This window comes from Telopea speciosissima, chromosome 5 (genome assembly GCF_018873765.1).
Source record: "Telopea speciosissima isolate NSW1024214 ecotype Mountain lineage chromosome 5, Tspe_v1, whole genome shotgun sequence".
Classification (NCBI taxonomy): Eukaryota; Viridiplantae; Streptophyta; class Magnoliopsida; order Proteales; family Proteaceae; genus Telopea; species Telopea speciosissima.
The window spans coordinates 45,589,554-45,733,732 of NC_057920.1; the positions used below are offsets into that span (position 1 = coordinate 45,589,554).

General features: G+C 40.2%; 1 protein-coding gene across 3 annotated transcripts; it reads left to right on the forward strand.

Annotated features, from left to right (window-relative positions):
* The first annotated feature begins 4,738 nt into the window (after nt 1-4,738).
* On the forward strand, nt 4,739-117,642 carry LOC122661647 (aminodeoxychorismate synthase, chloroplastic). Of its 3 annotated transcripts, none has more exons than XM_043857112.1 (14): nt 4,739-4,789; nt 5,719-6,125; nt 29,372-29,503; nt 30,431-30,498; nt 30,991-31,055; nt 31,342-31,408; nt 32,649-32,936; nt 33,022-33,142; nt 33,872-34,146; nt 54,434-54,513; nt 55,366-55,468; nt 95,834-95,916; nt 115,804-116,454; nt 116,909-117,642. In XM_043857112.1, exons 2-14 carry the CDS (start codon nt 5,783-5,785, stop codon nt 117,411-117,413), a joined length of 2,781 nt encoding a protein of 926 aa, XP_043713047.1. In that variant the 5' UTR covers nt 4,739-4,789; nt 5,719-5,782; the 3' UTR covers nt 117,414-117,642. The 3 variants fall into 3 exon arrangements, with proteins under 3 accessions (XP_043713047.1, XP_043713048.1, XP_043713049.1); XM_043857113.1 differs by having other exon boundaries at nt 4,753-4,789; nt 5,723-6,125; XM_043857114.1 differs by lacking the exon at nt 4,739-4,789 and having other exon boundaries at nt 5,308-6,125; nt 33,022-33,129; nt 33,883-34,146.
* Nucleotides 117,643-144,179: the final 26,537 nt, after the last annotated feature.

Sequence of the window (144,179 nt, forward strand, 5' to 3'; positions counted from 1 at the left end):
AAACTTCATGTGCCAATAGTTACATTGTGATTTTCTCTTATCCCATCAATTGGAGTGCCATGTAACCATGCAATGTCACCCCTAGGCTGCCTGGCTGGCCTCTGCTCTCTCTGCTCCCTCTGCTCCCTCTGTTGACTACTTTCCCCTACCTTCTGCTTTCCTTTCGCATGTTGTCTTTCACGATCCGCCATAATAATACTTCTTTTCTGTGTAAGTAAAACAAATAATTAAAAACTTAATGTAGAAGCACTTCAATTGATACTTTTGAGAATACTAAAACAATTGTATGGCTATTTAATATTTTCCCCTAACCCTCATATTTTTCTCATAATTAAAAACAATTTTTTATAAATAATTTTCATATAAATATTGACCTAATACAACAAAACCAAAATGATTAAACATAATATATATTTAATGCACTTCAAAAACATGTAGAAATTACTTCTATAGTTTTTCATGATTTTTCAAACCAAAACCTAATATTTTTCCTTATTTATTTCTTTTTAAATATTTTTCTTAATTTTTGAAAATAAAAATAATTATTTATGGGCAAAAAAATATTTTTCGGCACCATGAAGCCGTAGATCGGCCATTGGTCTCTAACATATATTTAATTGATCCCCATCCAATTTATATTATCCTTAATTTTTTCATGTAGGAAAATCAATTTTTAAAATAAGAAAATTAATGAGTCACGTGGGAGGGTTTGTAACATTTCGACCGTTAGCAGCGAGATATGGCTTTTATAGGGGGCCTTTAATGAGTCACGTGGGGAGGGGGGTTGTAACATTTCAGTGATATTTCGGTATATCGCCGAAATATGCCAAAATGGCTCGAAATTTCGACGAAATCTTATACTTTTTCATTTTGCCTAGCCATTTCGTCTCGGACATGTCAAAATTTCCGAAATTAACCGAAATATCGCAAATCTTGAACCATGCTTGCATCATTATGAACATGATTGCATAATTTCACTTATTTTTTATTGATGTTGATGATATTGATGATGTGCACTGTTTTGGGTTACGGTGTCGTGAAGTACCGGTACTGGAAACCCAGATTTCGTAAACTTGTAACTTACATGTCATTCTTGCTTGTATGCGCCGTGTTGTGCTAGTACCTGGTGTTAGATGGAATGAGACATTGATACACCCGAAGTACCTCTCGACACGATAGGATTCATGAAGTATACCTGTAGTTAGGTTTAGTTCCCTATGCTACTACCTTTACCAACAGGGGTTTAGGTGTTGAGTAATCGGAGTACCTGCCGCCTGTGGAGAGTTAGATAGGTCAGGCCAGGGTTAGTAATGGTTATCAGGGTCTACCTCTGGATGGTATGAGGCTACGGTTGACATGGACCCCAAGGTAATAATTAAGGTTCTCTGTGGTGAGAATGGAAGGACCCCTATTGTTTTCTCGAGTTATTACAGTAGCATATACATTGACTTAGTATTGTATGTTAGGTGGTAAATGAATTAATAATAGCATGCACCATGGACTATCTATGCTTTTGTGTGTATGTGCATCCCCATCTCCTCACTAGCTTGGTGGAGCTAACCCCCATGTATACACTCTTTTTAGATGATGATATAGGTGGTGGCTATCTTGCTAGACTTGAGGTTGAACTCTCAGGATATGATGATATTGGTGTTGAGGATCCAGAGGCTGTGACTGAGGTGCACGGCGATGGATGCCCCTGTGATGATTGTGCTTATGGATCACTCTGATTACTTGGGACTTGTTCCCTTTTGATTCTTTTTGGGCTTATGAGCCTTGTATAAACATTCCATATATCCTATTACATTTTATGTAGTTATGTTAGGGTCAGTCCGAAACATTGTGTTAACCTTACTGTATCACCTAGTGATTGAACATAATGTAACTATTCTCTTAAACACTTCCGCTTACATTTGATATTTGGAAATGTAATATTTACTTTCTTTTTGCACTCTGATATTAATGTAACATTGATGTTAGTTTAGGACTGTAGATTGGGACATTGTATTTGTGATCCTAGTATCTTAGTGGGATGACGTGTGTCGTCCCAATCACCTCCTTTATTATTATTATTATTATATTCCTTATCGGGATTGGGTCGTGACATTTTCTCTATGATACTATTTCTAATAGCTCCATTGATGTTTTATTTAGCAAACACAAGGGCTAAATCTCCCTTTCATCAAATCTTTCTTGGCTGATGCAACATGCCCCATGGAATTATGGAACAATTCTATTATCTCTCGCTCCTTTAATTAGACATCTTTTCACCGTTCCAACAACTAACAAAGGTATAATAGTCCAAAAAGGTCCACTGCAAAATGTGCATAATAGGTATTGTTTTGTGTAGTTTGGTAATATATCCTTTTGATTTGTATAACAATAAAAGGTAAGATCACTGCCTAGTCGTGTAGCCCTTGCACCAACATAGGGGCCTTTAGCAACAAACGAGGCCTACCAAAGATAAAAAAGGGAAATATATTGATTGTATTAGGGGGAATCTCGCTTTCTTTCATAAGGCAAGGAGTTGTAAACACGAAGTTTAGCGGAAAAAGTCGTGTTTTGAGCCCATCAACATAGTCATCTTGGAAGATTCCCACTCTCTTGCTGGCAACGCAGGTCGATCCTGAGCGAAAACTATGATTTGTTCTCAAGTACAAAATAAGTTGAAGCAACGTGTAGAATTCAACTGAAATCTCCGATTAGCGTCACCTTGACCCGAAATCTTTCCAAATAGACCCTCGATATGTAGGCCCCTGTGTTTGGGTGTAGGATCCACGCGACCAGAAAACCTTTTTTCCCAATAATATAATAATTCTGGTTAGTTTCAAACACTTTTTATAGTTTAGTAAGTCCAATTGATGCTTTGTAGGGGTGAAACAGGGCTAGGTTGGGCCGGGTTTTTTAAAATCCTAGCCCAATCCTGAGTCCTCTTAGCTCAACCCAAGCCCAGCTCGACCATAGGTCGGGCTATATCTCAGCCCAGGCCCAAACCTGTTGGGAGTCAGCCCGGCCTAGCCCGACCCCAATTGACCCTAATCGGACCGGGCAGGGGTCGGGTTGACCCTGGTTTTTGCCAAGGGCTGGGTTGACCTTGATTTTTGCTAGGGCCTGATTGGCCCTAACTTGCCCTGCTTTTTTGCCATTTACATCGTCATATGCATTAAAAATATGAGGCACATGTGATTGGGTATTGGTTTGTTTCCTACTCAATTGATTATTAGACTTTTCTTTGGATTAAAAAACTTAGCCCAATCTTAAAATTGTAAGATATTTTCGTTTAATAGATAATTAGCCTTTTTTTGGTAAACCAATAGATAATTAGATACTAAACAAAAATTGTAAAATGTAAAGTTTTGAACAATAAATTGTAAAGCATAACCTAACGCAGGGCAGGTTGGGCTGGGCTTAGCTTGAAGCCTCGACCCAGCCCGACCCTAACCTAAGGCCTAAAAATTTCAACCCTAACATGCCCTAAGGGTTGAAAAATCCAACCTAGGTCCTGTTCGGGCTGATGGCGGGCCAGGGCCAACCGGGCCAAACTTACTCACTAGTGCTTTGTGTTATTAAGTAATATTCCAAGAAACCCTACATTAAAGAAAAAATTTAGTGGTAGTGGCAACTTTACCTAATTTATTTGACACTTCAATCTTAAGATGATGGCGACGGGACTTTTGCCCTACCTAATAACCATGATCAAATTCATAAAACAACAAAAATCAATCCTTTCATACAAATTAAAGTGTCTAACGGTATAAAAATTGGGGAGAAAGTTTCCTTTACTTAAAATAGATAGGGAGGGGACCAAGAGTGAATTCAGCAGGATGGTCTTATATATTTTTGTTAGATGGCAAGTTTGCTTTGCTTGCTGTAGGGAGTTTTAATTTGTCTCGTCATATGGAACCAAAATTAGTTAGTATCCGGACAGGTCTCGAGCATGCATTCAATCTAGGATTGAAGGTGAAAGAAGTGTGGTGCTCCAATCAACGGATTGTCGAGTTTCTTCGAACTCCAATACATACTCCTTGGCCTTGGCCACTTCTCAAGGAATTTGTGTATATAAATACCATAGGACAAGACATTACATTTAGTACTAAGGGGGACCCTTTCTGTTTTGTGGTGGCTTATAACCTAGCTAAAAATGCTCAAACAAGGAACTACATCTCTGTATCTTTTGCCTAGTTGTAATATTTTTTATGGGAATCAGTTTTCTGTACGGGAGTGTGGCCTACGCCAGCACTCCCATGTGTCTGTCTCTCTCCTCCTTAAAACAAAGGGGCAGGGGTGACTTTTCACATGGGAAGGAGAGAGAGACTCATGAGAGTGCTGGCGTAGGTGACACTCCCGGACAGAGAACTTTTTCTCATATTTTATTTTTTCATAAAAAAAATAAAAAAATAGAGAGGGGACCAACGGGGGCACGCCGTACGGTTGGTATAAAAGAGAAACCCGCATGTCATGGGATGGAATCATGGAAGAGAGGTTGTCACGAAAAGAAAAAATGTCGAGAGATTCCCGCTCTGATCATATGCCATTGGACTGGTTAATATCGCATAATGTCATCGAATCTGAGGGTTTTAAAGAGACCTCGCATGTGCAAGCTTTCATACTGAATCATGATTCAGAGACATTGAACCTGAACCTATACGTATCTATGACCTTCAATCTTGAAAAGAGTGGGATAAATTGAGGCTATAAATACGTATAGACTTGCGAATCTAAACCCTCAGCCCGTCTCTGTATTTTCACAGCAAACCTGATTACGCGAATACATCTCTTCTGTTGCAAGGTGAGATTTTCTGATTTGTTGATACAAACAAGAATGGAATGGGTTGGATTTGCTTGCCCGCTCATCTTGGTTCATTGTTTATATACTTCAAACGTTCTGGGTAGCCATTAACGAAAACAAAATGGAACTTGTTTTTCATCTGGTTGTTTGCTTAGTGAAACCCAGATCGTTTTTTTTATGGATTTTAAGTTATATTTTACCTGTGAAGTTCAAAACAAGGGGAAAAATATAGTGAAGAAATGATGGGGATTGGTTTTGTAGAGTTTGAAGCAGTTGGTTTATGGTTATAAACGTTTGATAGAATGCACCAGAGTAGATTATTGACAAATGAAGAAGAAAATCAGTTACAGGTGGATACCCAGTTGGAGATTTGGTTTCATTGGATTTGTCATAGCTGCACACCCCATGTTCGAAACTTGTCTTCGTCGATTCACCCACTAATCACTAACTCTCTTGCATTACGTAAATCAAAAAGCGTTTATCTTTATCCCTCCTTCGTAGCTCACACGCAAATCTTAAGCTGTTTTGTTACTGTTTTAAGTTTATGGACGGGCCATCTGAAATATTGAATCTTAAGTAGCTTCCCCTGTCCCAAAATGTACACTTTCGAGGCTTAGACGTTCATGAAGGTTGATGTCAAAAAGTTTTTGTGTTCCATCCCCTCGTCACTGGGCTTTTCTTCTCTAATTCACCAACAATACTAGTCTTCTGTTTGTTTTAAGTTGTGGAATATTACTTTAAATTTTGGACTCTATCTGCTTACTCTGTTAATCTGTTTTCATCAAAATGGATATCTTCAGACAATAGTATTTGTCTAATAAATAACCTTTTTTTCATTATAGTACTCGAATTACGCTGACATGATCCATATAGCATCGTCAGCAGGAATTTTTAAGGCATGTCTCACTGGATCATGTTGCTATTTCCAGAAAGTATAGAGGCAGTGGCGAGCAGCTTATCTGATCAATTCATCATTTACCTCTGAAGACAAAGATGAATTTCGGTTTGGTCTCACCATCATATGTGATCCCATCCCCATGTTCCACGGGTTTACAGAGCACAGATGAGAGACTACCAATATCCAAAAATGTGGGACGGGTAGGACGGCTTGGTTGTTTCTCTACGCAAGATCAGCTTCAAGTATTGAATTGTGATGACAGAAAGGTCGGGCTCTCTCCTCATTTGGTAATTGGACCGTTACAAGAATCAAGCATGGTAAAGAAGCATTTAGAGGGTGAGGCAAATCTGAAGTTCAAAGTTGTGAGGACATTATTGATTGACAATTATGATAGTTATACTTACAATGTCTACCACGAATTGTCTGTCATAAATGGAGGTAAGTCTGTCTGTCTCTCTCCCACTCGCACACATTCTCTGTATGATGACTTATTGATATCCATGTTATTTCCTTTCTTCATTTTTTGTTTGGAATTTGAAGAGTATTTGTTAAGATATATTATTATTGGTGTCAGTTCTTAAGGGTGTTTTATTCATAGTTTGTTATTTTGTTCTTTCTTCACTTATGTCAGTCCTAGGTGTGGATTCAACTTTATAATAATTTTTATAACCAATACAAATATCCCCTCCCTCCACGGTTTTGCGTGTTCTGCTCCGACCTCAAACCGTGGGCAGTATTCTCTCATTATCTCTCTCCCTCTCTTCTTTTCCTCGACTTCTCTTTCTTTCATATGACTAAGTGTTGATTCAGGTTCTGTTATTGTTACAGTATTTGTTTTGATTTTCTGCTCTACCGTGAGCAGGAAATGTTCATTCATTGCTCCGCAGCTCTGGTTGTGCATGCCTGCATCTTGTTGCTTTCTATAGTCTACATCATGTGACACTTAGATCATTACTACTATACACAAAGCTGAACTTCTCAGCCTATTCTTGTTGCCAGCACATTGCGACTCCTAACAAGAAACAAAGCTTTTATCCCTTCTTGCTTGGACTGGGAAACATATCCTACTCAAAATCCTTGGTTTAGAACAAGCCTAGGTGTTAGGATTTAACTTCAGTTTTGAATTTTATTTTTGTTTCATTTATTTATTGGTTTTAGGAGCCTAAACATATATCTGGACACACAATTATTTGATTATTCTTGTCATGACTGTCCAGGAAATGTGCCTGTTTAATGAGTAGCTTCCGTGACAAAAAAGAAGTAATATTCTACTCACTTGTTGAACATACGATAAAGCATGTAAATATGAAATTTACCTATTAAAGGAATAGTTATGGTTCTGCTCAATATGATAATTCAAAGTCAGGATTCCACATTAGATAATTGGATGACCTATATGAGCATGAGGCTTTCTGTTTAGTCTAGGATGATGCATTTAGGATTTGTGAGGCACTTGGCTGGATGTTTAGTGGAACAAGCTTTTATGTGATTGCCTTGGTAAAATGTTCCTTGTTAAGGAACACCAGAATGTGCATCATCAAGTGCTTGAAAACTTTGTGTGAGATGATGGATTTACCTAATTATACTCCTAATCAGCTAATGTAGCAACAGGCAAACCAACCTAGAAGTCTAAAGGTTTAGCATAAAAAACTCAGTAATAAACCAGAATCGCAGTGAAGTAGAAGTGACCAGAATTAAAGAGTAAGTAACAAACAAACATTTCGATTCAGATTTAAACCAGAACTTAATGGATTACTTTATTCAGGTATAGGAACAGAATAACAGAAACTGAACTTAATTCAAGGGTCTGATCTCAAGTTTCAAAAGGATCCTAGTGTATGACAGGTATGGGAAACCTAGAAAATTATCCTAACTGAAAAGTAGGAAGACTGGGAAGGGTATCCAACTCATATATCTCAGCATAGATGCAGAAGTTCTCAACAAGTACTGCTATAAATAAAGAAACAAACAAATCATATGTGCATAATTTCATGCTAAGTATGCAAAGGAAAATTTGATAAAAAAACATGATAGATCTATACCTTCCTTTTCTATCCGACGGGTTAGAATGCTGTGAATAAGTGCTAAATCATTACCTAACTCCATAGAACGTGTCCTCAAGGCTTTCTTGTTGTTGGTAGAAGAATATCCAAGGTATTTGGGGTGCAGAAGTTGAGACAAAAATTGAAAAATTTGGGTCAAACTGTTAATAAATTTAGCAATAATAAAGTCTAGACAAGAAGGGAAAATTGAGTTTCTTGGAGATTTGGCTAAGGCAGGTCAAGGGAATTTGGGATACCACATCTTTCATCACAATCAGTCCTATTCCAGCCAACAGGTATGATTTACTGGGGGGTTTGGCTGTTGTAGTTGAAAAAACAAATGGAAGGCTCTTGAGAATTGAAAATGGAGGTTGGGAGAAATATGATGGAACAAACAACAATGGATTTGAGGGATTGAACATGGATGATGTTGAGAATCGTGTGATCAGTATTTTATCTCTTTATAGTAGGGTTTTATATTATTTCCCTTTTTCCTTTTTGCCCTCTTAGGGTTGTAATCTCATTATAAATAAGAGGACCTCCGTCATTAATGACAAGTCAATTCATTCTCTCACCTCTGATTCCGAACTTGGTATTAGAGCCCGAAACCCTAGAAAATCTTTTTGGTTTTCCGCATCGCTCTCTCCACCTCCGCCGCCGCTGCCTTGGAGGCTTCACCTCCCCGTCTAGCATGGTAGACGTTCCCAGCATCATGCACCATTAAATTTTTTCTCTTCCGCCGTGCCTCCTCACTGCGCATTGCTTTCCGCTTCCGCTGCCGCTGCCTCCTGGTTACCGGTCTTCCCCCTCACTGCCAGACCCTGCAGCTCTCTCTCTGACTGCCACGATTTGATTGCCGCGCCATATCTGCCGGCCTCTCTCTCTCTCTCTCTCGCTGGTGTTGCTTACTGCCGTGATCCACAGGTTACTGCGCTATTCCCGCGGCCCCTCTCTTGGCTGCGCTGCCACTACGACCCACGTCGCCGCTCCGTTTTCCGCCAGTGCTGCACACGCCGCGACCACGTCGCTGCACCACCTTCCACCGGCCTCCTTTCACCGGCGCTGCCATCGCTGTGACCCGCAGGTCACCGCACCTCCACCGTGGCCCCTCCTCTTGGCCGTGCTGCCGTCGCGACCCCGTCACTGTGCCAATCTCCGCCGCACCTCTACCCACTGGCTCTTCTATCTTGGGCTGCTGCCCACCTTTTCCTGCGTTACTGCTTCTTCGTGCTTGTTCCCATGGGCGACGATTATACCGGTGTTACTTCGACGGGTACTCTCCCTTTTCCTCCGCTTGGGCATTCAACCTCCACAGGGCAGTCTACTACCCTTCAACCTGGCCCTATCAAATTAAATGGCCAGAATTATCTCACTTGGTCACGTGGCTGTCTTCTCACCCTGCGTGGAAATAATTATGTGGGACTTGTACTGGAGAATCTCCCAGGCCTACAGATCAGACTTCTGTTGCTACATGATCTTCTAATGATGCTCTGGTGATGTCTTTTCTCATTAATTCCATAGAAGCCTTTGTGATTCCAAACTTTGTTCTCTTTAATTCGGCTAAGCAATTATGGGATGCTGTTCACCAGACCTATTCCCAGGCAGGGAATTATGCTCAGATTTATGAGATCCGCCGCCAAGTTCGGACCACTACTCAAAAGGAGCTCTCCCTTATTGCATACTACACTACCCTCACTTCTCTGTGGCAACAGCTGGACTTCTATCACCCAGTTCCCATGGTTCACTCTGATGATGCTGATACTTTCCAGATAGAGAGGGAGATGGAACGGGTGTATGATCTCTTTACAGGACTTAATCCTGAGTATGATCAGGTTCATGTGTAGATCTTAGGGCGTGATACATCCCCACACTTCTTCAGGAATACAATATGGTTAAATCTGAAGAACATCGCCAGACAGTTATGATGCCTACTGCTACTCCGGTTCGATCTGCCCTACTCACCACACCATCTACACCTCTTCCTGCTGATTTCTCTAAAGGTACTACACCAGCTCGTGCACCAGTGCAATGCGATTACTGTGGTCGTCCTCGCCACACGCGTGAGACTTGTTGGAAGCTCCATGCGTGCCCAAAAAATGGGCGCAATGCTAAGCCTGGTGTTGCCCGTCCCCAGCCCACTCTTTCTGATGTTTCTGATACTGTCCCTGCTACTTTTGCCCTAGCACCCTTCTCTCCGGATCAAATGGCTGCCCTTTTAAAATTGGTGACACAGTTGACTACTGGACCTTCTCATTCCCCTATTTCCAACCTTGCCCAGTCAGGTATATTTCATGTTTCTTCTCCCAATCCTTTATGGTTAATTGATTCTGGGGCTACCGATCACTTGAGTAGCAACTCTGAGGTTTTCCATATCTACTCCTTGTTCTGGGCGGGATAAGGTACGTGTTGCCGATGGGTTCCTGTCCTCCATTTCGGGTAAAGGTTCCATGTCCTGTAGCTCCCATCTCTCTCTTTCTTCTGTTTTACATGTTCCCAAGTTATGTGCTAATTTATTGTCTATTTATCATTTAACCAGTGAATTATATTGTTCAGTTCATTTGTTTTCCAGTCATTGTGTGTTTCAGGATCTGGTGACGAGCGCAACGATTGGGTATGGTCGGGTCCGTGATGGTCTGTACTTGGATTCTGCACCAATTGTTCCGGCTCCCTCATCTGCTTATATCTGTCGTTCTGATATTCTTTTGACCAAGCTCCTCCACTGGCATCGTCGCTTGGGACACCCTCTTTTCATGTTTTACGTTCTGTGTTCTTGATTTAGTTAAACATTGTGGTGTGGAACAACTTAATTGTGAGATGTGTGATTTTTCTAAGCACACCCGAACATCTTATTTTCCAAGTGATAGTAATAGTAATACTCAGTTTTCTATTATTCATTCTGATGTTTGGGGTCCCTCTAGGACCGTTGATTACAATGATTTTCGATGGTTTACTACTTTTATTGATAATTGTACTCGCCTCACATGGATCTATCTCCTCCACAACAAGTCTAATATTTTTTCTTGCTTTCAGTCTTTTCATGCTATGCTAGTTAATGCCTCTGTCAGGGTCTTACGCAGTGATAATGGCACTGAATACCTTGACCATGCTTTTCAAGAGTACCTCTCTTCCCATGGCATTCTCTCCCAAACTTCTTGTGTTAGGACTCCAGAGCAGAATGACATCCTTGAAAGGAAAAATCGCCATCTCCTGGATGTTGCCCGTGCCTTGATGTTTACCACTGCTGTCCCAAAACATTATTGGGGAGATGCTGTCCTAACAACAGCCTACCTTATTAATTGGCTTCCCTCCAGTGTTCTTAACTTTAAAACACCATTCTCCTTTCTCCCTGACCCTACCATTTGTACTTCCCTTCCCCCCAAAGTTTTTGGCTGTGTGCTTTGTCCACAAATCCTCCTCTACTTGTTCTAAGTTGGATCCTCGTGCTTTTTAGTGTGTTTCCTGGGATACTCGGCCTCTTAAAAGGGTTATAAATATTATCACCCTCTATCTCGCCGTCTCTATATCACCATGGATGTCACTTTCCACGAGCAGGATCCCTATTTCACGCTTCCTCTTCAGGGGGAGAGTCTTGAGGAAGAGGAAGCGTGCCCTATTTCTCCTATGGTTGTTGCTAATATCCTGATATTTCTGACATCCCAGTTCAGGGGGAGTTTGACATTACATTTCAGGGGGAGCCTCCAAGTAACAATAATGATAAGAAAGGTTCTGCTCCTGCCCCCTTGGATGTAATAACCTATACTCGGAATAGATCCAAGAACAAGGAGATTATGAGAGACCAACCATTACCCATTGTGGCGCCCTTCCTAGATGCGCCCTCTCCATCAGGTAATTTTTCTCCTCCTGCTAGTACTATTCTGAACACTGATGATCTTCCCATTGCCTTGAGAAAAGGTGGTCGCTCTTGTACTCAACACCCTATTTCTCATTTTGTATATTATGAGTCCCTTTCTCCTTTCCATTTTGCTTTTGTCTCTTCCTTGTCTTCTGTGTCTGTTCCATAGGATTGGAAGGAAGCCATTAAAGATCCAAAGTGGAAGGCTGCCATGGTAGAAGAGATGCAAGCTTTGGACAAGAATGGTACATTGGAACTTGTTCCACACCCCTAAGGGAAGAAATTAGTTGGGTGCAAGTGGGTGTTTACAGTCAAGCAAAGGGTTGATGGTACGGTTGAAAGGTACAAGGCTTGTCTGGTAGCCAAGGGCTTTACCTGGACCTATGGGATATACTACCAAGAAACCTTTGCACTTGTGGTAAAGATGAACTCCGTTAGAGCTTTAGTGTCATGTGCTGCTAACCTTGGATAGAACCTGCAACAACTGGACGTAAAAAATGCCTTCTTGAATGGTGAACTCGAAGAGGAGGTTTACGTGGATTTGCCTCCTGGGTTTGATTCAACCTCCATAACTGGCAAAGTATGCAGGTTACAAAAGTCTCTTTATGGAATCAAACAATCTCCTAGGGCCTGGTTTGGTCGGTTCTTAAAGGCCATGAAGAAATTTGGGTACCATCAAGGCCACGCTGATCATACTCTGTTTGTGAAGAGAAGTGGATCCCAAATCACAGCCTTGATTGTGTATTTGGATGACATAGTGATCATTGGGAATAGTGATACTGAGATCTCCCATCTAAAAAATCTGTTGGCTACAGAGTTTGAAACCAAGGATCTTGGACCCCTACAATGTTTTCATGGAATCGAAGTTGCAAGATTTGACAAAGGGATTTTTATTTCTCAACGAAAATATATTGTCGACCTCCTTAGTGAAACAGGTAGGCTTGGTTGTAAGCCTGCTGATTCTCCCATTGAGGTTTACCATTAGTTATGTAGTGCTGTGGGAGATGTTGTTGACAGGGAACAATACCAGAGGCTTGTTGGTCGGTTGATTTATTTATCTCACACCAGACCTGATATTGCCTATGCCGTGGGCGTAGTTAGCCGCTTCCTTCATGACCCCAGGACATCTCATCTTTGTCACACCCCGACCCGGTTTATAAGGGCCAAGTGTAACTGGATGTCTCTGACATCCAACCAACCCACCAGGATCGCAAGTGCAATACCCTATTTACAATCATTATCACAATATAGAATTTAAATGTAGCGGAAGCAATTTAAATATTAAAGAATAAGGCAGTAATAAAGGAATCTAGTGATAAAGCTGTCATATGTTTATGTTGAAATAGGCTGCTTACCCGATTGGGGTAAGTAGTCCTAGTTAGATTAGGATTAGTCCTACTAGTCCTAGCTGATTAGGATTAGTCCTAGTCGAGTTAGGAGTAGTACTAGTCAGATTATGATTCTCTTCTTTTATTTTTTCCCTTTGTTTTATTGTTTTTCCCTCAGCCGAGTCCTATTCTGGCATTCCTAGTTGTATTAGGAAGTCCTAATAGTATTAGGAATTCCTAATAGGATTAGGACTGAGGCAACATTCCTATTTGTACTTTGATTAATTGTACTTCAATTCTATATAAATAAAGGGCCTTGGTGATCGGTTAAGATCATTCAAGCATTATTTTTCACTGCTGTTTACATGGTATCAAAGCAGTCTTCTCTGATCTAGGGGTTTTTTTTTTTTCAAAACTTTTCCACATTGTTCCATCTTCTCCATCGATTTCTTCTCTTTCTTTCTTTCCCTTCCCTTGGTTCTTTCCATCTTTCAAGGGCAGCACTGATGAGGTGATCCTATTATGGTCTAAGTGCTGCCCTCCATCACACCTCAATTTTTTTCATGCCCTAAATACAGAATTATGATAGCTGCTGTTACCTCTCTCTGCGATATTTGGACTGCTTCTATTTTTTTGGAGATCGACACTATTGACATGGAAGGTTGATTCTTCATTGTGGAGCACCACCTGCAGGCCTTTGGACAGCATCTATTATATCTGAATTATCATACACTGAAGCACTCAAGTTCCAGCCCCTCTTTTCCCTTTATCGATCTCAACTGTCAGAGTTTTGAAATGTCAGGGTTTTGAAAAACCCTGACACCTTATCGATTTTGGCTTTCTGGGCTGTTGTTTGAGAAGATTTTTTGAGGGTTAATTCCCTGGTTACACTGCTGCACTCGACCTCTCTTTCAGCCTCAATTGCTGCTGTTTTTTGAAGATCTGAATTTTTTTTTCCAAATTCAAGGATCGATTTCTGCCTGGCTGCACTATGGGTGACTCAGAGATTACTTCGGCTACTTCTGGAGGAGATCAGAATAGGACTGATTTTCTTCCCTATGCTGCTGCCATTGAGCTTGATGGCACAAACTATTTAATTTGGGCCAGATCATTATCCCTGACCGTGGCTGGTAGGGGACTCACTGGCCATCTTACTGGCACCACCAAACAACCTACTGAAGAAGGGGTTGCTCGTACTAAATGGGCTGCCAATAATGCAATGGTGATGTCCTTTGTTCTAAACTCCATGACCACTGACCTCTCTAGTCAGTATCTTCTCCTTGACACTACTACTCAGATATGGGCTGCTGTCAAGGGTACTTATGGTCGCTCAGGGAGTGGTGCTCTGGTTTATGAGATCAGGAAAACACTTCAAAATACCACTCAGAAGGAGATGACTGTTACTAAGTATTATGCTGCCCTCAAGTGTTTATGGCAGCAATTGGATCACTATGCTTGATTTCAGCCTACTACCACTACTGATGTTGCTGCCTACCACACCTATGTAGATCAGTTTCGGGTCTATGATTTTCTGGCTGGCCTCAATAATGAGTATGATCCTATTCGGGTGCAGGTTCTTGGTCGGGTTCCTTTCCCCACTTTGGAGGAAACCTTTTCTTATGTGCACAGTGAAGAGACAAGGAGGGCTGCTATGATGATTACTCCTAAAGTTGAAAGATCAGCCTTGCAGACTGTTAGCTCCACTACTGATAATTCTTCTGACAGTGTTGCTGCTAATGCTACTACTAAAGAGCCTGTGAAGTGTGATCATTGCCACAAACCATACTAAGGCTCAGTGTTGGAAACTTCATGGGAAGCCTGCTGATTTTGAGGCTAAACGTGGTCGTGCCAAGTAAAAAAACAAAGCCAATCACACTGAAAGTGTAGCTTCAACTCCCACTACTGACATTGGTTTCTCCCAGGAAGAACTTCAAGCTCTCCGGCGTCTGTTGAACACATCTGCTGCCCCTATTACATCTGCTGCCAATTCAGGTTCCTTCTCTGCCCCCAGGTATTTCCTTTGCTGGTCATTGTGCCTCAATAGTTTCCAATCCATGGATCATAGACTCCGGTGCTACTGATCACATGACAGGTTCTTCCAGCCTTTTTAGTACATATTCTCCTACTTCTGGTAAGGATAAAGTCAAAATTGCTGATGGGTCCCTCTCCTCCATATCAGGGAAAGGATCCATTGGTTGTTCTCCTTCTCTTACCCTGTCATCTGTGTTGCATATTCCCAAATTTACCACTAACCTTCTTTCCATTAGCAGTATCACTAAATCCTGAATTGTAAAGTGATTTTTTTTCCTACTCACTGTGTCTTTCAGGAACTGGACTCGAGGAAGACGATTGGATCGGGTAAAATGCATGGTGGATTGTACCTGCTTGATGGCGATCCTACACCTACCTAGGCTTTACCGTCGGCATCTTTCTCTTCTGAATTACATAAATGGCACTCTAGGCTAGGCCATCCCCCTTTAGGTACTTTATCAAATTTATTTCCAGTATTAGTTAAAGACTGTAATAAGGAAGACTTTTTTTGTGAGCCTTGTGTCTTGGCTAAACAGACGCGTTCAACTTATCCTATTTCTAATAACAGATCCTCTTCCTTATTTCAAGTTGTTCATACTGATGTGTGGGGTCCTAGTAGGAAAGCTTCCCTGTCTGGACATCGGTGGTATGTCACTTTTATTGACTGCTATTCTAGGTTCACTTGGGTATACCTTATGCACACAAAAAATGAAGTTTTTTCGTGTTTTCAGCACTTTCATCAGTTGGTTAAAACCCAATTTAATGCCACTCTTCAAACTTTGAGGAGTGACAATGGGAAAGAGTATATGGAAGGTCAGTTCCAAAAATACCTTGCTGCCCATGAAATTCTCCATCAGACCAGCTGTGTTGACACTCCAGCCCAAAATGGTGTGGCTGAGAGGAAAAATCGCCCCCTCTTGGAGGTGGCTAGGGCTCTTATATTTGCTCGCAATGTCCCTTCCCTTTATTGGGGGGATGCTGTCCTTAAATAGGCTGCCCAGTCGTGTTCTTTCCAAAGCCCCTGTTGAGCTATTACGTGGCTCTTCTTCCTTTATAGTTCCACCTAAGGTGTTTGGCTGCGTTTGTTATGCCAGGGATACAAGGTCCCCTGGTAAACTTGACTCACGTAGTCTCCGCTGCATTTTCTTGGGATACTCTGCTACTCAGAAGGGGTACAAATGTTATTACCCTCCATCCCGCAGGACTTTTGTCAGCATGGATGTTTTTCATGAAAGCGTTCCATATTATATGTCCCCACCTCTTCAGGGGGAGAGTATTAGTGAAGATGTGTTGACTATTGACTCTCCACCTCCACTTTAGTCTGTTTACCACGAGTCTGAACCTGTTCGGCCTGCCCCTAATACTCCCCCTGAGTCAGGGGGAGAGGTTCCTTTACAGGGGGAGACTATTTCTATTCAGGGGGAGCAATCTACCCCTGTCCAGACTCCTATCCAGAGGGCTATTAGTGAATTTCAGAGGAGGATTGATGCTAGTAACATGAAGACCTATGCAAGGAAACATAAGTAGGTTCAATCAACTATTGCTCCAGTACCCATCCAATTGCCGAACTTGGATCCAGAACTTGCCTCTCCACCTGGTAATGTTCCTTCTCCTGAGTTACCTATTGCTCTTCGCAAAGGGGTCAGGACTTACACTCAGCATCCCATATCTCATGTTGTTTCTTATGACTCCCTTTCCCCATCCTTTCGTGCTTTTGTTTCCTCTCTTTATTCTGTTCGTATTCCTAACAATTGGCAGGAAGCTCTATTAGATGGAAAGTGGAATGCAGCTATGATGGAAGAAATGGAAGCCTTGAAGAAAAATAACACATGGGAGCTTGTGGTTCTTCCACCTGGGAAGAAAACCGTTGGATGTAAATGGGTGTTTGTGGTGAAACAGAAGGTAGATGGCATTGTGGATAGGTATAAGGCACGACTCGTGGCCAAGGGGTTCACTTAGACATACGACATTGATTACCAGGAAATTTTTGCACCTATTGCAAAGTTAAATACTGTTCGTGTGTTATTATCTTGTGCAGTCAACCTTGGATGGGATTTGAAGCAACTAGATGTAAAAAATGCCTTCCTAAATGGAACACTGGATGAGGAGGTGTATATGGACATTCCACCAGGGTTCTCTTGTGACAGAAACCAAGGAAAAGTGTGTAGGCTGAAGCGTACACTTTATGGGCTGAAGCAGTCACCTCGAGCATGGTTTGGCCGATTCCACAAGGCCATGATTTCTGTGGGCTATAAGCAGAGTAATGCTGATTACACACTCTTTATAAAGAGGGCTGGTGAAAAACTCACTGTTCTTATAGTCTACGCTGATGATATAGTGGTTACCGGCAATGATGGTGATGAGATCAGACGGTTGAAGACCTTCCTTGGACAAGAATTTGAGATTAAAGATCTAGGAAAGCTACGATACTTTCTTGGGATTGAAGTGGCCAAATCTTCTAAAGGCATTTTTCTCTCCTAGAGGAAGTATGTCCTAGACTTATTGGCTGAAACCGGGTTGTTAGGCTGCCATCCTTTAGATACTCCTATGGACCCTACTGTTCGACTCAAGAAAAAAGAGGGTGAGCCTGTTGATAAAGGCTGGTACCAAAGACTTGTAGGGAAGCTAATTTATCTCTCACACACTCGTCCTGACATTGCTGTCGCCGTGAGTATTGCGAGCCAGTTTATGCATGATCCCTACTCTTCTCATATGGAGGCTGTTCTTCGTATTTTGCACTATTTGAAGTCAGCTCCTAGAAAAGGAATTCTTCTGTCTATGTATGGTCATCTACGGATAGAAGCATACACTGATTCTGATTGGGCTGGTTCTGCAGATCGCAAGTCTATTTCTGGGTATTGCTCCTTTGTAGGTGGAAATCTTGTCACATGGCGTAGCAAGAAGCAAAATGTAGTTGCTCGTTCTAGTACCAAAGCTAAGTTTCGAGCTATGGCACAAGGTATTTGTGAGTTACTCTGACTTAAAGGTTTGCTACAAGATCTTGGTGTTCCTATTCGTCTTCCTATGATGTTGTACTGCGACAACATGGCTACAATCAGCATAGCACACAATCCTATACAGCATGATTGTACTAAGCATGTTGAGGTGGATAGGCATTTCATCAAAGAGAAGTTAGAAGATGGGCTGATTTGTATTCCCTTTGTGACATCTACGGATCAACTTGCTGATATCTTCACCAAAGGATTGTCTGGAAAATTGTTTCATCCCAATCTAGTCAAATTGGGCATGATTGACATCTTTGCTCCAACTTGAGGGGGAGTGTTGAAATAGGCTGCTTACCTGATTGGGGTAAGTAGTCCTAGTTAGATTAGAATTAGTCCTACTAGTCCTAGCTGATTAGGATTAGTCCTAGTCGAGTTAGGAGTAGTACTAGTCAGATTATGATTCTCTTCTTTTATTTTTTCCCTTTGTTTTATTGTTTTTCCCTCAGCCGAGTCCTATTCTGGCATTCCTAGTTGTATTAGGAATTCCTAATAGGATTAGGACTGAGGCAACATTCCTATTTGTACTTTGATTAATTGTACTTCAATTCTATATAAATAAAGGGCCTTGGTGATCGGTTAAGATCATTCAAGCATTATTTTTCACTGCTGTTTACAGTATACAAGAGTGAAGTTGAGTTACAAGTCAATCCCACACAGTAACTCAAAACCAAAAGACATATCTACAATAGTGTGTATACAAAAGTGTTATAACAAAAAGAAAGGAGATAGCCTGGTCTGTCAAGCAATTCAAGAGAACGCGCAGTCGTCACATGAGCATGAGACATCGTGCTCTACCACAAGAGGAGTATCAACTCCAAGAGCTGAAGGAGTGTCCTGAGCAGAAGAGACTCTCACAGAAACACCAGCGACAGTATCATTTGAAAAATATGAGGATCCACAGGGGTGAGCTCCACTGAGCCCAGTAAAGAAAAACATGCAAGCACATACAGATAGTCCATGATGAATGACCTAAAATAAACATGCTCCTAACATGGATACTATGTCACATGAGGTATAAGTACTATCGTAATAGAATGCTAGCCTCGGTCCCGGAAACACATAACCAGTCGTCGATCACCCGAGCGAAATCATTCTACTACGGTGGAGACCCGGTAGCTTAGGCATCATACATCTGACGCTAACAGACCTCCAATGACTAACCCTACTGTTTGTTCCCACACCTGTAATGTTATTTGGTAATAGGACAGTGAATGGCATTCCGGAATCATCCCTTTGGACCTACCACGGGTTATCCAATACCTCTCCCCTGTTGGTAAGGGACGTAGTACTGGGCTATGTCAATCCTAATCATATGTAGTCTAACATGATGGCATATGTATCAGTAAGAGTAATAATAAGTTGACCATTAACATCATCATCATTCATACAGTTCCAAGTACAATATCAAGTACAATGCAGTATGTAAATGCATCCTAATTAACATGCATCTAATGCAAAGAAGTAAAAGCTAACAAACTACATGATCTGAGTTGTATTGATGATGCATGGTATGGCATACCTAACAAATAACAATTAAGTCTACAAACACACTAAATTAAGTTCAAATTTCCCTTGCTTGAGATAACAGACTAGTCTAGCCCAGCAAAATTCCAATACTCCAAATACACCACACAAGGACAGGATTACACAGCCCTAAATAGACACAAAACACCACAAATTAGAAAGAGGAAGAGTCTTAGGTCAAAACCCAAACATTAGGGTTTAAAATAAGGTTAAAATCTTGGACTGGATTTAGAGCCAAAACCATACGGTCGACCGGTTGCAGGCCTGCAACTCCATCCGGTCCAAAAGCCAGAATTGGGGTTTTTGTCTATATTTCATGGATCTTGACATGCAAGCTCCAAATTTTAGGTTTTGGACCTAATTTAAGGTGGGTCAATTGAATTTGATAGTTTAATACAAAAATCATAAACCAATTGGGGATTTGGTTAACTAAACCTAATTTATCAATCTAGGGTTTAATGGATTGTATAATTTAGCTGTGATTTGAAAAATAACATGTAATATACAGGTTACTTCTCAACCTGAACTATAATTGGTCTAAATTCAAGGGTTAGATGGAGGATTTGGTCAATTTCTAAGCAAATCTATGGTTTAAAGGCTGAATTGGGTTTAAGAGTTAATTAGGGATAAGAGAATTGAGAGGAAGAAGAAGAGTACAACAGTAAGATCATAGCCTACCTGATACATTAGATGGAATTGAGATAGCAGTCCTAATTGAGAGCTCCAAGGTCCAACAATGGTAGTTTCCAAGCTCCAAACTCAATCCAAGATCGAAGACTCCATGGTATGCCTTCCTTTCCCTTCTTCTTCTTCTTCTTCTCTTCTCTCCTTTCTTCCTCTTCTTTCTCCAAGGTTCTAAGGCTGATTCGATTCTCTTAGTTTGTATAATGAATGAATAGTACTAATTGTGGTTTATATAACTGAATTCTACTAAGGCATGTTTGCCTAATTAATTAAAAACAGATTTTTATAATAGTTTCGTAAAACTAATTCTAATTAGAATTAATTAGTTAATTAGCTATATTTAATCATATGATGATGTCATATGATACCAGGGGGAATCCAACTGGGGTAAACTACAGGGAACTGGATTTCCCACTGGGGACGTGGGTCCCACAGACAACAGTTACCTTTCTGCCCCTATATATACTAATTGATCAATATTACATAAATATACAATAGGATAGATTACAACTTACAATTGGATTAGGAAATGGAAAGATTCTGCATATGCTTGAGCCAGCAGATTTGACACAGGTAACTCTGGTGCAAGGTACTGGCAGGATTCTCAGACTCCAGAATAGCAAGCTATAAAGACTCCTTAGAATTCTCCATAGGTGAGTCGAGGAGTTGATCTGCATCCTCTACTGATGCAACCCACAGCATTAAGGCAACCATAGACACTGAATTGGAACATCAAATCACATAAGTTCCAAAGTTCAAATTTACAGTGGATTTCACAATCTTGATGTTGTTTATTGGATTTTGAGGTACTTGAAATCTACCCCTGGGAAAGGTCTTCTCTTTTCCAACAATGGTAACCTGCGGCTTAAAGCTTTCACTGATGTTGATTGGGCTAGAGCCATTGATGATAGGATCTACCTTTGGCTATTGTTCATTTCTTGGAGGAAATCTATTCACATGGCGTTGTAAGAAACAGTTGTGTCACGATCCAGTGCAAAGGCAAAGTATTGTGCTATGGCTTAAGACATTTGTGAGTTAATGTGGCTTAAAGGATTATTGGGAGATCTGGGTGTTACTACTAAAGCTCCTATGCGCATCTATTGTGACAACAAGGCTGCCATCAGTATTGCCCATAATCCAATTCACCATGACAGGATTAAACACATCGAGATTGATCGCCACTTCATTAAAGAGAAGTTGGAGCAAGGCCTTATTTGTGTCCCATTTGTTAGTTCTTCTGATCCATGGAACTAAAACTTGCGAGCTCTCGAGCGAGATCTCGGATTTTTTCCATGGTCGAGACGAGATGTATGCCGAGTTAAAAAATTACAATATCTCGGTCGAAATCTCGGTCGAGTTGAGATCTCGACCCGACCCAGATTTCGACCCTTTTTGCCTTTTAAATGTTTTAGAACTTGACAGAACTTGCGAGTTCTCTGTCGAGTTCTACGGAGACCGCCAGTTTGGTATACAGACATGTATCTATGCAAACCTTGGTATACAGACACAGGACAAACAGTTATTTATGCCTAATATCATTCAAGTAAATGATTTTGTATTTCATTTACTTAAGATATTATTCATAAATAAGCAAATACCCCCTTATTTGAATCCAATAAAAATAGTTAAAAAAATCAAATTCCAAAAAGAAAAAAAGTCAACCCCCTAATTCAAGAACAAAATTGGATTTTCGGCGGTAGGTGTAATTTTCAACTTTCTAATGCTGGGGTTTTTCTCAAATCTAAAAATTCCATAAATCTTAATATGGTGAAACATTGCTAAAAACCAAAAGTGCGGTAAAATATTCATTTGTTTTGATGTCCAAAAAAACATTTTCATTCAGAGTGATTTTGACAGCATTCGCACACACACCAAATTAAGTTTGACCGGTACATAACTCCTTCAATGTAAATCAGATTTTAGCAAAATCACTCTGAGTGAAAATATTTTTTTGGACATCAAAATAAATGAATATTTTACCACACTTTTGGTTTTTAGCAATGTTTTACCATTTTAAGATTATGGAATTTTTAGATTTAAGAAAAACCTTAGCATTAGAAAGTTGAAAATTGCACCTCCGGCCGAAAATCCAGTTTTTGTTCTTGAACTGGGGGTTAACTTTTTTTCCTTTTGGAATTTGATTTTTTTAACTACTTTTATTGGATTCAAATAGGGAGGTATTTGCTTATTTATGAAATACAAAAACATTTACTTAAATGATATTAGGCATAAATAAGTGTCTGTCCTGGTTTCCCACTAAGTGAAACTCCTATTTGGACTTTGTTTTGCAAACTCTGATAGTGCCATTGTGTTTAAATGACCTAAAATAGGCTAAGTACCAAGTTTCAGCCCCAAAATAAGTCTAAAACCCATCGGAACCAGCCATCGAGTTGGAAAACAAAAATTACCCCAACTCGACCAAGATCTCGAGCCAACTCGGTTTTTTCCAAGGTCGAAACCCGAGTTTTAGTTCCTTATTCTGATCAGCTAGCTGATGTGTTCACCAAGGGATTTAATTGTAAAGTGTTTCACCCACTGGTCTCCAAGTTGGGCATGTATGATATATTTGCACCAACTTGAGGGGGAGTGTTGAGAACCGTGAGATCAGTGTTTTATCTCTTTATATTAGGGTTTTATATTATTTCCCTTTTTCCCTTTTTGTCCTCTTAGGGTTGTAATCTCATTATAAATAAGAGGACCTCTGTCATTAATGACAAGTCAATTCATTCTCTCACCTCTGATTCCAAACTGATGGTTTGCTGTAGTTATAGAGTTTGAAAGAGAGGAGTGGATAGAAGAAGAAGAAGAAGTGCATAGAATCACTCATGCTGTAGAAAAAGGGAGGAATCCCACAGGTTCCAAATTGTCTTCCAATGTGAGTTTAAAGGGTCTCATAACATCACACAACAAAAAACAGTTATTTCCAAGATAACTACCCATATAAGTGCATATTAAACCTCTAAAAAGTTATTTCCTAAAATAACTTCATATATAACTACTCCCCCCACTTAACACTAGAACATAATAAGTTAATAACAACACTACAACATAATAAGATAGTAGTCTGGCCCCAAATAAAAGTACAACAAATAATAAAAAAACTACACATAATACTGGTCATCTAGCCATTATGAAGTTGCATGTGGCTGCATGTGTCTGTGTATCTCTGATAAGTCCTGAATCCTTGAGTGATGTTCTCATCAAATCCTAGTTGGATTAGGACTTCTCCAGGACAGGAAATCGATGGCAGTACTTTGATCAATACCAGCAAATAATCAATTCCAGATTAAATAACAGTAGATGAGAAATCAAATTTAAGGACAGAACAATATTCTGGCCTTAGGATCTGAAACAGCGATTTAAATAGTAACTGGATAGCAGTAACAAGAAGTTTCAGAATTCAGAAAATCCTAACATAATAAGACTATTGATCTGATATGAAGATCAGGATTTGAAACCATGAATAAACTCGGAATAAGTTCTGATTATAAGATCTGAAGTTAGAATTGATTCTCTATAGTATCAAGCAAGAAACAGAGATTTCCAGATTTTTAGTATGCTCAGGAACTTGAAGAAAAAAAAACTCGGAAAGTACTGATCTGATCAATGATGGTTAGAATAGAAGAATGGAAGAATGATAGATGGATATGAACCAAGCATCTCACTTGGCATTAGATTAAAATCCCATCAGCGCTACCTTAGCATCTCATCAAGGGTTGCATTCCGCAACACTATTCTAAATCTCAAAGAACAAATGGAGGCAAAAGTCAACTTTATTTAACTAGCAAAACTGTGGGGCTTATGAAGCCTTACAGTGCTTATATAGAAGCTGAGATAGGAAAGAAAGAAGTAGGAAACTCTATCCAAAGGAGGGATAGGTGTCCCACATGACAAACTGTATCTAAACTTGGAAGAAGAGTTCTATTCAGACAAGGCTCTATCCAATCTTTAAAAGTAAAGAGATAGACAATAAAATATTGAAATAAACTAAACTAGGAAAGTAAATCCCATAATCCTACCGTCTACCCATATTTTAGGCCCATTAAAGTGGCTTATTACAAAGAAAACCCATTGGACTAAAGGTCCAGCACATATTAACCTAACCTAAGACTTATTTTCACTAAAATAAGCTAAATTCTGTGTTTTATCTACATCAACCAACCCCAGATTAGAGCTGAGGATGTTAAGATGGATGTGCAACAAAACTAGGAAGGATAAAGTGAGGAACGAACGTATTAGAGCTGATGTAGGAGTTGCTCCGATCAGTGACAAGCTCTGTTAATGTCGTCTGAGATGGTTTGGCCATGTGCAACGGAGGCCTGGGGACGCCCCAGTATTGAGGAGTGATCTGATTCCGATTGAAGGAGCTAAAAGAGCTAGGGGCAGGCCTAAAATGACCAAAGGTGAGGTTGTGAAGAATGACATGCATAGTCTGGGTCTTGTACCAAGTATGACCTCAAATAGAGCTTATTGGAAAGCAAGGATCCACGTTGTTGACAGTATGTAGCTGAGTATTTCCTGACTGTCTGGGCATGGTACTAAATCTCGTTTCGTTTCGGTGTTTCGGTTTGACCGAAATTTCCGAGATACCGAAATTTCAATGAAATATGGTATTTTTCTGTGGGTGGAAAATGCAAAAAATGACCGAGATTTCCAAAATTTTCGAAACGAGATGACCGAAATTACCAAGAATTACGAAATTTCCGAGACGAGATTATCGAAATTTCCGCTGAAATATTGCATTTTTTCATATCGGACTTGCGTTTCCTTTCGGACAGGTCGAGATACTCGCAATATTCGATATCTAAACCGAAATTTCGCTAGTTTTAGTACATTGTGCCTGGGCTATCCTATTTCCTCTTACTTTCATCTTTCATTTTTCATTTCTAACTTTTCTTATCTCATTTCTTCTTTTTTATGTTTATTTATTTATTTATTTCTTCAGTTTTCCCTACTTTGTTTGGAAAGGATCCATGTAGCCGACCACATTTAGTTGGGATAAGGCTGTGTTGTTGTTGAACCAACCCCGGATTGAAAAAACTAGACCTCGAGTATTGTAGAATCGAAGAATCGACTTCATGTGATGTGTTAGATAGGTGTGTCCATCAAACCTTATTTAAGCATGTTAATTAAAGTTAATTTGGATTATCAGGTGCGATGTGTTGTCCTAAGGTTATACCTTTAGGTGTCCACAATTAGGGACAATATTGGGCATACATTTCATAGGGTTGTCTCATTGTATATTTTTTGATTATGATTCACAAGATATAAATTTGAGCATTCATATTGAATTTATGTTGGGCATTATCATTGTGAGAGTCTTGTATGGATCACCGTTAGTCGTTTATGCAACAAGTTGCTCTGATAGTTATTTTTGTCCCCATACCTGAGAGGTCCTTACCATAGCAGGTTATCTTGTGTGTCTTGGTGTGCCAATGGTTGATGCTTACATTGGCTATAGATCGGTAGGCTAGATTCATGACTCATATCTGCGAGTGGAGGAGATGCTTAACAGTGAATCCACTTCTCGTTTAGGAAGAATATCCTGAGAGAGTTTACTGACAATGATTGGACGAAATTTTGAGTATGGTGGCAATTTTTTTGCAAATATATTTAAATGTATCGGTAGACCAGATTCATTTGTTTGAAAGCTCAAATCTAAGATTACGTAAATCTGATTTATATTGAAGGAGTTATGTTTTGGTCAAACCTAATTTGGTGTGTGCGAATGCTGTCAAAATCGCTCTGATTGAAAATATTTTTTTAGACATCAAGACAAATGAATATTTTACCGCACATTTGGTTTTTAGCCATGTTTTACCATATTAATATTTATGGAATTTTCAGATTTGAGAAAAAATCCCAACATTTAAAAGTTGGAAATTGCACCTACAGCCGAAAATCCAGATTTTGTTCTTGAACTGGGGGGTTGCCTAACTCATTGTCAATGTTATGAACAAGATGTTATCAGGGATTCTTGCTGGGACCCCCCTTCCCCCTCCTCTCCTTCATTGGATCTCATCTGGTCAACCCTCCCTATTATCCAAAGGTCCTCCCCTGGAAGAGGTGACACGGTCGTTTGGAATGCTGCTCGTTCAGGTATCTTCAGTTTGAAGTCTGCTTGGAATCTTTTAAGATCAAGTGGTGAAGTTGTTATCTGGCGTAAGGTTGTTTGGTTCCCAAGCTGCATCCCCATACATAGCTTCATCTTATGGTGTACTCTCCGCTGCTGCCTCCCCACGCAAGGCTTTCTCATTAGTAGACACATTTCTGTGTCCCCCCCGCTGTATCCTCTGTTAGAATGGTCTCGAAGATGTGGACCACCTGTTCTTCAACTGCCCTTTCACCTCAAAGATTTTGGCAGGGGTTCTTGCTCATTGTTGGCCGGTTCATCATCGGATCCTTCCTTTTCATCGTGAATGGATTTGTGTTGATATGACCTTTGCTGGGTCATCTTTTTACGACTGTGTGGGTAAACTTGCCTTCAGTGCTGCTGTTCATCACATCTGGTTCGAGCGTAACCTAAGAAGGTGGACTTCCAACTCCCGATCCCTTCATCAGATTTGGGACTCCATCTCTTTTGAAATTAAAAGCAGACTGTTTGCTGTCCCTCTTAGATTTGTGGATACCTCTAGAAATAGACACATTGTAACCGTTGTTTTGTTTTCTTTGCGGAGTTTATTGCTCCTTTCTTGTATCCCCTTCTGGGGTCTCTCTTTTGGTAATATATTTTTATTCATCCAAAAAAAAAAAAAAAGATTATTGAATTATTAGATTTGAGAAAAACCCCAGATTTAAAAGTTAAAAATAGAACCTACTGCCGAAAATCCAGTTTTTGTTCTTGAACTGGGGGGTTGACTTGTTATCCTTTTGGAATTTTATTTTTTAGCTTTTTTTATTGGATTTAAATAGGGGGTATTTGCTTATTTATGAATAATATCTTTAAGTAAATGAAATAACAAGTATAAAAACATTTACTTAAATGATGTTAGGTATAAATAAGTGCCTGTCCTGGTTTCTGGCATAAATAAGTGTCTGTACACCAAGGTTGGCATAAATAAGTGTTTGTATACCAAGGTTTTCCCACCGAGATCTAGGCGAGATAATGCAATCTTCTCATTTCGCCTAGCATCTCGTCTCGGTTTTTCAAAAAACCGAGATATTACCGAGATCTCGGTATGTTCTTGTTCCATGCATACTACTAATTTTTGGATTAGCTATGGCACGACTCTTATCTGATCAGATCCATTAAATCATTAGCCACTCAATTGCAGATTATTCTCAGTGTAATCCAAGAAGTGGAAATGAGATTGTGGATAAGCTACCAAGGCAAGAGGTTGTTCGCCCTGCTTTTTGTTTTGGGGAAGCCATTCCTTTATGATTTTCTTGGGAGTGGTTTGGGTTTTGATTCCTATGTAGCAGTTGGATCATGTTTGTTCCCTCTGTTGTTTTATTTTAGCCTGTACTTTATTCCACTTCTATCTATAAAATTGTTACTTATCCAAAATAATACTTTCAGAAGTTGATATTTGTAAATTTGCTTCAATTACATGCCTAAACTTGAAGTAATAACTGATTTCAATTCATTAAAGGGATAGAAATGGGTGAAAAACTAAAAAATCTACTTTTATGAGATGTTTCTAGGGACCACCAGACCAAGTGGTCTGGCTGCTGTTGATTGGTTGATCAAAAAGGAAGGGCAGTGCATACCTGGCAGTTGACTACAGGGTCCTCATGTCCTGTTGAGAAGTCATCTGACTGTGCAGTCCAAACAACCGGATGGTCCAGATCATTTGGACTTTTTAATGGACCATTCTGTTGTTGGCTCAGATGTTTAGATATTTTTGATATGAAGTGGAAGTGCAAATCTTAAATTAAATAAAGATCAGAGAAAAAAAAGTGAAGTGCAAGTGACTTCAATGGTGGACGTATTAGGCTATTTAGACTGGTTCCTATCTAGTGGGCACAGGTATTGCTTGGTTATATGACAACAAATGAACAAACTCTATTATTTGTTGAACAGAACTGCTTGATATTCTCATAGAAAAGGATGACTAGTGTGATTTAAGCCGAGGACATTGCGTATGGCCATAGACTTAAACGCTTAGGCCTTAGCAAGTGGTGAGCACCACCTCTAGGACATCATCATGCACTAATACATGGACATTATTATATTGCAAACTTCATATCTTAAGCTTGGACAGCTAGACTATTGAACTGGATCTGGATGGTTGGACCATCAGATTTTGATTCTCGACTACCAGGCAGGATGGTCTGATGTCTGATCCGGTTTTAAAAAATATTTGTTTTAGGGTTGAAGTTACCAAATTCTGAGGAGTCGGTATCAATTTATGCCGAATTGCTCCACATATAGTTCCTCGAACCGCATTTTCTAAACGAACCAGAGCCAATCCCAATTGATCTTGTAAGAGATCCGCTACAGAACGAATACGCTTATTTTTCAAAAAGTCTTATAGTAGCTTTAGCTTATTCCTCACCAAGATTTTAAAACTTGATATTGGATTGTTTGGATTGTCCAGTCCTTAATGGTGGAGGAAGAGAATAATCAGATCTACATATGTAGTGGATCAAACTTTCCATCCAATGTTTTTTTATGTTTTTTTTTTTTTTTTTTTCCTTTTCCTGGATAGGCTGATACTTTATTGGATTGCCCAACCCATAACAAAATGATTCGTTATTGTCTAGGACTGATATGTCCTTAAACTCTTATTTCCGAAGTCCTCCTATGTAAAGGCCTGATGTTGAGTCTTTAGATTAGGAAAGGAGGTTTATATAAGATCCAGAGATTTGTGCTGACCTTTTTCTCCTTGGACTTGAATAACATAAAATGTATCAGTTATCTACTTGGTTCTTCTTTAAGTCATTAAACCTTAATCATTGATACATATTACCTAGATGTCATTGAAAAGCTAAAAAGGCAGCCATAAACTCTTTTTTTCGCTTCTCCGTTTCGTTAGGGTTATAGCATTCATTGCATGTTCATGTTAAGAGGGCTCCTTATTTACCCCTCCCAAAAAAAAAGAGGGCTCTTTTTTAAAAAAAAAAAATTAATTATTTGATGTGCTGTTTTGACAAACAAGTGATTAATCTTCATAGTTTGATTGGTAAAGATATGTTATTGTCACTTGGGTTAGATGCTCCTTTTGTGGCTTTACTTGTTATGATGTTTTAATCTTTTCTGTCGTTTTTGCTTCAGTACCTCCAGTGGTGGTGCGTAATGATGAGTGGACCTGGGAGTATATTCAGCATCAGTTATATGAAGAGAAGGCTTTTGATAATATTGTCATATCACCCGGCCCTGGATCACCGGCATGTCCTGCAGATATAGGTAAGGAAATAAGATTTAATAGATAGTTGTTATATTATTCTTAATTTTAGTTTAGTAATGATCTATAGTTTTAGTAGTTTAGGTTGCAAGTGTGGTCAATATTTCTAAGTCAAATTTGTGCTGCACATATTGGGATCTGCACCTGTCAATGATGGCCAAGAAAAGTGGGGAAAAGCAAGGAGTTCTTATCTCAGTATGTTTCCGCCAGGGATTCAATTGAGTTTGTTATCTCTTTCTTTGCATTGATTAAGGTTGAGTTGACTCAGCATACGTAGGAGGTCCCTGGTGTCAGCTGTCCGCTGATTATTTTGAGATTATAGGTAAATGCTAATTTTGAACTATAGGGGAATGTTTAGAATCAAGAGGGTTTAAGATAAGTTAGATTAAAACTAAATAAAACAAACTAAGAAAATCCAGAACTGTATTTATAAAAAAAAAAAAAGAAAGAAGAAAAGAAGGGAAAAGGAAAATCCACAGCTGAGTAGACTTCAGTTAAACTGATCTAGAGGCTTCAATAGGCAATATAATCGTGTGAAAACTTTAAACCATATTGCTGAAAGACCAGATCGATATGGTGTTTTCATTGATTTCTTATATGCTTTCATTTCATTAGGGCTCAAAATACACTAAAATGGACACCAGGACAAAATTAGAGCTGGTAGAAAGGTCGTAACCCTCCAATTTCTTTGCCCTTCATTTTGGAGAGTTCTGTACTGATCTCACCTTCCTAAAGCACATGGTAGGTCTGATCTATGGCAGATATCTTTGGTGGAACCTTACATGTGGGTCACATGTACGTGATTCTTGTGATTATTGTGATTGACATTGGGACATTATGAAGTGTTATTTGGTTTCAACTGCATAACCGTTTTGCTTGTTTTTCGAATTTGGTTTCATGATGTTATGTGTCGATTTGATTTTTTACAGGAATATGTCTGAGGCTGCTGCTTGAGTGCAAGGATATTCCGATTTTGGGTGTTTGCCTTGGTCACCAGGTATTGTTTATCTTTTAGTTGATTGCCTTTGTGACTACAGCTCCATATTGTTGCCTACTTTCTAATACTGCTTCCAAACTGATTGTATCACTAAGGCCACCACATAACTGATTCCGCTCCTAGTTGCTGTGCTGGCTATTGCAATGAAATAAAATTTAGTTCTTGATAAGTCTGCTATTTTTGGAGAAGTTCCAATTGTCAATTTTGAAGAGGGATAGCCCATCCAGAGAATCCCCATTCACCAAATCCTGAAATGAGTTAGAAAACGTTTCAAGTAATTGCTGAATCAGCTGGAAACTACCTGCAGAATTGTGGAACGTACAGGCTAAATTTTATTTAAGTTATTTGTTACTCTTTTATCAGACTGATCTCAGACTGATCTTGTGGGGAAGCGAGTCATATGTATTGATAACGGATATAAGGTTTTATTAGTTGTATTACAATCTTTTTGTGGTTTCACTCGATTGATCCTTGTGAATTCCCACCTCACAGGCTTTAGGATATGTGAATGGTGCTCGAGTTGTCCATGCGCCTGAACCAGTCCATGGACGTTTGAGGTATCTTAATTCTTACTACAAAATAATCAATTTTTAGTTTGATGTCCTTGTGGTTAATTAGTTTATTTTTATATATTTGGATTTGGTTTTGTTTTGGTAAAAGATGTTGATGTCTCATTCCATCATCTGTTCATTTTGATTCATAGAATGTTTTGCTTCTATGGCTTCATAAGCTAGTGGATTTAGATTGTAGTTTAGCTAATAGTGAAGTTTAATTGATTACCAGAAGGTGAATTATTACTTAATTTTTTCTGAATGACTTGTAACTTAGTCCTTGGCTTTGTAGTGAAATTGAGCACATTGGATGTAGTCTTTTCAATGGCATTCCTTCTGGCAGAAATTCTGGATTCAAGGTGAGCTGTTCTTTCAGCCTTCATATAGAGGAAAAAGTTTAAATTTGTAACATTAGGGGCAGTTACTTGTGCAATGGTAAAAATCTCAGGCTGTCAGCTGAAGATGTGGGTTCAAGTCTGAGAGTGGCCTCCTTGTACAAGAACACCCAAAAGTTATGGCCATTTCCAATCCCCTCCTCCCATGACCCTGCGAAAGCGGGACTTCCACTGGTTTATGGCCCTTTTATATGGCTTTTAACATATCAACTCTATCTTGAAGTTCATATTTCTTAAATGCTTTAAACAAATATGTTTAGTTTCCTGCAATATATTTTCTTGTCAATGTAATACCAATTTACTTCATATTTTCCATAAAAATTGCATGAATCATATTTAGCGATCTCAAGCTTAAGAAATCACCCTACAGGAGGGTATGATAGGGATTTCTGAATGCATTCATTCTGTTTTGATTTTGTGGAGGTTTCATGGTAAAAACCTGAGGAGCTAATTGTATAACTGATGTAAAATTACAGCAAGGAAGCTTCTACTTTAGCACCTCTTCTATGGCTGGACCATATTTACCTTTTGCATTTGCATGTACAAACTGTTACTTCACTTTGTAGAAGTTCACATTTTACTTTAATTAAAAGAATGGTTTCATCCACATTGAGTTCAAAGGAAACAAACGGTGTTAGATGCAGCGAAGTGTGTAGGGATGGAAACTCTCTTAGAAAAACTATCTTATTCTTGAACTTTAAAAATTAACAAGTTTAGAATATTTTGTATGATTTTTGCATAAGAGAATCCTTTTTTAACTTTATATTTTCATATGATTAATTGGTGCTGCAAGCAATTATATTAATGTTAAAGAGAATTAAAAATGGATGATTTTTACAACCTCTAGCCTCTCATATATTGCTGAAGGGTTAAGGATAGCAAACAGTAAAGATTGTTTTCTCAAGAAGATGTTGGGAAATAGCATCTCAATTTTAAATTCCTAACATATGAGTTGATCAAAAAAGTGTAAGCTGCATGGCATGGTGAATTTCTTGAGAGTTTTCTGTCTTGTCACAAAATTACTTCTATATCATTTTTCTCAATCTAGTTAATATTGTAAGATGATCATAAATTTCAGGCATATTTGAGCGAGAGCACTTAAAGTGGCTCCTCAGCAATTATGGGCTGCAATCCCTGTGGAAATATAGGTTGAATATGAGAATCACGAATGACCCTTAATCCTGTGGATTGTGACTTTTTGCAGGTTGTGCGATATCATTCCCTAGTAATAGATGCTGATTCACTTCCAGATGAACTCATTCCTATTGCTTGGACCTCTTCTAGGGACACACTTTCTTTTGTTGAGGCCCAGGAGTCTAATGTTACTCCCAATGCTTTTGGGAGTCAGGCTGATCAACATATCTCTGTTGATTATTTTTCAAAAAATATAAAGACATTATGCTCTTGGGCTTCCAAGAATTCCAGAGGAATGGAGAACAAAAAAGTCATTATGGGCATTATGCACTTGGCCAGGCCTCATTATGGTGTACAGGTATGTTGAATGCTCAGTGCTCAATACTTTCTCCACTTTCACTTGTCTGTCTTTAGTAATATTGGGGTATTTTCTTGATTTTCAGTTTCATCCTGAGAGTGTCGCTACCTCTTGTGGAAGGCAAATATTTGAGAACTTCAAGAAGATAACGAAAGATTACTGGTTGAGGTCATCCCCAATTAATGAAAGAAAGGTTCACAGTAGTGGTAAACAGGAGCTATTTCTAGAGAGACAAAACTTGGACCATTTTTTGTGCTAATTTCTTCCTGGGTTGATCAGTATCTATCCAAACTAATTTTGGGCTGGTTGTCATCACATAACAGTACTTATCGGTTAATTCATTTGAGCTCTAAGATACTTGTTATTTGATATTTAGGGATGATCAATCTATGTTTTGTTGTATACTTGTATGGGAAATTGAACAGTACTTTGATCCAGCCCCTACTAAGTGCGGACTTTATTGGCTCTAACCCAAAACTTAGACTATCGACAAGCCATGCTAGTGTGTGCTTAGTTGAGCTCAACTTTGTTGCTTGCAAGCTGAGCATGAGTCTCCAGTTTAGCTTATTTTGCTAACCAAGTCTGAGGTATGCTAGGGTGCACTTGGATTGTCCAGATATATAATAAATGTAGATGCATTTTGTTAACTTAGTTTTATTTTGATGCAAGTCTCAGTTATGAGCCTCTTGACTTGGAAATTTTGGGCCTGAATGGATCCTGTTGTATAACTGGCCCTTGGTTTCATCATGAGCCAGGTCTGAGTGAAACCCCATGGGTAACAACCCTCATTCAATCTGGGAATATTTGGCTCAGTTAATGGAGCCCTCTCTAGAAGATAGCTCGGTGTTTACCTTCTGTCTCTTTTTCTTTTTCCTCTCCCCCTCCTATGGTAGTGTTGTTTTTTCTGCTTCTTACTTGAGATAAACTTTCTTTAGCATGGATGCAGGTGTCTCATGAAAGTCAACTGTTCAGAAAAATGCCTAATGGTGACCTGATAGCAAATAAAGCAAATGGAAGGAATCCTTTCACTATGTACAATACGGTAATGCTTGCACATGAAAGGATCGGAGCTAGATTCTTGAAATTGAAGTGGAAGAAACTTAATGGTCTGGCTAGTCAAGTTGGTGGCACCAGAAATATATTCTGCCAACTGTTTGGAAATCAGAAGGCAGAAAACACATTTTGGTTAGACAGTTCTTCAATAGAACAGGTATCTTTATAGCTTGCAGTTATGTGCGTGCACGTGTTCGTGTGTGTATATGTGCCTGTAGCAATTTATGAATTTTCGCTTGCGTTCTTGAACTTCCATGTTTTAGAACTTGTCAATGACCGTTGACCAAAAAAGATATTTCTCCTACTGAGACCAGAAACTTTTATTCTTTTTGAATGTCCTACAAACCTTTCTGTTACATGATAGACTAGGATTTACCATTTCAAACATCCTATTGCATTGGGTAGTGTCAAACCCTAACAGCTAATGATCGTGGGAGAAGCAAAATAACGTATACTATGGCAGACATTGATCCCCAACACCCCACCTCCAAAAAAAAAAAAAAGAGTGAGAAGAACCTGTATTGTTAAAGTGGGTCAGTCAATAAAACTAATGAGAAGTCATATCCCCAAATTCAGGCATTGCACTGTCCTGTATTTTCAACTAAAGGAGGATTAAGATCAGTTTTCCTTTTAAGCAGTTCAAGAGTTGAAGCTTTATCAAGAGCTAACACCAGTGCAAAAGCTTCCACCTTCGTAGCAGCAGCTGCCCCACACATGTGATCAATTTAACTGGAACCTTCCAACCATAGTACTATATCTCGCGATATATCGGTATCTCGGGCCTACCGAGCTTTCCGAAATATCCGAGATATCGCGAAATATGACCGAAATATTGCATTTTTTCTGCAATATTTCGGGGGTCCATCTCGGGGGGTATTTGGCCATATAAACTTCATGGACAGCCTTATTTAAGCTTAATAAACACATTTAAACCATAAAATTGTAAAAATGTGAAGTCAAATTGGTGTTTTGGGCTTGCACCTTTGAGTGACATACGGTCGCCGACCCTAATGTATAAATAGTTAAATACACATAGATTAGGCAGTTAATATTTAATAATAGTATTTAACTTCATCACATATTCACATATCAAGTTAAAGCCAATACACATTGATGAGTACCATGATTCTCATAAACTCCATAATATTCAATAACTCGCTTAAAGCCTTAAAGGCAATACACTAAGTGTCAAAGTTAGTAAGTCACAAGACTCGCAACTCGCAAGTCATAACTCACAAGTTCATAGATCAATGAAATTACAACTTCGATTACAAATTACAAGTGCTAAATCGCTAATAGTAGTTTTGTGCCTCCATGGATCAATCCCACTCATGCCTCGCTGGAGTCGACGTCCATTGCTCTCTGTTTGAAGGACATATGTGGACCACGGTATAGAATCGGAGAAGAAACGAGTGTAGTCATCCACAAGTGTCACGTAAATGGAATCATCAACATATCGTAGGTAACCTATCCTAGGATATAAACTAGGGTTACCAATCGATCCGATCCATGAAGAAGATGATCCATTGTGATATGATGTTGGCGCCGGCGCAAGAGGCGATGGCATTGGCTGCATGTATGGTGGTGAGGTTGGTAGCTAGGTCCGCTAGGGTATGCAAAGATGTTATCTACAAAAGATGATCCGAGATGTCCTGGGACTGGGGTAGTGTATTCCCCTACCCCACTAAACGCCCATATGATGATGATCCATATCCATATCCACCGTAAGGTTTGATGCACCATAATCCAATGCCAATGGAGAGGTATGTGCGTCAAAAGATGGGGCACGCCAATGTCCAGTCGGTCCTCCCTCCCTATCACCCATACTCAAACCACCAACAGAGCTAGATAGGTTATCAATGTCCATGTGATTAGGTTGCAACTGTGTTTGTCGACCCCTACGCTTCTTGTTGTATGTATGTAGGGGCCTCTCGAGGGTGGGGGTGCGGGGGCACGTGCTCCGTGGTCCGTATCTTGTGTGGCATGATCAAACCTGTGTCTCTCCAGGTGAATCGGAGTGGCTCTACAGTGCCGTATCCTGGGCCTCCTGGCCTACCACATAACGCTCTCGCGTCTTGTCAAATTCTTCACCAAGATCACCACCACCAACATCACCACCACCAAGATTACCACCACCAAGATCACCATCACCACCACCAAGATCACCATCATCACCATCATCATCATTTGAGGACTTAGACCAGTCTTCATCATCAAGAACATTGCCACCGGTGGGCTGGAATGGTATGGGTGAGGCTTCCTTGCATGTATCGACCCTCGTCACCATATACTCGTCCACATCAACCAATCTCAGAAGCTATCATGGGGTCGGGCCTACCTCCCTCCTCATCCAACACTAGCTCACCTCTATCCCTCACCGAATCCACAATAGGGTCCTCATCGTCTGAGTCAACTTGAAAGATGTCAGCTAGATCAATGGTGCCCCTCTGTCCCTCATGTCCCATGCGTATGTGTTGCAGTTTCAGCCTCAAGTTGTAGTGACATACACCATGTCAGATAAACGTTGAGACCCCAATCTGTTGCGCCTCTTGGAGTGAATGAGTGCAAAGGTACTCCAGTTCCTCTCACAACCAGATGCAGAACATGTTTGGGCAAGGACTTTAATTGCTATTCTTCTTAAGTTTTCAGCCGATTCCCCATACAACACCCACCATTCAGCTGCATTACAAGTTTACAACAAAAAAGACATGTGTCAAATGTTGTTTCAACTTTCAACTTTCAAATTTCAATACGTATGTAATTTAAAACTTAAAAGAATTACCAGCATCACCACGTGCTCTGCCTTGTATCGCAGCCTCAGTTCCAAAACTTCCCAATGCATCCCTAAATACCTTGATCTACACCCATGTGGAAAATTAGTAAGTACTTCTTTACTACTTATTTGAAAGCATCAATAAGTTGAGTTTCCAAATGAACTCACCTCATTGTTGCAAAGTGCTTGTAGTGCACCATCTGGCTCCAACTTCTTCACTACTTGTTTCACAGCATCAATAAGTTGAGTTTCCAACCCAAGCCTATTGTTATATTGATACTTAGGGTTCAAGTAGTATGCTGAAATATGACATATAGAATAGAGGTATTGTCAAATGCATAGGTAATTAATAAATAATAATCACTATGAATTAGTAAACATAAAACAAATTTACTTGACCTTATGCGGTGGATGCATAAGTTGATTCTCCCAATGAGCATTTATGATATCTAAGAAGTGTTTGCACATCGTGAGGAGCCACACTATAGACACTATCTTTCATCAAGTCTATTGCAAAGATATAGGACTGGCATGGTTGGGCCCTTGAGAGCAGAGTCAGCAACATGTAGAACTTTAACTACGGCTCTAAAACTTTCACCACTTTGCTTAGTTTGGTCCAGAAGTCCTCAGATGACATCGTTGCTTGTGCTTCCCTCCCATTTGCAGTCTTGGAACCCTTCCATTCAAACCACTCCTCAGAAGCAAACATGCTTCGCAGCCCAGCCTTCTTTGTCTCAATGCTTTTGAGGGCAATGTAGTTGGTGGCAAATCTTGTGATGCCAGGCCTAACCAAGTCACCCCCACATTTTTCCCTCAATAGATTGAGTGCATAGGAGTGGTTGTATACAAAGTTGGTGACTTGTCTTGCACTTTCAACCACAGCCTTCATCAACTTTAACTTTTCCATATCTTTTAGTGTTAAGTCAATGCAATGGGCTGCACAAGGAGTCCAGAAGAGCCGGTACTTACTATTGTTCATCATCTTCTCACCGGCCAGCTTGAAGTTACTTCCATTGTCCGTGCTACAACTGGACAACATTCTCAATACCCACATCTTTTTCCACTACTTCCTTTAACAATCAGTAAATATATTTTGCATCATTTATCTCTTTGGATGCATCCACAGATTTGAGGAACACTGTCCTCCCATCACAATAAACCATGAAATTGATGATGGACTTTCTTGTAGCCCTAGTCCATCCATCTGCCATTATAGTCATCCCATATGTCTCCCACATATTCCTCATCTCACTAATGTACTCATCAATCTCACTCTTTTGTTGAGGTAGATAAACATTCATTACCTTATATGGGGTGGGGCCCTTGAATCCTGGGCCAGCCTCTGCAATGGTATCTATCATGGTATCATAATGGGGGCTTTGTGCAGTGTTTGCTGGGATGGTATGGTATAGCATCCACTTAGCTATTCATTCTTTAACCAATCCCTTCATCCCCTTCCATGCTCCTTTGATTCTGGGTTGACTGCTTCCTTTCTTCTTATGCAATTTAGGATCAGATGTTGATGGTGGTACTGGTACTGGTAGAGGTGTTGGGGCTGCCCTCACACTTTGTGATCTTTTAAAAGGATTCAAAGTTCTAGGACCTCCAGAACTGCCAGCTCCTCCACTACCCCCTACTCTTTGTCTCTGCTGATCATCTTGAAAACTTACTCTACTCCTTGAAACAGTCCGCCTAAACTCCTCTGCTGTTTGTATGTCATCAGGTACTGCAATGTCATCATCATCAGAGGAGTCATCATCATCATCATCATCATCATTGTATCGTCTTCCTCCTCCCATCGAACTCCTCACTGTATCCTCAAGTTGTTCTCTTATCCTTTGCTTATCGCCTTCCTCTTCTTTCTTCCCCTCAAACTATCACCAATCTCCTGGCTACTTGGTAGGGACCATATGACAACCTACAACATCTTTAGATCCTCCATCGAGATGTTGTTTAAGTCTCTGGACCCACCTCCCATAAATTGCATGTGACAATAGTTACATATAGATTTTCTCTTATCCCCATCAATAGGAGTACCATGTAACCATGCAATGTCACCCTATCTTTGGCTGGCTGGTCTCTCTTGTTCCCTCTGTTCTCTTTGTTCCCTCCGCCCCCTTTGTTGGCTACTTTCCCCACCTTTTGCTTGCCCTTCGCACGTTGTCCGTCACGATCCGCCATAATGATACTTGTTTCTGCAATGTAAGTAACACAAATAATTAAAAAACTTAATGTAGATGCACTTCAATTGACACTTTTAGATTACTAATACACTTGTATAGTTATTTAATATTTTTCCCCTAACCCTTATATTTTTCACATAATTAAAACCAATTTTTTATATATAATGTTAATATAAGTATTGACCTAACACAACAAAACCAAAAATTAGTAAACATAATATACATGTAATGCATCTCAAAACATATAGAAATAACTTTCATATTTTTTCATTATTTTTTAAACTTAAAACTCATATTTTTCCTTATTTATTTCTGTTTTTTTAATTTTTTATATATTTTTCTTAATTTTCGAAAATTTAAAGAATTATTTAAGAGCAGAAAAATAAATCCGACACTGTGAAGCCGTAGATCGGCCATTGGTGTCTAACATATATTTAATTCATTACCATCTAAGTCATATTACCCCTAATTATTTCCTATTTTAGTTGTAGGAAAATGAATTTTTAAAATCAGAAAAAAAATTAAAAAAAATACATATGGGAAAAAAATTTCGACACCGTGAGGCTGTAGATCGGCCTCCGGTGTCTAACATATATTAATATCATCAACATCCAACAACTTTTGTACAAAGTATTTAAAAAAAAAATAGTTTTAGAGAAATAGAATTTACCTTAAATAATGAAAATAGGCTTGGATGATGAGCTTAGATGACCCTCCGACGTCTTCCCGGCGACAAGGAGGTTCAACAATGCTTGGATGAGGCTTGGAAGGGAGGAAGAAAAGCAAAAAATGAGGAAGAAGAGAGAAAAATAGATTTTCAGCCGCTCTCGGTCGAAATATCGACCAAGAGCTGCGAAATATGGTATAAAAGGGGCCCTAGTGTGACACTATTTGTCACTTTTTCAATATCTCGCGATATATCGTGAGATCCACGATATATCGTCGATATCTCACGATATATCGACGAGATATTGTATTTTTTGGTTTCGGAAGTGTTTCGTATCTCGGACATGTCGAGATTTACGAAATGTGGCGATATATCGCCGAAATATCGCGAGATTTTATACCATGCTTCCAACTCACATGTTAAAGTTGCATTAAATCTCCTTTCCTATGCGGGGGTAGTATTGTCCTGGTCAAATCCGTTCTCCAACCCTCTTACATCTATTGGTGTGGTATCTATGGGCTTCCGCAATCCGCAATCAAAGGTATGGAAGCTCTCTTCTGTGCTTTCCTTTGGAAAGGTTAAGAGTCCTCTACATTCGTCGACCCGATTAGCTGGGCATCAATCTGCCGGCCCAAATCTGAAGGAATCCTTGGCATCCGTCGTATCCGTGATTACAATATTGCTGGCCTGCTCAAGCTGATCTGGCAAATCTCCTCCAAACAGGATTCTATTTGGGCCAATTGGGTATACTCTTACCTCCACAAATCTGATTCCATTTGGACTGTTCCCCAGCCTGCGGATCCCTCCTGGGTCTGGTGCAAAATCCTTCTCCTTCGTCTCCTTACCCTTATTGCCACTTCATCAGTGATTGCTAATGGTACATCCATATCCCTCTGGCTTGATCCTTGGCACCCTTTTGGAGTCCTTTTCAATCTCTTAGGTGCCCGAGGAGTCTACTCTTCTAGTATCCCCAAATCAGCCCCTCTCTCATTAATTATCTCTCATGGCTCCTGGTCGCCCCTGGTCTCACTCAAGTCTGGGCCTCTCTCCCCTCCTCCCCCCTCCCCACCCCTCTCACGCGGACAAAGTAACCTGGCTCCCCTCCCGCAATGGTATTTTTAGCTCCTGCTCTGTTTGGGATTTTGTTAGATCCCATGGCCCATATGTCTCCTGGCGTAATCTTGTTTGGTTCAAAGGCCACATACCTAGGCACCAAGGTTTTAAGTCTCTTAACGTACCCTCCGATACTAACTGACACGTATCTTATTTTTAGGGTACCGATATGATACGAAACGATACGATACCTAAAAAAAGTATCAACTGTATAGGGTCAATTCGTGTCCCAATATGGTTGATACTGATCAATACACTTGATACATCTCTTATAAACTGTATTTTACATATTACTTATTTTTATAGTGTTTTATGCTTCAAAATTGTATTCCGCATTTGTCCTAAACATTTCCATGTATATCTTGCGTCTCTTTGATACGATACGATACGATACGTCTCTTAAAACCACCTTCCGATATGATACTCGATACCGATAGTTTAAACCTTGCTAGGCACTCTTTCAATGTCTGGAGAACCCTAAAGCTTTGCCTCCCCACCCAAGCCTTCCTCATACACTGCCACATCTCTGTCTCCCCCTCTTGTATCCTTTACTGGAATGGCCTTGAGGATGTTGACCACCTTTTCTTTTCTTTTCTTGCCCCCTAGCCTCCTCTATTTGGAAAAAGCCCTTTAGCAGACGGCCCCTTCCCTTCACCTGGGAGTGGCTTTGGCTCGATATGTTCTTTTCTGGTAGCTCTATTTGTGACATTGTTGGCAAGCTTGTGTTCGGGGCTGTTATCTCTCACATCTGGATGGAGCGGTTGACATGATTTGGAAAGCCATCTTTTTTTATGTTAGTTCTAGACTTCATTTGCTTCCCCATAGATCCCTTATAGACTCCCAATGGAACAGGCACATTGTTGTTACATGGGGCTTAGATTCTTCTCTCTTTCGTTCTTCTAGCCAGGCTCCCTAAGTTTGTGGCTTGTGTTTTGTATAGTTCCCTTCCCCCTTCTCTTTCCCCTGTGTATTCTCCCCCCCCCCCCCCTTTTTCTTCCTCCCCTGTCTGTGGGGTTTTGGTAATGAATTTTATTCACCAAAAAAAAAGGAAAGTTGCATTATGGCAATGGTCTGAAATAGGCGCTGCTGGGTCCTTGTCCCTATCCATTTTAGCCAGCGGAAAGTTATACTCATATATTGTCTCAAAAAGCTATATGCTTTTTTCTCCTAGAAGTAAATTTCTTCTAAATAAAGGGTTCCAAGTGTTGTTTTATTTAAGAGTTTAATCTGACAAAAGGGGACTCTCAGTTGATTGCTAATTTCTGGGTTTTAAATGTGGTGGACTGGATTGACATATCTGCTGAAGGAACTTTGGGAGGCCGTCTTAAGATACGTCTAGATTTATTTGTTTGGTTGGTTTATTGTTATGCTTTCTTTATTTCTCTAGTCTTCCCAACAGGTAGAATGGCAGGATGGGGTCTCTATTTCTAGTCCAAAACTTACCATTACTAGAACTTGCAGCTGTTTACATCTCTATTTTTCTCTCTCCAGGTTGGAATCTTGAGCTACAATGTTGTTTTCATAGTTGTCAAGGCGTCCAAGCGGATCTCTAGGGGGCCTAGGCTACTGTTGCCTTAGTGCAGGGCGCCTTGCATTGGTCATAGTTCAAGATCTCATCTCGTCTCGCCATTTCGAGCAGGTCGAGATTTCCGAAATATCCGAAATTTCGCTGAAATATGGTATTTTTTCTGCCATATTTCGGCAGTCCATCTCGGTGGGGTTTTGGCCATATTAAGGCCTGATAGTTCATATACACCCTTATTTAAGCTAAATAAACACATTTAAACCTTCATATTGCAAAAAAATGAACTCAAAGTGGTGTTTTGGGTTTGCACCCTTGATTGACAGTATACGGTCGGACCCTGATGTATAAATAGTTAAATACACATTTTTTAAGTAATATACCGAAATTTCACGTAATATACTGAAATTTGGACTTTTTTCATTTCGTATGGTCATCTCGTTTCGGTAGTTTCGAGATATCCGAAATATACCAAAATATCGGCGATATATCGCGAGATTTTGAACCATGGCACTGGTTTAATTTGTATCAGACCAGGTTTTGACACTTATTTATGCCAAATATCATTTAAGTAAATGTTTTTATTTCATTTACTTAAGATATTATTCATGAATAAGCAAATACCCCCTATTTGAATCCAATAAAAATAGTTAAAAAATAAATTCCAAAAGGATAAAAAGTCAACCCCCCAATTCAAGAACAAAATAGATTTTTGGCGGTAGGTGAAATTTTCAACTTTCTAATGCTGGGGTTTTCTCAAATCTAAAAATTCCATAAATCTTAATATTGTAAAACAACTAAAAACCCAAAGTGTGATAAAATATTCATTTGTGTTGATATCTAAAAAAATATTTTCATTTAGAGCAATTTTGACAGCATTATCGCACACCAAAGAATGTTTGACTGGACCATAACTCCTTCAATATAAATCAGATTTAAGCAATCTTGGATTTGTTGGAAAGCTGTTTTTGTGTTCTACCTAATACAAAAAGTCTCATGTAAAAATAAAATCATTTGATCAGTCAAACTCCTTAGAGAACAAGAACATTTCTCTAAATCGAGAACAATTTAATTATTTATTGATAAGATCATATTTTCTAAGAATAGTATAAACCAAATGTATGTTTTGATTGTTTCAAACTTCCAATAGTTTGCTTCTTCAGTTCTACTATCTTCTAGTTCTATGTTGATTTTTGATGACTTTATGTGGCTTAATATTGATTTTTGATTACTTGATATGACTTAATGTTGTTTTTTGATGACTTGATGTTGCTTAATTTTGATTTTTTATGACTTAATGTGGCTTAATGTTGATCTTTGATGATGTAAGGTACATATTGTAACATACTAATAATGTTAGAAAAGAGGCGAAATAAAAAATACACTTGGGCGCCTTGGTCATCTAGGCAATGCCTAGGCGGGTGCCTTGTCGACTAAGCGCTTAGGCACCCCTCCACCGCCTTAGGTTGCCTTGCCGCCTTGACAACTATGGTTGTTTTTTAAGTCTGGTTTGTTCAAAGCAGAATCTAGTACAACAAAAAAGTGCTAGTATATGACTAGGACACCATAGCCATGGCCCACGTGTGTTATTTCAGTTATCCCTTTAATCTTTACTGCTGTGTTTTTATTTCTTTTAGTAGTTGGACACTTGGACTATTTTGCCCTTAATAAGTAATGTTTTAAGAGGTTGTCTTTTGAATAGAAGGAAGTGGGAGAGCGAGGGTGATTTCGGTAAACTGATGCATGAGCTGAGGCTCCCATGTCCCTGAGTGTGATTTGGTCAATGAAGGCACAAGAAGTATTCAGAACTATTGAGGGTTCGTGATGCAGAACCAAGGGTGTACTCAAGGAAGAAAAAGAAGAAGGCTGCTGCCTACCTTGGCAGCCAGCCACGATTTTGAGTAGGCTAATGTCCAGCAGTAGCCCACGATTCCACTGGGTTGTTTTATGTTTTATTTGTTGAGTCTTGTAATGAACCAGTGAACCGGTTGGTTCAGCTGGTCTAATTTAAGTGGTGGTCCCATAGTTTAGTTGAGTCTTTTATTTATTTAAGTTGTTAGTAGAATAGTCAGTCTCACATTAGCCTCTATTTAATTGGGCTGGTAGTGTATTGTAACTCAAGGAAGGTCCAAAATTGGAAGTTTCTAATTTTGAGACTTTCCAATTTTGAATCCTTGCTCTCTTTATTTCAGTTCATAAAAGCAGCCCAGGAGGGGTAAGCAGCCCATGATTTTGATAGTCAACTACTGCTACTATGCAAGTTTGCTTCTACTGAAGTTTTCCCTTGGTGTTTGATCCTTTGATCCTTGGACAAGGATCTAGTGTATGATCTAGCTGACTCCTTGTGGTGGGAAGCCCAGGAAGTCTCTTCCAGTTGCTCTTCTTCATCTCCTACAAGCTGTTAAGCCATTAGAAGGCTTGTCCCATCAACCGAGACTCCCTGCTGCTACTCAGACCTTCATTCTCAGGTTACTTTCTATGTTCAGCCTAACCTTGTAATTCCATTACACCCTTCCCTTGCTCAATCCAACCGTCACCTTTCTCCCATCTTTTGAGCACGCCTTCTCCCCTCCAGGATCCCCACTTGATCCAAGTTTCAGCCTCATCTGCCCAGCAGATTGGCTGCTATTGGATTTCTCTTCAATTCTGCCCAAACTCACTTTTCCTGGCCTTTTAGTGAAATCGGCAGAGTGGAAACCTGCTGTTTTACTGAATTTTGTTTAACCCTTTTAGTCCCGTACTGTTTCAGTCTCATTCAATCACCTTACCCTAACCCTAGACTAACCCCTTAACCCATTGAGCGTTCCAGCCCTATTTCCATTAACCTAATTCACCCCCCCTGATTTCAGATCCTGTTTTGGGACTGGTTGAGCCTTCAATCCTATCCGACATTAGTTTGAATCTCTCTCTCTCTCTCTCCTTTTGCTCTCAGAACAGATTTCTTTCTGTATTGGTTTTGGCTGGCAATATCATCAACGGAATGGCTCGGCTAGGGTTGAATACTTCAGAAGAGATTTGGATTATGGTTATAAACTGTGTATTAGCCAATTTAACCATTTTGTTTTCTCTCATTTTATCAATACAGCAGAGCTTTGCTCTCTTACAGATTTGCTCAATCTGGTTGGTATTTTATCTAGACAGAAGTCCTTAAGCTCTTCTTCTCTATGAGTGGTGGGAGATCATTCTTAAACAACCAAGCTGATCAATAAGTCTTACTTTTAGATTCTTTGGTGTATGGTTTTGGGTTACTCTGTTTGCTACCGTTTCACCTAAATGCTCGAACTGTTAGGGAAGGGCATCGTTAATGTATACATTAACACTCCCCCGCACGTGCAGGCCAAGATCCCATGGTCTTTGCACGTGGAGCTCACGTGGAATTTCTTCACGCGGCACCGAGGGAGAAGAAGTGTCGGCCCTTACCCGATTTTTGCACTTCATAGGAGTGAAATACTCGACTTTCCTGCTTTGATACCTTGTTCGCTACCATTTCACCTAAAAGCTCGAACTAATAGGGAGGGGCAGCGTCAATGTATACATTAACATACTCTTTGGTATAGTTCTTTTTTCTTTTTTACAATTTTAAATCTCTCCAATTTCCTGCTATAAAAAAAATCTATTAATGTTTATTAAAAAAAAATATTAATTGCGATCAGCTTATTTTTCCGTTAGATCGCATAATCCTGGACACAACTACCCCAACACACTCTTCTAGCCATCTATATTTGATGGATTTGGGGAAAATATGACTTGTGTCTAATGAGACACAGCCAGCTTTATTTATAACCAAAAGGAGAACATTCTAGAATGGTTACAAGACAGAATTACCCCTATTGACAATTCTACTCTTGTACCCATATTACATCAATCTTCCCAAAAATGAACCCTCTTTAGGTCTTTCCACTGCCCATCTGCAAAAATTTCCCAAGTTATTCATTATATTTCTCAACTCAACATCCCAATTCCATACTACTAGCTTCACTACCTTCCCATCCACCAGGACCACCCCATACTTTTCCACAATGACACTTTCGCGAGAAACAAATACTTTCTTAATAAATAGCCCTAGCCATTTAGTAAGAAGAGTTCCGTTCATTGGCTTCACCAACCCTAGCACAAACTCCTACTTTTGTCCTGCATACCTGTTTTTGATTTGACTAATTGGAATTTCTTTGCTTTCCCTTTCTCCCAACATCCTTCAACAATTTCTCCATTCTTTTTGCAACCAAGATTAGGACTTGCAACAGAGACCATATAGATATGCATTCTATCTAAGGTGCTATTGTTAAAAGTGAGTTTCCCTCTTGTAGGGCTCTTGAAGAGAGATATTCTTTATATGTGTTCCAAGTTCCAAGTTCCAACACCAATATCCAAATAGATGAAGATCTTGCGTTGATTCCAATTGGGCTATTCAAGTAGAAGAATGGCAAAGACCCAAGGTCACAACACAATACCAGTCTCCTCAATCAACTCCTCTTCATCATACTCTGCAGAACTAATGATTGAATTCTTCTTTTCCTTCACCCTAGACCCACTACCTGCTCACTCTGGTCCTTTAAAAGAACATTGTATCTTCCACATAGTGTAGATAGGAAACAAAAAGATTCTCCTTACCCCTTGTGCTATTAAAGGTTTTCCCTGGTGCATCATAAGAAAAAGTGAAAAACAGAAATGAAGCAACAGATGAGCACTCCTCTTGTCACACCCCCATCCCCACAAGGGGTAAAATAATAATAAACTCGGGGTATAACTAGGACGACACATGTCATCCTACAACATCACCAGGATCTCGAATGCAGTGGCTTGAATCACAATCAAACTAATATATGAATCTCATAAATATCAGAGTGCGGAACGAAGAAATAATATATTTCATCAATAAAAGAGTTGCATAAGCATTGAATAATAGTTACAAAATGTTCAATCGTCTAAGTTATGAATAGTAAAGTTATTACAGCTTATCTCGATTAACCATTTAATAACTAAAAAATATGTATAACAGTACGACTGTATACATCAAAAGGTATGACCAAAAAGGAAGACAAAAGAAGAGCAACTCCTTGAATCAATATGCCCTGTAGGCACAATCATCACAAGGGCACCCATCCCCGTGATCCTCGGTCACCGACTCTGGGTTCTCAGTACCAATGGAGTCATACTTTGAAGAATGAACCTCAAGGTTCACTACAAAACCATCTGCAATCACATCTAAAAAGGTGTACACAAAGAAGGGTAAGCTCCACTGAGCCTAGTGAGGGGATAGGGAACACGCAAACAATAACACATAGTCCATGATGCATAATTAATTAACATATTGCCACCTAGCAAACAGTCTAAGTCACTAAGTCAATGCTATTGCAACAACTCACGAAATACATCGCATATCACTTATCTTATCACCGCAATGTAACCTCAGTTGCTACTTTGGAGCCCACGCCAGTAATGGTACACGCACACAGACCATGTCACACCTCGGCCCGGTTTATAAGGGCCAAGTGTGACTGGATGTCTTTGACATTCAAACAACCCACTAGGATCGCAAGTGCAATACCCTATTTATAACCATTATCACAATACAAAATTTAAACGTAGCGAAAGCAATTTAAATATAGAGATAAGGCAGTAATAAAGGAAGCTAATGATAAAACAGTTATATATATATAAAAGTGAAACTGAGTTACAAGACTATCCCACACAGTAGTTTAGAACCAAAAGACATATCTACAATGGTCTATATACAAAAGTGTTATAACAAACAAAAAGAAAGGAAGTAGCTTGGTTTGTCAGGCAGTTTAGGAGAATGCGCAATCGTCACACGAGCACGAGACATCGTGCTCCACCACAAGAGGAGTATCAACTCCAAGAGCTGAAGGAGTGTCCTGAGCAGAAGAGACTCCCACAGAAACTTCGGCGACAGCAGCAGTGATATCATCTGAAAAATAGGGATATCCACGGGGGTGAGCTCCACTGAGCCCAGCAAGGAAAAAACATGCAAGCACATATAGATAGTCCATGATGAATGACCTAAAATAAGCATGCTCCTAATATGGATACTAAGTCACATGAGGTATAAGTACTACTGTAATAGAATGCTAGCCTCGGTCCCGGAAACACATAACCAGACGTCGGTCACCCGAGCGAAACCATTCTACTACGGTGGAGACCCGGCAGCTCAGGCATCAAACATCTGACGCTAACGGACCCCCAGTGACTAATCCTACTGTTTGTTCCCACACCTGTAATGTTCTTCGGTAATGGGACAGTGAATGGCATTCCAGAATCATCGCTTCGGACCTACCATGGGTTATCCAACACCTCTCCCCTGTTGGTAAGGGACGTAGTATTGGGCTATGTCAATCCTAACCATATGCAGTCTAACATGATGACATATGTACAAATAGAGTAATTGTAAGTTAACCAGTACATCATCATCATTTATACAGTTCCAAGTAAAGTGTCAATGCAATGCAACATGCCAATGCATCCTAATTCACATGCAACTAATGCAAAGAAGTAAAAGCTATCAAACTACATGATCTGAGTTATATTCATGATGCATGACATGGCATACCTAACAAATAATAATTAAGTCAATAAACACACTAAATTAAGTCCAAATTTCCCTTACCTGAGATAGTTGGTAATCTAGCCAATTAGAAACCCCAAAGTACAAGTAGTCCTCACAAAAAACGGAGTAAAACAGCCCTAATTAGACATTAAAACATTACATATCAGTTAGGGTAGTAATCTAGGTCAAACCCTAAGGAGTCAGTCCAACGAACACATTAAAATGGGCAGCCGGATGCAGACTGCCAGAGGGCCGGACGACCGCCCCTAGGCCTGCAACTCCATCCGGCTGCCAAGTCAGAATTGGGGCTTTTGTTCCAAATGCATGGATCCTCACATGCATGGACCTAATTTCAGGTTTTTAGGTTAATTCAATATGGGTAAGTGGTATTGTGTATATTACTCTCAAAATCATTCATTAATTTGGGGATTAATCAAGAATTGATTGAATTCTAGACTAGGGTTCTATTAACCTAAACCCTAAAGGAAAAATTGAAGGAGGAAGAGGGAACAAGAGCTATTACAGCAATTAGATACAAAGCCTACCTGAATTTGAGGGTACAATTGGTGATGACAGCTCCTCCTTTCTATTCCAAGATGAACCTCCAAGCTTGGCCTCCAAGTCCTCTCCTTCTCCTTCTCCTTCCCTTTTTCCTCCTCTTTTCTTCCTGTTCTCTCTTTTTCTCTAAGGCTCTCTATGCTGAAACGATTTTAGTCTCTTTAGATGGTAGGATAATGAAATTAGAGATAAGTTTTGTTTATATACTAAGCCTTAACTAAGGCTTGTTTGCTTAGTTAAGTAAAAACAGTTTTTTTGAAAATTAATTCTCTAACCTGATTTAATAGAATTAAATGTATTATTACATATCTCTAAGTCATCTACTAAATGTCATATGACATAATTAAGGAGGGTCATTTAGGGTAGGTCATGGGGAATTGAATTCCACACTGGGGATGTGGGTTCCACTAGTGGAAATGACCATTCTGCCCTTATATACATTAATTGATCAATATTATATATATATATATACATAAGGATAGATTAGTACTTACAATAGGATTAGGAAATGGAAAGATTTTGCATGTGCTCGAGCTAGCAGATTTGATATAGGTGGCTCTGGTGTAAGGTACCGGCAGGATTCTCAGAACCCTCCATAGGTGAGTCGAGGAGTTGATCTGCATCCTCCATTGATGCAGCCCACAGCATCGAGGCAACCATGGACACAGAACTGAAACCTGAAATCACACAAGTTCTAAAGTTCAAATTTTCAGTGGTTTTCACAGACCACCCAGTGGCAGATCCCGATAATCAATGGTCATCCCCGGCGTGGCCTCTCTCAAACTCCATAGGCAAGCAGGAAGCCTTGATTACCCAACACCTAACCCCTGTTGGTAAGGGTCGTAGCATAAGGAACGTAACCCTAACCGCAAGTATATTACATGATAACTATTGGGTCGAGAGGTATTCTGGACACATCAACGTCCCATACCATCTAGCACCCGGGTGCCAGTACGACACGGCACATGGCAGACCAATATAACATATGACAACAATATAACTCACAGGATCCCGATGCCGGCATCCCCGACCATCGTATCCTGATGTCCACAGTACCGTTCACAATCACATCGCATAATCAAATACCACATGTTAACAATCATAGTTATAATAATGCAAGAATGAAATATGCATGAGACTTGGCATGCAAAACATATTATGGTGCAAAAAATTCTCAAAAGAAATCAAGCCTGAACCTACTCATCTAATAGTTCGCGTATCGATGCTAAGGTTAGTCGTCCGATCATTGCCCAACATGCCTCTCCGTAGGTGTTTAGTTGCCTAGGGTTGTGTGAGATTAGGTATTAAGAAGAGTAGCGGAGGTCCCAAGTGGGATCCTAAGGTCTGCCCTTGAAGAAGGCACAAAAGAGCACGAATGAATTTAGGGGCAGTTGGATTAACAACTAAATCTGCCCTTGCGTCTGCCCAGGGCAAAATGCCTCGGATCGAGCACTAGATTCAGGGGCGGATGCATAATAATGAATCCGGCCCTGCGTCCGCCTACTTTACAGGGACGAACGATTTTAAGGGTGGTGGCATTGCCTTACATCAATGCTTGCGTCTGCCCAGTATAACATCTTAGGGATCAAACGGATTCAAGGGCGGTTGCATCAGCAACTAAATACGCCCCTGCTTCCGCCCGAGGCCAAATCCGAGGATTCAAAGTCCACTTCTCCCCAATCCATTCCCTTTGGATTTCAATGCCCCAAGGGCCTAGGGGAGGATGTCTTAGGGTCTCCTAGGGTCAAAGAACATTACCTAGACTATGGGGTGAAGGGATTCAAGGGATTGGATCCATCATTGCCTCCAAAAGGGTTTGAGAGGTTAGAGCCTTAGGTTTAAGAGAGGGGTTCAAAGGGGGGTCTTAAGGATGCGTTTAGGGAATGGGAATGATTCAACAATGGGTTTACACACAAGTGCTCAGCCTTACCTTGGGTTCCAAGAGGAACCCTAGGTCAAACCCAATCTATAGGATCCCAAACCCAAAAATACAAAGAGGGGGAGAGAGGGTTTAAGAGCCTACTTGATCAAAAGGAGGAACTCCAATGGCTGGTCTCCAAGTGGGGTCCAAGCGCCATCAATCCTTTTCTTTCTCCTCCTTTCTCTCTCTCTTCCTTGATGCCTCTCCCCCTTTCCATGGTTTTGGGTAGGTAACGGAGCTAAATGGCCAATGAATGACCAGCTATCTCTATTTATAGTAAGGGGGACTTAGGGCTTGTTTGGTTTAGGCCTTTCAGAACCAAACCCAATTAAAGTCTAAGTTGGGCCTTGTGGGCCCACATATTGGTCCCACCAGGTGAGGAGAGATGGGGGTGGGGTCCAACATGCCAGGGGCACCAAAACAATGTCCAAGACACGGGACAAGTGGGTCCCACAAGATCCACTTCATTAGAGATCTTATAGCTCGGGCGGATTTAACGGTTGTTGCATCAGCAACTAAATCCGCCCTTGCTAAAAAGGAACAAAACACAAGGCAAGGCTCCCGGGCCTTGGTCCGCACTTCAGGGACTACAATGGGAGTATGTACCCATAGAATTTAGGTTTAGGAACATACCCATTGTGTGATCCCTTCGTCCATCAAGGAGTGTCTTCCCGGACATCGAAAAGCCTTCTCATCTCCAAGCACACTTTGCAAGGGCATGAAGTGTCGAGGTGGCGCGACACCGGGTTCTTTCTCCGAAACTCCTCGCTTCTGAGACTCATGCTAGGAGGATAGTTGGTGAAGTCATCATCGACGAACTTCCCCCACTCGGTTGAGGAATCTATCCTCGATGACCAATCCCGTGTGTTGATCGATGATCTTGTGACTTGGTTTGACGACCATTGCGAACAACTCACCGGCGTAGGCCGCCGCTCCATCTACACGGAACAAGAATAATATTAAATTATTAGGGTCTCGGTTACGGGTATAACACCTCTTCTAATCCAAAACTCATCACCCTTATAACCTCATCAAGCACATCTCATTCCATGTGATTGTGCACCTTCTCCAAATCTAGCTTATTAATCCCCTCAACCCCATTGTGCAAACATAAATCAATGCTTGCACATGCAAATGCCACCCATCAGGAATCTTTCTATCCAAAATCAAGGATCATTGATATGGATTCATACATCACTTTATAACTGCTCTTAGTCTCAAACCTAACATCTTTTCCACAAATGTCTACAGGCTAGGTACCGCAATAATGTGCCTGAATTCTTTCATATATTCTGTGTCATCCTTCTCTGGGATGAGTGATTAAAATGTATTGTTTATTGTTTGAAGATCTACCCCATAAAACCTCCATTGGGTTCTGCTTTCTAATCCTCCAACTTCTCTTCCAAAAGAGGACTTTAATCCATCTTGACCTTGGGATCCCTTTTCATTAGCTTGATTGCCTAAAGAACTTCTTCCTCAAAATCCCTTTCTAATTATCTGAAGTGTCCTATGAAAGTGTTTGTAATGAAGCTCCAAGCTGAGAGAATGTGCCAAAATCTCCTGAAGTATAAATCCTCTTGTAGAAACCCATTATAGCATCTTCAGTTTAACTGATTTCCACCATCGAATTCTTAAGGTTCAAAATTTTGGATTTTGCCCCAGTTCTCCCTCTGTTGAAACCAAAATATTTCGGTGAATTGCGTATATGAATTTTGATAGTCATTTCATTTCAGTTTCTTGCAAAGCCAAAACATTTCAGTATTACGGTGAAATTCAAACACTGAAAATTCTCCCCTATCTTGATTCAGTTAATATGATTCATTTTTCTCCTGGCACGACAGAGTGCATGAAAAGAACTTTGTATTAACAGCTCACAACTGAATCTAAGTGGCCCTTAGGTTGTCACTGGTTGATTTTCTCCTTCTTGACTGTTGAAGCAAACTAAGTTTTAATTTTTGACTTCTTCTGATATCCATAAAAAAATTTGTATTGTGGGCCTGCAATTTGATCCTAGTGGCCCTTAATTTGTCACTGGTTGATTTTCTCCTTATTTCCTGTAGTAGCTTCACTCAAGTTTCAACTCTCGACTTCTTGTGATATTACTTAACTGAAAGTTCCTCCTCTCCCTCCTTGTTGCCCATTCTGGGAATATGCTATAGCAGGGTTTTCTTTTACTGGTGACATCACCAAAACCCTCTTTCTCCCATTGTTGCAGAGATGCAGAGTATACTCTTCATAAAAAAATCTTAGTTCAGCTTCATGCAGCTCAGATGTCTGGAAGTCTTATTGTTCGGAAACGAGACCATGTCTACAGTTTGGAAAGTGACCAAAATTGGTTCTAGCCTTACACCACAGCACCATCACTTTAGCATGAGTGGAAGAGTTGCAGCAGCATCCTTGTTCAATTGAAATTGCAAGACATAGAACCTCCACTAATTGAATGGACATTTTTGTTATACTACTATTTCTTCGTCGGTTACTTTTACGCTTCCAATTTCCAGCATAGATGGTTAAATTCACCTCAAAGCTCAGTCAGAGCTATGATTTTATATGATCAGTTGTCTTTGAATGCCTCCATCTCCTATTTTAATAATTTGAGTCCCATCCAAACCAGTTAGTCATGCGTTATCCATGGTTCCTTACATGGAAATGAAAGTTAAGTGACAGGATAAGAGGTTAGGAGGCTTTAAATGAGCACTAGTTTAAGATGCAGAATCTTGGTTTATAAGGGGATAGATGATTTTGTACAAAACTGTATTCGTCTATGGGTTATGAGTTCCATAACAAACTTTGAGGTTGCTTGGAAGAACACTTTCTTGGAGTTTCTCTTTGTTTTTCCCTAAAAAACCTTGGTCCAGTGGTGGTGAAGTACTTTTCTTTTCTTGTTTTGTACTTTTTTTTTGAAAGATTTTTTGTAGTATGGTTAAATTCCTAAATTAGGTAAGGAGGAAATTCAATTTTTTATTTCAATTTGGATACCACCCTCTTCTTCTCTCTCTAGGACACACACACACACCATGAATTATGCCATTAAAATTTGACCTGGATGCATTTATGACAACTGTTTCTTTTATAAAGCCTGTACTTTTTTCATGTGGCCATTAGAATTTTTATTACATAATCTGTTTTTCTGTACCTCTAGGGTAGAGCACGCTTTTCATTTATGGGAGGCAAAGGTGGACCTTTATGGAAGCAAGTGACATTTAAGCTGTCGGATCAAAGGTATGTGTAAATATTCAGTATGTTAAATGTTGTGATAAATTGTAATGAATTTGTGTTTCTTGGGATACACTTTTCTCTTTGATGGACAAACATCCCCTCATGTTGTACTTGTACCCTGTCCGTCTGATGTACTAAATTGAAGAGCCAGATCTTCAATGGGCCATAACCTGAAGACCTCTTTTTTCCTTTGAAAGAAAGATAATTCTCTCACATCCCATAAACCCCCAACCTAAACCCCCCCTCGCCCCCACATGAGGCAGGATTCGATCCTGGGGTTCTGCAATCAACAGCTGGGAGACCTTATCTCCAGGCCACAGGCGGTACCTCCTAAAGCCAATTTTGATATAATGAAATTGATTGTATATTGACTATTGAGGAGCTGAAATTTGTAAAATAAGATCAGTGAATATGGTACAGAAACTGAAGGTTACAAATAAATATTTTGTTATGGTCATAGTTGATTGAGGAGCTGGAGCAGTTCTATATCAATGAGCAGGGCCCGTTTACAATCAATAGATTGAAGCTTACAAAATACCTTTGGATATATGGTGCATGTATGAGTAAAAAAAGAAAAAGAAAAAAAAGATGTAATTCAAGGGAAAAATATGAATAACAGGAGGCATATAGGATTGAATTTTACTCCGAAATTTTACTTATGGCCGATCCAGGCTATACGAGATGTATCTAATGGTGGGAATTGCATATCATGCCTGCACATAGCACAGACTTGCTGGCTTCTCAAGGAAAGGCTCATGGATGGGCTGCCTAAAAGACCTTTGCACTTTTTGTTTTTATCCTAGTAGTAAAGAGGTTGTAGATATTCTTATATAAGTGGTTTCTTCTTCTTTTCAGTGATACAACTGTTAAATGTGGAGGTAATCTATTGATTGAGGATGCCCAAGGTTCATTGGGAAGCACATATTTAAAAGATGGTTTCCTTGATTTTTTGGACAAGGTATTTGATTGGTCATATTGTTCATGATCCTTTTTTAAACCTGTACTTGAATAAAAGCACTTGACATTGTGTTGTTGGTTTAAGTAAATGTGAATGCAATGTTCTTCATTTAGATGTAATGGTCTATCTTGGTTCTAACTTCTAACAGAAAGTGTCTGCTTTCTTTTTTTCTTTTTTTTTTTTTTGTTTGGGGTGGGGGGGGGGATCTGTTATACTTTGTTACCCTTGATTGATATCTTTGGGGTAGCTTTAACCGAAAGAAGAGTCTTGTTTGTCTGCAAGATAATGGCATCATGATCATGTTTTACTTGAAATTTAGGTTTTCAATTGAAGTACTAAAATTCTCAACTCAACTAAGTCTTTATCCAAGCTAAAGAGGACCAGCTACACAAATCCTGATGTGCCATTCAACTCTCTCCAGGGCTATATTTGGTGTTACTTCTCTCAAAGTCATTTTTAGGTTTAACCCTTTTTTATGCATATTTCCTACCACTGTAGTTGTCTAGGCATTGCTAGGCAGATCTCTAAGGGGCCTAGGCGACAGCCGCCATAGTGCAGGGCGCCTTGCACTGGTATAATTGGTATCGGACCAGGTTCTGGCACTTATTGATGCAGAATTATCACCAAACTGGGCTTCTTTTATTAGGAATAAGTCTAGGGTTGGGATATATATATGTTAGGCCTTTGATCCCTAGGGTTTTCTATGTAATAAACCACTTTAATGGGCCTGGAATAGGGGTATATAGGTTGCATACGGGATTAGCCCAATAGTTAGCTTTATTTTCTGTTTTTTAAATTGAATATTTTCTGTTTTTTAAATTGAACCGGTTTAAATTGGTTGCATCCAATTGGTTCAATTGGTCTTAATTTAAGTGAAGTGCTCCTATTGGCTAATAGGGAATCTTCTTTTAAATCAGTTGTTTTAAGTTAGACTATTTTATTTTAAGTTAGTAGGGATAATAGAGTCCTTTCTTTTAAAAGTTTTAAGTTGTTTCTATTTTAGTCCCACCCTTCCACGATTTATGTGGTAAGAGGTTAAGTTGTAGTGAGATTTGGCCTTAGGCCTTCTATTATAAATAAAACAAATCGTGGGAGGCTCCCCCACAGATTATTTGAGTTTAAGAAAGAATTCGTTGGCGGCCATTGCTGCTGCTCCTTGCTCCCTGGTGAGTGTGTGCATCCTTGTGGATCTCAAGGTGGAAAGGGACTGGTGGAATCCGGTTGACTCCTTATGCCGTGACGGCTAGGAGGATCTTCTTCAATTCAAAGGTGGTTCTATCCTTCACATCGTTTCAAGCTGTTGCCAGTGGAATCTCTAGTAAGTTTGACACCCAATTTTTTCTTTTAACCCTCTAATCCTTTCCCCCAATCGATCTCCTTTATTTTTTGGTTTGAATCCCATAAACCCCAACTCCATTAAACCCTAGATCTTGCTGCCCAGCCATATTAACCATTAGAATTACTTCAAATTCAAACCACAGCCTCTCCTTAACACCCCCTACACTCGACCCAAGCTGCTGCCCCTATTTGTCTTTCAAAATCCTAAATCCCCTCACCTCCATTAAAGCCCTAAAAGCCCTAAAATCCCCACAGCCTGATTTAACCATCAGAACCAGCCGATATTTGGTTCAAACCTTCCCCTCCCTGTTTAGAAAACTCCACCCCAAGCCCAGCCCTTACATCCCACTTAAAACCCTAAACTTGACCTAATTTCTAAAACCCAAAACCCAAAACCCAAAACCCTAATGCTAAAATTCTGGAATTTGAATTTTAATTCAAATCTTGTTCAAACCTACATTAATAGCTTCTCCTAGACCTGCCTATCAATACCCTATAAGATTCATCTCCATATTCATAAACCTAACCCTAGAAATTGACCTAAAACCCTAATTTTGCCCATTCGAACCAGCAGTCCCCTTTGAGATTCTGTTGCTTGGCCTCTAATAGGATCCTTCTCCTATTTAGAGCTACATTAAGCGGTATCAGAGCCCATGGCTGACCCCATGGCTGCAATGCTCAAGATGTTCCAGAAGGTTGCTGCTGAATACAGGGCTGCAACTGAAGCCCAGAGGGCTGCAGTTGATGCCATCATGGTTAGGTTGCAACATTTGGAGGAACAGAGAGTCACCCCTGACAGATATGGGAATCCCAGATATGGATACAGAGATCACAAGGATTACAAAGAAGACAGAGAAAGGTATAGAGAACACAAGGGACAGCAGGTCATTCTAAATCCTTTTAATCTACCCTCTGAGATGCCCAAACGACAAACCATGCGCACCAATCAGAAGGGGACAGATTATGAGAATAAAGTCTTAGCTGTACCACAGAAGGAATTTGAGCAGACCAGCCATTCAGGTCTGATCCTAGCTGTGGTTACACAAGAAGTTGCTACCCAGTCTGAGGTCAAGTTAGCATAACCCATCAAGGACTTATTGCATGATTTTTCTGATGAAGTGCCAGAGAATCTGCCAAACAAGTTTCCCCCACTGAGGGATATTCAGCATGTTATTGATTCAGAAGTGATCACACAGGAGAACAATGACCTTCAATATGTTATTCTTAAAGAAGTGGAGCTTGTGTCTTAAGTATTAAATGAGAAGGTTGCTAACACTGAAGACTCTATGGATAGGACATTCACAGTTGGTGCTGATTCAGAGGTAGAGCATATAGAGTTTGTTATGCTACCATGGTTCTTCGAAGAGAAAGCTCCACGTCTGGAAGACTATATTCCTAATGTTCCTACCCCACCAGAGTTTTGTTTAGGAATGGTCAAATCTGTTACTTACATGTTGTTTCCCCCTTATCACTACAAAATTCGAGGATGAATTTTTTCAATCTGGGGAGAGTTGATGCAGAATTATCACCAAACTAGGCTTCTTTTATTAGGAGTAAGTCTAGGGTTGGGATATAGATATGTTAGGCCTTTGATCCCAAGGGTTTTCTATGTAATAGGCCACTTTAATAAGCTTGGAATAGGGGTATATAGGTTGCATACGGGATTAACCCAATACTTAGCTTTATTTTCTGTTTTTTAAATTGAACCGGTTTAAATTGGTTGCATCCAATTGGTTCAATTGGTCTAATTTAAGTGAAGTGCTCCTATTGGCTAATAGGTTCTTAAATCCTATTGGCTAGTAGGGAATCTTCTTTTATTTTAAGTTAGTAGGGGTAATAGAGTCCTTTCTTTTAAAAGTTTTAAGTTGTTTCTATTTTAGTCCCACCCTTCTACGATTTATGTGGTAAGAGGTTAAGTTGTAGTGAGATTTGGCCTTAGGCCTTCTATTATAAATAAAATAAATCGTGGGAGGCTCCCCCACAGATTATTTGAGTTTAAAAAAGAATTCGTTGGCTGCCATTGCTGTTGCTCCTTGCTCTTTTGTGAGTGTGCATCCTTGTGGATCTCAAGTTGGAAAGGGACTGGTGGAATCTAGTTGACTCCTTACGCCTTGACGGCTGGGAGGATCTTCTTCAATTCGAAGGTGGTTCTATCCTTCACATCTGTGCAAGCTGCTGCCAGTGGAATCTCTTGTAAGTTTGACACCCAATTTCTTCTTCTAACCCTCTAATCCTTTCTCCCAATCGATCCCCTTTATTTTTTGGTTTGAATCCCATAAACCCCAACTCCATTAAACCCTAGATCTTGCTGCCCAGCCATATTTAACCATTAGAATTACTTCAAATTCAAACCACAGCCTCTCCTTAACACCCCCTACACTTGACCCAAGCTGCTGCCCCTATTTGTCTTTTAAAACCCTAAATCCCCCTCACCTCCATTAAAGCCCTAAAAGCCCTAAAATCCCCACAGCCTGATTTAACCATCAGAACCAGCCAATATTTGGATCGAACCTTCCCCTCCCTGTTTAGAAAACTCGACCCCAAGCCCAGCCCTTACATCCCATTTAAAACCCTAAACTTGACCTAATTTCTAAAACCTAAAACCCAAAACCATAACCCTAAAATTTTGAAATTTGAATTTTTATTCAAATCTTGTTCAAACCTACATTAATAGCTTCTCCTAGACCTGCCTATCAATATCCTATAAGAATCATTTCCATATTCATAAACCTAACCCTAGAAATTGACCTAAAACCCTAATTCTGCCCATTCGAACCAGCAATCCCCTTTGAGATCCTATTGCTCGGCCTCTAATAGGATCCTTCTCCTATTTAGAGCTACATTACTTATTTATGCCAAATATCAATTAAGTAAATGAAACATTTACTTGAGACATTCATAAATAAGCAAATACCACCCCTATTTGAATCCAATAAAAATAGTTAAAAAATCAAATTCCAAAAGGATAAAAAGTCAACCCTCCAGTTGAAGAACAAAAATTAGATTTTTGGCGGTAGGTGAAATTCTCAACTTTTTAATGCCGAGTTTTTTTTTTCAAATCTAAAAATTCCATAAATCTTAATATGGTAAAAAATTGCTAAAAACCCAAAGTGCGGTAAAATATTCGTTTGTTTTGATATTTTAAAAAATATTTTCATTCAAAAGGATTTTGACATCATTCGCTCACACCGAATAAGGTTTGACCGAAACAGAACTCCTTCAATATAAATCAGATTTAAGCAATCTTGGATTTGTTGGAAAGCTGGTTTTGTATTCTACCTAATACAAAAAGTGTTATCTAAAAATAAAATCATTTGATCAGTCAAACTTCTTACAGAACATGAACATTTCTCTAAATCGAGAGCAGTTTAATTACTTATTGATAAGATCATATTTTCTAAGAACAATATAATCCAAATGTATGTTTTGATTGTTTCAAACTTCCAATAGCTTGCTTCTTCAGTTCCACTGTCTTCTAGTTCTATGTTGATTTTTGATGACTTTATGTGGCTTAATATTGATTTTTGATTACTTAATGTGTTTTAATGTTGATTTTTGATTACTTAATGTGTTTTAATGTTGATTTTTGATGACTTGATGTTGCTTAATATTGATTTTTTATGACCACTATGCCTACGACTTAATTGGTTTGATTTTTGTGTGTTTGGTTCATTATTGAACCAGTTCTTTGACTCAAATTGAACCCACGCGTGGAGATGTTAGGATTCCTGAAAATCAGGATTTGTGGGACCTAGCTAGTATCTTGCGGTTTCTTTTCCAGGAATATTATCCACAGTTGTCACGGTGGCATGGCGGTCCAAGGCGGTAGAGGCCTGTCTCAGCGCTTAGGCGGTAAAGCGGCCGCCTAAGCGGAGCTTAAGCGGTAAAGGCGGTCTGGTGTTAGTTTTCCCCCTCCGCCCCCCCTCCCAAACACTCAATACATGATGGCATGATGTATCATAGTATCATACCTTATATCATTAAAAATTAAATTTAAGCCACCTTAAGTCATCAAATTGAAAAATCATACATGATACATAAATATTCAGAATAATCAGACATCATAATGTACATAAACTAATAAACTATAAAGAATTTCATTACCAAAAAAAAAGATTACAGATGTAGATGTATAATCCCATTAGTGATCATAATTCAATGATTCATTCACTGATTCACCATTATTTCATTACAAATAAAAAAGAGAAGCAGCAGCAGCAGGCAAAGAAGAAGAAGAAGAAGAAGTTTTAAAAAAAAAAAAAACAGAGAAGAAGCAGACAGCATTAAGTCATTAACCAAGCAAAAAAAAAAAGAACAGAGAAGAAGCAGCAATTTAAAAAAAAAACAGAGAAGAAGCAGCAGTTTAGTGTGTTACAGAGAAGAAGCAGGCAGCAGTAAATCAAGCATGCAAGCAAAAACAAACAGAGAAGCAGCAGCAGGTTAATGCGTTAAAGAGAAGAAGAAGCAGAGCAGCTATCCAAGCAAAAAAGAATAAGAGAAGTAGCAGGCAGCAGCAGCATGTGTTACAAACTACCGAGAAGAAGAAGAGCAGTTCGCATTCAAGCAAAAAAAAACCAGAGAAGCAGCAGCAGGTTAGTGCGTTAAAGATAAGAAGAAGCAGAAGAAGCAGAGCAGCTATCCAAGCAAAAAAGAAAAAGAGAAGCACCAGCAGGCGATACCAAAATAAAAACAGAGTAGAAGAAGAAGACGACTATGGAGTAGGAGCTACTAACTACTTACCTTGCCGGAGACGGAAAGATAGGAACTAGGAAGAAGCTTTGCCGCCTTCGTTTGCTCAGAGTCGTAGAGTCTTAGACTTCGCAAAGAGAAAAATTGGTCGAGGGTTTTTTACTTTTTGAGAAGTTTTAGGTTTTTAGCTTTTTAGGGATTTCGGTTTTGTATGATCGCATGTAGCAGCATTACGCGAAATACTTGTATATCAACAAATAAAAAATAAAGAAACAGAATAAAGGAATAATGCATGAAAAAAAAAAAAAACCACACAAAAGAGGCAGCCGACTTGACCACATGGCGCACCAAGGCGTCGCTTTACACCGCGTTTGGTTGCGTAAATCTGTGGGAGTATGTATCGATCTTGAATGGTATTTTCAAGATGGACTTTTTGTGGATTCGTATTTCTGAAAAATAAACTGTTTGGTTATCATCATTCTGTGACGTGAATCTTTCTGAAAAACAGTTTGGTTACCTTGAGTCTGTCAGGTGGATTCATCCTGAATCTATTTGAAAAACTATTTGGTTACCCTACTTCTGTCAGTTGCCAAATCTTAAATTTAAAAATACAAGGCACTTTAACCAATAATTAAAAAATAATGTCATTACCATATTAATATACCCAAATAATTAATCATGTTCAATTACCACCCAACCTAATATAACTTAGAATTACAAATATGCCATTGCTTGCCATTTTGATGTTTCCTTTTAAGGCAATTTAATGAATTATGTCCACCTTCGTTATTGTGGCATTTCATTCTCCAATGTAGCAGTACTATTCCATGTTGCTGAATTATACAACAAATATTTAAATTATCTGTGCACTCAAAAGCCACTCATTTCTTGCTGAACTAAGGGTTTTCTTCATATGAATACATGTGATGTTCATGACTTGAAAACCTATTCAATTTCTGATCTCATTTATTTGTAAATGTGCATCTCCACAACAAGATTATTGGCTCAATGAACCAGCATGGAGCAACTTACAATGTGTTAATTTACATCTTTGCATCCAGACAATGTGTTAATTTGCATACCTCTCTTTGAATGGACTTTTATCCTTTAAAATAAAAGGGAAATGCAACCACTCAAAGAAGGCAAAAGAAAAAAAAAATGTCATCATCTCTCACAACATGGAACAATGTATGAATCCTGATGGACTCGAACCATCATACCCTGGCTAAATTCCAGGTGCTCTTCCATTTTGAGCTAAGGATTCACCTTCAAAAAAAAAAAGTAACCTGGAAATATGGTTTTCATGTGTCTAGAATCATCTGAACCTAAACAATTTATGGTTTCTAATTATCTAACTAGATTTTTCATAATTTATCTTTTAGTATAGTTTGTGGGTATCTGTACCGGTCGGATCTGAGGTATCCAGGGTGTTCAGGCTGTTGGTTTTGTAAGCCTTCCGATCTGATGATTGGATTCTGATCTCTATAATACTGTTAGAGTAAATCCCATCACCACTGTTCCTTTACCAATGAATCTGCTATTTTTTTGGTGATCTTGGTTTCCAAATGAACAAGATGCTTCTTTGGAAACACAAATGTCTTTCCCATTTGATTAGATATGGAAGTCACTAAGGGATGGCTTACTTCCAGATCATTCATCTTATAACCAAGTCAGAATCCCATTGAATCATCAAGTTGGACCACTCTTGGAGTTGAATAGATAGATCATTCCAGAATCAATTACTTCATGTCTGCTGTCTTAAAGTCTGCCATACCCAGTGGGAATTTATGGAACATAGGGAATATTGGTTAAGAATATAGCAGGTCCAAAGATTAGACAATAAGAGTATTTAACCTCAGCAAACAACTCAACCTAGCTTGGACTAAGTTGCACTACTTGATCCAAGATTCCCATAAAAACCAAAACAGAGACATGACATACACAAGACTTACATGTCTACCAATGAACTAAGCCCACACTGAACAGCCAAGCAACTATAGGTAGGAGAAGTTCCCACTTCCCAGGACTACAACTAGAATTAATCAACAGTAAAGCTTAAGTCTTTCTTACAAGGTTATTAATCCCCTAAAAAACGGGGCTTTCTTGCAATGTTGGAACTGTAATTCCATGGCATAATTAGTCATATTGCTTCTCAGAATGGCATACTAGAAGGTACTATATGGTGTGAAGTAATTACCATTCCATTTCATCAAATGAGATAAACTTTCATTTTAATAGAAGCATTAGAAGTTTGCTAATCATCCTGAGAAGAAGAAGAAGGAAAACTGACAAGTTTACTTAATTAACATTATCTTCTACCTATCCAATACAGCAAGATCCTTTTTTCAATTATTCCTAATGAAGAAAAAGTGAAAGGGAGAAGGAACAAGATTGTAAGCAATATCCATGCAACTAAAAGATGAGCTTCAAATGGACTTGGGTTCATATGGATTAGGTCCCTAATTATGAACCCTGTTGAAGCATGACTAGATTATTATCTGAAATATAGTTAGCTGTCGAAACTTAGCTTACTATTTAACTTATTTGAACAGCTTTGAGGCTAATCTAATGGTTGGGTGTACGAATTTACGCAAGCTCTTTCCAGTTTCTAGCCTTTAGTTGGTAGTTTTACTACTTTCATGTTTATTTATCCCTGTTGAAGCATGGCTAGATTATTATACTTTTAAGAAGCAGTAATTGGAAAAATAAAACCAGATATGCAGCTTTGACCCACAATCCCTGCATTAAATCACAGCCTACTAGGCATGGCCACATGTGACCTCCATAGCCTCTACCTACCTACATTTTCTCCTCCTTTTTACTACAGTTATTATAATTTTTCAAAAGCAGTAATTCCCAAAATCCCCCTCCAAAATCAGTTATTTAATCATTCCTTCATCTTAACAGAAGCTACCAAGAAACAGAAACTCAGCAGGAAAAGAGGGAAGGAGAGAGGCAAGACATCTTAAATATGAGAGAAAGAGGGAGGGAGATCAACAAGGGGCAGTAGAACTAAACAGTTTCACCCCCAAATAATTATGGAATGGTTTATAAATGGTAGTGAAATCCTGAGGTTTATAGAAAATAGCTACAGAATTGACCTTGACCTCCTCTTATAACAGTTGGTTCCCACAAGGCAATTACAAGAAGCATGATAGGTGAATCTACCCCATGGGAAGCAATTCAATTTGAACAGAATGACTAAATCTACTTTGTCAAGGAGTCCACTAACTCAATTTACAAACAATCATTATCAAGGAGTTGAGAGAGAAGAAAGAACATGTTCATTTTAGAACCAAAATGCTCGAAATCTAAATCAGAAAGGGATACAGAGAAGCGGGAATTAGAGAGGGGGCTTTTAAACCCTAGGTCACTAAACGTAAGAATGCACTATTTCAGAATAATAATAAGAAGAAGAACAAGAAGGGAGACATTATCTGCGTTGAAGGAGATGCAGACCTCTAAAATGTAGAAAATGAGTTGAAGGAGATTATGCCTTTGGAAGGGATACAGAGAAGTGGGACTCAGAGAGGGGGTTTTACACCCTAGGTCACTAAGGCTGTATGAATGCATTATTTCAGAATAATAAGAAAGAGATGAAGGAGATGCAGACCTCTAAAATGTAGAAGATGAGTTGAAGGAGACGCAGATCCGTAGCAGATGGTAACGTTAGGCTTGGAAGACAATGGAGATGCAGATCGCTTTTCCCTTCGTTCTAACAAAGGTAGCAGGCGGTAGAGCTTCTAGCGGTAGAAGATGATGGAGATTGGAGCCTTGCTTCTCATCTTGGGGAGGAAACGCTAGTTGCAGGACGAAGATCCTGCAAAAATCAACAGATTTGAAAACGAATTTGAGAGAGATAGAGAGAGATAGAGAGACGGACAGAGAGAGCAGAGAGAGACGGTCATAGAGATAAGAGAGATTGAGAGCGAGAAAGAGGAAGGAAGTACCTGCAGAAGATCTTCGAACGGAGCTATTCAGGTCTCTTCGAACGGAGCTCTTCCATGTCTCTTCGAACGCAGCTCTTCTAGGTCTCAAGAACACAGTTTTTTTTTCCCCGATTTTTTTTTGATTCTCAAGATTCATGCCCTTTTATACCCTATCTCAAAGTTTTTGTTTCAATATGGATTTCACCTCATGAGGTGAAATCTCAAGATTTCATTTTTTACCCTAAAATGATGAATCTTAAGATTTTGTAAATCTTTGGGAGGTAATTCACTTTTTCAACTAAACGGTTTTTTTTAAATCAGATTCATGTATCTGAAAAATTGCATCTCAAAGAATTAGGCAACCAAACACGGTGTTAACTGCCTTGGCGACGCCTAGTTGGTCAAGGCTCCCGCCTTTTGTGACTCTCATTAAGCGTACCATCGCTTATCACATGGATTCCCGCTTGGATGCCTAGGCGACGCCTTGACAACTATGATATTATCTCCAGCTACCAGTTTCCTATATCTTAAGAAACTAAAACTGCCATCTGTTTCAACTTCCTAAGGAACAAGCATATTGTTGTATCCTGGGGTTTCCCCTCTTCCTAGCTCTTCCCATCCCCTTGAGAGCTGGTTCCCTTGTTTGTAGCATTGTTTTTTTTCCCTCTTGGCCCCTTGGGGGTTCCCTGTTTTTTCTCCTCTTTGGTAATGAATATATTATTCACCAAAAAATAAAAAAAAAACTGCAATCTGTTATATCCTGTGTATGGAGGAATTAGAGCTCCTTAAAATTAGTCCCTGTGGGCTCAATATGGTGAAGATAAGCTTACAATATGGAAGTTACACAGATCCAATCTTTTAGGATCTGTCATAACCATGGGAGCAGTTTTAGGGAATTACCACATATGGAGATATTTTCTCATATGAGGACAGCACTACTGGGCCCAGTTCAAGACAGATTTGGAATGATTTAATGAAGCTTAAGTTCAGCCCAATATGCCCCTTGCGTGGAAGATTTATGATGGGGCCTAGCTTAGGGATGTTTGTAGGTTAGTCCTTATTTTTAGGATCTCATTAAATTGTAGACGTGTGGTCTTAATTTAGTTGTTATTTCAGTCTCTTATTGTATTTAGATTACTATATAAAAACTGCGATGGAATTAGGAAACTTCTATTTCTTTTTTCTCGTACATATTATAAGAAGAGCGAGAGGGAGTTTTAGCTGGAACACTTTTGAGTTACTGAGAAGTTTGGGTCGGTGGTGATGCCCTATCATGGTGCAGTGAAGCAATGGGTTGGGATTGGTGATGAATTTGTTACCGTAGGCCAGGTGGTGAAGCGTTGGTCATTTCTCTTTTATTTCTTCTTTTTTTTTTTTTAACCCGAACTTAACTGGGACCCGGGGCAGCCCCTAGAATTTTATTAATCAATCCAAAGAATCAAAGAATACAAGAGGGGGGGACATCCCGCCTTACCCCTTTCCCGATCTTATAAACACTCAAGTACGACCTCATTGAACCAGCCCATACAAGCAAACAGTAGACCTGCTAGAACCTGAAAACCGGCAACCCAGCCTTGTCTTCCCTAATGATCCTTGCAAAGCTCTCCCCAGGCAAGCTGTCCTGGAAGAAGGTGCGAGAAGCACTTGTATCACAAGCTTCTCTAGCCAGCCAATCTGCCGCTCTGTTGCTCTCCCAAAAGGCGAAGGACACTGTGGCCCGAGTCTGAATGACCAGTGCCAAAATCTCCTGGAACCAGTACCATCCTTTCCATAAGTTACATCTCTTGAGGTTGACCATACTTACAGTAGTAGCCGAGTCGGAGTTTACCACGACGTCTGCATGTCCTAGCTCCTGGCATAATTTCAAGCCATCCCTCAACGCTCTGAGCTCTGCTATGGCATTAGTGCACTCGCCATAGAAATTTGCAAAGGCTGCCAGCACCACACCATCGTGGTCCCTAATCACCCCTCCTCCCGCCCCAAGCCCCGAGTTTCCTTTACAAGCTCCATCAACATTTAATTTCACAGACCGTAAAGGGGAACGCCAATAGATCGGAAGGGGCTGTTTCAACCTTGCCCGAGGGGCCACTAGTCCAAAGCACTGGAGAATTAAGGTATCCCTAGGGGACCCCAATCCACCAACCTTAGGGGGATACTGAACCTCCCTTACCCATCGCTTGATACGCTCAATGATGGAGGCTGTACTACGTCGTTTCTCCTCATGCCTTTTGTTATTCCTCTCTTTCCAAAGTTCCCAGACAAGCAGCGCCGGCAAAATGCCAATGATGTAGTCACTGAGGCTCTTGTGACTTCCTGCGCCTTGCCAGAATAAAATCCGACTTCTAACATCCTGTGTGGGCAAATAAGGGATGTCCAAAAGCCATGAGAAATACTTCCACACCTTCGTTGCCGTTCCGCCAGCACCCAAACAGTGGTCTATGGTTTCCCTCCTTGGCTGTCCACAACAATTGCATCTTGATGCTAAGGGGATGCCCAGGGCCATAAGAGCATCATCAGTGGGAATTTTACCAACAAGAAGCTACCATACAAAAAACCTCACTTTCAAAGGCACCGATTGATTCCAGATCCATTTAGCAAAGGATCTATCAGGGTCCCTCTGCCTGACTTCATTCCATGCTGATCTAGAGGAGAAACGACCATCACTCACCGGAGTCCAAACCATCTAGTCATCCCTGTTAGAGAGCGTAAAGTCCCTTGACCTGATGCTGTCCCTGATTGCCTCTGAATCGATGAGGCTTAGGATTTCCTCCTTCCAGGCCCCCTCATTAACTGCATCTTTAACACTCAAGTTCACATCCACAAGCAAACCGTTATCCACGAAGTCTATGAGAGGGCCAACTCCCACCCAGTTATCCAGCCAGAAGGAGATGTTGCCGACCCCAATTAACCACCTGGACCTCTCCATAACAAACCCCTTGAACTCCATGGCGCTGCGCCAGGATTTAGACCCTATCCCAATCCGCCCTGCCAAGATGACATGCAAATTTTTGAAATACTTAGCCTTGAAAAATTCACTCCACAGTGTTTGCTCAGACAAAACCTTCCAAAACCCTTTCAACCTGAGAGCAGTCCCCACATCCTGTAGCAGTCTAACACGAAGACCCCCTTCCGCCATAGGCTTATCTTCTTCCAGCTTACCCAGTGTCTGCGATTTCCCCATTCAGAGCTGCCCCAAAGGAAGTCAGCAAAGATCTTGTACAGATTGCGCAAGACCGCTTTCGGAGGGTCCAAAGTAGCCAAGACATGAATTGGCATGGAAGAGAGTACATGCTTCAAGAGCGTCACACGGCCCCTAGAGGACAACAACCTACCCTTCCGCCCTGCTACCGTACTTATGATCTTTCCTATTAGCTCATCAAAGAGGCTAATCTTCATTCTTCTCGAACACAGGGGGGCTCCAAGGTAGGTGATCGGAAGGGACTTCCTGGGGAACCCAGTTACCACCCCCACCATATGTGCTGCAGCCATCAAAGCTTTGTCGCCCAGTACATAGCAGCTTTTCTGCCTATTAACCAGCTGGCCAGAGAACCCTTCATATCTGGTGATGAAGCCCATAATCTGCTTGAGTGAGCTCTTCAATCCCCTGGAAAATATAATGGTGTCATCCGTAAAGAGGCTATGTGAAATTCCTGGACATCCCCTCGGAAGCCTATAATAGGTTGCCAGGCCATCAACAAACAATCCTTTTAAACCCCTGCTAAGCACCTCCTCTGCAAGAATAAAAAGTGCGGGGGAAAGACGGTCTCCCTGTCGCACCCCCTGGAAGATTTAAAGAAACCCGATTGTTTACCACCCAAAACAATTGAGAACTAGCAGTTCTCGACCGTCTTCTTAATCAGGGATATCCACGTCTCCTTAAAGCCAAACCTTTCCAAGACGAGCCAGAGGAACTCCCACTCCAGGCGGTCATAAGCCTTGGCCATATCCAGCTTAAGAAATACATTGCCAGCCCTTGCTTTTCGGTTCAAGTCCTGAACCATCTCCTGGACAATGGCAATGTTGTCATGAATGCATCGTCCCTGCACAAAAGCACCTTGCTCCTCTGCCACCAAAGCTGGAAGTAGCCCTACCAGTCTGGTGGTAATAATCTTTGCCAGGATCTTGTAGGAGAAGTTACACAAACTAATCGGCCGAAAATCTGCCATCACCTCCGGATTCTCCTTTTTAGGGATGAGCACTAGATTGACAGACGTAAAGCTTCTTGGGAGGACCCCGCCAGTGAAAAAATCCCGAACAGCCTCCCACACATCATGCCTCACTAACTCCCAGCAAGCTGAGAAGAAAATCCCTGAGAAGCTGTCAGGGCCTGGAGCACTGTCCCCAGACAAGGCAAACACTGCCGTCCTCACCTCCTCCATTGAAGGGATCCCCAAAAGGAAAGAGTTGTCCGCATCAGAGAGCACTCTGGGAATCAGAGCCAACAACCCCTCATCCACCACACACCCCTGAGATGCATAGATCCCCGAGAAGTGTTGCACAGCCTCCACTTGAATCGCTTCGGGGTCCGAGATCCACTCACCCCCACCTCCTTTAATTTTGTGGACACCAGCTTTCCTTCGTCTTACCTTCACTAAAGAATGGAAGAACTTCGTGTTTCGATCTCCCTACTTCAACCAGGTTGCCCTAGACTTTTGCCTCCAGAAAATTTCCTCTTGTAATAGAACCCCCTGAAGAGCCTCCCTGGCTGCCTGCAAAGCCCCCCTAGCCTCCTCACTGTTGCACTGGTCTAACTCTACCTATGTCCTACTAATTCAGTCCTCCGCATCCTTGACCCTCTGATGGATGTTGCCAAATACCTCTTTGTTCCAACGACGCAGTGCACTACGAAGACCTTTAAGCTTCAGAAACAAAACACAGAGTGGAGAACCCACAACAGGCTTCTCCCACTGGCTCTTGACAAACTCCATGAAATTCAGATGCAAGAGCCACATCTTCTGGAACTTAAAAGACGAGTAGCTCCGGTCGCCACTGGCTGCAAAGGACACCCCAAGAGGGGCATGATCAGAACAAGTCCGATTAAAATGAGTGACCTCAGTCTTTTGGATCTTTTATTTCTTCTTTCATATGCAAAAGAAAGAAAAAAAAAAAAAAACAAGGGTTAGAAAATTTTGTTATCAGTATGTGTTTGTCCCTATATGCGATTATGTTGATTGATCGCTGGTTTTACTGGTTTGGGATTGATTTTCATTATTTCTTCTTTTACTCCTCTAATTTGAACCATATCACTCCTACTCACTATGTATTTAGAGCTTCGTAGCCATAGTTATCAACAAGGTTTAATATTTCGCGATATCTCGGTATCTCGGGCCTACCGAGATACCCGAAATATCGCGAAATATGACCGAAATATTGCATTTTTTCTGCAATATTTCGGGGGTCCATCTCGGAGGGTATTTGGCCATATCTAGGCCTGAAACTTCATAGACAGCCTTATTTAAGCTTAATAAACACATTTAAACCATAAAATTTGCAAAAATATGAATTCAAATTGGTGTTTTGGGCTTGCACTCTTGATTAACATACGGTCGCTGACCCTAATGTATAAATAGTTAAATACATATAGAGTCATAGATTAGGCAGTTAATATTTATTAATAGTATTTAACTTCATCACATATCAAGTTAAAGCCAATACACATTGATGAGTACCATGATTCTCATAAACTCCATAATATTCAATAACTCAAAACTCAATAGCTCAAATGCTTAAAGCCTTAAAGGTAATACACCAAGTGTCAAAGTCACAAGACTCGTAAGTCACAACTCACAAGTTCATAGATCAATGAAATCACAACTTAAGTTACAAATTACAAGTGCTAAACTACTAATAGTAGTTCTTTGTGCCTCCCTGGATCAATCCCACTCATGCCTCGGCCGGAGTCGACGTCCATTGCTCTCTGTTTGAAGGACATATGTGGACCACGGTATAGAATCGGAGAAGAAATGAGTGTAGTCATCCACAAGTGTCACGTAAATGGAATCATCAACATACTGTAGGTAACCTATCTTAGGATATAAACTAGGGTTACCAATCGATCCAGTCCGTGAAGAAGATGATCTACTGTGATATGATGTTGGAGCCGGCGCAAGAGGCGATGGCATTGGCTGCATGTATGGCTGGTGAGGTTGGCAGCTAGGTCTGCTAGGGTATGCAAAGATGTTATCTACAAAAGATGATCCAAGATGTCCCTGGGATGGGAATGGTAGTCATAGTCCCCTACCCCACTAAACGCCCATATGATGATGATCCATATCCATATCCACCGTAAGGTTGTGATGCACCATAATCCGATGCCAATAGAGTGGTATGTGCGTCAAAAGATGGGGCACGCCAATGTCCAGTCGGTCCTCCCTCCCTATCACCCATACTCAAACCACCAATAGAGCTAGATAGGTTATCAATGTCCATGTGATCAGGTTGCAACTGTTTGTCGACCCCTATGCTTCCTGTTGTATGTAGGGGGCCTCTTGAGGGTGGGGGTGCGGGGGCACGTGCTCCGTGGTCCGTATCTTGTGTGGCATGATCAAACTGTGTCTCTCCAGTGAATCGGAGTGGCTCTACAGGTGCCGTATCCTGGGCCTCCTGGTCTACCACATAACGCTCTCGCATGCCGTCAAATTCTTCACCAACATCACCACCACCAACATCACCACCAGCATTACCACCACCAGCATCACCATCACCACCACCAGCATCACCATCATCATCATTTGAGGACTTAGACCAGTCTTCATCATCGGCAACATTACCGTATGGTGGCTGGAATGGTATAGGTGAGGCTTCCCTTGTATGTATCGACCCTCGTCGGCCCGTATACTCGTCCACATCGGCACCGATCTCGGAAGCTATCGTGGGGTCGGGCCTACCTCCCTCCTCATCCAGCAGCAACGGCTCACCTCTATCCCTCATGAATCCTGATAGGGTCCTCATAAATGCAGTCGACTTGAAAGATGTCGGCTAGATCGATGGTGCCCCTCTGTCCCTCATGTCCCATGCGTATGTGTTGCAGTTTCAGCCTCAAGTTGTAGTGCACATACACCATGTCAGATAAATGTTGAGACCCCAATTTGTTGCGCCTCTTGGAGTGGATGAGTACAAAGGTACTCCAGTTCCTCTCACAACCAGATGCAGAACATGTTTGGGCAAGGACTTTAATTGCTCTTCTTTTTAAGTTTTCAGCCGATTCCCCATACAACACCCACCATTCAGCTGCATTACAAGTTTACAACAAAAAAGTCGTGTCAAATGTTGTTTCAACTTTCAAATTTCAATACATATGTAACTTAAAACTTAAAAGAATTACCAGCATCACCACGTGCTCTGCCTTGTATCGCAACCTCAGTTCCAAAACTTCCCAATGCATCCCTAAATACCTTGATCTACACCCATGTGGAAAATTAGTAAGTACTTCTTCACTACTTATTTGAAAGCATCAATAAGTTGAGTTTCCAAATGAACTCACCTCATTGTTGCAAATTGCTTGTAGTGCACCTTCTGGCTCCAACTTCTTCACTACTTGTTTCACAGCATCAATAAGTTGAGTTTCCAACCCAAGCCTATTGTTATATTGATACTTAGGGTTTAAGTAGTATGCTGAAATATGACATATAGAATAGAGGTATTGTCAAATGGATAGCTAATTAGTAAATAATAATACTATGAATTAGTAAACATAAAACAAATTTACTCACCAGTCTTATGCAGTGGATGCATAAGTTGATTTTCCCAGTGAGCATTTATGATATTTAAGAAGTGTTAGCTACTGCGAGGAGCCACACCATAGACACTATCTTTCATCAAGTCTATTGCAGCATATAGAACTGGCATGATTGGGCCTTTTAGAGCGGAGTCAGTAACATGTAGAACTTTAACTACTGGCTCCAAAACTTTCACCACTTTGCTTAGTTTGGTCCAGAAGTCCTCAGATGACATCGTTGCTTGTGCTTCCCTCCCATTTGCAGTCTTGGAACCCTTCCATGCAAACCACTCCTCAGAAGCAAACATGCTTCTCAGCCCGGCCTTCTTTGTCTCAATGCTTTTGAGGGCAATGTAGTTGGTGACAAATCTTGTGATGCCAGGCCTAACCAAGTCACCCCCACATTTTTCCCTCAATAGATTGAGTGCATAGGAGTGGTTGTATACAAAGTTGGTGACTTGTCTTGCACTTTCAACCACAGTCTTCACCAACTTTAACTTTCCCATATCTTTTAGCATTAAGTCAATGCAATGGGCTGCACAAGGAGTCCAAAAGAGCCGGTACTTACTATTGTTCCTCTATCTTCTCATCGGCCAGCTTGAAGTTACTTCCATTGTCGTTACAATCTGGACAACATTCTCAATACCCACATCTTTTTCCACTACTTCCTTTAACAATCTGTAAATATATTTTGCATCATTTATCTCTTTGGATGCATCCACAGATTTGAGGAACACTCGTCCTCCCATCACAATAAACCATGAAATTGATGATGGACTTTCTTGAGGCCCTCCATCCATACGCCATTATAGTCACCCCATATGTCTCCCACATATTCCTCATCTCACTAATGTACTCATCAATCTCACTCTTTTGTTGAGGTAGATAAACATTCATTACCTCATATGGGGTGGGGCCCTTGAATCCTGGGCCAGCCTCTGCAATGGTATCTATCGTGGTATCATAATGGGGGCCTTGTGCGTGTTCTTGGGATGGTATGGTATAGCATCCACTTAGCTATTGATTCTTTAACCAATCCCTTCATCCCCTTCCATGCTCCTTTGATTCGGGTTATTGCTTCCTTTCTTCTTATGCAATTTAGGATCGAGATGTTGATGGTGGTACTGGTAGAGGTGTTGGGGCTGCCCTCACACTTTGTGATCTTTTAAAAGGATTCAAAGTTCTAGGACCTCCAGAACTGCCAGCTCCTCCACTACCTCCTACTCTTTGTCTCTGCTGATCATCTTGAAAACTTACTCTACTCCTTGAAACAGTCCGCCTAAAATCCCTAGCCTCCTCTGCTGTTTGTATGTCATCAGGTACTGCAATGTCATCATCATCATCATCATTGTATCGTCTTCCTCCTCCCATCGAACTCTTCACTGTATACTCAAGTTGTTCTCTTATCCTTTGCTTGTCAGCCTTCCTCTTCTTCTTTCCCCTCAAACTATCACCAATCTCCCTGGCTACTTCAGTAGAGACCATATGACAACCTACAACATCTTTAAATCCTCCAGTCAGATGTTGTTTAAGTCTACTGGACCCACCTCCCATAAATTGCATGTGACAATAGTTACATATAGATTTTCTTTTATCCCCATCAATGGGAGTACCATGTAACCATGCGATATGTCACCCTATCTTTGGCTGGCTGGTCTCTCTTGTTCCCTCTGTTCTCTTTGTTCCCTCGCCCCCTTTGTTGACTACTTTCCCTACTTTTGCTTGCCCTTCGCACGTTGTCTATCATGATCCGCCATAATGATACTTGTTTCTATGCAATGTAAGTAACACAAATAATTAAAAAACTTAATGTAGATGCTTGATTGGCACTTTTAGATTACTAATACACTTGTATAGTTATTTAATATTTTTCCCCTAACCCTTATATTTTTCACATAATTAAAACCAATTTTTTATATATAATGTTAATATAAGTATTGACCTAACACAACAAAACCAAAAATTAGTAAACATAATATACAAGTAATGCATTTCAAAACATATAGAAATAACTTTCATATTTTTTCATTATTTTTTAAACTTAAAACTCATATTTTTCCTTATTTATTTCTGTTTTTTTAATTTTTTATATATTTTTCTTAATTTCCAAAAATTAAAATAATTATATAAGAGCAGAAAAATAAATCCGACACTGTGAAGCCGTAGATCGGCCATTGGTGTCTAACATATATTTGATTCATTACCATCTAAGTCCTATTACCCCTAATTATTTCTTATTTTAGTTGTAGGAAAATGAATTTTTAAAACCAGAAAATTAAAAAAAAAATACATATGGGAAAAAAATTTCGACACTGTGAGGCTGTAGATCGGCCTCCGGTGTCTAACATGTATTAATATCATCAACATCCAACAACATTTGTACAAAGTATTTTTAAAAAAAATAGTTTTAGAGAAATAGAATTTACCTTAAATAATGAAAATAGGCTTGGATGATGAGCTTAGATGACCTTCCGACGTCTTCCCGGTGACAAGGAGCTTCAACAATGCTTGGATGAGGCTTGGAAGGGAGGAAGAAGAGCAAAAAATGAGGAAGAGAGAAAAATAGAGTTTCAGCAGCTCTCGGTCGAAATATCGACCAAGAGCTGTGAAATATGGTATAAAATATTTCGTCGATATATCGTGAGATATCGACGATATATTGGATCTCACGATATGTCGCGAGATATTGAAAAAGTGACAGTGTGTCACGTGAGGGGCCATTTTATACCATATTTCGCAGCTCTTAGTCGATATTTCGACCGAGAGCTGCTGAAACTCTATTTTTCTCTCTTCCTCATTTTTTGCTCTTCTTCCTCCCTTCCAAGCCTCATCCAAGCATTGTTGAAGCTCCTTGTCGCCGGGAAGACGTCGGAGGGTCATCTAAGCTCATCATCCAAGCCTATTTTCATTATTTAAGGTAAATTCTATTTCTCTAAAACTATTTTTTTTAAAAATACTTTGTACAAATGTTGTTGGATGTTGATGATATTAATATATGTTAGACACCGGAGGCCGATCTACAGCCTCATGGTGTCGAAATTTTTTTCCCATATATATTTTTTTTTTAATTTTCTGGTTTTAAAAATTCATTTTCCTACAACTAAAATAGGAAATAATTAGGGGTAATATGACTTAGATGGTAATGAATTAAATATATGTTAGACACCAGTGGCCGATCTACGGCTTCACAATGTCGGATTTATTTTTCTGCTCCTAAATAATTATTTTAATTTTTGGAAATTAAGAAAAATATATAAAAAATTAAAAAAACAGAAATAAATAAGGAAAAATATGAGTTTTAAGTTTAAAAAATAATGAAAAAATATGAAAGTTATTTCTATATGTTTTGAAATGCATTACATGTATATTATGTTTACTAATTTTTGGTTTTGTTGTGGTAGGTCAATACTTATATTAACATTATATATAAAAATTGGTTTTAATTATGTGAAAAATATAAGGGTTAGGGAAAAATATTAAATAACTATACAAGTGTATTAGTAATCTAAAAGTGCCAATTGAAGCGCATCTACATTAAGTTTTTTAATTATTTGTGTTACTTACATTGCAGAAATAAGTATCATTATGGCGGATCGTGATAGACAAGCGTCGAAGGGCAAGCAAAAGGCGGGGAAAGTAGTCAACAAAGGGGCGAGGGAACAAAGAGAACAGAGGGAACAAGAGAGACCACCACCAAAGATAAGTGACATCGCATGGTTACACGGTACTCCCATTGATGGGGATAAGAGAAAATCTATATGTAACTATTGTCACATGCAATTTATGGGAGGTGGGTCCGTGAGACTTAAACAACATCTCGATTGGAGGATTTAAAGATGTTGTAGGTTGTCATATGGTCTCTCATCAAGTAGCCAGGAGATTGGTGATAGTTTGAGGGGAAAGAAGAAGAGGAAGGCTGACAAGCAAAGGATAAGAGAACAACTTGAGGATACAGTGAGGAGTTCGATGGGAGGAGGAAGACGATACAATGATGATGATGATGATGATGACATTGCAGTACCTGATGACATACAAACAGCAGAGGAGGCTAGGGATTTTAGGCGGACTGTTTCAAGGAGTAGAGTAAGTTTTCAAGATGATCAGCAGAGACAAAGAGTAGGAGGTAGTGGAGGAGCTGGCAGTTCTGTAGGCCCTAGAACTTTGAATCCTTTTAAAAGATCACAAAGTGTGAGGGCAGCCCCAAAACCTCTACCAGTACCACCATCAACATCTGATCCTAAATTGCATAAGAAGAAAGGAAGCAGTCAACCCAGAATCAAAGGAGCATGGAAGGGGATGAAGGGAGTGGTTAAAGAATCAATAGCTAAGTGGATGCTATACCATACCATCCCAGCAAACACTGCACAAGGCCCCCATTATGATACCATGATAGATACCATTGCAGAGGCTGGCCCAGGATTCAAGGGCCCCACCCCATATGAGGTAATGAATGTTTATCTACCTCAACAAAAGAGTGAGATTGATGAGTACATTAGTGAGATGAGGAATATGTGGGAGACATATGGGGTGACTATAATGGCAGATGGATGGACTGGGCCTACAAGAAAGTCCATCATCAATTTCATGGTTTATTGTGATGGGAGGACAGTGTTCCTCAAATCTGTGGATGCATCCAAAGAGAAAAAGGATGCAAAATATATTTACAGATTGTTAAAGGAAGTAGTGGAAAAAGATGTGGGTATTGAGAATGTTGTTCAGATTGTAACCGACAATGGAAGTAACGTCAAGCTGGCCGGTGAGAAGATGATGAACAATAGTAAGTACCGGCTCTTCTGGACTCCTTGTGCAGCCCATTGCATTGACTTAATACTAAAAGATATGGGAAAGTTAAAGTTGGTGAAGACTGTGGTTGAAAGTGCAAGACAAGTCACCAACTTTGTATACAACCACTCCTATGCACTCAATCTATTGAGGGAAAAATGTGGGGGTGACTTGGTTAGGCCTGGCATCACAAGATTTGCCACCAACTACATTGCCCTCAAAAGCATTGAGACAAAGAAGGCCAGGCTGAGAAGCATGTTTGCTTCTGAGGAGTGGTTTGAATGGAAGGGTTCCAAGACTGCAAATGGGAGGGAAGCACAAGCAACGATGTCATCTGAGGACTTTTGGACCAATCTAAGCAAAGTGGTGAAAGTTTTGGAGCCAGTAGTTAAAGTTCTACATGTTGCTGACTCCGCTCTGAAGGGCCCAACCATGCCAGTCCTATATGCTGCAATAGACTTGATGAAAGATAGTGTCTATAGTGCGGCTCATCGCAGTAGCAAACACTTCTTAGATATCATAAATGCTCGCTGGGAGAATCAACTTATGCATCCACTGCATAAGGCTGGTAAGTAAATTTGTTTTATGTTTACTAATTCATAGTATTATTATTTACTAATTACCTATGCATTTGACAATACCTCTATTCTATATGTCATATTTCAGCATACTACTTGAACCCTAAGTATGAATATAACAATAGGCTTGGGTTGGAAACTAAACTTATTGATGCTGTGAAACAAGTAGTGAAGAAGTTGGAGCCAGATGGTGCACTACAAGCAATTTGCAACAATGAGGTGATTTCATTTGGAAACTCAACTTATTGATGCTTTCAAATAAGTAGTGAAGAAGTACTTACTAATTATCCACATGGGTGTAGATCAAGGTATTTTGGGATGCATTGGGAAGTTTTGGAACTGAGGCTGCGAAACAAGGCAGAGCACATGGTGATGCTGGTAATTCTTTTAAGTTTTAAATTATTTATGTATTGAAATTTGAAAGTTGAAACAACATTTGACACATGCCTTTTTTGTTGTAAACTTGTAATGCAGCTGAATGGTGGGTGTTGTATGGGGAATCGGCTGAAAACTTAAGAAGAATAACAATTAAAGTCCTCGCTCAAACATGTTCTCGTATCCGTCATGGAGAGGAACTCAAGTACTCTGCACTCATCCACTCCAAGAGGCGCAACAGATCGGGGTCTCAACGCTTATCCGATACGGTGCATGTGCACTACAACTGAGGCTGAAATCGCAACACATACGCACGGGACATGAGGAACAGAGGGGCACCATTGATCTAGCCGACATCTTTCAAGTGACTGCACGATGAGGACCCTATTGTGGATTCGGGAGGGATAGAGGTGAGCCAGTGTTGGATGAGGAGGGAGGTAGGCCCGACCCCATGATAGCTTCTGAGATTGGTGCTGATGTGGGCGAGTATATGGCTGACGAGAGTCAGATACATGCAAGGGAAGCCTCACCCATACCATTCCAACCCACTGGTGGCAATGTTTCTGATGATGAAGACTGGTCTAAGTCCTCAAATGATGATGATGGTGATGCTGGTGGTGGTGATGGTGATGCTGGTGGTGGTAATGCTGGTGGTGGTGGTGATGGTGGTGGTGATGCTAGTGAAGAATTTGACGGCATGCGAGAGCGTTATGTGGTAAGCCAGGAGGCTCAGGATACGGCACTTGTAGAGCCACTCCGATTCACTGGAGAAACATAGTTTGATCATGCCACACAAGATACGGAGCACGTTCCCCCGCACCCCCACCCTCAAGAGGCCCCCTACATACATACAACAGGAAGCGTAGGGGTCTTCAAACACAGTTGCAACCTGATCACATGGACATTGATAACCTATCTAGCTCTGTTGGTGGTTTGAGTATGGGTGATAGGGAGGGAGGACCGATTGGACATTGGCGTGCCCCATCTTTTGACGCACGTACCACTCCATTGGCATCGGATTATGGTGCATCACAACCTTACGGTGGATATGGATATGGATCATCATCATATGGGCAGTTTAGTGGGGTAGGGGACTATGACTACCAATCCCGGTCCCAGTCCCGGGGACATACTGGATCATCTTTTGTAGATAACATCTTTGCATACCCTAGCAGACCTAGCTACCAACCTCACACCATACATGCAGCCAATGCCATCGCCTCAGCCGGCGCCAACATCATATCACAGTGGATCATCTTCTTCACGGACTGAATTGATTGGTAACCCTAGCTTATATCCTAGGATAGGTTACCTACAGTATGTTGATGATTCCATTTACGTGACACTTGTGGATGACTACACTCGTTTCTTCTCCGATTCTATGCCGTGGTCCACATATGTCCTTCAAACAGAGAGCAATTGACGTCGACTCCAGCGAGGCATGAGTGGGATTGATCCAGGGAGGCACAACAACTACTATTAGTAGTTTAGCACTTGTAATTTGTAACTTAAGTTGTGATTTCATTGATCTATGAACTTGTGAGTTGTGACTTGCGAGTCTTGTGACTTTGACACTTAGTGTATTACCTTTAAGGTTTTAAGCATTTGAGTTTTGAGTTATTGAATATTATGGAGTTTATGAGAATCATGGTACTCATCAATGTGTATTGGCTTTAACTTGATATGTGATGAAGTTAAATACTATTATTAAATATTAACTGTCTGATCTATGACTCTATGTGTATTTAACTATTTATACATTAGGGTCGGCGACCGTATGTCAATCAAGGGTGCAAGCCCAAAACACCAATTTGAATTCATATTTTTGCAAATTTTATGGTTTAAATGTGTTTATTAAGCTTAAATAAGGCTATCCATGAAGTTTCAGGCCAAGATATGGCCAAATACCCTCCGAGATGGACCCCCGAAATATTGCAGAAAAAATGCAATATTTCGGTCATATTTCGCGATATTTCGGGTATCTCGGTAGGCCCGAGATACCGAGATATCGCGAAATATTAAACCTTGCCCCTCACGTGACACTATTTGTCACTTTTTCAATCTGTCACGATATATCGTTCTCACGATATATCGACGAAATATTGTATTTTTTGGTTTCGGATTGGTTTCGTATCTCGGACATGTCGAGATATACGAAATTTGGCGATATATCGCCGAAATTTCGCGAGATATATGAAATTTGGCGATATATCAAGGCGTCACCTAGCGTCCAAGCTCCTTGGTTGCGTAGTTGGGCGTGGTCGTGTAGTTGTGCTCCTTGGTCCGCCTTGTTGGTTTCGCCTTGATTTTGGACCCTCTCCAATGCTTTGGTTGCCTTGCCACCTTGATAACTATTGTGGCTAATGCAAAAGTCGACCTCAAACCAGGTAAACCAGCGGGAGATCAATTGCAGCCAGGATCCACACAATAAAGAACAAATTAAATAACTAAAACTCTCTTTTTATTGCTACTTTTCTGTTACATATGAAGAAGAACATAAAAAAGATAAGAAGAAGAAGAAAGGGGGTAGGGGAATGGCTCTCTCAGCCTGGGTCTCTCACCCACAGCTATCCCAGCTGTTTAAACATGGAATTTCTCCCATAACCGATGGCAACAAGGCCTGAAAATTCTTTTCTCCAAATCTGTTTCTATTATAAGACGGGCTGCCTATTTAATGGAATACGAAAGCTTACAAAATTAGAAACTTAAGAAATAGTAACTTCTAAAAATAAAAACTTAATGAAAATAGAAACCAGGCTTTATAGTTCAGCCAGTTAGATTTAGGTCAATGAAGTAAGTGGAAGAGGAGAGGAGGTTGAAGGAAGAAGAGGAAGACAAGAGAAGAGGTTAGAGAAGAAGAGAGCAAGTTTTGGTTGTAATCGATTGTGATGGAGAGAGTTCTCCATTCACCTATATTGATTCAAACATAATAATAAAGAGAGAATTACAATCACCTCCCTAGGGAGGTACTAGAGAAATAAAGAAGAAAAAGAATTACATAATAAGACAACTAGTAAAGTAACTAGTTCCTAAACTACCCTTGTTACATGACTTCTAACACTTCTAACACAGCCAACATGGAAGGAACAAGATTAGAAACTAGTAAATATAGTAACTACTAAAAAGAAAGAAACAAAATTAGAAACTAATAGATACCTAGACTTTACAACTAAGAAACTTGTTGTAATATGGGTCCAAGGGTAAATTTGTCCGTGGGGGTATTCTGGTCTTCTTCTATTTCTTCTTCTATTATGTTTCTTATATGAGGGTTTTAGTCCCACATTGCTTAGTTGTAATTTTGTCATATGATTTCAATATTATAAATAAAGGCTGGGCTATGATCACATTGATGAAGCCAGTATTCACGGAATTCCACATGGCATCAAAGCCAAAAATATTCCAGGGATATTGGAAGTAAAATTTTTTCGATTTTTTCTCTCCTTTTTCTTTTTCGTTATTCTGCCCTAAAACCACCCACCGCCAGCCCCTCCACAACTTCCGCCAGCCGCAAACCACCCCTCCACCACTTCCGTCATCTACCGCCAGCCCCTCCACCACTTCTGCCAGCCACTGCCTCCGCCAGCTACCGCCGACCACCGCCGGCCCTCTCCCTTCCTCCCGCCACCTCCGCAAGTCCCTCCCTCCTTTTTCTGCCACCTCTACACACCTCGGGATGGGGGGCTTCCACCTTGTTCGAATTTTTTTAAATCCCTTGGTGGTGAGTTGACTTCCACCAAGGGTTCGTTTTTTCCCCTATACATGTTCTGATTTTTTTTTGGGATTTGTCTCTGCCAATTTTTCTCTAGCCACCATGCCTGACGAGTCCGAGATCACGACTGCTTCGACTGGTTCTAAAGATTCCAACCAGCGGGACTTTGTTCCCTTTCTGGTGAATCCCATAAAGTTGAATGGCAGCAATTATCTTCTGTGGTCTCGTTCCTGTTTATTTGCTATTTGTTCCCGTGGGCTCTCTGGTTATATCATGAGCACTAAGGTCAGGCCTACAAAGGCTGGATCGGCTCAAGATTGATGGATGAATTTCAATTTTTTGATGATGTCCTATCTGGTTAATTCCATGGGCTTGACCATTGCTGGTCGTTATCTGCTCCTTGACACCGCTGCAAAAATTTGGAAGACGGCTCATAACACATACTCTCAGGTTGGGAATGCAGCCCAATGCTATGAACTCCGTTAGAAGCTCCATACTACCAAGCAGCTGGAGTTGTCTCTGTCCCAATATTACAATACCATGTGCACACTGTGGCAGGAATTGGATTTTTTTGGGCACTTTTACGGCTACAACGGATGTTGACGCTACAGCCTTCAAGAAGTGGGAGGATGGTTTACGGCTGTTTGATTTTTTGGCTGGCCTAAACATTGAATTTGATAATATCAGGTCCAATATTTTGAATCGGGATCCTCTTCCCTCTTTGGAGCAGGCCTACGCCATACTTTCGGCTGAGGACACGAGGCGCATTGCCATGGTTCATCCTGTCATTCAGGAACGATCAGCTCTTGTTTCTGGTTCTCAGTCTTCCCATGGAAATTACTCTCGTCCTCCTACTGATCGGCCAACTAGTGATCGCCCGCCTATTAAATGCGATCATTGTGGGAAGGACTGGCACACCAAGTACCGATGTTGGAAGCTTCATGGTCGTCCTGCGGATACTCGTGGGCGTGGAAAGGGGGGTTCTAATCGGCCCAGTACCTCTCGTGCTAATCAAGCTGCTACTGAAGATCCATCCGAACAGTCTCTTTCCTCTGTGATGGTTGAGTTGTAAAATCTGCGGGATACGATAAATCGTTTGGACACAGCTTCTTCGCATGGTACTAAATCTCGTTTCATTTCGGTGTTTCGGTCTGACCGAAATTTCCGAGATACCGAAATTTCGTCGAAATATGGTATTTTTTTCTGTGGGTGTAAAATGCCAAAAATGACCGAGATTTGCGAAATTTTCGAAACGAGATGACCGAAATTACCGAGATTTACGAAATTTCCGAAACGAGATGATCGAAATATTCGAAATATTGCATTTTTTCATATCGGACTTGCGTTTCGTTTCGGACAGGTCGAGATACTCGAAATATTCGATATCTCGACCGAAATTTCGCGAGTTTTAGTACTATGCTTCTTCGGCATTTGTATCTCCTTCCATGGCGGCTTCGGCTTTGTCTCTACCTGCTCTTTCCAATGCACCTTCTTCCACAAGTATTTCTTTTGGTGGGAATTGCACCTCGGTTATGCTTGACTCTTGGGTTATTGACTCAGGGGCAACCGACCATATGATAGGTTCTTCCTCTGGTTTTTACCACATATAATCCTCTTTCAGGTCAGTCAAAGGTTCGGGTTGCTGATGGGTCTCTTTCTTTTATTTCTGGGAAGGGATCCGTTCTGTGCACCTCCTCTCTCACTCTTTCCTCTGTTTTACATGTTCCTAAGTTTACTACTAACTTGCTGTCCATTAGTAGTCTAACTAAGGATTTAAACTGCAGAGTAATCTTTTATCCAACTCATTGTTTATTTCAGGATTTGGAAATGGACAGTACGATTGCATGTGGGTAAGGTGGTTAGTGGTCTGTACGTGCTTGAAAGTTCCCAGACAGCATTCACATCACAGCCGGCATCTTCTACTTTTGATTCTGCTCTTGAGTTGAATAATTGGCATTGTTGTTTGGGCCATCCCCCGATTGGGGTTTTATCTGTTTTATTTCCTAGTCTGATGAAACAATGTAATAAACATAGTTTCTCTTATGATGCTTGCACTTTGGCAAAGCAAACTCAGAGTATTTTTCCTATTTCAGATAATAGAACTTTGAGTCCTTATGGTTTAATTCATTCTGATGTTTGGGGCCCTGCCCGTTGTGTTTCTACCTCTGGGTTTCGATGGTTTGTCACATTTATTGATTGTTTTAGCCGGACGACTTGGGTATATTTGATGCATAGCAAGAGTGATGTGTTCAATTGTTTTATGTTATTCCACAAGATGGTCCAGACACAGTTTGATGCCAAGGTGAAGATTCTTCGCTCAAATAATGGCAAGATAAGCAAGGTAAACGAATCCCCACCCCCTTTTTCAAACCCCCTGCTTGACCCTTGCGACTTTTTGTCACTTCCCAACTACCCCCAACCTTCCCCTATCCTTTTTTGACAAGTGTCCCCACCTTTTCCCCTAATCCCTCTTCTCTCCCTCCCTCCTTGGCCCCACCAACTTTCAAACCTCTACCATCCTTTTTCACCTACAATTTACCCATTTTACCCCCCCTCCACACCTCCTTAATACCCACAACCCGCAACTAGCCCTAATCGTTGTCCCCCCACGACCTATCACCCATCCTCAACCCAATAACCCACCTGCCCCTTCTACCCGTCTCGATATCCCTACTGCTACCCGCCCAGCTGACCCATCTACCAACCCACTTCCCATCCAGTTGCCCCACCCTTCAACCCTTGCTTCCGTTTGCCCTCTCCCCTCTCTCCTTGGCCCATGGCAGCCCCCCTCCCCCCCTTCTCGGGTCTAGCCAAATCCCTCCTCCCACCCCCCTTGTTCCCACTACTGGGACCCCTTGCCTCTTGCAGCTCCGATCATTGCCCGCCACCACCCCATCATCTCTTACTTTTGCCAGCGGTACAGAAGTGCCCCCCCAAAGAACTCGCTGCCCCCCCTATAGTTCTCCATGTCTTCAGGCTTCATCTGGAATGTCCGGGGCCTTAATTTCCTGGCAAAGTACCATGAAATTAAGAACTTCATCAAATCCTCCAACTTCTGTTGTGCCCTCCTTGAAACCCGGGTTCTCATTGATAATGCCCCCCGCATTGCAGCAACCATTACCCCCTCTTGGTCTTTCCTCTCCAATTACGACCATTCTCCCAACGGCCGCATTTGGCTTCTCTGGGACCCATCTAAACTCCACATCTCCATCTCTCACTCCTCCCCCTAACTCCTTTACCTCTCCATCTCTCTTCCCAATTCCCCTCTCTTTCTTCCTCTCTATTGTTTATGCCTTTAATAGGGCTGCTGACCGCACCCCTCTTTGGGATGACCTTCTTCTCCTCAAATCTAGGGTTGGTTCCAGCCCTTGGGGGGTGGGGGAGATTTTAATGTTGTCAGATTTCAATATGAAAAAATCGGCGGCCGTCCTCTTGACTCTCTCGCTGTCTCTGCCTTTAATGACTGCATCAAGGAAGCGGGTATTGACGACCTTCGCTGGTCCGGATCCCCCCTCACTTGGCACAATCGTCGCGCAGGTCCTGATCGGATCGCCTGTAAGCTCGACCGGCTCCTCATGAATGAAGCTTGGCTGTCCTCTTTCCCCCATTCCCACACTTCTTTTCTCCTCCAAGGTCTATCCGACCACAGCCCCTGCCTCCTTCGCATCCAGCATCACTCCTCTTTTGGCCCCAAACCTTTCAAATTCTTTGACATGTGGACCTCCCACCCCCTCTACCTCCCCACCATCTGCAAAGCTTGGATCTCGCCTATTCTCTATCCCTCCCTCCCTCTCATCTCCTTTGCCAAAAAGCTGCGTCTCACCAAATCAGCCCTCAAAGTCTGGAACTCCACCTTTAGCAACATCCCTTCCCGTGTCTCTGATTGCCGCAATGACCTCTCTTGTATCCAATCCCGCCTCCAAGCTGACCCTCTCAATCCCTTCTTGGCGGAGGAAGAGAAAAAGCTCTCTGAATCCCTTGTCTCCCTTTCCTCTCAAGAAGAAAGCTTCCTTTCCCAGAAATCCCGCATTCGGTGGTTAGAGCTGGGAGACTCCAACTTGGCTTATTTCCACCGCTCTCTCAGAGCCAGGCTGAGCTCCAACTCCATCACCATGCTCATTGCTAATGATGGCTCCCATCTTTCTTCTGTCTCCGACATCAAGTCCGAGGCAGTCTCCTTCTTCTCCTCCCTCTTCAACCCTCCCCTCCACCCTCCTTCCCCCATCCCCCCTGATCTTATAAATAAATTTGTCCCCCCCTCCCTGGCTAGCTCCCTCCTCGCCATTCCCTCGGATGAGGAGATCTCCAAAGCCATCCTCTCCCATAAATCCATCAAGGCTCCTAGCCCTGATGGCTTCAACATGGGGTTCTTCTTGAGCTGCTAGGACCACATCAAAGCTGAGTTCATCACTGCTGTCCGCAATTTCTTCTTCAACCCTAACCAGCTGGCCCAGATCAACCAGACTTTCCTCTGCCTCATCCCTAAAAAAAATGGTGCTTCCTCTCTTTTTGATTTCAGGCCTATCTCCCTTTGCAATCTCCTTCACAAGTTCATTGCAAAGATCTTAGCCAATAGGACCTAGCTTGTTATCCCCTCCTTAGTGAGTCCGAACCAGTCTGCCTTCATCTCTGGTAGAAGCATTGCGGATAACATCATCCTCTGCTCTGAAATCGTTCGAGGGTTCGATACGAAATCCCACTCGCCTGCTGCCCTAATGAAGATTGACCTTCACAAAGCTTTTGATTCCCTTCGCTGGGACTTTATTGCTGATGTGATGTCCCAGATGGGCTTTCCCCCGCCCTTCGTTAGGAGGATTCTGGCTTGCATCTCCTCCCCCTCCTCCTCTGTTATTATTAACGGCTCACCTGCGGGATTTTTCCATGCCAAAGCCGGGATCTATCAAGGCTGCCCCCTCTCCCTTTTCCTCTTCTCCCTAGCCCTTGAAGTCCTCTCTAGGAGTCTTCAGGCCAACACTGACTTTCACCTTATCTCTCCTCTTCCCAAATGTAAGCACATCAATCTCACCCACCTTGCCTTTGCTGATGACTTGATGATCTTCTCCAAAGCTTCCCCTTCCTCCATCTCTGCCATCATGTCCTCCCTTCATCTCTTTGAATGCCTTTCGGGGCTTCGTATCAACCTCCTCAATTCCAAACTCTTCCTTTCTGGGATCCCTGATGCTGCAAAAGATTCTTTGCTCCACCTGACTGGCTTTTCCCTTGGCTCTCTTCCAGTCAAATACCTAGGCCTCCCTCTCATCCCTGCCAGACTCTCCAACCATCACTGCACTCCCATGCTTGACAATATCCGTAAGCACCTCCAACTCTGGAAAGGCAAGCTTCTCTCCTATGCGGGCAAACTCGAGTGCATCAGATCGGGCCTCCAATCTTCCTACATCTACTGGTGTGGAGTTTTTGCCATTCCTAAAGCCACCTCCAAAGCTATGGAAAGCCTTTTCTGTGCGTTCCTCTGGAAAGGAAAGTAAACCTCCAAATTCCTCCACCCTATCAGTTGGAAATCTATCTGCCTCCCCAAAGCTGAGGGAGGTCTTGGTATTCGCCGCATTTAGGACTCCAATACTGCAGGCATTCTTAAGCTAATCTGGAAAATCTCTTCCAAGCAGGATTCTATTAGGGTCCAATGGGTGTACTCCCACCTTCTCAAAAATGACTACATTTGGACCGTCCCCATCCACCGCGATTCCTCCTACATCTGGCGTAAGATTCTCATCCTGCGCCACACTGCTTTGCGAGCCATCTCCGTCTCTATTACTGATGGCTCCTCCACATCCATTTGGCTTGACCCCTGATACCCTCTTGGAGTTCTATACAATCACCTTGGCCCTAGGGCAATCTACACCTCCGGCATTCCAAAGGACGCTCCCCTTTCTTCCATCATCTCCCACGGCTCTTGGTCCCTCCCCTCCCCCCCTATCCCCATCCTCTCCTTGATCTGGCCTTCCCTCCCCCCCCCCCTTCCCACCCCCTCCCCTTCCCTTGTTGACAAGATTACCTGGCTCCCCGCCTCTAATGGCCTCTTTAGCTTTAGCTCTGCCTGGAATTTTGTCCGCCCTCAAGCCCCCCTGTCCCCTGGCACAAACTGGTTTGGTTCAAAGGTCACATCCCCCGCCATAGCTTCCTTGTTTGGAGAACCCTTCACCATTGCCTCCCTACCCAAGCCTTCCTCATCCACCGCAGAATCCCAACTCCCCCCACCTGTACCCTCTATTGGTCCGGCTTCGAAGACATCGACCATCTTTTCTTTCCTTGCCCTTTTTCCCAAACAATCTGGAAACAAGCCCTTTCGTTTATTTGGCCCCATAGCAGGAGACCCCTCCCCTTCGAAAGAGAGTGGCTCTGGTTGACCAAGACTTTCCCTGGAGGCTCTATCTGCGATGCTATTGGGAAGCTTGTCTTTGGTGCTACGCTCTATCACATCTAGTTGGAGAGAAACCTTCAAAGATGGACTACCAACTCTAGATCTTTCGACTTGATTTGGAAGGCCATCTCTTTTGATGTTTCTATGAAGTTGGGTTTTCTTTCCCATAAGTCTTTGTTGGATTCTCCTAGGAATAAGCATATTGTTAGCACCTGGGACCTTGATAGTTCCATTTTACAGCCCACCTCCTAGCGGGCTTGTGGCTTGTTTCTCCACCCCCTTTCTCCCTTGTATTTCTTTTCTTGCCCACCTCGGGCTTCCTTTGGTAATACAATTTTTTATTCACCAAAAAAAAAATGGCAAGGAATATATGGATGGTGCTTTCCGTTCCTATTTGGACAGCCATGGGATCAAACACCAGACTTCTTGTGTTGACACTCCCGCTCAAAATGGAGTAGTTGAACGCAAGAACAGACATCTACTGGAGGTAGTTTGTTCCCTTATGTTCACCATGTCTGTCCCTCCTTGTTTCTGGGGTGATACCGTGCTTACAGCTACTTACCTCATCAATCGACTTCCATCTCGTGTCTTGGGTGGCCGCTGTCCCTTGGATATGTTGATTGGCAAATCCACCTTTGTGGTGCCCCCAAGAGTGTTTGGTTGTGTTGTGTTTGCACGAAATCATCACGTCCATGGTAAGCTTGATCCTAGATGATTACGGTGCATTTTTCTTGGTTACTCACCGACTCGGAAGGGCTATAAATGCTACCATCCTCCTACTAGAAAGGTGTTGGTCACCATGGATGTTGTCTTTCAAGAGTCGGAGGCTTACTTTTCACCACCGGTACCTCTGCAAGGGGAGACTCAAAGTAATGAAGAGGTCCCGCTGATTGCTCCTTTAGATGTTGAGATACCAACCATTGAAGATGTTTCTATTGAACTAGAGGATGGAGTTACAAGTCAAGAACAAGTAGTGGGACAGATTGAGCAACAGGTGCAGGGGGAGAGACTTCTGAAGCAAAAATACACTCGGGGAATTGATTTTCCTACAGATGGTCCTCGGTACAAAGAGAAAGAAACCACCACTGCTGCACCACCTACGCAATCGGCATCTGTTCCTACTCCAAATCTTGCTCCTAGTTATACTTCTGGTAAGCCCCCTCTTGATCCTAGTCTTGATTTACCCATTGCTGTTCGCAAACAAAAAAGAAGTTGCACTCAGCATCCTATCTCAAATTTTGTGTCCTACAACTCTCTAACTCCTGCCTTTCATGCTTACATATCCTCTTTGTCCTCTGTCTCTATACCTAACACTTGGCAGGAGGCAATAGCCGAACCAAAATGGAGGGAGGCAAGGAATGAAATGCTTGCCCTTGCGAAAAATCAGACCTGGGATTTGGTAAGTTCTCCACATGGGAAGAGGCATGTTGGTTGTAAATGGGTCTTTGTTGTGAAGCACAAGGTTGATGGTTCTGTGGAGAGATACAAGGCTAGATTGGTCGCCAAAGGGTTCACTCAAATCCAAGGAATCGATTATCAAGAGACTTTTGCACCTATAGCGAAGATGAATACAGTACGGGTCCTCATTTCTTATGCTGTAAATCAAGGATGGGAACTCCGACAACTTGATGTGAAGAAGGCCTTCCTACATGGAGACTTGGAAGAAGATGTCTACATGGAGGTACCCCCGGGTTTTACCTCTTTAGAGACTTGGGGGAAAGTGTGCAAGTTAAAGAAGGCCCTGTATGGTTTGAAGCAGTCCCTAAGGGCTTGGTTTGGCCGATGCCACAAGACTATGATCGCATATGGGTATAAGCAGTGCAGACCACACATTGTTTGTTAAGAGAGTGGGACAGCAAGTTACCCTTTTGATTGTCTATGTTGATGACATAGTAATCACAAGCAGTGATGCACATGAGATTCAGAAGCTGAAAGCTTATTTGGGCATGGAGTTTGAAATCAAGGATTTGGGCAAATTGAGGTACTTCCTAGGGATTGAGGTTACCTATTCAGTTAAAGGCATATCTCTCTCTTAAAGGAAATATACCTTGAATTTGTTGAAAGAAACAGGGATGCTTGGGTGTAAACCAACAGATACCCCTCTGGAGCCCAACACACATTTGAAGAGTAAGGAAGGTGAGCCAGTAGACAAAGGCAGCTATCAGAGGTTAGTGGGTCGATTGATTTACCTCTCACATACCCGGCCAGACATCACATTTGTTGTAAGCCTTGTCAGCCAATACATGCATGATCCTTACTCTTCTCACTTGGAAGCAGCACATAGAATTCTCCGTTACCTCAAGTCAGCTCCGGGGAAAGCCATCTCCGGATAGAAGCATACACTGATGCAGATTGGGCTGGCAGTCCTGAAGATAGGAAGTCCACATCCGGATAATGCACATTTGTTGGAGGTAACCTAACTACTTGGAGAAGTAAAAAACAAGCTGTTGTGGCTCGATCTAGTGTTGAAGCTGAATTTCGAGCTATGGCACGGGGTATTTGTGAGCTTCTTTGGCTCAAAGGGCTTCTTCAAGATTTGGGGATGAGTGCTGATCTCCCTATGCAACTCTACTGTGACAGCAAGTCAGCAATCAGCATTGCTCACAACCCGATCCAACATGATCGGACCAAACATGTCGAGATTGACCGGCACTTCATCAAAGAGAAGCTGGAACAAGGACTTATTTGTATTCCATTTATTCAGTCTAGTGAACAGTTGGCTGATATCCTTACCAAAGGAATCAGTACAAAATTGTTTTTTCCTATTGTTAGCAAGCTGGGCATGTTTGATATGTATGCACCAACTTGAGGGGGAGTGTTGTAATATGGGTCCACGGGTAAATCTGTCCGTGGGGGTATTCTGGTCTTCTTCTATTTCTTCTTCTGTTATGTTTCTTGTATGTGGGTTTTAGTCCCACATTGCTTAGTTGTAATTTTGTCACATGATTTCAATATTATAAATAAAGGCTGGGCTATGATCACATTGATCAAGCCAATACTCACGGAATTCCACAAAACTATTACAAAAATAGAAACCAAGTTAATAGCAGCTTCTAATAGAATATTCCAGCAATATCCAGCAGCTAATCTTCACACCAGCTGTCCATATCAGCCCCCAAATCACTGTTCACTTGAACAGTAACTCGGGTACTGTTCATGTGAACAGTAACTTCCTTTTGTTTTTTTGTTTTTTATTTCTGTCTTGGTCTCATTTCTTCTTCATGCTTCTCTATGGGCTGGGGCTGCCTTAGGTGATGCTCCATTGAACCAACAGAAACTTGCCACATCATCAGACCATGCTGCCTCTCACAGCAGTCGAATCCACAACCTTGCTAGGCTGGTTTTAGGGCTTGTTTCTTGCAGGTACATATGGACTTGTGATCTATACTAGTAGCACATGTCCATGTGATCCCAAATGACTCAATTTTTCCCTTATTGGAGCTACTCCTAGATCATCACTGATGTGTCCATTTCATATATCTTTTTCAGTTTTACCGCTCATTCATCTCAACATCCTCCTCTCAGCTAATCTATTTTTTTTTTTTTTTTTTAATTTTTTGATTATTTAATTACCTAACATTCACTCTATACATCACTTAAATATACAGATACTCATCTCAGGACATTGGTCTCATTGATTATGAAATTGGTGACAGAAACTTGTCTTCAAATACTGTTGCATTCTTTGCATATTCCCCCCACAGAATAGCCAAATCGACATCATCAAAGAAGTGGTTAATCTTGCCACAAGGGCATCATACCAACTCCACATATGGTAATCCATGGACAGAAAAGGGTGCAAGGTGCCTCATTAAGAACCCAAAATGGATGACACACCTCGAAACCAATAGGAATATGAATATTTAAATGGTTCATGGATCCCATATTTCCAACAGTTGTGAACAGATTTGTCTTAATTTAGCATAGTAATGATATATGTTACGTATAAATTCTTTATTTAGAACTCTATCAGGTCAGGGGACTTTACGCTCTCTAACAGGGATGATTTGTTGATTTGGACTCCGGTGTGTGATGGCCGTTTCTCCTCTAGATCAGCATGGAATGAAGTCAGGCAGAGGGACTCCGAAAGATCCTTTGCTAAATGGATCTGGAATCAGTCGGTGCCGTTGAAAGTGGGGTTTTTTGCTTGGCAGCTCCTGGTGGGTAAAATTCCCACAGATGATGCTCTTATGGCCCTTGGCATCCCCTTAGCATCTAGATGCAATTGTTGTGGACAGCCAAGGAGGGAAACCGCGGACCACTGTTTGGGCACTGGTGGAACGGCAATGAAGGTTTGGGAGTATTTTTCACGGCTTTTGGACATCCCTTATTTGCCCACACAAGATGTCAGAAGTCGGATTTTATTCTGGCAAGGCGCAGGGAGTTGCAAGCGCCTCAGTGGCTACATCATTGGCATATTGCCGGCGTTGATTGTCTGGGAACTTTGGAAAGAGAGGAATAACAGAAGGCATGAGGAGAAACGGCGTAGTGCTGCCTCCATCATTGAGCATATCAAGGGATGGGTAAGGGAGGTTCAGTTTCCCCCTAAGGTTGGTGGATTGGAGTCCCCTAAGGATACCTTAATTCTTCAGTGCTTTGGCCGTGTGGCCCCTTGGCCAAGGATGAAACAGCCCCTTCCGATCTATTGGCTTTCCCCTTTGCGGTCCGTGAAATTAAATGTTGACGGAGCTTGTAAAGGAAACCCAGGGATTGGTGTGGGAGGAGGGGTGATTAGGGACCATTCAGGTATGGTGCTGGCAGCCTTTGCAAATTTCTATGGAGAGTGCACTAATGCCATAGCGGAGCTCAGAGCATTAAGGGATGGCTTGAAATTATGTCAGGAGCTAGGACATGCAGACGTGGTGGTAAATTCTGACTCGGCTACTACTATAAGTATGGTTAACCTCAAGAGATGTAACTTATGGAAAGGCTGGTACTGGTTCCAGGAGGTTTTGGCACTGGTCATTCAGACGCGGGCCACAATGTCCTTCGCCTTTTGGGAAAGCAACAGAGCGGCAGATTGGCTGGCCAGAAAAGCTTGTGATACAAGCGCTTCTCTCACCTACTTCCAGGACAGCCTGCCTGGGGGGAGCTTTGCAAGTATCATTAGGGAAGACAAGGCTGGGTTGCCGGTTTTCAGGTTCTAGCAGGTTAGTCTTTTGCTTGTATGGGTCAATTCAATGAGGGCGTACCGGAGTGGTTAAGTGATCGGGAAAGGGGTAAGGCGGGATGTCCCCCCCTTGTATTCTTTGATTCTTTTGATTGATTAATAAAATTCTAGGGGCTGCCCCGGGTCCCAGTTAAGTTCGGGTTAAAAAAAAAAAAAAAAAAGAGTATCTGCCCATTTGTGAAAATATGTATCGTTTTTAATTTTATTTGTGATAATACATGTGCTTCTATGCATCTTTGCATGCATTCGTTTGAATGGGAAAATATAGAACTTAAGGAATGTTTATCCTACTATTTGGTGTTACTGTCCACTACATCAACTCTGTTCCACTATTCAATTGGGTTACATCAGGGATCAGCCTTAAGCCTTTATCTTTTTGCGCTTATCATGGATGACCTAACCAAAGGCATACAAGACGAGGTCCCTTGGGGTATGATCTTTGCAGATGATATTGTTTTGGTGGACAAGACTCAGGCAAGAATTAGCGCCAAAGTGGAACTATGGAGATCAACCTTGGAATCAAAAGGCTTGAAGATAAGCAGAACAAAGACTGAATATATGGTATGTAACTCTAGCAACACTGGGACGGATAATGAGGTGGTCAATATTGGTGAGAGGGAGATCCCACAAAGTGAGTATTTTAGATATCTGGGATCAATCATTATTAAGGAGGGCGACATAGAGGACGACGTTGCCCAGAGGATTAAAATATGGTGGATGAAGTGGAGAAGTGCGTCCAGAGTTTTGTGTGATCGGCGTAGCCCTTTAAAGCTTAAAGGAAAATTTTATAGGACTGTCATAAGACCAGCTATGATGTACGGTGTGGAAATGCTGGGCTATGAAGAAGTGTCATATAAATAAACTTGGCGTGGAAGAGATGAGGATGTTGAGATGGATGTACGGGAAAACTAGGTAGAATAAAGTAAGAAATGACCATATTAGAGCTGGTTTGAGAGTAGCCGCGGTTCATGATAAACTTAGGGAGAGTCGTTTGAGGTAGCATGGCCATGTTCAACGGAGGCCATCGGATGCCCCGGTTTGAAGGAATGACCTGATCCAGATTGTGGGAACGAAAAGAGCTAGAGGCAGGCCTAAGATAACCATCGGAGAAGTAGTGAAGAAAGACATGCTTAGCTTAGGCCTTGCTCCTTGTATGACTGCAAATAGAGCTGAGTGGAGAGCGAAGATCCATGTGGGCAACCCCATTTTAGTTGGGCTATGATGTATGTGACGATGGTGTGAATATTCTCCTTTCTCAAGGCCTGAGACTAAGTTATGATGCAGTTCGTTGCCATGTTGGGTCGATGCCCTAGAGTTTGTGTCATTGTTGTTGTGTGTGCCTTCCCTTTTTTATATTATTAATTTCTGTTACTTTTGGGATTCATGTAGCCGACCCCATTTAGTTGGAAAAAGGCTTTGTTGTTGTTGTATCATCCATCTGTTAAAGCATAAGTTGTTGTCTCTTATCATTAACTTAACCCTCATTCCTTTAGGCCTTCCAATTTTCCTTTTGGGAGCTTTCAGTTAGCAATATATTATCCCTTACTGACACAATCACTAGTACACATGGAAGTATATCTATTTGAAATATTCTAACATACTTGTATTTTTGTATTTCAGAATAGGGCATATGTCTAGATGTTATCTGATTGTATTGCTGTGGGACAAATTCATAATATATATTTCTGTTGGCATGTAGGAACTCCAATCATTTCACTGTGAGAAAGAAGATTATGAAGAATTACCGTTTGACTTTTGTGGTGGATATATTGGATTCATCGGGTAAGTGGACAAACCATATATCTTGTTATAATCTTTACCTAAGCAGTTGACCCATGTAGGGCTCATATCAGTCTTGTGATCCACTTGCATCCAATCCGATTATCTGGTGGGTTGGACCTACCCAACCCACGAATAAATGTGTGGATGTGGGTGGGTGGATTGATGGGTTGGGTTGATTTTTTCCAATCCTGGGGGAGGTTGGGCTTTTTTAGCGGTGTGTGTTTGTATAATTATCTATGATAGTTGAATTTTAAAATTCTTAGCCGACCCCATTAAATTGGGGTAAGGCTGAGTTGAGTTGAAATTTAATATTCTGTTTCTTATCAAGAGCTCTAAATTCTAAAACATGGGAGTACTGAAATCTGAGATATCTCTTGCATAGGTACAGTCTTTTGTTGTCTGACTAATTCAATAAATCAAGCATTTAGAATTTAGATCTAAATGCACCAGGTTTTGTCTCATTGATTGTTCTCATCTTCCTTAATCCCGTTTTTCTGTTGTTATCTGTGACGAACATGATCTTCCACTAGTACGCCACCCCAACCCCCCCCCCCCCCCAAAAAAAAAAGAGCATGATCGTCGACAGGAATTTGAACTTTTTTTTACCAGTCCATGTAATAGATAAGTGTTAATTATCTGCCACACTACAGTTGTTGTATTGTTTTTTTGGATGATTTGTGGAAGAAACGTTCTAACTATAGGATATAATGAATAAGTTTGTGAAGTCCAAAATTTTTTTGCAGATTGTAATTATAAAAAAAGGGCATACCCAGTGCACAAGGTTCCGCCATGCAAGGTCTGGGGAGGGTCATAATGTACACAACCTTACCCTCGCTTCACAGAGAGGCTGTTTTCCGACTCGAACCCACGACCACTAGGTCGCAATGGAGGAACCTTACCGTTGCGTGAGGTCCACCCTCTATGTATTCTTCAAACCAATTATATATCATTCTTTTAAGAAAGCCCTTCAGGGGCTGAAGAAGAATGAAATCTCGTATCCAAGACTTAGCCTAGATTCTTTGCCCTAAGAAACCATTTACAGATTTCCAAAAGTAGTCCTAATGACTACCTTATTAAAACTCAACTCAACTCATCCTTATCCCAACTAAATGGGGTTGGCTACATGGATCTTCTTTCTCCTATCAGCTATATTCAATGACATACTTGGTGCTAGGTCTAACCATACATGTCTTTCCTCTCCTATGATCAATGTAGGTCTACCCCTGGATCTTTTAGCTTCTGTAATCTGAATACTTTCGTTGCTCCTTACTGGAGAATTCAAAAGCCTTCATACTACATGTTCGTGCTACCTCAAACCATGGTTCAAGAACTCTCTGAAATTTCGGTGATTTCAATAAGGCCGAGACAAAATAATAAGCAATAAGGAATCGGCACTGTGTTGGTCGAAATTTCAGTCATTTTGGCCGTTTGCCCCCCGAAATGGCCAACCGAAACTAACTACAAAGAATGCACAGTTGCGGTAAAATTTCGGTCAGGCCGAAATGAGAACAAAACCCGAGTTTTCAAACTATGCTTCAAACGACAATCTCTCAACTTGTCATGTATCCAAGCTACTCTCTAATTTTTTTCATTCCTTATTTATTTATGATAAAACCTAGGTACCTAAACTTATCGCTTTATGGTATCTCCCTATCATCAATTTTCACTAACTCACTTTCAGTCCTATTGTTATTAAAGTTATTCACCATATACTTTGTTTTTGTTCTATTTTTCTTAAAACCTTTAGATTTCAAGATGGATCTCTAAAAGTCTAACTTGGCATTTATCTCTGCTTTTGTTTAATCCATCAAGACTATCATTAGCAAAAAGCATTCAACTAGGGATCTAATCATGAATGTGTCTATTCAACTCACCTATGGTTAGTGCAAATAAATACTGGCTCAAAGTTGATCCTTGATGTAATCCAATTGTTATTGAGAATTCACTTCCCCCATAGTTCTTACACTAGTTACTAGAACATTTTTTTTGGGTGAATAAGAATTTCATTACCAAAAGAGAGGAGAAAGAAGAAATACAGAGGGCCCCAAAGGGGGAAAACCAAACCAACCAACCTAAACATTAGAAGAGGAGGCCGGAGCTAGCAAAGAAACATTAGAGAGACCCCAGGATTGAACAATGATTTTGTTCCTAGGGGTGTCAATACAAGAAGAGGGGGGGACACAAGATAACTTTGCTTTAATTTCAAAGGAAATGGAATCCCAAATCTTCTGATAAGTCCGAGAGTTGGAGGTCCATTTTCTCAAATTGTGCTCCATCCAAATATGATTGAGAGTAGCACAGAATGCCATCTTCCCAACCGCGTCACAAGTAGAGGAGCCAGCAAAAGGCATATCAATCCAGATCCATTCTCTAGAGAAGGGGAGGATTCTTCTGCGAGCAGGCCAGCATTTGAGAAGAACACCCGACCAGATTGCAGCTGCGGTAGGGCACTCAAAGAAAAGGTGGTTCAAATCTTCATCATTGTTCCAGCAAAGGCAACAAGCACGGGAGACAGAGATCTGGCAGCTGCGCATAAAAGCTTGAGTTGGGAGACAGTTGTTGAAGACTCTTCAGGCTGTGAAGCAGTGCCTTGGAATGTGATGCTTGAACCAAAGAAGTCTTCGCCAAGGAACCAAAGGGCCTTTCAGTCTAACAAAATTCCAAGCAGCCTAGGAAGAGGAGCAAGAGCTGTTTGATGACCAAGTAACACCGTCACCTCTTGTAGCAGGCCTTCTAGTGACAGAGTAAAGCTCATTCCAGATAGGAGTGAGAGTAGGGCCAGAGGGGAGAGGAGCCCAACCATTGTGGTCTAAAATATCAGCAACCAAGGAAAGCCTATGAAAGCCTGAGGAGTAAATGGATCTAGGGGTAATCCGGTGCAAGCGGATTCCCATAGGATGCCAATTGTCCAGCCAGAGATATGTAGAGCGACCATCACCAATGCTGGAGCGAATGACTTGGAGGACTAAGAGACAGCTAGCTAGGATCTTCCTCCAGACCCAAGAGGCATTAGGAGAAGAGGAGGTAGACCAAATGGAGCCATGGCTCAGGGGACCCGAATAAATCCAATCAACCCAAATGCTCCTTTTTTTTTAAGGCAATTTTCCAAAGAAGCTTGATGATATCAGCTGTGTTCACCTCTTTGATTCTTCTAATGCCTAACCCCCCTTCCTTCTTGGGAAGACACACTGCAGCCCAACTCAAAGGATGAAGGAACCTCGAGGAGTCAGAGCCCTTCCAGAGAAAGGAAGCCATAAGAGCTTCAATGGACTTAATAGTAGCTTGAGGAAGCCCATAAATACCCGACCAGTAGATATAGGAAGCTTCCAGGACTGATCTAATAAGGACCAGCCTGCCAGCATAAGAAAGAATCTTGCTTTTCCAGAGCTGAAGTCTCTTCCAGATCAAGTCCAACATGGGAGTACAGTGGTGGGTTGAAAGTCAAGCCGGGATCAAGGGGAGCCCCAAGTATTTGACTGGCAACTGACCTCCAAGGAACCCTGAGATGGCAAGGAAGGCTGCTTTGTCATTCTCTGAAACTCCAGCAAAGAAGATGAGGGACTTGGCGGGGTTGATACGGAGACCCAAGAGCTCTTTGAAGTGCTGGAGACAATGCAAGAGACTCTAAGGAGGCAATCGATGCCTTGGAGAAAATCATCAAATCATCAGCGAAAGCCAAGTGAGTGAGCTTGAGGGCTTTACACTTGGGCATAGGAATGATGAGTTGCTGATCAGTACAAAGCTGAATCTGTCTGGAGAGAATTTCCATGGCTATAGTGAACAAGTAGGGGGAGAGAGGGCATCCTTGCCGTATTCCCACAGTAGCTCCAAAGTACCCTGTCGGGCTGCCATTGACCAAAACTGAGAACTTTGGGGAAGAGATACAAGAGCTGATCCAGTGAACAAAGGCCAAAGGAAATCCCATCTGAGTCATTACTTTAGCAATATAATCCCACCTAAGAGAGTCAAAAGCTTTGTGTATGTCGATCTTTAGAAGCAGAGACGGAGAGTGGTTCTTTCCATCAAAGCCTCTGACAATATCATTGCTCAGAAGTATGTTATCAAAGATGTTCCTGCCAGGGATGAAAGCCGTTTGGTTTTCACTAATCAAGGAGTCCATAACATTCTTGAGCCTTCGAGCAAGGATTTTTGCAATGAACTTGTAGAGAAAATTACAAAGGGTAATGGGTCTGAAGTCATTCATAGCAATAACACCTTCCTTTTTGGGGATGAGACAGAGGAAAGTGCAATTGATCCCATTGATTTGATTGGGATTGAGGAAGAAGCTCTCAATAGCAGCAATGAGGTCAGCTTTGATGATATCCCAAGCAGCTAAGAAGAATCCCATACTAAAGCCATCCGGACCTGGAGCTCCATTGACTTTGAGAGAGTGAATAGCTTTCACTATTTTATCTTCTGATGGGATAGAACTTAAGGAATCCAATAATTTTGGAGCAATAAACTTGTTTAGCAAGTGGCTAGAGATAGGATCTTGAACCTGTTGGGGCCCAGAGAAAATGCCAGTGAAGTGCTGGACAGCCAAATCCTTGATATCCTTAACAATGCTAGCAATAGAGCCATCTGGACGAGAGAGCTGAACAATAGAGTTAGCATTAACCCTAGCTTTCACAGACCGGTGAAAATAAGCTGAATTGGAATCACCCAAATCTAACCACTTGATTCTAGATTTTTGCTTGAGAAAGCTTTCTTCCCTAGCAAGCAAGGAGGAGAACTGAGCAGAGATCTCTTTTTCTTCAACAGCAAGAGAATCATTGAGCAAATCAGACTGCAGCCTAGCTTGAATGGAGGCAAGCTTTTCTTTCCACTCCTTAACTTGGAGAGTGATATTGCCAAAGGTCTTAAGGTTCCAGTCCTTGAGGGCAGCCTTGACATTTTTGAGCCTCTTGGAGAAGGCAAAAACAGGTTTTTTCCAAGCTTCAAGCACAACCTGGAGGAAAGTTGGATGAGTGGTCCACATGTCAACGAATTTAAAGGGTTTAGGGCCAAAAGAAGTAAAGGGTTGGATGGCAAGGGAGATGGGGGAATGATCTAAGATGTCCGGGTTCTCAAAGGCAGCATGAGAGGAAGGGAAAGAGGCTAACCACTCTTCATGCACAAGAACTCTGTCTAATTTGCATGCAATGCGGCTGTTTCCAGCCCTTTTGTTGCTCCAGGTAAGGGGGAAGCCAGTCCATCTGAGGTCATTTGCAGCTATATCCTTTATACAGTCATTAAAATCATTCATGGCTTCCAAGTCTCAATGATCACCCCCTTGTTTTTCATGACTGTATCTGATAATATTGAAGTCACCTCCCAGGCCCCAAGGCTGAGAACCAATTTGGGTAGCAAAAGTTCTGAGATCAGCCCACAGTTGAGTTCTTTGAGCAGGAGAATTATCAGCATAAACCACCGTAAAGAAAAAGGAGAAGTACCCAAAGGAGTCTAAGAATTTTGTGTGCGGGAATTGAGAGGAGGAAGCAGAGAGGGAGATGGAAATTCTGGAGGGGTCCCAAATAAGCCATATACGACCATTGGTATGGTGGGAGTAGTTAAGAGGAGAGAACAGCCGGGGGCAATGGAGGCTAGGATTTTGGATGAGTTGGGCTCTTTTATATGTGTTTCAAGGAGGCAACAAAAACTAGAGCTAGAGGCTCGAAGACGCAAACGAACAGCAACCTGTTTCACGGGAGAGTTAAGCCCGCGAGTGTTCCAGATGGTGCCGTGGATCATTGGGGCAGAGGATGAAGAGGCAACGAAGGCTCTAAGAGCCTAGTTAGAACAGCACGAGGCCTGGATTCGCTGCGATGGCGCCGGCGATAAGAGCTCCTGGAGGGGGCAGAAGGAGAGTAGGGAGGAGGAGGGGCCTCACGGGGAGTTTGCAAAACAGAGGGCGGAAAGCAGATAAAGTCGAATCATAAAAGCCAGAAACCAGGGGGCGGCAGGGCTTCTCAGAGAAGCAGACAGCGACTTCGAAACCAGAGCATCAGAGTCGCCTAAGCCAGAGCTAAGAATGGAACCCTCGACAGCAAGATCTTCTGCCATGCGCGATCTGTTCTGAGGAAGAACCTCAAATTGTGGTTTTTCGGGACACGAGAGGTGCTCAGTATCTTTAGACTCTGCCAGGGGGCTAAAGCGATTCCGTCCAACTGACCAGGGCTACTGCAGAGATTGAGACAGGACATTGGAGCTTTTCGGTATGCTCTTCTTCTTCCAGCGTTGATTCCGGTGCCGGAATCTGGTTCTTGAACGGCCACGGGAGATGGATCGAGCAACCTTGGAGTGAAGGTCTTGGGTTTCGCCTCCACCATTTGGCACAAGGACAGGCCCCACCAGAGCAACTTCAGCATGTAAAGCAGGTCCATCAACAGCCAATGGGAGGGAGTTGCAGAGGGTCAAGTTCACCAGCAACCGAAGGTTTGACAAGAGGAGCACAGTGCTGGGAATCATGACCGAAAGTTTTGCAGACCAGGCATTGAGGGGGTAGCCAGTCGTAGTGCACCTCCTGCTCAAAGGAGTAGTCTTCGCCTTCGTTGACAGTGATGAACGCAGGGAGTGGCTCCTCCGCAGAGACTTCAACACAAATTCTCGCAAGGCAAGGCGATCCTTCCTGTGAGTGCAAGCATCAGAGAACAGGGGTCATCCTAAGGCAGAGAAAATAAGACTGAGGCCATCAGTACACCAGAAGTGCAGAGGCAGAGGCAGCCCAGGCAGCGGAATGGAGGAGAGGTCCAAGCGCCTGAGCGGAATTTGCCTGTTCCATTGGCGCAGAAAGATTGGCTTCTTCCCCACCAGCCAAGGGCCACCCTCGAGGGCACGAATCTTGTCAAGGGCGGAGGAGAATTTGAAAATGAAAAACCCATTGTCGAGCAGGAAGGTATCTAGAGTTCCTTGGGGACGCCATTGTTTGGACAGAGACAGCTTGACAATAGGGAAAGGGGGTCGAGGCCCCAGAAAATTGCCCACTAAGCAGTCCTCCCAGAGCTTTGCTTCAGTGAAGAGCGGGTCAAGTGGACAGAAAACCACCTTCCAAGAGCTAGCAGAAGAAGGTGGGACAAAGTGAAGAGGCAACCCATCAGAGTGAGGGGAGGAGCCGGCAGCAAGGATGGAGCTCTAAGAGGGAAGCTGGGAAGCAAGGGGGGACTAGGGGAAGCAGGAGTAGGAGGGGAGGAAGCCATTCAGGAGAGAGAAGAGGGAGGGGGGAATCAGGAGGCCTGCTAGAGGGTCCGGCAGGGAGGGGAGAACCGGGGAACCTCAAGTCTCATTCAGCCGCGAAAGAGAAACTGTAATCAACTTGAACCTGAGGGCTTGTGGAGCTCTTCAGTATGCAAGGCTTTAGGTGCATGGGGCAACAGTTGTTTTCAAGTAATTCCTTCTCATCCTGCATTTTCAACCAGAGCAAAATACAGGAAATTTTGTGTTTAGAAAATGTAAACAAGACTCTTCATCAAATTATCCAAGTCACTAGAACATTATACATATCTTACTTGAAAATTTTTTATCCTTTAACATCCACCAAATCAACTCTTTACATATTGTATCATAAGCTTTTTCTAAGTCAATAAAGATCTTTTTTACATTCTCCAAATCTTTCCATTAGTCTCCTAAACAAATAAATAGCTTCCGTTGATGATCTTCTTGGCATAAAATGAAAATTGTTGTCCGAAATATTAGTTTCATGTTTTAGGTGGGTTGCAACTACTCTCTCCTAGAATTTCATATTATGATTCAAATTTGTATTCCTCTATAGTTATTACAACTTTGAATATCACCTATATTTTTATAAATCTGTACCACAATGCTTCTACTCCATTCATCAGGCATTTTTCTTGTGCTTATAATCTTATTAAACAATTTTGTTGGTAAGTTATTCCATTAATTCATAAGGTCTTCCACATCTTTATTGGAGAGCCATATGGTTCACTTATTGTCATATTCTTTAAAGCTTGCTTTACTTCAGACACCTTAATTTTCTGTATAGTTAAGAATTTTGGTTTCTTGATGGTTATCAAAACTTTTTAAAACACTATGTGTGTTGTTTTCATTTAGTAAGTTGTAGAAAATAGCTATCCATTTCTCTTTAATCTTTTTATGACTTCATCATTTATTAGTACATTATCGTCTTGTCTTTTAATGTATTTAACATGGTTGAAATCTCTACTCTTCCCTTCCTTCATTTCAGCTAGTTTATAGATACCTTTTTTCTACTTCATTTGTGCCTAATTTATTATAGAGATCCTCATATTTCTTAGTCTTTGTTTTCCCTACTATCTTCTTAGCTTCATTTCTAGTGATTTTATAACTTTTTAAATCTTCCTCGTCCTTAGTCCCTTGCTAAGTTTTAAAATTAGGTTTCTTAGCCTTAATGACTGATTGAACTTCATCATCCCACCACCAAGTTTACAACTAGATGAAAGTCGCTTTCCTTTAGATTCTCCTGGAGTTTTTTAGCTATATTCTTCATATAGGTAGCCATCTTGTTCCTAGTGTCTTCATCCAAGTCCCACCTTGTGCAAAAATGCAAAGGTTAGGACCATCTATACACTCATCTCTCCCAGACCCGCATTAGGCGGGACCAGCACTTGGCAATGGCCGCATTTTATTTTTTAAATATAAATCCCACCGTCCCTGTGTTACTAATTTATCAGTATGTCTTCACATTTTCTCCTTTTAAGTTCCACCAGCTCATCCTAAGGCAAGTAATCTCACAATTCCTATAATTTGATGTTTTAAAATACTTATCTATGACCATTAACCTATGTTGTGTGGCTAAACTTGCCCCTGGTATAACCCTGCAATCTTTACATGTTAATCTATCTACACCTCTAGTTAGAAGTCTATTTGGCAACTATTTTGCCCACTTTTAAAGGATATGAATATTCTTCTCTCTTTTTAAAGCATGTGCTTGCTTTTGATAAATCTTAAGCCACAGAAAAATCTAAGATTGAAACCCCTCCTAATTCCTATATCTGAAACCATATCCTCCATGAACTCGTTCATATCCTCTACTAGGTCTTTCAACATATCCATTTAAATCTCCTCGTATACTAATCTTTTCTCCTTGACTAATTCCTTGAACTAATCTATTTGTTACCTAAATTATTTTTTAGTATTTTCATATAATCTTATTTAAGGTGCATACAACAACAACAACTCAGCTGGTGGGCTACATAGATCCTAGCGAAGACAAGATAAAAAGATAAAGGAAAAGAAAAGGACCACCACCACCACAACAACAACAACCACATCAAATGTCTTATACACATTAACCGGGGTCAACAACGCGGATCCTTTGCCTCCAATCAGCTCTATTCAACGTAATACGTAGAACAAGACCTAAACTATTTATGTCTTTCCTCACCATTTCTCCTAGGGTCATTTTAGGTATGCCCCTAGCTCTTTTAGAACCTTCAATCAGAATCAACTGGGGCATCTGAAGGCCTCCGTTGAACATGGCCATCCCACCTCAGACAACTTTCTCGTAGCTTATCTTGAATCGGGGCTACTCCCAGGCCAGCTCTAATAATATCATTCCTTACTGATTTTGCCACTCATCCATCTCAACATCCTCATCTTCACTACTCTTAGCGTATCTATATTTAAGGTGCATAAGCACTAATTATATTGATTACCTCTTTTTCTGACACAAGTTTGATGGATATTATCCTATCACCAATTCTTTAAACATCTACTGCGTTATTTTTATATCTTTTTCTATTACTATTGTCACCATTTCTGTTATTTTTATCCTCAATCTACCAAAGTTTATGGTCATCTAATTTCTTTAGTGTTTTTTTAACCTTTCCTTCTAGTCTGTTGTATATATGCTATATTAATTCGTCTTCTTTTCATTATGTCTATCAATTCTAAACTCTTTCAACTTAAAGATCCTATATTTCAAGATGCTAACCTAATCCTATGCTTTTGGATTAACTTCTTTATATTGTAGTCCAAGGTTGGTAGAAGACCAACTAGGGGCCAGTACACCAGTATCTGATATGAACTGGTAATCTGATTAGGGCAAAATATGATCTTAGGTCAAAATTAGGGTTAGGGTTTGAGGTGTTGGTTATGCTAGGCAGGTGTAGGGGAGTCTATTAGTGAAGGTCCTAAGATGTTTTGATGAGTGGAAGTGTGTAAACTAGAATGGCAGCAGATTAGGTTAGGGTTTCGGGTTTTGGAAAAAAGGAAAAGAGGGGGGGATCTAGGGTTTAGGATGGGAATTTGGGGCTAGGGTTTGGATTGATTGATTATTCTTAATGTAGGGAATGAAAGTTGATTCAGGTATGGTGTGTTTCTGATGGTTGGATTGGTCTGTGAAGAATTTGGGTAATGGGATGATCTCCAGAAATAGGTGGGATGTTGTGGTTTGAATGGGGTAATGGGAAAACAGCTTGGTTCGAGTATTCCAATTGGGCAGAGAATACTCGATCCAATTATGTGTAGGTGTTGTTAGCTGAATGGTTTGTTAAGAATTATGGGAGATGGGTGGGAAAATTAAGGTTTTGGGGTGATTTGGAAGATTAGGAGAAGAATGGGTATTGATGGGATGATTCAAACTTACTGTTGTTGCAAGGGCAGCTCGGTTGGTTAGAGGATCTTGAATAAATCTTGAATCTTGATCTTGAACTTGAAGGAGATATTCAAAGAATTAAAAGAAAGGTTCAAAGAACCACCCGGGCTTCACACTGCAAGGTGTCGATTGGATCAAATACCAATCCCACCAACGAACCACCCGGCCTTCCCATCGCAAGGTGTTAATTGTATCAAACACCGATTCTTCCAACCTTGATCAAACACAAAACAAAAATCTTCAATAGAGAAGAAGAGCAGCAAAAACTTTCACTAATATGAAAATTCGTGTTCAAAGCCTTCCACCTTACAACCTTATATAAAAGACTCAAAAATAAACTCCGACACTAAAAAGGAAAAGTCTAATGTTTGAGTTAAAATAATACCGCAAGCGTACGGGTCAATCGTAGCTACGGGTCGAACACGAGGAGATATACACCACTCTATTTAATTAACTTAAAAGTAATGCAAAGTGAACCAAATTAAAGTGTTAAATTAAACTAATGAAAATTAATGCATCCTAACTCATAAGCATCTAACAAAATTAAAGGATTATATTGGCGTCCTAACACATGAGCATCTAACCTATCAAACTAACGTAAATTGGAAGGAATAACAAAAACGCAGCCACACTTCATAATCACATAAAAAGAAATAAGGGAATAAAAGTGCATCCACATACCACAACCATATAAAAAAAATAAAAGAAATAGAGGGAGAAGAAGAAGAAGAAGATAGAGAGAGATAGAGGAGAGGGAGAATGAGATTGAGAATTTAGATAGTAAAACCTTGATGTCCTTGCATGAATGTAACTGAAAAGCTTGAATACTTCATAAACTTACCTTGACCTCCTCTTCTGAATCTTCAAGTCTTGTCATCAACTTAAGAACTTAGACTAGAAGGCTTAAAACCTAAATTAGAATTAAGAAATTACAACCCAATTGAAGACTTAAATTGAAATTAAAGCATAAACTAAACCTATTACAACCATTAAATGAAAATCAAAAAGCAAACTAGAACTTGGAAAAACCAAAAATCATAACTTAGAAGGAGAAGAAGAAAAGAAATTTTACTAAGTGAATGAACTAAAAATTACACTAAAAACTGAATTAAAATTGAACTAGAAACTAACTAAAAACTGAACTAAAAAACTAACTTCTTACAACCCAAAGGGCAAGGGGTATTTATAGGGGAAGAGAGGAGAAGAGAGAAGGGGGGAAGTGTAGGAGAAATATTCCCTAAGAAAAGAGAATATTCTCTTCTCCTTCCTCTTTTACAATGCCTTGAATCCTAAGAAAAAAAGAAAAAAATAGAAAGAAGAAGAAGAGAAGATTATTTACATAGACCTTCTATTTTTAGAAAAGTAAATTTCTAATTCTAACTTGTGCTTCCTTTTCTTTGTAGATATCTTCTCCAAGCAATAAAATCAAAGCATCTTTGATTTTTCAGCCTTCCATAGATGAGAAAATATCTTTCAAAATAAATCTATCCCAAGTAGAGTTCCAGAAGTGCCCTTGAGAAGTTGAAGGAGAGAGAGAGTAAGGGTGATGACTAGGATTCCTTCAAGAATAAATAAAATACCCATTCTGTCCTTCAGAAAATATGGAGCATGGGGTGCTTATATAGGTCTCACCATTGTGTTCCTTGCGAGAAATCACACAAAATAGACCCAAATTTCATCCAATTCGGAGTTGGGGAGCCCAAGATATCTCAAGTTGAAGTTGGACTGTCCAGAGCCTTCCAAATGGAATCTTTCGGGTACAGTAAAGTAACTTTTGATAATTGCATTAAGGCTCCTAAAATCCGAACTTCCACTTCACTTTGTCCCCATCCGACTGTCAATAATTATAAATAAACCCCTGCAGACCATTTTCACGCGTCGTTACGAAAACGGCCATAACTTCTTCGTTTCAACTCGGAATTAAGTGTCGTTTGAACCATTGCGAAGCTGACTCGATGGGCTATGCATCCATTTACACTTCTAAAAAGCTTAAAAACATCTCCTTAGCATCATCTCCTTCATTTTCACAAGAATTCACCTAAACCCTGAAAAGCATAAGAAAGCACCGAGTAACTCTGTTCAATGTGGTAAAATGTATAATTTATGCCCTAAAATTTCACACATAAATGTGCTCATCAGATTCCCCCACACTTGAACGTTACTTGTCCTCAAGTAAAGCAAAAACAAAAACTAACCTAGAATGCAGAAAATCCTAACTCACTTTCGTAGGAATCACAGTTGCACTTAGCATGTACAACAAGCCTTTGAACCCCTAGGTTACCCCTAGTGGACGAGTTGTGTCTCGTGGGTGTTTGCAGTGAATATACACCCAAAATTCAATTGTAAATGAATGCTGCAAATTTTAATCATAGCATAAGTAGGACAGTGTACATAATCCCAAAAAGTGTTCAACTAAAGATCAAGGAGCCAAAGGTTCCCTCACACTTGAATTTTATCACCCCACATCAATTCAAGTAACAAGTATGCATCAAGTTCAAGGGATCTCCTTATATTTTCTGAACACTACTCACCTTCAAGTAAACCCCCCATAGCATCGATGGAACCAAAGACTTAGGCATTGAGTATTGTTGACCATACTTTTTTTTTTTTTTCAGGCATTAAGGCAAAAGTTTTTTTCTTTTTCAACCACAAACTCTATTTCTACTCCACTACTGTTCTCTGAATGACATGGTGGAGCATACACCAGACACCCAAATACTTGGTAGCTTCGCTTTTTGCATATATCCATAAGACATTGAGACATTGATGCAAGAGTTTTTTTTTTTTTTTTTTTTTTTTAGTTTCTTTCCAAGGAATTTCGATCAAGTCACCCTGCTTCATGAGGCACAGTGCCCTGTCTAGTCCCAAGGAATTCCACTTTCTTTTCTGTTCCTTGCTTCTTCTTTTTTCTCATTCACTTCCACTTTCATGCCTTGCCTTGCCACAAACAAATTGGTCTCAACTACTAGCCAAAAGATCAAAGGGTCCATAAAACACATAGAGGAATCTAGCCATCAAATGAAATAACGCTCATATTTTTCAATTCAATCCCTCTCACCGGATACAAACCAATTACCATCCTTGAAAAGAGATTTTTTATTATTTCGCATGCTAGGACACCTAATTCCCTCTTTCTCTCGCTTTGCAATCAAAGAGACATATGCACAAAATCAAACTATTGTCACAATCAAAATTTACCAATTAAGCCCAACATCCCCCCCACACTTAATTCATGCAGTGTCCTCAATGCATGCATAAAAGAAAGAATAAGGACAAGGGAGGAGATGAAGGGGTTTACCGGATATAATCAACAAAGAGGATCATGAAGAGTCATGAGCTCTACAAAAAGTGCTAGGAGCAGCAACAGAAATCTCAATCCATGCCCAGTAAATGGAGAAATAGCTTCAGACCCAGAAAACACTCGACTATGAATTTTAGTAAAGCGAGAAATAATATGGAAGTTAAGCACAACTGAGAAATATCCAATAGAAAAAACTGTCCTCATGGGATAGTGGAAAATGAAGGCACTAAAACTCAGGCCATAAATCCTTCCCTTTTCTTCCATTTGCAATGTAGAATACCTGTCATTCTTTGAAAAATCAACCAAGAACGGATCACAATAAGCATAAAAAGGATTATGAATAACCTCATCTAAATAATCATCAAAAATTGGAGGTTTACTCAAATCAATCCTAGCAATACAGCTATCGGCTATTTGCAGAACTTGGTTTGCTAAATAAGGATCATGGAAATATGCATGAAAAGCATCATGACTAACATTGTCCTCCTCAATAAAATCGTCAAATCTAGGAGGTTTGGACAAATCAACATGTGAGACAATGAAATCCTCAAAATGACAATTATCTAAGTTTTCCAAAGAGAGAGGGGGAGATCGAATTTCCTTGGTTTCTATGTTATCATGAAAATCTGATTCTAAATCAATAAAAACACTAGGCTCACTAAAATCAAAAATTTCAGAAAAAAGTTGGACTTCCCCAGGTAGCTCATCAAATCTCGCTTCACTAATATCCTGAGGAGACTCAATCTCAACAAATAAATCATCATGAAAAGCAGCTTGTTGGGAATGACTCTCATTAACCTCAAACTGGGGTGGTGGACTTTCAATATCATTAAACTGGGGATGGGGCGGTTTAGGCTGACTAGGTAATGTACCCGTTTCCTCCTCTTGTACCATGGTTATCAGTTGAGAGAGTTGCTTCTCCATGGTATATGTATTTCTCAAGCTCATTCAGTCTGGCCTCCTCACCCATGTTCTGAAACTCAAGGGGTTGGTGATATGGTTCAAGGAGAGGTGGCCCATTGAGATTTAATGGAGGGTTGGGCATTGGAGGACCAAACTGACCATGATATTGGAAATTGGGTGGTCCAGCTTGGTTATTCCATTGATCCCACAAAAAATCGGGATGATCACTCCACCCCTGATTGTAAGTGCCAAAAGAATTGTATTGAAATTGAGGACTCACATTCTCATCACCATAGCTACCCCCATAAAGATTAGGGCATCCTTCCATAACATGGATTGTCTGGGGAAGTGACCAATCAAAATTTTCCGAAAGCCCATAGTTGGGTTGGGGAGCAAAATTGTACTGGGGTAGTGCAAAATTGTTCTCTCTCACTACTTTTGGCTTCCCTAACCTGTTTAAACATTTCCTCCAAAATCATGGTTGCCTTAGCATAGGTCCATCTTTCCCCCAAAGTCTTATTTGGAAGTGTATCTCCCATTATTCTAAATTAACCACCTATCCCAAATTGAGGTCTCCCATAAAAAAAAAAAATTTAAAGAAAAATAAAAGACTAGAAAAAAAAAATACTAAAAATAAGAGGGAGCCCAAGGTAGATAGTGCATCTATCCCTCAGAAATCAAAACAATGGTTCCAAAGCTGTAAGGTTGCCATATAGGTTGACAGCAAGGGAACCCGTATAGTCTTCACGAGCCACCTACGGGCGACTCCAAATGGATTCTGATGTAGGGTGGAGGACTACTATACGTTTATGTTTCCAACGCTCTCACTATGTCGCTTTCCTGTTATCAAGAGTGGTCACCTCCAAAGATAAGTCACATGCCAATCCAAACCACCCAACGAATCAAGGGGCACCAAGATTGGTTGGGTTTGGGCATATGAAGGACTTTAGATTGGGCGCACACTATTGAAACAAAAAAGAAACAAGAGGAGGTTTTCAAAATTTTTTTTTTTTAAAAAAAAAAAGAAAGAGGAGAAAGAGAAGAAACTAAAGCACTTCGAATTACTTAAAAATAAAAAAAATAAAGTGGTCAATAATCTCCCCGGCAACGGCGCCAAAAACTTGTTTGAGTTCAAATAATACCGCAAGCGTACGGGTCAATCGTAGCTACGGGTCGAACACGAGGAGATATACGCCACTCTATTTAATTAACTTAAAAGTAATGCAAAGTGAACCAAATTAAAGTGTTAAATTAAACTAATGAAAATTAATGCATCCTAACTCATAAGCATCTAACAAAATTAAAGGATTATATTGGCGTCCTAACACATGAGCATCTAACCTATCAAACTAACGTAAATTGGAAGGAATAACAAAAACGCAGCCACACTTCATAATCACATAAAAAGAAATAAGGGAATAAAAGTGCATCCACATACCACAACCATATAAAAAAAATAAAAGAAATAGAGGGAGAAGAAGAAGAAGATAGAGAGAGATAGAGGAGAGGGAGAATGAGATTGAGAATTTAGATAGTAAAACCTTGATGTCCTTGCATGAATGTAACTGAAAAGCTTGAATACTTTATAAACTTACCTTGACCTCCTCTTCTAAATCTTCAAGTCTTGTCAGCAACTTAAGAACTTAGACTAGAAGGCTTAAAACCTAAATTAGAATTAAGAAATTACAACCCAATTGAAGACTTAAATTGAAATTAAAGCATAAACTAAACCTATTACAACCATTAAATGAAAATCAAAAAGCAAACTAGAACTTAGAAAAACCAAAAATCATAACTTAGAAGGAGAAGAAGAAAAGAAATTTTACTAAGTGAATGGACTAAAAATTACACTAAAAACTGAATTAAAATTGAACTAGAAACTAACTAAAAACTGAACTAAAAAACTAACTTCTTACAACCCAAAGGGCAAGGGGTATTTATAGGGGAAGAGAGGAGAAGAGAGAAGGGGGAAGTGTAGGAGAAATATTCCCTAAGAAAAGAGAATATTCTCTTCTCCTTCCTCTTTTACAATGCCTTGAATCCTAAGAAAAAAAGAAAAAAATAGAAAGAAGAAGAAGAGAAGATTATTTACATAGACCTTCTATTTTTAGAAAAGTAAATTTCTAATTCTAACTTGTGCTTCCTTTTCTTTGTAAATATCTTCTCCAAGCAATAAAATCAAAGCATCTTTGATTTTTCAACCTTCCATAGATGAGAAAATATCTTTCAAAATAAATCTATCCCAAGTAGAGTTCCAGAAGTGCCCTTGAGAAGTTGAAGGAGAGAGAGAGTAAGGGTGATGACTAGGATTCCTTCAAGAATAAATAAAATACCCATTCTGTCCTTCAGAAAATATGGAGCATGGGGTGCTTATATAGGTCTCACCATTGTGTTCCTTGCGAGAAATCACACAAAATAGACCCAAATTTCATCCAATTCGGAGTTGGGGAGCCCAAGATATCTCAAGTTGAAGTTGGACTGTCCAGAGCCTTCCAAATGGAATCTTTCGGGTACAGTAAAGTAACTTTTGATAATTGCATTAAGGCTCCTAAAATCCGAACTTCCGCTTCACTTTGTCCCCATCCGACTGTCAATAATTATAAATAAACCCCTGAGACCATTTTCACGCGTCGTTATAAACGCCATAACTTCTTCGTTTCAACTCGGAATTAAGTGCCGTTTGAACCATTCAAGGCTGACTCAATGGGCTATGCATCCATTTACACTTCTAAAAAGCTTAAAAACATCTCCTTAGCATCATCTCCTTCATTTTCACAAGAATTCACCTAAACCCTGAAAAGCATAAGAAAGCACCGAGTAACTCTATTCAATGTGGTAAAATGTATAATTTATGCCCTAAAATTTCACACATAAATGTGCTCATCATCTAACCCAATCCTTAACCTATTAGGTAACCTAAATTGAGTAGGAAACTAAATTGGACTCAAAACAAAGTCCTAATCCAACCCAACTAGATACTTAAATTAAAGTCCTTGAGAATTAAAAAAAAAGAATATTCTAACTTCACTTAAATTTGAACCACTGGTTCAATTTAAAACATAAAATAAAACTATGTATGGGAAAATAAAACATCAAATCCTGTATGTAACCCTATTACCCATACTGTAGGTCCATAAAAGTGACCTATTACATCGAAAACCCATGGGATCAAAGGCCCAACATGTATAGAACCCAACCCTAGACTTATTCCTAATAAAACAAGCCTATTTTGGTGATGAATCTGCATAACTTTACCTACATTCGTCCATGGTGCGAGAACCCTTGCCCAGTTATTACTACAATCAGGCATTGAAGTGGTGTGTCACTTATAGGGACACCCTAACTAACCCTTGCTCACAATGTGCTACACACATTGCTTCTGGGGAATGCCCTAGCATAGGATCAAAAAATGTAAAACCAAGGTTTTAAGTATCTTAACGTATCATCCGATACTAACCGATACACAAGGTTTAAAGTATCCTTCCGTATCTGCCAATACATATCTTATCTTATGTTTAAGGTACTGATACGATACCTAAAAAATTGGTATTAGTACATGTAGGAAATCACATCTTTTTTGTATAATCAATTGAATGCACTTCTTGCTTTATCGTACTTTGTTCTCCATTTTATACATTATATATTTTACATATTACCTATTTATAGTGTTTTATGCTTCAAAACTGTATTTTGCATTTATCATAAGCATTTCCATGTGTTTCTTGACCATTTCCATACGTATCTAAAGTATTTTGCGTCTCTCCGATACGATAAGTGTCTTAAAATCACCCTTCCGATATGATACGCAATACCGATACTTTAAACCTTGCCGATACATATCTTATTTTTAGAGTACCGATACGATACCTAAAAAAAGTATCAACTGTATAGGGTTGATATGTGACCCGATTTGGTTGATACTTATCAATATACTTGATATATCTCTTATAAACTTATATTACTCGTTCAATGATTCAAAACACTTACTAAGAGCTCCTAAGGCATTGTAATCAATTTTGTTTTGGCAAAATTAACTTGATTGCTTGTTTCTGCTGGCAAAAGCGATTCTAGTAGTGTTGATTTCATTATCATTTGGTAATTAAACAACCTGCAATCAAGGATCAAAACAAGATTTGCGCAATAATAGTTTTCTATCAAAATTTTCAATTTTTTGCTCAAATATTGATTTTTGGTGTCGTTTTTTGCAATGGATCACTAGGTTAGTGAAAAACAACCTGAATGATTGCATCAAACTAGATTTTTTTTGCAATGAGGTGAGTATCTAAACCCTAAATATTCCCCAAACTGAAAATGACATTTTTTTTTTATTGCTACAAGTAAAAAACTTCATCCTTTATACATAATCAATTGAATGTACTTGTCTCGTTGTACTTTTTTCTCCTCGTTATGCATGATATATTTTACATATTACTTGTTTATAGTGTTTTATGCTTCAAAATTGTATTTTGCATGTATCCTAAATATTTCCATGTTTATCTTTAGTGTGTCTTGCGTCTCTTTGATACGATACGATACGTTTCTTAAATCACCTTTGCGATACGATACCCGATATCAATACTTTAAACCTTGTGTAAAACTCTAGAATCTATGTTAAAATAGTTTGGCTGAAGTTTTTACGATGCCAGTTGTCAACCTGACACCCCAACCCTCCTTTATGCGGGCTTGAGATCGGCAGGAAAAAATGCTGACAGAGTTTCCTAACAAGTATCTTATTAAACTTGAGGGAAAAAGAATTCTGTCCGGGAGTGTGGCCTACACGGGCACTCCCATGAGTCTGTCTCTCTCCTCCCCATATGAAAAGACTCATCTGTCCTCTTGTTTTGAGGAGGAAAGTGATAGACACATGGGAGTGCTGGAGTAGGCCACACTCCCGGACAGAAAACTACTTCCCTAAACTTAAATTATTCATCATTAAAAAGATTAAAAAAAATATCGGCAATGTTAAACATGAATCAGATGTTGTGGGCCCCAGTAACTATGTGTATTGAAAACATCATCAATTATCTCTTTCATTTACTCCTTTGATTTTTGCCATTCTTCTTACAGAACTCCTTAAATCTACACGTCTGATTTTGATATTCCGATAAGGCAGGTATAACCTTAAAGTTGAGTGTGGTGTAACATCTAACCGTCACAAATCAAGCACACCTGATGCATGTTTCTTCTTCGTCGACAACTTTATAGTAACCGATCATCTCTATGATGACGTGTATGTTTTGTCTCTACATGATATCTGTCAGCCTGAAGGTTCTACAAAACAACTGGAAAGCTGCAGCACGTTATCATGGTTGGAGGATACAGAGAAAAAGCTTCTAGACTTAAAAGTTTCTGCTACAGGAAGGTTCAAGAAGCAGACATCACAGCATGTGATGTTGGACCCACATAATGCAGGCTTCCTTGCTGAGAAATCTAGAGATCAGTACATCAAAGATGTTGAGAAGTGTTTGGAGTTCATCAAAGATGGAGAAAGCTATGAGCTATGCCTCACAACTCAGATGAGAAAGAGAATTGAGGGCATAGATTGCTTGGAGCTATACCTTAATTTACGAGAAAAAAATCCAGCCCCTTATGCTGCCTGGCTAAACTTTGCTTCTGAAAGTCTATGCATCTGCTGTTCTTCACCAGAGAGGTTCCTACGTCTGGATAGAAATGGCTTTCTGGAAGCGAAACCCATTAAGGGAACCATTGCCCGTGGTACAGCTCTAGAGGAAGATATGATGCTCAAGCTGCGACTCCAAAACAGGTAAAGTAGAACCTTGTATCTTTAATGGTTGACATTGGAATCAGCACTCTTTTAACAAAGAATAACATCTCTGGAGTTTAGGGTACTGCTTCACATTCTATGTTAGTCATTAGGTTTTCCTGTCTTATATCTGCTTGATAGTATTTGAGATTCTCTAAGGGACCAATTACATAGGTTGTCGATGTACTTTGGCAATACTACTATTCCATTCAATGGTATTAAATGATACACAGTTCTAAAAGAGTACATGCTGGCAACTAAACTTCCATATGACAGTTAATCACCTAAAAGATCTTCCATGCCAAAATTCCAATCAGACGAATTAAACCAAATTGTTTAATAGATTTTCAACTAGATGGCCAGAAAATGTTATGGTAGGTTTGACTGAGAAAGAACTATTTAACTGTTTCCACCTATGTATTTTACTAACATACTTTCATCTTGTCTTCAACAGCGAAAAGGATCAAGCCGAAAATCTAATGATAGTTGATCTGCTAAGGAATGACCTGGCTCGTGTCTGTGAACCTGGATCAGTGCATGTCCCTCTTCTGATGGATGTGGAATCGTATGCTACTGTTCACACTATGGTGAGTACAATCAGAGGAAAGAAGCAAGCAAATTTGAGCTCAGTTGACTGTGTTAGAGCAGCATTCCCGGGAGGTTCAATGACTGGTGCACCTAAGTTAAGATCAATGGAACTTATTGATGCTCTTGAAAATTCTTCTAGAGGCATCTACTCGGGCTCTATAGGATTCTTCTCTTGTAATCAAACATTTGATCTGAATATCGTGATCAGAACAGTTGTCTTGCATGAAGGTGAAGCTTCTATAGGAGCTGGAGGGGCCATTGTTGCTCTGTCAAACCCTGAAGACGAGTATGAAGAAATGATTTTGAAAACGCAGGCCCCAGTGAGAACCATGGCTGAATATCAAAACAGATTACAGTCTAACCAAAGTTAAAATCAGAAAGGAATTTTATTATTGGAAAAAGTTTCCCACACAGCCAATGTACTATACGCCTTCTAAGTTTTAACATGGGTTTTTTATTTTTATTTTCTTTCCTCCCTTGACATGTGGGCCCCATGTAGATGATGTTCTTCCCTGTGCCACCATTGTTGTGGTGTGGGAGACTTCCCCTCCACTGGTAGCATGGGGAACCCTCTTCCTTCTATTATTTATTTATTTATTGTACCATTGCAGCATTGTGATTGAGCAATTGCAACAAAAGAAATCCATATTGGTACTTGTAGGGGGTGTCAAAACTTGGCCGAACTGCCTATCTAAACAAAGTTAAAACTCTATCATATCTGCCTCTTGTTTATACTCTCATTCCCTTCTCTCTTAAATTTCTAATGTAATATTCAAAATGAGTGCATTCTCTTAGTCCTTTCTCCTCTCTTGGAGTAAAAAGTAATTTTTTAGTCCCACATAAGAAACTTATGATAGGGAATAGAGAATGTGTTGCTAAGGCTAGGCGAGCCAATTTACCATATTATTGGTTATAGATTAGAGTTTGATAATAACCCAAGACTGTTTAAGGACATAAGAAACTTATGAGAGGGAATAGAGACTGTGTTGCTAAGGCTAGGCGAGCCAATTTACCATATTATTGGTTATAGATTAGAGTTTGATAATAACCCAAGACTGATTCTTAAACAGTCTTGGTCTATGTTATGTGTCTATAGATCTTGTTCATGGATTAACAAAAATGTGCAAATGCTCTATTTACCTCGGCCTTCAATTCTCTCAGTCTCTTCCTTTTTTTGTATGGCTTCACCACTCCCTTTGGCAGCATCCATTAATTTGGAGCTTAATTTGAACCTTATTAGGGGAGAGAATGATTATTTGCATCAGGGTTGGTCCTTGCTTTCAATCTATAAATTGGTAACAATACTCATTTGTAATTTTCCCTACCCTTTATATAGAAGGTAGCAAAATAGATCAACAGAGAAAGTCTGAGTGCAAGATAATCATCTCCTTCAAACGATATGGATCCAAGTAAGAGATTCTCCTTGATCTCTTGATTGTGGTTCCATGTTTAATGATTTGTCGTGGAGATTGCGTAATTAAATTCTATCACAGACTTCATGGATGGGGAATCCATGAGTCCCTGTATTTGATGCAGTGTTTGTTATTCAACAACGAGCTGGATACCCTTACCATTTGATGGAATGAACTTTACCCTTCCATCACACAATTGGTCCTGTTAGAATCGAATTCAACCTTCACTAGGGCTGTGTTTGGTATGCATTCTTGGAATGCAAGAGTGCATTCTAGTTCAATTGCACATTCTTGGACGATAAAAACAATTATTTTTATCATCTGAGAATACGAAATCGTCCTAGAATGCATTCCAAGAATGCATATCAAACACAGCCTAGATTGCCATAACCTTTGGTTTTTGGAAGCATTCGAGATCAATTCAAATTTGTTCAAAGATCAAGTGCAAGTGCAAAACCTGAGAATTTCAGTCAGAGGGATGTTGCAATCTAAATAATAGAACTCCAAACAAAGTATCCGAAGACTGAAGCACATACATGACATGTCAAGGTCAGAAGGTTCAAGTCCATTAAGATTTGTAGATCCATTGATTCTATTTGTCTAAATTTCTAGCTTGGTAATTATGGCTCTCACAAGATATCTGCTTTTATTGCTTGAGATAAAATGTGTATTTCTAAATCTCTGGGAGGGTTGGGATTTAGTAGTTTTGTTGATGAAGTTGGGATGGAAATTACGTACCAATCAATCCTCCTTATGGGCTCAAGTCCTAAAAGCCCGGTATTTCCCAAATGCTTCGTTTTTTTTACCCCAAAACAATCTCTAAAAATGGTTCCTGGACCTAGAATAGTATTAGGCATATTATTCCTTCATTGAAAAAAATAGTGGTCAAGAAAATAGGTAATGGGAAATCGATTTTTTTTTTAACTGATCCCGGATTCCATCTCTACCCGGGTGTTCTATTCCATCTCCAATTATTGTTGGTTTGTCTGAAAAGGTTGATAAATTTATTACTAATGCTGAGTGGAATTCTAGTTTGCTTAGTTCTATTGTCCCTGTGGATGTCTCTTTACATATTCATAGAATTGATTTGTCTGCTTCTGATGATAGTTGGTGCTGCTATCTGGCTAAATCTGGAAAATTCACCACTAAACTTGCTGCTAGATCTCTGTCGGCTTTAAATCCATCATTTAATTTTCTTCTTTCCACTTGGTGAAAGTTTTTTTGGAGACTTAAATTACATCCCAAATTTAAATCGTTTTTCTAGCATGTGTTAAATGTAGGTCTCCCAATCAAGGCAACCTTGCATAAATGGCTTCCGATCGACCCCTACTGTGCTCTTTGTGGAAATTGTGTCGAATCATACTGGCACATATTCCTTTCATGTGATTGGGTTAAATATATTTGGGCTACTAGTCCGCTGGGGTTGAGAACCGAGTTCTTGTCTCACCCCTCTCTGGAAAAGTTCTGTCTCTCTATGTTGGTTAAGTTTAAGATGGACAAACAAGCTTTATCTTGGTTCTTTGGGATATGTATTATTTCTTGTTATTTTATTTGGTCTGTTCGCAACAAGGTGGACTATGGCCATGAGAAACCGGATCCGGTTTGGGTTAAGAGAAATATTGATCGATGGATAGCTGATTTGGAATTATCCCCCCCCCATTGTTCACCCCTATGATGTTGTTCCCCAACTTGAGGAGGTGCCTCATCTTTCTAAATTTTCTCATTTACCTAATTTCAAAGTTCCTGTCTTAATCTCTGCAGGATTTCAAACCCCAGGTCTAAGTACAACAGGATGGGCATATTTTTTATTTTTTTATAAATGGCAAGTTTAAGTTGCTTGCTGCAGGTTCGATTAAATCTACTCACAAGCTGGAACTGGAGCTTTTTTGTATTCGTACGGGGCTCGATCATGCTTCTAGTTTAGGACTGAAGATGAAAGAAGTGTGGTGTGCGAATCAACAGATCCCCGATCTTCTTCCATCACCAACCACTAATCCTTGGCCGTGGCATCTCCTTTAGGACCTTCTTTATATCAGCTCTGTAGCCCAGGACTTGGACTTAAAGTTTAGTAGGATAGGGGACCCTTTCTGTTATGCAATTGCTTCTAATCTGGCCAGAAAGGCCCTGAACTCTAACTCTCTTGTGTTTTCCGCTTTTTAGTTTGTATATTTCTTTTTCACATAAAAAAAAGGTCATAAGAAAGAAAAATATCATTTGTTTAAAAGGGAAATGAAAATGATAGGGTGGGGGGGGGGGGGGGTAAGTTTGTATATATTAAGATTTTCAAGAAGATAGATGATAACAATTGTAAAAGGAACATCAACATCAAACTCTTGGAAACAGAACATTTAAGAGGATAGAGTTTTGAAAACCCACCATATAGAATGAAGATGAAGGGGATAAAGACAGAATTACCTTGTTACCCCCTCACTTTAGAGAGACTATAGAATGAGTATGAGGGTAAAAAATTCTAGTTAAAAATCAATTTGACACCTCTTGGAGGTGACAACAAGAAATAGTTCTTTTTAATATTCAATGTGGGACTAAAAATGATTGTATTCTTTTAGTCCTTTCTCTCATTAGAAGCAAAATGTAATGTTTTTTCCTCCCATTGAAAACTTAAGAGAATGAATAGAAAATCTCATGTCTATAAGCAAAGCTAGACATCCCAAGCCTCATTACTTTTGGTTCTGATTTTGTATAAAAGGGATTTTCTTATTGATGCACCTAAAAGTGTCAAATAATTTGTGACTTTACTTTTTTTTTTACCTTTTGTATTGTTGCTGCAAAAATTGAGACAGTCTTGACATGGTACTGCACTAGTCTGCAGAGATGAAACAAGAGACACAAGAGAGGACTAGAGGTGGGTCCGTGGGGGGATTCTCCAATTCCTAAGTCAGTTTCTTCAGCAACAACAATTAGGATTGGAAGAGCAAGAGTGTAAAGATTAACCAGTAGTGAATTCGAGTAATACTTGTGGAGCTTACCACATATTTATACCTTAGAATCCCATTCAGGAAGGCATCCTTGAATGGAAGTTGGATCTTTGCGGGAGAGAATAGAAGGTAGATTTTCAATAGGAATCTTCTTAGTGAAAGTTTCCCAGATTAGCCACCAAGTTAGCCTCCTATTTCGAAAGTGCTTTGTATGGAAGGGCTTCAATGTGGATGGTTCAGATCTGTTGTGGATCCTTCGCGGAGCAGTGGACGAGTTCAGATCCTTTGTGAAGTATGGATATTTTATGCCACGCATCCGGCGTGTATGATATTATGCGTATTAGAGCCCCCCCCCCCCCCCCCCCACTCACTTAAGTCTGAACAGGGTTAAGGGATTAGGTAGTTCGTTGAGATCCCTTGGCCTTCTTCGGCTGAGATTAAATATTGAATGGTTTCAGCGGCATGTCATGTGCTTTTGAAGAGTTTCTTTTCAAAGTTCGTACACACAAGTGTCTTCCTGGGGACTTTTTTTGGCCAAGCTTCCGTTGAGGCCGTCGATTTTCTTTTGCGCTTACTTTCGATGTGTCTATGGATTCTGATGTGTGTTGTGCTTGGGCTTGGGAACTGTTGATTTTTTGACGGCACTGAAGGTTCTTTTATCATTCGAACTCTTCAAGTTCTCCCTTCGCTAAGCATATCATGGCCTACAGAGTACTTGATATGGGGTGAAGTCATCGTCTCTTCTACTCAATTCCTCAGTGGTGCATTTCTTCTATTTCCACTTTCTTTCGGTTGCAATCAGTAAGTTCTCACTTCTCTATCACCTTCTTTCCTTGCATTTCTTGGGTTTTCTTTAGCTTATTCTTGGGCTTCTTGATTTCTTCTCGAAAATGGCTTTTGATCGTTCATCTCCCATTGGCAAAGGTAAGGGGAAGATGGGGTCTCGAAGATCTCTTGCCCCACCAGAAGGAGTGAGAGACGCGGAAAAAACTGAGGGGAAATTAGAGAACCTCCAGTCTAGTTTCCACATCCCTGAATCAATTGGGTCAATCTCCCCTCTTCTGATGAGAGAGCGTGCTCTAGTTCCTCTAGAGAGGTTTGCTTGTACAAGTTAGCTTTTCATTCTGGATTTAGGGTTCCTATCCACTCCTTCGTTGCGGAGGTATTGGACTGATATGATATTGCTTCTGCCCAATTGGTGCCCAACTCATGGATGATCATAGTGGGTTTCATAATTGCCTGTGAAACCTTGAAAATTAATATTTCTTTCAAACTTTTTGCATACTACCACACGCTTAAGGTGACTGGTACTACATCAGTTGTCGGACCTATGTGATGAGTGGGTTGGTTGAGATCTTCTAATAAAGGTTGGAAGAAGAAGTGTTTTTTCTGTCAACCTCGTCCGTCCAATAGGGGAACTATCCCCTTTAGCATGGTGTGGTGGACTGTGTCTGAGGGATGGTATAGAGAGGTTAACTAGATGTCGTTGCTCTCTACATCTAAGATGGTTGATCTGGACACGATAAATAGCAATGCCCGATCAGTAGATCAATCGGTGTTTGAGTCTTTGGAGGGAGTTGAGGAGCTTAGGAAGTCAGGTGAGTCTAGGGCTAATCTTAGCTTGTTGTAGCTTCATTTTCCTTTGCCCATTGACACTAATATCATTTGTTTTGTACCTCCATTTTCCTTTTTGAAGTGAAACTTTCCCGAGATGATCTGAAGAAGGTTGAAGTGAGGATGGCAGAAGGACTAAAGAAGAGAGGGGGCTCATCTGGCCTGTCTACTCATGAAGTTGGCAAGTTGTCTAAGTGCTGGCGGGTCCTCATCTTGCCTAAGGACGATGGGGGGTCGAATGAGGGGGGAGCTGTCTCCCCGTGCTGACAATAGTGTTTTGGTTATTAAGGTTATGCCGGCCTTGAGGGCTCCTACGGAGCTTCAGGTAGCTGCGGGCGACGCAGCTCGGGAAGCTAGCAATGTGAAAAATGCCTCTTGTGTTGAGAATATGGTGACAATTGCTTCCCCCTTTAGTGAAGAGCGGGGTGACTGATGAACACGTTTATGTGTGAAATTATTCCATTTAATTCTGCATTTTTATCTGCTTAGAATGGAGCTATTCAGGTACTTTTCTATATTTTCAAGGTATAGGGGTATTTTCGGTATATTGGAAATATTGGACGACAAGTGCATTTTTGGAGTCTAAATTGAGAAAACCAAGTTGGAGGAGTTCAATGCTACTCAAGCCTGGCCCAATGAAGACCTCTTGTATTTTCGAGTTTAGGAGGTGGTCCCCACCTAGCTCCACCGAATTTGGTCTCAGGGGTATATTGGTCATTTTGCATGAGGATGATGCAAGCAAAGTTGAGCTTAATTTTGTGGGTCATATGTAATTTTAGAAGTTTTGAAAGAGAAAAATATAAAAAGAGAATAATTTTAAGTGTAAGGGCAAAAAGGGGAATTGGAATTTGAAGAGAAGAGAGAAGCCATGTGCTGCCCACATTCTCCTATATCTCCTAAAACCTGTCCCTAAAATCTCTCTTTATTTTATCTCTCCCACCTCCTCCACGTGCTCTCTCCTTCCCATCTCTCCTACTCTTCTCAATTCTCTTTTCTCTCTCTCCTATTTCTTCTCTCATTCCTAAAATCTCTTTTTCCTAATTAATGTTTCTCCCACCATATCTCTCTCCCATTCCTTTTAAACTCCTTCCACGTGATCTATCTCCTATCTCTTTTCCTTAAATCCCATTCCTTTCCTAATTGCTGCCCACGGTTCTCTCCCCTCTCTCCTAAAAATCCAAAAATCCCATCACCATTTTCTCTCTTTGACGTTATCCCATTTCCCTCACAATCTCTCTCTCTCTCTCTCTCTATTTTCTCTCCATCTCTCACACTCTCTCTTTTCTTTTGCCATTATTATTTCCTTTTTAAGGGGGGTAGACCCTTCCATCGTTAAACAATTTTTCAGCTTCCAAATTCTTTTCTCTTCCACAGGTTTTTCTGGACATCATTGTATAGAGATCAACACCATCGTCTCTACAGCCGCTGCCTCCATCAACATTGCATCACCATTCACCTATGCATTGTGTTCCATGGAAGATCATCATCACCATTGCTGCCCCCTGTCTCTTACCGCCATGAGTGGCTAAGTATTCTCTATCTTTAGGTGTAGATAAACCAATGGTAGTTGTTGTTTAAAATTCTGGTTTGTATTCTTAATTGCTTGATGTTGAGACTCCATCCCTACTTGGATGATTTTTAATTGATGTACTTAGTTGAAGAATTTTGATTCTGTGATTCATTATTCTTTCATTCGAGCAATATTATTCTTTTCTTATGTGGTTGTACCAATGATGGATTATAGTTGAACGAACAAGTCGTACCAAGCCCTTAAGCAAAGGACAATAGTACTCATCAAGATAATCCATACCTAGGAGGAACCCTACATTCTGTGGTGTTATTAAACCTGTGGTTGTAATAAACCGAAGCATGCATCAGAATTGAATAATAATTCCATTGGGAATTCGAACCCTAAAGATAGCCTTCTTTCCATAACTTCATATCCTCGTTAATTTAGTTTTGTTTCTTTTATTCTTAGCTTAATTTAGATTTATTGCAATTTAAATTCCACCACTTCCATCTTATAATCTTAGTTAATTCAGCCTTTCAGTTCCCCGTAGTTCGATCCCTTTCTTACCACTATATTTCTAATTGTAGTTTTAGGGTTTATTTTTTATCACTTAACGATACAATCAAATTTTGGTGCCATTGCTGGGGAACTGAAGCATGGTTGCTAAGATTGATTTAGTTGTTTTGTGTTATTTTGTTTTAGTTTTAATTTCATAATTGCATAATTTTTCTTTTTAATCTCTTCATTAGTTTAATTTTAGTTCAGTCTAACTAACATTCATTTTGCTTTTGTAGGCAGCCTAGTAGATAGAGCAAGGAAGAAATTGTTCTTTTGGTTTACTCTTCTTAGTTTTGGTTTTAGTTCCTATATTTCATGTAATTAGGGTTTATCTTATGTAATTTTTATTTCAAGTATTAGATTGGATTGTTTAGGTTTAATTTTATTTTCCCATCCCTTTAAGATCATAAGTGTACTTCTACAATCGTTCATCGAGAGCGGCACGTTCAAGCGACAATAGATTTGTGCAACTGCCATCACCAGGTAAGTATTTTCGTTTAGTTTTAAATTAGTTACTTTTTTATTTTATTAGTTTTAATTTTTTTGATTAGTTAGCACATTCAACTAGTTATTTGTTTTATGCATGGTCGGCATTCTTTGCACCCCAACCTGACTACCTTTGACCTAGAAATAGAGCAATCTTTGGCTAGACTTAAGGATAGTAATAAAATGGGTGATGAGGATCAGCCAAGACGGCCACTGAGTGGGCACTTCACTCCAAGTGCCTATACTCCTACATCTTGTATTCAGTTGCCTGCCATTCAGGCTGTACAATATGAGATCAAGTCCAGCATCATACAAATGTTACCATCCTATTATGGACTTGCTAATGAGGAGCCTTACAAACATCTTGATGAATTCTTAAACGTATGCTCTACAGTCAAAATCCAAAACCTCTCTGAAGATACCCTAAAGTTGCTTCTGTTCCCATTCTCTTTAAAGGACAAAGCCAAACACTAGCTTCATTCCCTAGACTCGGTTAGGATTTCTACATGGACAAGGGATGTAGCAAGAATTTTTAAAAAAATTCTTTCCCGTTGGTCGGACTAATAGCCTTAGGCGAGCTATTACCAACTTTTCCTAATTAGAGGGCGAGCAATTGCATGAAGCGTGGGAAAGACTTAAGGAATTACTTCGGAAGTGGCCCCACCACGCTGTCCTGAAATGACAGTTAGTCCAGTGTTTTTATGATGGTCTCCATGACCGATATAGGCAAATGGTGGACTCCTCTTGTGGTGGAACATTTATGCACAAGAATGAGACTGAAGCGTGGGATCTTTTTGAAACTCTTAGTGAGAATTCCAATCATGCTTCAACCTCTAGAACTGAGATTCCACACACAGGGCAACCAAAGAAGGGTGGTCTCTATGAGATCAATCTAACTGTAGAGATGACCGCTAAGATTGACATGCTGTCCAAGAAATTGGATTATTTGATGTCTGTGGGACAGAATTTTATGTCCCCTTTCCCAATGAGTTTTTCTCCATCTAATCAGACTGAAGCTTGTGCCTTATGTGCTAGCCCTAGTCATTATATGACGAACTGCCCTTCGGCTGCACAATACCCTGAGTTTGTTCAGGAACAGGTACAAGTGGCTCAAAGTTTTCCTAAATCGGGTAATGATCCTTTTTCCAATACTTATAACCCGGGATGGCAAAATCACCCAAACTTTTCATGGAGAAACTCATTACCTAATAATCCTCCAAACCCACCATATAGGCCACCATTTAATGTTCAATCCAATTCCTATAGGGGTGAACAACCACCATATCCTCAACCCCAACAAAATCAATCCTTTGAGGAGAAGGTGCTAAAAGCATTAAGTGAACTCGTGCAGAACACACAGTTGCTACACTCACATACTCAGTCTATTAAAAAGCTAGAGAACCAACTTGGTTAACTAGCTGATGCTATAAGTAGGAGGAAGGCTGACCAATTGTCAAGTCAACCAATAGGTAACCCAAATAGTCAAACGGGTACAGGGAAAGAGCAAGTTCAATCGGTCACAATCTTGAGGAGTGGTAAAAGGATGAAAAAACCTGATGCATCCTTAACTACTAATGGGATGTTGCCCACTAATTCTCAAAACCAAGCAGAGGCTGAGTCAACCCTTGAGAAATCAGATGGTGATGTGGAAACACATGAGCCCAGTACAGAAACACCACCCGTGGTAGTTACTCATCAGTTCCTAAGGAAGGGATTGCACATTCCTATTATGGAGGGACCATCACCTGATTCTTGTATTCTAAAGGTCCCTTTTCCCCAAGCCCTTCAAACACCATCCCCAGCCTTTTTCGGATAAAAATGGTGCAAAGAGGAAAGAGATGATTGACTTATTCCAACAAGTTCGCATCAAACTTCCCCTTCTGGATGCTATCAAGCAAGTTCCTACTTACACTAAATTTTTTAAAGACCTCTGCACCCAAAAGCGTAAGTTGAGAATTTAAATCCCTAAGACCATCCATTTGACTGAACAGGTTAGTTCTGTAATTTTTAGCCACCTAACCCCTAAGCTTAAGGATACAGGTGTGCCTCTTATTTCTTGCATCATTGGAGATCTTTCCATTAGTAGGGCACTACTTGATTTAGGGGCTAGTGTGAATATTTTGCCTAGTTCAGTATATAATAGATTTGGCAATAAGAAGCTTAGGCTCAACATCTTCAATGCATCCTTAGGTTCTATTAGAGAGGAAGAGTGCTTTGCATTTGATTTATTAGACGAAATTGTGGCTGATCACACTTCTCACCTGCTTATTTATGATCCTTTGCAACACTATGTAATGTTTGGAGATGAGTCTGAGGCATATACTGAAGAGGTGAACACCTTGCAAGATGCCTCACCCTCTTTAGGACAACCACCTTGGACAGTTAGGATTGAGCCTCTCCCCCTTTTGGCTGCATCTCCCCAACCTTCTTCTCTAATATCCCCTCCAAAGTTGGAGCTTAAACCTCTCCCTTCCATCCTTAAGTATACATTTTTAGGGAAAGGAGAGACATTGCCTGTTATTATCTCATCCGATCTTTCGTCCAGACAAGGGGCTCAACTTTTGAAAGTTCTTTCTGAGTACAAGGCCGCCATTAGTTGGTCCTTGGTTGATCTTAAGGGTATTGACCCTTCAGTTTGTATGCACAAGATTTATTGTGAGGATGGAGCAAAACCCTTTAGGGCTCCACAACGTCGTCTGAATCCTAATATGAGGGAAGTAGTGAAGTGGCTTGATGCTGGCATCTACCTTATCTCAGATAGTCAATGGGTCAGCCCCACTCAGGTTGTCTTTAAGAAGTCCGGCATCACAGTTGTTCCCAATGACCAAGGTGATCTTGTCCCCACTCGTACCACTACGGGTTGGCATGTTTGTATTGATTATCAGAAGCTAAACAAGGTCACCTACAAAGACCACTTTCCTCTGCCCTTCATTGATCAGATTTTAGAGAAATTGGCTGGGCAGAGCTACTTTTGTTTTCTTGATGGTTAATTGGGATACAATTAAGTCCCTATCTGTCCCAGTGACCAAGAGAAAACAACATTCACTTGCCCCTTTGGTACATTTGCATTCAGACGTTTGCCCTTCGGGTTGTGCAATGCTCCGACCACCTTTAAATGGCGTATGATGCCATCTTTTCTGACATGGTTGGCCAATCTTTAGAGGTTTTCATGGATGACTTCTCTATCTTTGGGTCATCTTTCAATGAGTGTCTCTATCGGTTATCTCAAGTTCTTAAATGATGTGTGGAGACCAACCGCATTCTTAGTTGGGAGAAGAGCCATTTCATGGTTCAAAAGGGTATTGTCCTTGGCCACATTGTTTCTGCACGAGGCATTGAGGGTGACCCGGTTAAGGTTAATTTGATTGCTAAGTTACCCCCTCTCACTTCTGTTCGGCAGGCTCGTTCCTTCTTGGGCCATGTCGATTCTATATGTGTCTTATCATTTTAGTAATTTAGCCTTCCAATTCCCCGTAGATCGACCCCTTACTTGCTACTTGCTGGATTAATTTAGGATTTTGTTTTTGACCGGTTAACGACACAATTAAATTTTGGTGCCATTGCCGGGAAATCGAAGCATGGTTGCTAAGATTGATTGAGTTGTTTAGTGTTACTTAGATTTAGTTTTAATTTTATAATTTCAGAATTTTTATTTTTATTTTTAATCTCTTTATTAGGTTAATTTTAGTATACCTAACGAGTAAGGACAAGCTATCCGTTTAGTTTACTTTTAATTCCTAGACTTCATGTAATTAGGGTTATTTTATGTAATTTTTTTTTTTTAAATTTCAGCATTAGATTGGGCGTTTAGGTTTAATTTTAATTCCCCCAGCCCCTTGAGATCATGTGTAACCATTCATCGGGGGCAGCACATGGAATTGCGCAACCGCCAATACCAGGTAAGTATTTTTGTTAGTTTTAAATTAGTTTTTTTTTTTTTACTTTTTAGTTATGATTTTTATTTTTATTAATTGTTTTTATTAGTTAACACCTTTTAATTTACTAGTTTTAATTTTTGTTTAATTAGTACGTTCAACTTGTGTTGCATTTTATGCATGGTCCGCGTTCTTTGCACCCTAGCCTGACTTCCCTTGACCTAGAAATAGAGCGATTTGTGGCTAGACCTAAGGATAAAGATGAAAATTAAATTGCAATAGATCTAATTTTAAACTATGAATGAAAGAAACGAATCTAAGCTAACAATTAATGCAAATAGGGGAGAAGACTATCTTTAGGGTTCGAATCCCCAATGGATTGTTATTCAATTCGGTTGCATGTTTCGGTTTATTATAACCACAGGCCTAATAATATCACAGAATGTAGGGTTCCTCCTAGGTATGGACTATCTTGACAAGTAGTATCATCCTTCACTTGTAGGGTTTGGCACGCTTAGTTCATCCAGCTATAATCCATCATCGGTACAACCACATAAGAACAAAATACCATTGCTTGAATGAAAAATAATGAATCACAGAAACAGAAATTTTCAACTAAATATATTTATTAAAATTATCCAAATAGGGATGGGGTCTCAACATCAAGCAATCAAAAATGCAAACCAGAATTTTAAATAGCAAACACTATTAGTTCATCTACACCTATAAATAGAAAGAACTTAACCGATTATGGTGCTACGAGACAGGAGGCAGCAATGGTGATCTTCCATGGGGATGAAATTGCTGGTTCGTAACGGGGCTGCAATGCATTGAAGACAAAGCTACTGAAACAGTGATGGCAAGGCTACTCTTCACTTGGGCTCCCAAGATAAAATGTGAAGAAGAAGAAAGGGATTGAGAAGAGAAGAAGTATGGTGGAAGATGGAAGGGGCTGCTATATCAATCGTGGATGGAAGGGAGAGATTGTGTGAGATTTGAAAGTTGGAGAAATATTAGACAGAAGAGAGAGAAAAGTGGAATGGACTTAGGAAAGATGGGGGAGCCATGGGTGGTATATGGAGGGAATTAGAGGACAAAGGGGAGAGAGTTTAGAAAAGAGGGAGTTTAGGAGAGATTATGTTTCCCTTTTTTTTTTATCTTTAAGAGAGAGGGATTTTTTTAAAAGAGAGATTTTAGGAATAAGAGAAGAAATAGGAGAGAAAAACAAAGGAAAGAGAGGGAGAGAGAAACGTGAGGGAGAGAAGAGAAGGGGGGGGGGGGAATTTAACCTAAATTCTAATTTGTTCAAAACCATATTTTTGAAAATATCTCTCCATCCTGAGCCTGGATGGATCCAATCCGAGAATTAAAGTTGCTCCAATTAATATTCCGGACGATATGAGCCCAATATCAGATATCTTCTGAAAATTTCCCAATTTTTTGAAATTACAATTATGCCCTTGGGTCTTCAGTGAAACTTCTTCCCATCTCGCCCTTGATCACATGTGAGTTGATCCATGGGTAGACTGGTGCCTAGATTGCATCAAATCCTTCCATTCAGCATCTTCTATGCGCATGACCCTGTAACACCTTTTTTACATTTTTACCCCTGAGACCAAATTCGGTGGAACTAGGTGGGGACCACCCCTTGAACTCGAAAATACAAGAGGTCTTCATTGGGCCGGGCTTGTGTAGCATTGAACTCCTCCAACTTGGTTTTCTCAATTTAGGCTCTGAAAGTACACTTGTCGTCCAATATTTTCAATATGCCAAAAATACCCTTGTACCCTGAAAATACAAAAAGGTACCCGAATAGCTCCATTCTAAGCAAATAAAAATGCAGAATTACATGGGACAATTTCACACATAAATATGCTCATCAATCTAGGCTTCGCGATTCTACTGGAGCTTGGATATGTGATGATATTAAGCTTTCCCAACATATTGTGGATTACTTTTTCGATTCCTACTCAACATCAACCCCAGTTGGTATTGATGAATTTCTAGACTATGTTCCCCCTCGTGTCTCAAGCACCCAAAACATGGCACTCTACCGCCCCTTTTCTGCAGAAGAAATTAAAAGTGTAATTTTTCAGATAGGTGCTTTCAAAGTCCTTGGCCTTGATGGCTTACCTGTCAAATTTATCAGGCTCATTGACATATTGTTGGCAGTGATGTTGTTGCTGCTATACAATGCTTTTTTGAAACCGGACACATGCTGAAACATTTTAATTGTACAACAATTGTCTTGATTCCAAAGCAGAAACATCCTGAGAACATTACCCACTTTAGATCGATCAGACTTTGTTCTGTTTTCTATAAAATCATTGCGAAGTGTCTTGTCAATCGGCTTAAACCAATTCTAAATTCTCTAATTAGCCCATATCAAAACGCTTTCATCCCTTCAAGAGCAATATCTAATCATGTTTATGTTGCTCATGAAACCTTGCATCAAATGCGCTCTTCCAAGTCTAAATTTGGGTTTATGGCTATGAAAATTGACATTTGTAAAGCTTATGACAAAGTTGAGTGTACTTTCTTAGAACTCATACTAGGTAAAATTGGTTTTGAGGGAATGTGGATTAACTGGATAATGCAGTGTGTTTCAACTATTTCTTATCATATTAAAGTAATGTCATAGGAAAGGTTGTTCCCCACTGTTGGGCTCCGTTAAGGTTGTCCACTTAGCCCGTACCTTTTTATCTTGTGTTAAGAAGCCTTCTCTTCTTACCTGTTGAAAGTTGAGTTTGATAATCACATTCAAGGAATAAAGACAAGTAGAGCTGGTCCCTGTTAAGGATGTTAAACGGTCCGATTTCGATTAAATGGTTCGATTTGATTCGATTTTGACTGCTTGAGGGTAGAAACCGTAACCAGACCGTTTAGCTAAATGGTTGCATATCCAAAACTGTAACTGTTTAGTAAACGGTTTTGATTATACGGTTTTAAAATGGTTTCAGTTAAATGGTTATACATGGTTTTCGATTAAATGGTTCTATACGATTTTACACGATTTGGGTTAGCTAGTTATGAATAACATCCCTGATTTACTAAATAGTTTAATAGTTTTCAAACCAAACCTCCTGTACTTTTTAATAGAAAATGGGTTGTAGCCTGTAGTGCCATCTCTTTTAATTAGTAAATACCTTCAATGGACGATAGATCCTATGAAAATGTTGTACCTTCAATCATTGTATACCCAATTTTTTTATTTTTTTTTGGGGTAGAAAACGGTTTACCTTCTATATACTAATACTAATTAGTTATTAGCAATTAGATAGTAATTATGAAGTTATTAGTTTTTTTTTTTTTTTTTTTTTTAAAAAAAAATCATTTATTGAAGAAACGTGACTTAATGAGTTAGTGACTTAGTGGTTAGTACTTAGTAGTTGCTATTGATAGGTTTTGAATCTTTTGATGTTTGGTTTAAATGGTTATAATCGGTTGTAATTGGATTAAACGGCCTGAAACCGTTGGATTAATTGGTTAAAACCGGACTGAACCGTTTAGTTAAACGGTGGCATTTCTAAAACCATAACCAGACCATTTATTTAAACGGTCTGTCGGTTCCAATTTAAACGGTTCGGTTCAATTTTGGTAAACGGTTTCGATTTTGTTTTGACACCCTTAGTCCCTATGTTAGCCACCTTCTATTTGCAGATGATTGCAAGTTATTTTCAAAAGCTAGCCTTGATGAGAGTAAGACACTTTTATCATTACTTACCAATTATTGTTTAGTTTCGCGCCAAAATGTTATTGTTCGTAAATCTAGCATCCTTTTTAGTCCAGGTGCCCCTTCTCAGGTCAAAGAAGCTATATCTCAAGCTTCGGATCCACATCCTCTACTTCCATGTGTTGTACTTCCATCCTACTTCCACGATTTCTCAGTTCACCACCTGTCTTTATGACCATCCAACGACTGTACTTGAATTAATTCAAACTTTTTTGAAAATCTGATGAGACCTATTTGGACCACCATAAACCCAAAAAACAACCCAACCGGTTCATCTCACTCAAACTAAACCCACTTTTAACCCAACCATTTTCACTCAAACTAAACCCCCACTCATCCCCATTTCTATTTGAACGAAATGCCCTAAAACTCTGAGTTTCAGAAGAACTCCATCGCCCCACTCAGGTGCAGGATGAGGAAAAATAGTTGTAAACCATAGTTGTAGAAATAGTTTAGTTCACACAGATTGCAGAGGGTCATCAACCATAGAGGCTAGAATTTACTCTCTTATTCTTCTCCTCTCCAGTTCTCTCATCTCTTATGTTCTATTTCTGCTGCTACTACTTATAATAAAACATCATCTCCCTTTATCCTCTGTTTCTGTTATCTGGAATTTCATGTTTTTTAATCTATAAATTCTGATCTCTCTGCTGCAATCTCTTATCACATCTTCTATTCTACGTAAACTGAACAGATTTGATCCCAACAACCAAAAGGATCAAGTATGGACCCTTCTCAACACCCTCATCAACCTTGTTTATTGCAACCATAAATCCAATTTCTTGATAGCATGAACCAGTAAAATCACATTCAGTCATCCCATTTCCACCTCCATCTGACCTCCCTCAAGAAACTTTGCACATGCTTGGTTTTTCCTTGCTTTGTCCTCAACCCAAGACCTTCTCATAAATTGCATTTGTAGGTGTGAGAGGAACTATATCACAACCATTGTCCATTTTACAGGGAACAAATAAATAAACCATAACCATCCTAACACTGGAAATTGGCCCGTCCTATCCAGAACAAGTTTTAGACTATAGCATTGAAGATAATCATATTTATTAATGGTTTAATACTTACCATAATATAATTTCAAGGCTAAGAACAAGGGTGGGGCTGGGTTGCAGACGAAGATGAGGGCAAGGCCACAAGGGCATGTTCGTGTTTGCAGAAGAAGAAGATGGGGGTTTTTGGGTGTTCAGTTTAACCTATCCAAAAAGAAAAAAAGAAGAAGAAGAAGACAAATGGAAGATGGCGGAGCGGATGGAGAAAGGGGCAAACCAGAGTTTTGCCACAAGGGCATATTCGTGTTTGCAGAAGAAGATGGGGGGTTTTTGGATGTTCAGTTTAACCTATCAAAAAAAAAAAACAAAGATTATTCATCCACAGAAAGGGAGTAAAATGAAAAAATACAATTGGAGCGATGGAGTTCTTTTGCAACACAGAGTTTTAGGGCATTTCGTTCGAGAAGGGTTTTGAAGGGAGAAGGGTGGATTGCGAAGTAGGGTTTCACTTTTTCTCCACGATGGTTGTCGCGGCTCAGATGTACTCTGCAATGTCACCCATTTCCGATGTGGTTCAGGCAGATTTGGAGAAGAAGAGAGCAGGGGAAGAAGAAGGTCGAGATTTTGGGAAATTTGGAATTTCAAATCATTTTGAAACCTTATCACTTGCGTGTAATGGGTTGGGTTTGGTTTTGGGTCTTCTGGGTCGGTCGGGGTTGTTTTTGGGGTTAATGAGGTTCAAAACCCTTTTGAAATTTTGGACTAACAACCGTTGGATGGTTGTCAGTACAGGTGTCGTTCCCAGAAATCGTGGAAGTAGGATGGAAGTACAAGTGAGGAAGTAGAGGATGTGGATTCCTCAAGCTTCTGGTTTTCTTATTATTCATAACCATGGGAAATATTTAGGACTCCCTACTAATTTTGGGTGCTCCAAGAGATTGCTTTTCTCTAGCATTACAGATAAACTAAGCCTTTGGGTTGGAAGGAATCCCTTCTATCTTTAGCTTGCAAAAAATTTTCATCAAGTCTGTTGCCACCAGCATAAACATATGTTATGGCCATGTTTTCTCTTCCTAGCTCTATCATTGATAATATTAATAGCCTTATTCGACACTTTTGGTGGAAGGTAGGAATGGTAGAGGGGTCTTTTGGAAAAAATGGGATGTCCTTTGTTCCCATAAATCGTTGAATGGTTTGGGTTTTAGAGATTTGGGGTCTTTTAATCTAGCTTTGTTAGCTCGTCAAGGGTGGCATATCCTGCATCATAGTGAGGCGCTTTGGGTTCGTGTTCTAAAAGGAAAGTATTTTTCATCTTCTTTTCTTGAAGCTAAGGGCCGATAAAATTGCTCTTGGGGTTGGCGTAGCATTCTTAAAGGTAGGGAGGCTTTACTTCTTGGTTGAAGGAGACTTATTGGTAAAGGGCGAACGATTAGAACATTTGAGGACTCGTGGATTCCTTCTCTCCCTAGAGGGCGTATTTCTAGTTGTCTTCCAAACCCCAGATATAATTTGGTCTCCAATCTTATTCATCAACCACTTAAGGAATGGGATTCCTCTACCCTTTCTAATCTCTTCTAAGTTGATGAAGGAAGGGCTATTAGGCGTCTTTCTTTGCCTATTTTGGATAGTTGGTTTTGGACCTATTCTAAGAGTAGGCTTTTTTCGGTTAAATTAGCTTATCATATTATATTTTGAAATCATGTTAGCACCCCTTCCCCATCCTCTGATCCTTTTTGGAATTGGTTATGGCGCCTGAAGTTCTTACCCAAGATAAAGCTATTTCTTTGGCGTGCATGTTATAGTGATTTAACTGTTAATGATCTCTTCTTTAGGGGATCTTTGGCATAAACCCCATTTTGCCCCTTTTGTAATAATCTTGAGGAGTCCATAGTCCATGCTTTAGTACATTTTCCTTTGGCTTCCACTTGCTGGCGTCTCTCTCCCATTCAGATTGATACCCAACTATTTAATGGATCAATCTTTAGAGACTAGATCTCATTTTTAAACACAATAGGCCAACATTCTCCAAATCCGGATGATTTTATGTTACATTGGACATCTCTTTGTTGGAAAATCTTGAAAAGTAGAAATAGATTTATTTTTTCTTTTATTCAGCTGAATCCTCACTCTCTAATGTCTACTTTTTATTTATTTTTGGAGGAAAGTATTATCGGACTTCGGACTTCTCAATCACTACCGGATACACATTTGGCTGATCCTTGCCCTCCCTTGAGTGTGCTATTGCATTATGCATGTGCTATTATTGACGGTGCATGGTCTGCCAATTCTTCTTCCAAAGGCAAGTTTGGGGTTATTCTCTTTGATTGTTCAGGAGATTTTATGGTAATTTGTTGCAAGTCATCTTTTGGATGTTCTACTTCTATGTTAGAGGCTTTACCCATTCGCGATGCAGTTACTCTTGCCAACAATCTTCAGCTCCCTCAGTTGCGGATTTGTTCAGATGGCCTCCTTGTTGTCCTTGCACTTCAGGGGTTGCCATCTACCTTGGATTGAGCATCGTAGTTAGTAGTTGATGATATTTTAGTTTTTTGTAATAATTTCTCTTTTGTGTTCTTTTTGCATGTTTCCCGAGACTGTGTTAAAGAGGCTCATTTCCTTACTATGAGGGGCTTTTAGGTTTGATTTGTCTTACTTTTGGTTATCTAACCCACCTCCTATCCTTGTAAATCTTCCAGCCGGTCAGAGTTTCTCTGTTGCCGATTTCTTTTAATAAAAATCTTCGTTTATGACAAAAAAAAAAAAATCAAATTGATATTCAAAAAGCCTCTTTGTGAAAGCAGGGGTACGACTGCATACATTATGACCCTCTCCAAGCCTCGTAGTGGTGGGAGCCTTATGCACTGGGTAAGGGTGTCAATTTTGGACTAGAATTGTCCCGCTACAAACTGGAATCGACCCACCCAATAGCTTATTAGTCCAATTTTGGATCTACCGATTAAGCTATTGGTCTCCCAACGGTTCTAGAATTGATAGACCAACTAGGAACTGGTGGAACCGGTACAAATCCACATCCTAACCCTATATATTATATAATTCTAAGACTTAAGGTTATTATAGCTAAGGTCAAACCATTCATTCTTTTGTCTCTCCATTTAGATTGGTACCTCTTGTCACATATACTATTTAACTAAAGATTCGACTGTTAATTTAATGGTCCATTTGGGAATAGTAACTTAATAATATGCCTTAAAATAATTTTAGTTTATGAGGGTGGAGGTGTTACTACTTATCAATTAATTTAAAATAAGAGGTAATAAGAACTACTTTCATGATTTGAGAAAAAAAATTGAGTGTGGACTGTGTTGGAAAACACATTCCTCCATAAACTAATTTTGATGATAACAAACATTAAGATTAATACTAATATTCCAATCTTTAAGCAAGCTTCATAGTCAGACGTTGGAAGCATCAAGCATCCAGGAAAGACTTGATCAACGGAGCTCACAACAGAAGAGTTAAGGAAAAGAAGAAATTTGAAGATTGAGGAACATCTTCTAAAGGAAGCCAAGAATTAACAAGACAAAGACTCTCCAAGAAGATTCAAGTGCATTAGAACACATTTCATTACATGTGCATATCACATTACACACACATTGCATTCACATGTAAGAGACCCTAGGAGGAACTCATTCCCATGCCCTAGACTCAAGAAACATGGCCATTAAAGTGTTAGACAAAAACCTATGAAGTCCCCAAGCAAGCTGGACCAAAAATCCCCTTGACAGACAATCAAAAAATAGGATAACTGTCTGTCGGTCGACCTACAGAATATAAAAAATACAGACCTGTTTCCAGTAGCCTGTCGGTTGCAACCGACAGATCTATCGGTCGACCGACACTTGTAGGTCGATCCATAGGTCGACCGACAATCGACCTACAGCCCCAAACTTGGGCTTAACGGCTAGTTTTCAACGGCTAGTTTTTTGATGGTCGACCGACAACTTTTATAGGTCGACCGACAGTCTAAAAATATGACAGTTTTATATCCGTTGGAGAACAAACAAACTCCAACTTTTGGCTTTATAAAACACATCCAAACAAGGAACAAAATACATCTTTTGATAGAAAAAGTGCATAGTACATTTGAGAAAGTACAAAAGTGAGAATTTATCATTGAGCTAAATTATTCAATTCAAGCTCTTCAAATAGATATTACCAAGCTCTTAACTCTCCACTCTCTCCAACTCATGCCATTAAGGAGAGTCATCTAGGAGACTCAAGGTGCATCACTCTCATTCATATCATTGAGCACCATCACTCAAAGGGTAAAAGTGTCACTACTCTTTGATAGGTATTTATACCAAACTTCTATTGTATTTACTTGTTTATGCTTTTGATTTGATAAAGCATTGTTGTATTAATCTAGACTGTACTTAGATTAGTACAAGGACCCTCTCATCCTTAAGAGATTGAAAAGATACTCTTGTCTTGGAACTAAGATTGTAAGGATCCTCTTATCCTGTTAAAAAGAGTTGTAAAGGTATCATTTCCCCACCTATTGTATTGAAAGGGAAATACTAGTGGAATTCTCTCAAGGTTGAGAGGAGTGGATGTAGGCTAAGTTAGCCGAACCACTATAAATCTTGTGCCTCATTTACTTCTGCTTTTTATATTTAATATAAGTGTGCAACCAATCGAAAAAGAGGCAAAATTCACTAGTGGTAACCTATTCACCCCCCTCTAGGTTACCCAACAATTGGTATCAGAGCGGGAGCTCAAAACTAAGACCATATTGTCTTTATATTGTTCTAAAAACGATCCATGGCATCATCATCATCTACACACCAAATTGAGGGGCTCAACACTTCTAGGCCACCATACTTTGATGGTGAAGGATTTGCCTACTGGAAGTGTAGGTTCAAAAATTATGTGTGTGCTCATGATATTGATGTATGGACTGTGATTGAGGAAGGTCCCTTCCAAATCACAAAAGAAGTTGGAGGAAGAATTGTACCTAAGGAGAAATCCGAATGGACACCATCGGATAAAACACACATACAACAAAACTACAAAGCTATTGCATTCCTACAATGTGCTCTTAGTGAAAAAGAATTCAATAGAACTAGTATGTGTAACACCTAAGGAGATGTTTGATACTCTTGTGGTTACCTATGAAGGAACATCACAAGTTAAACAACTCAAGATTGACAAACTTGTTCATGAATATGAATTGTTTAAAATGCTTGATGATGAAAGTATTTCTAACATGTTTACTAGGTTTACTAACATTGTTAACAAGTTGAAAAGCTTAGGAAAGGAATACACCAAAGCGGAGAATGTAAGAAAGATCTTGAGATCACTACCCTCCAAGTGGAGACCAATGGTGACCGCCATCAAACAAGCAAAAGATCTAGAGGTTCTACACATGGATGAATTGATGGGTACTCTACAAACCCATGAAGTTGAACTCCTTGAAGATGATAAAGTCATAGAAGTAAAAGAACCAAGGAGAAAGTCCATCGCACTCAAGACCTCTTGCGAATCCAAAGAAGAAGAAAGCGATGAAGAGGATATAGAGAAAGAAATCTCTCTAATCACAAGGAAGTTCCAAAAATTCCTAAGAAAGAGAGGAGGAAGATTCTACAAAGGACAACCATCAAAAGAAAACAAAGGTAAAACATACACAAAGGAAAAACCCTTCAATACTAACAAGGACATTGTGTGTTATGAATGTAGAAAGCCCGGACACTTCAAAACCAAGTGCCCCAAGCTAAAAGGAAAGGAAAGCAGAAAGAAAAAGGCTTGCACCGCCGAGATATCATGGGATTCAAGTGATAGTGGAGAAGAAAATAATGAATCCGATGAAGAGACCGTCAACTTGGCACTAATGGCTCACAACAATGATGATGACGAGGTATGCTTGAAGAGCAGTGAAGCAATTGAATGGTATATTGATAGTGGATGCTCCAAGCATATGACGGCCAACCCCAATCTATTCACCAAGCTAAACAAGTACAATGGAGGAATACTGACATTTGGGGACAATAGCAAAGGAAAAATCATTGGCATCGGTGAAATCACCATTGGAGGTACAATCATATCCAATGTATGCCTAGTTGACAATTTAAAGTATAATTTGCTTAGTGTGAGTCAACTATGTAATATAGGATATAATGTCATTTTCAAAACCTCTCATTGCTTAGTAAAAAATTCAAATGATAAGACTATCTTGAAGGGAATTAGGAAAAATAATATCTATATCTGCTTATTGGATGAAGCAAATTCTAGTAATACATGTCTTGTGACAAATGATGTTGATCCCTACCTATGGCATAGGAAACTAGGACATGTTAATGTAAAAGTGATTAAGACCATTGCATCTAAGAATTTAGTTAGAAACTTGCCCAAACTCAAATTTGGAAAAGACCATGTATGTGATGCTTGTCAAAGAGGAAAACAAACCAAGGTATCTCATAAATCAAAAAATGAAGTGTCTACCACTAGACCCTTAGAACTACTACACTTGGACTTGTTTGGACCTATTACTACACCTAGCCTAGGCGGTTCAAGATACACCTTTGTAATAGTTGATGATTTCTCTCGCTTCACATGGACTCTATTTTTAAAACATAAAGATGAGGCCTTTGATGAATTTGCATCTCTATGTAAGAGAATACAAAACCAAAAGGGATATCTCATAACAACCATTAGAAGTGATCATGGAGGAGAATTTGACAATCTCAATCAATTTGGGAGTTATTGCAGTAAACAAGGCATAACCCACAACTTCTCCGCTCCTAGAACACCTCAATCCAATGGGGTGGTTGAAAGAAAGAATAGATCACTCCAAGAGACCGCTAGAACAATGATAAATGAATACTCTCTTCCAAAATATTTTTGGGCCGAAGCGGTCAATACGGCTTGCTATGTGTTAAATCGTGTATTAATTAGACCTATATTACTCAAAACACCCTATGAACTCTATCATAATAAACTACCTAAAGTTGATTACTTTAAAGTGTTTGGGTGTATATGTTATATATTGAATACTAAGGATAACTTAGGAAAATTTGATGCTAAAGCCGATGATGGCATTTTCCTTGGATACTCTTCAAATAGTCGAGCCTATAGAGTCTTCAATAAGAAAAGCTTGATTATTGAAGAATCAATGAATATAAAATTTGATGAATCTCTTCCTAAAGATAGAAACAAGCCATTGGTTGATGATGATGATACACTTGTTGAGATTAGTGAGAACATAGAAAATCTCTCTCTAAGAGAACTCGAAAACCAACCAAAGGATCTACCCAAAGAGGTTAGACCTTGGAAAGACCATCCCTTGGATCATGTCATTGGAGACTTAGACAAAGGAGTCCAAACTAGATCTAAAACTCAAGACATTTGCAACAATGTTGCTTTCATATCCAAAATTGAACCTAAAAATATAAAAGAAGCATTGGAAGATAGTGATTGGATAGTAGCTATGCAAGAAGAGCTCCATCAATTTGAAAGAAACAATGTTTGGGAGCTTGTCCCAAAATCCAAGAATCATTCTATTATAGGAGCCAAATGGGTGTTTAGAAACAAACTTGATGAAGATGGATCAATCATTAGAAACAAGGCTAGATTAGTTGCCAAAGGATATAATCAACAAGAAGGGATAGATTTTGATGAAACCTATGCACCGGTAGCAAGACTGGAATCTATTAGAATGCTACTTGCTTTTGCATGTCATAAAAATTTTAAGCTATGTCAAATGGATGTCAAAAGTGCTTTTTTAAATGGCTTTATCATGGAGGAAGTATATGTTGCACAACCTCCCGGATTTGAGGATACACAATATCCGGATCATGTCTTCAAACTTAACAAAGCTCTCTATGGACTCAAACAAGCTCCTAGAGCTTGGTATGAGAGATTGAGTGAATTCCTAATCCAAAGTGGATTTCAAATGGGTAAGGTTGATACAACCTTGTTTGTGAAACATAAAGGAAAAGACTCTATTATCGTGCAAATATATGTTGATGATATTATATTTGGATCCACCAATGAAAATCTTTGTGTTGAATTTAGCAAATGCATGAGTGATGAATTTGAAATGAGTTTGATGGGTGAACTTAATTTTTTCTTAGGACTTCAAATTAAGCAAACCAAAAATGGAATCTTTATATGTCAAACTAAATACACTAAAGAACTTCTCAAGAAATTTGATTTTGATGGTCAAAAGTCATCTAGCACCCCCATGAGCACCTCTCTAAAGCTATCTAAAGATGAGGAAGGTACTCCCATAGACCCTACACGCTATAGAGGCATGATTGGCAGCCTTCTATATCTCACCGCTAGTAGGCCAGACATCATGTTTAGCGTGTGTGCTTGTGCTAGATTCCAAGCCAACCCAATGCAATCCCACTTTAGTGCCGTTAAAAGGATCTTTAAATATCTTAAAGGTACTACAAATGTAGGATTATGGTACCCAATGAACCAAAATTTTGATTTAATAAGTTTTTCGGATGCCGACTTTGCAGGGTGCCATCTTGATCGCAAGAGTACAAGTGGCACATGTCACTTCTTAGGATCTTGCTTGGTTTCATGGTTTAGCAAGAAACAAAACTCTGTTGCTCTTTCCACTACTGAAGCCGAGTACATTGTGGCCGGCAGGTGTTGTGCCCAAGTCCTTTGGATGAGGCAAACTCTCATGGACTATGGGATACATTTTAGTTCATCTCCAATTAATTGCGACAATACAAGTGCAATCAATTTAAGCAAAAATCCCATTCTCCATTCAAGAGCCAAACATATTGATATTAGGCATCACTTTCTTAGAGACACAGTTCAAAAAGGGGAAATTGTTCTAAAATACATTGAAACTGAAAAACAACTTGCAGACATACTCACCAAGCCATTAAGTGAAGAGAGATTCTGCTATTTGAGGAGAGAACTCGGGATTTGCAACCCTTTTGAGTAAAGTGAAATCCTCAAAAAGCCCAAAAATCAGGTTGTTAGAGAATTCTGGGCTAAAATCCCATTAATCCCTGTTTTTGACCTGTCGGTCGACCGACAGACTCGTGTAGGTCGACCGACACGGAAAAATTTCGTTTTTAAACAAGAACCGAGAGGATTTTTTTCATTTCCCTCCTCTTTTGTTCGAGACCTCTCCTCTCCAAAACCCTTTTTCTCTGAACTCCAAGGCAAAACTCTGCAAAATCCCTTGAGATTTCACCAAACCCAAGCCCCAAATCACTCTTCCTACACAATCTACCCACTTCCAACCCAAAAATCTCTATTTCTCTCTATTCTCTAAAGCCCTAGGTTTCAAATGGCTCCAAAGCAAAGCAAGGGCAAGCAACCAAAGAAGAAAGCCAAAGTTGGAGAGAGCTCAGATATGACAAGTCTCTCTTCATCTCGGAAAAGCCTCCATTCTCTGGGAAGATTTGAGAAGAGAAAGGTTGACAAGGAAAGAACTGTAAGAGTTTCTCAATTTCTTGACTATGACATTGAAGAATATTTCAAATATTTGGGTTGGAAAAATACCTTAGTTTATGTTGATCCCTGCTATCCTGACCTTGCCAAACACTTTTACTGTAATCTGAGAACCCAAATAGTGGATGATAGGCTTGCCATCACATCCCTAGTAAAGGGTGTTCCCATCATGTTCACTTATGAAGATCTAGGAGAGATCATGGGAATTCCCACATTAGGAGATATGAGCTATCTTCCTCCCAAAGGGGATGCCAAAACCTTTATGAATGTTGATGAAATTTATGGTGCCATCATGAAAGACTATGTTGGGTTTGAACCAACTGTTAAAGCTATAAAACTTCATGAACTACCCAGGATGATCAGCTTCATTGTCAGCTACAACATCTTGCCCAAAGGAGGCCATAGAGACCAAGTCAATCCCTTTCAAGCCTACATTCTTGGTGTCTTGTCACTGCCAATCCTATCAATCTTCCATATGTGATTATGAAGACCATGGAATACTGTGCAGTACCTCATTATAGGGGAAACCTTCCATATGGCAGACTCATAACTGCCATCCTTAAGTTCCATG

Coding starts and splice junctions, on each gene's coding strand:
- LOC122661647 (XM_043857112.1), top strand. CDS start 5,783: ATGAATTTCGGTTTGGTCTCACCATCATATGTGATCCCATCCCCATGT. Junction 30,499..30,990: donor GTGTTTGCCTTGGTCACCAG/GTATTGTTTATC, acceptor CCCACCTCACAG/GCTTTAGGATATGTGAATGG. Junction 32,937..33,021: donor GGCCTCATTATGGTGTACAG/GTATGTTGAATG, acceptor CTTGATTTTCAG/TTTCATCCTGAGAGTGTCGC.